At 39.8% G+C, this 127,636-nt stretch overlaps 1 protein-coding gene across 5 annotated transcripts; it reads left to right on the forward strand.

Moving 5' to 3' along the window:
* Window positions 1-695: 695 nt before the first annotated feature.
* daam2 (dishevelled associated activator of morphogenesis 2) lies at window positions 696-108,617 on the forward strand. Of its 5 annotated transcripts, none has more exons than XM_032546778.1 (26): window positions 696-872; window positions 40,409-40,697; window positions 51,699-51,788; window positions 62,614-62,688; window positions 68,904-68,998; window positions 81,549-81,882; window positions 83,173-83,283; window positions 83,565-83,668; window positions 83,755-83,821; window positions 83,910-84,027; window positions 84,137-84,275; window positions 86,869-86,927; window positions 87,015-87,199; window positions 87,838-88,143; window positions 88,778-88,885; window positions 90,224-90,253; window positions 92,228-92,334; window positions 93,680-93,764; window positions 94,412-94,518; window positions 94,921-95,009; window positions 97,131-97,299; window positions 100,440-100,547; window positions 100,667-100,727; window positions 100,964-101,095; window positions 104,472-104,642; window positions 104,725-108,617. In XM_032546778.1, exons 2-26 carry the CDS (start codon window positions 40,530-40,532, stop codon window positions 104,935-104,937), a joined length of 3,231 nt encoding a protein of 1,076 aa, XP_032402669.1. In that variant the 5' UTR covers window positions 696-872; window positions 40,409-40,529; the 3' UTR covers window positions 104,938-108,617. The 5 variants fall into 5 exon arrangements, with proteins under 5 accessions (XP_032402669.1, XP_032402670.1, XP_032402672.1 ...); XM_032546779.1 differs by lacking the exon at window positions 696-872 and adding an exon at window positions 26,205-26,452; XM_032546781.1 differs by lacking the exon at window positions 696-872 and having other exon boundaries at window positions 40,530-40,697; window positions 87,841-88,143; window positions 104,725-104,937.
* The last annotated feature ends 19,019 nt before the right edge of the window (window positions 108,618-127,636 follow it).

Genomic DNA, 127,636 nt, shown 5'->3' on the forward strand with positions numbered 1-127,636 from the left:
CCTGAAAATGGATTTAAAAGAAGACTGTGAGGGAGACTGCCTAACATATAGAGGCAATCTGCTCTGTAGCACAGCCCAGAACCACAAAAGACATGATCCGGCACCCACTGGTTAGTGAATCTTTCCAGTCACTGTTATCATCTGCTTTACAGTAAGGAAAGGGACATTAATATGTTAACCTCAAAATTAGTCAAACTCCAAGCAGATTAAGGTTTAAAGTAATCCTGTCATTTGTTTCTTTTGACTGAAAGTCATGCTAACCATTTGGAATGGCACAGCCATAGCCCTGACTTGAGTCTAGTACAACGAGTCTTTGTAGTGTGCAAAATATTAGGGTAATGGCAAGGAGCCCTGCCAGCCTCACAGATTTGGAGGTTGTCACCAAAGGCAAAATAGATAAGAGAAATTAAAAACAGAATTTCTCCCCCTCAAAATTGATTATCCCTTTACCTTGCAAATAATAAAATACAATAAATAAGGTCTATAATCTGTAATTTATCTCTCTGTTTGTTTTTGTTTTTTTTACGGGGGGGGGGGGGGGGGGGGGGGGGGGGGGGGGGGGGAGGTGTTGGAGGTTGGTTAAAGTTTAATTATATAAAAATGTCATGTGTGATTTTGGATTCTGACGTGTTGACAGCCATCCAGAGCGCGGCGGCTTTAAGGAGGGAGGCGTGGTGCTGCTGTTTTGACCGACTTGTCAGAGCCGTCTCTCCTCACTACACCCTCAGCTGAATGAACAGCCTCGTACACTCAACACGGGGAGATCTGGTCCTCGCTCCGAACCCACATCTTCTGCCCCTGTCTGCCCTCTGACAGCCTCCCAGGATTATTATTACCGAGCGGTGACAGTTTCCTCGCACAGAATCTGGAAGGTGAGTCCATGATCTCTCCGGGTATGGATGGTGAAGGCAGCGGCGTGCCGTGCTGGATCTACCCCGCAACTCGGATCGGCAGGGGCGGACTGACGCGCAGGCTGCAATCGGTTGGAAAATGTTTAGACTTTAGATTTTGGTGTGAAACTGTTGCGGTATTGCTCCTTTTGACAATTTTCCAGTTTTTAATTTGTAACATTGAAATGGGTCTCACAGGATAGGAAATGAATCTTTGCTTTGCAGCTGAGCGTGCCTGTTAAGGTTTAATACTGGATTTCAATCTTTGTGTAATGCGTTTTTGATATAATTTTAGAGACTGGTGATGAATAATTGTTACAATACACCCTATCCCATCAGTTATGAAAAAACCTTATAGGCCGCCATCATAGGCTTATTGGTTAATTTATAAGCACTTCTGCGCATGACAGTTTTATGTCCTCTTTATTTCCTCTCCCTACCTTTTTATATCAGCAACTGGTAAGCAGATATGACATAAAGACGGGCAGCAGTGTGCATTCACACGCATTTGACCTCGATTTTATCCCGGTGTCGTGCGTTCACTGGGCTAATCGGCCACATGTTAATTCTATTGGGTGTCCATAGAGGGCGCTGTGCCCCCTCAGCTGCTGTGTCATCCTCATTCTGCTTCAGTTAGACCCTCGTTTTAATACATGACGTGCAGTGATGGTTCAGATCTCTAAGACCATTTCAAATCAGTTAGAAGAGCTATCTCATTCTCCAATTACGTTAATTTTGCTGTCAATTGCTGGAAGTTCTCAAATTCCCAGCAATTGACTGAGAATGCTGTTTTTTGTTCATCTTTAAAACAGCACTTTACTTTAAAGGAAAGTTAATTAGAATGAATTAATTAAATACAATAATCCCTTTTGAAGGCATGTATTTAGATTCGTTTGCATGAGAATCTCAGAACTATACTAGATGTGACAAATCCTTCAAGCTTTGTGGTAAAGCAGCAGTTTGCCTCTCTCCTGAATCAAACTTGGCTGCAGGAGTTTTTCAGGTTCTGTTTCCCATCCAAACATTGTCACGTCAAAATATTTCTTTCTCTAACACAAACCAGGAGTATGTCTGTCTAAATATCCGAAATGAGGGAAAGGGTACCTATTAATCAAGGCAGATAGGTGCGTTGTGAAACTATTATTTAAATACAATAAAGGAGAGTTAAGCCAAACGGTTTGGGTCTTGAGGGCATCTTCCACTCTTATGTCCCATGCATCCCATGTGGGTTTATAGGATTGGGGAGTGCACTCAGAGCTGTTTAATCTGACTGAACATTTGGTAGTAATGCAGCGATGGGTCTTCTTGGCCGGTTGCTGAGGCTTTATAAGCATAGCAGCACCCTAAGCACAAAATGATCACCCACAAAGCTTTTATTGAGGAGTTATTGGCACATGCAACATTCTTCTTCAATGTATCGGGGCTGCAGTGCTTTGCAAAAGTTTACACTCACTTTTCCACATTTTTTCCACGTTGCAACCATGAACATGACCGTTTTTGACTTATGGAATAGACCAGCACAAAGGAATGTGTAATTATGAAGCGTAATGAAGAAAAAAAATTCATTGTTTTCCATAATCATCTCTGGAGAATCTGTAAACATCCATAGATCAAATGAGCACAATAATAATTAGTGACACAATTCACAGATACCACAATTTTTTTGTGGTTGAGTGACAAGACAAAAGGGGTTGTTTTAAAATAAAAGACCCAAGAAGTTTTGTTAATGCTTCCTACAAGCCAAAAATACTCTGGTCAGATAAAAAGAAAATAAAACCTTTGGGGGTCCAAAGATCTAAGGAAATTAATACTGTATATCACCATCTCCATGGGGACACACATGTCAGTGGAGATTATATTTTTCAACAGGGAAACTAATGAGAACTGCTAAGAGGATGAAGTTAAATGCAGAATAATACTGGAAGAAAATGTCTAGATGGTGCAAAAGAGTTGAAAGTGGGGTAGAGATTAAACCTTCTAGCAGGACAATAACACAACCCAAATTCTAGGCAATGGCTTAGTCAAAGTGTAGAAATAAATTTGGAGCTTAAAGCAAGACTTGTGTTTGTTTCAAATGCTGTCCATCCAACTTGTTGAGCTTGAGATGTTTTGCAAAGAAAAATGGGCAAATATGTCTGCTTCTAGAGGTGCAGAACTACAAAGTATTGACTCATGGCATGCATATTAAATTTTCATAAAAAATGCATTCAGCACTCCTTACCTTTCCATTATGCCATACTTTATGTTGGTTTATCACATATAGCCCCAATAAATACATATAATTTTGTATTTATTATACTTGAAATTATGAAAGCATATATTGATGTGAACACTTCGGGTGCTTTGGGAAAATCTGGTAAACTCTCAACTGAAAACAAAAGCACTTTTAAAAAGAGCATTATGGGTTTGAGGATTGGAATAGATTATGACATAGAAATGACATTTTTATCTTGCCGACCTCACACATAAGTGAGTGATTGCAGGATTTATCCATTCAACTGTGCTCGTTACTTTCTACAATTTTTGATCCACATTGCGCAGGCATCAACAGGCTGCTCACTTCAACCCCACCAGACTGTGTTAATGGCTATCGGTGATGGATGGATTTATTGAAAAGCCCTGCTCTTTAGCAGGCCGCCGCTGTCCGAGCAGAGCTGCAATCCACTGAGCTTTTGATACGCTTTAAGCTTTTCCACAGGTTCAGCTTCAAGTTAGATTTCACATGCAAAACAGAAATCTCTGTCTGATTGTTCCCAAGTCAGGCTGGGAAAGCTTGATCCTACAGAGTTTTTTTTTTTTTTTTTTAGGTCTAGTGTTTTGACTAAAGAGCAGAATCCTTTTTCAGCTACCTGTGTGTTGTCAGAGGACGGGGGCCGGGGGAAAGAAAATATGTCTGACATCCAAGAGTAACTGAGCCACTGGGCTGAGGTGTTCTGCTTTTGGCTGCAGCACTGCTGACTGAGCAGAGGGTAAAACACGTGCATGTGAGTGTGTTTCTGTGGCAGGAAGGATGAGTGGAAGCCTTGATCAGCACGGCGTGGCTGGGAACTGACACACAAGGGTTCTGATTCTTAAAGTCTAAACCACCATGCCATACAGAGGAGTGGGAAGACAGGACCACTGTTTCGTGGTATGTGGCTGAGGGGGAATTTCAGTCAGATCTTATAGTGCCTGGTGTTTTGATTGACAGGTTATCTTGACCTTTGAGTCTCCAAGGTGAAGGTCTTTTGTTGCGGATCTAAGACTGTTGAACTGGAACAGAGGTGTGCCATGCTGCTCAATTCGTATTTCTTTCTGTATTCTTGCAAGGCCTGCTTTCCTTATCAAAGCATATTTGCAGTTTAAAATACAATTTTAATCAATTTCATAAGGTGCACTACAAATTTAGATGTGTGACTGTCACCCATATAACTTAAAACTGCACCTAATGTAAAGCCTGAAATAATGACAAACTTTGACAAATGCATTTGCCCATTAAAAGAAGGGATCAAACGTTTGATTAGAGGCAAAGGAGTCACTTTTAAGCATTGTTAATGAGGGAGAACATTGTTGATGCAAAATAAGCTACTGTAAGCTACTGCTGTTTGACTGAATCATTTTCAGGTTACCTACTGATTCTATGACTAAAGTGAACATATTCTTGTTTGGACTCAATGTAGCATTGTCACGTTTGTAGCAAGCACCATAACATCTCCACTGAGTGACCACAATGTGGCTTTGAGCCAATCTCTGCTTCTCTTCGTGTGGCGGCACACCAGTCCACTGTATCTCTGCAGAGTTTCTGGCTCAGCCCAAAAGGACGTCTGGGAGTAATTAGCCGTGTTGGTTTGAGGAAAAACCAGACAAAGTATTGTCCGCATCCCACCACCTTTCCTTGTGATTGTACTTTCATATGAAAAAAGGCATAGGATTTCCTTTTTAAAGAAGCTTTGTTGAAGAAAAGGCCAAATTTGGATTACTTACTCTGCCCAAAAGTTGGATGGTGAGGATAATTCACTGGTCAAAAATGAAACGATTGCATTTAAAAAAAAAATTTTATGATCATTTGAATGCAACATACACAAGCAGGATCAGGCTGAGACAATGATAAAAATATTTGTTATGGACGTGGTTACCAAATAAAAAACGCATTCAGTGAAGTGTCTAAAAATCAAGTCAGGGAAAGCCCAGTGATATGTCGACCTGTAGTTGTTACAGAGAAATCAACTTAAATTTTCGAGCACAAATTTCTGATCTCTATCTCTGTCTTTCAGTCAATTACATTATGAGATGATGTGCTTGCTAAATTAAGAGCATCAATAAGATTTCATCAATGCTTAAGTGTTTTTTGTTTGAATTAGGCTGCCTTTTGACGGTAAAACCGTAAACCTGAATTCTGAAAGGAGAAACAAATATTTTTAAGTTGACTGTCAAACTTCTCCAGATGTTTAATTTTAATATATAAGCACCTGGTTTCTCTCGGTGGACTGAAATTTCAGGATAATTCAGTGTATAATGGGACAATCAGCAGTGTGATCTGGTCCATTTCGTCCATACAGTAGTTGGGGCTGCTCTCTGCTGTACAGAACCTCCAATTGAACACAACAGGAATGCTCCTGGTGTGCCAGAGATCCTTGGCGTCAGATCAACCTAAAGTTTACTCAAGTGTGAAGCGCTGTGATATAATCTTAATGCACATCTACCAGAGTCTCTCATCCTTTCTGTTCGTTAGATCCAAAATTGGTGTCGGGGCCCTTACTTTGCGTCATGAAGCACTGAGTGGGGGGTCTTGTGATGATTTGCAGATACTTTAGTGGAGTCAAAGATTGCTATTACTTATATCACAATTATTTACAAACGTGTTTATGGAATTAGAATGATGCCAGTCAAAAATCTGTTTGTGGCTAGAACTAATTAAAAACAAGAGGCATGTGCAACTTTCTGAATCATTAGAAACACTGTGTGTACTGCAAAATGACCAGGAAAGTTTATATAACTTATTGTTGCAAAATACAAGGGGTTTAATGCTTACATCTTTAAACAAACATCTGAAGCATAATTTGGCAGGAAATAAGTCCCATTGTACTCATGTTTACACAGAACAAGCTTTCCAGAAAAATCTCAGGTGTTTTACTGATAACATACAAAACCAGATCAGTGATGAATTCACCGCTTTGCAAACAGGAAACTGACAGAAAGGCATGAAAGAGCTCAGAGTGACTATTTACAAATTGTCCTCTCATTCAGTTGAGCTCATTTTCACAATGACAACTAGCTGATGCACTCAGTGGCAACATTAGTGAATCTAAGAGTCAAGTCAGTATTACTCTTATTGAAATTTGGTCTCTAATCAGGCAGATGTTCTTGCAAGGTTTTCAAGTGAACTTGATCATTGCTTCTCCAAGTTATTTGAAGGTCTCCTTTGGCTCACTAATCTTTTATCTACAGTACAGACCAAAAGTTTGGACACAACTGTGTGTCCAAACTTTTGGTCTGTACTCGATACAGACCAAACGTTTGGACACACTTTCTCATTGAATTCAATGAGAAGGTGTGTCCAAACTTTTGGTCTGTACTGTATGTTTAATGCATACATTGCACAATGCATAAGCTGTTATGGTCTGGTACAAACAAAGAGTGTTGGATTCACTCCTCCCATTCCGCTAGGGGGCTCTGTAGTTGTTTTGCATTGGTTGTGGAGGGGAGGTGAAACAAGAGAAGAATCTTACGGCAGGCCAGTAATACGCCGAGACTGCCGTTAGCTGAAGCCAACAAGCTGAAGCTACAATAAAATCATATTCTACTGGCGTTCATGAGTGTTGCCCAACGTGGTGAGTTATTAATGCTGTAAGCTGTGGGGAGATTATTTTTTGTTATCTGTTCTAAGCGTGAGCTTGCTGAATTTGCTAGAGCTAATTAGCCCGATGCTAGCTGTGTTTGCTGCACTGATAGTTGAATTCCGATGTTTATTATATGACAAAGTGTTCTAAGAATAAACTGCCTTATAACTGGTTAGTCAAGCCTAGCTAATAAATCTATGTTTAAGTTTGTGTTGATTGAATTCTGCAATACTAAGTATTGATGTTTTGTTTTTTCTTACTTTATTTACAGTTTAACCGGACGGCACGTCCGTGTAAAAGCACTCGGCAATAAAATTAACAACAGCAACAACAACAACGACTATCTTATGTTCTTTGTAACAAAGAGTGAAGAAGCAGACATGTTTCTTAAGGAAAGAGGAAAGACTTTACAGAACGGAGGAACGGAGAGATTCTTGATCTCAACTCTAAACCACTTCAAATAAGTCTTGGTTCTTTGAAGAGCTCTGAAACTTGAGACAACACAACAACTGTTAAAGTTACAATGTTATCATTTGAATTCAGCTGTATTGAGATATGTCACTTGGCTCAAGTTGTTATTCCTTCTATATGACGCTTTGACTTTGTCTCGAGGGATACTGCAGAAACAGTGCAAGACATATTTTGCTACTCCCTTGCTTCTTTATTTAATTGATTTCATCTGATTTTATTTTTCCACAAACCCAGAAGCTCCAGATTTAAACATGAGAAGTAGCACAATACTGCTGCTGTTAATTAAAAGCTTTCCCCTGAAATATGAAAGAAACGCCCCAAATCCTGATCAGTGCAGAGGTTGTGGGGCTTTTCTGAGCTACTGTGGTGTTTTTGCAAACAGTAGTTTGCTTCCTTGACTACTTGATTAAATGTGCATGTTTCCACTGCTGCTATAAATGCCTCACATATAAATTGAAGGTATTTTGAGGCTTGGGTTGGCTTCACTGTTCTTTTCTAATCCCACTGTAAAACTGCATGATTAGTTTGTGAATCGCAGCAGAGTCCAGGGAGCAGATGGGCACGTAAGATTGCCTCTGACAATTATTTCGCCATGAATGGGAGCCATTTAGCTCACGGGTAATAGAGGTTGAGAATGTACTAATATTTCTTTCCTCTGTGACAGCCATCTCCCCCTCTTTGGTCAGTCGTCTTTACCCTCCGTCCCTCTTCTCCCATCAAACATCAATGCGCTGGTTGTTTCAGTCTCCAAGTAGTCACAGGTAATTGGCTCCCGTCAAAATAGGAAGCAGGAAGGCGGGTAGAGACTTGGGCATCCAAACACCATGTTTCTGCCCCGCGACTGGCGTTACCCTGAGCTACCGAGAAAGGGTTTTGTCAGTGGAGGGAAGTGGAAGGGGAGTCCACCCGAGCACGTGCTACGTCATCGAACACAAAGCAGCTCTTTCACTTGGGATCTGGAGCACATATGGGATCATTTATAAAACCTGCAATGTGTCAACCTAGTCCTTATTCTCCTGGCTGCAGGTTTCCACTCACCTTTACATCTCAAATTTACTTTGCTTCTAAATTTACAGTGGAAGGTGATGGCTGGATGTGCTGCACAACTGCTTCTCCTGATACTGATGCAAGCCTATTTTAAATCCTTTTCGATGTATTTCTCGCTGGAATGATTTTCTTTTATTTTTGAAGTCACTGTTTCTCTTTAAGATATTCCCATAAAAGTTGAATTTATTTGAGGTGCCGTTTTCCTGTTGAATAAAAAAATCAATTCATAAATGAAAAAATGAAATGTAACCATGTCGATCCGCTGCTCCAATAGTAACACCATGCCAAAGTGACATCATGTGCAGTGACTGGCCTCTAAACTGCACAGCTGGGTGCAGATAACGGAGCAGCATGGATGTTTATTTTCCACCCCCCCCCCTCCTTTGCATTCCAGCTTCTTATTTATAATGGCCATGATCTCCGGCACTGGGGGCTACTTCTATAAAAGGAAGTTTGAAAACTTTTGCAGACCTTCTTGAAAAAGAAGGCTTTCTTGCTGCATTTTCATGAAGATGTAATCTTTAGATTTCAAATTAGAAGTCATTTTTCCATCAGTTGCTGAAGAAAACAAAGCTTTTTAGGTTTGCTCAAATGTCTTGAAAAAGCCTCAGTAAACTCAACTGTCTACCAATTTATTTACCGTTTTACTTAAGCCATTACATGTCAGTTTATTTTTCTAAACTGAGAGAGAAATTATGGCAATAAATATAGAGGTGTGTACTCAAATCTTAGCTATAATTCAGTTTATATGCTATGTTCTGAAAACTTTAATCTACTTTTGTCTGATGAAATATAATAGTAGTACTCCTGCTCAAACATAAATAACTCTATTAACTCCTGCTTTTAGATATTGGTAATGTGACTCCAATAACTGTATTTTCCTACTGTAAAACATGATTAGAAAACAGACAACGGCTTTAAATCATTGGCTGCCCAATGGTGCATGAATTGTCAAACTTGCAGGGAAAAGCTGATGTCTAGTCACTATAAAATGACTAAAATGGTATATAGTTGAGAAGGGGTGAAATGACCAGCTCTTCTTGGGATAAATACCTTGTGTACCTTTGATCAAATTGTCACCTTTCTTATCATGTCTGCTCTTAAAACCCAATAAGAGTTAATTACACTAAGCTCTGGAAAATGAACCTTTGAATATGTTGTCCTCAAACCAATGCCAGAGCGTATCTGATTGTTTCTTTCACCCACCTTCTCCTGAGGGGAAGCCTTGGCCTTGTGTTTTTTTTTTTTCTTGTTGATTCTTGGGATCGCGTCCTCCCTCAATTAGCACTAAAGCTTCTATGTTAATGGTCCAGATGTCCTCTGTGGCCTGACACCTTATTTAATTTGCAACAGATGAGTTAAACATATTACCTTAATGAGGTCGTTTACCAGTGAACTGTGCGGATTTGGCTAAATTACCTATTGGAGGCCCACACAACCCTCTGGCCTCTGAAGCTTAAGGTGACTTGAAGGTTAAATAAGTTGGGAAGAATGTTGAGTTCGTGTTTGGATTACTAAGCATCCTTTTAGTAAATGCTTAAATAGTTTTATAGTCATGCATTCTTTCAGACATGTTCTTCCAAGTCTTCACTTCTAACCTCTCTCCCTCCATCTCCTGTTTCTTTTTTGCTGCTCTGTGCAGCTCTGTTTTTGTTTGATTGTGGGAAAATGTCTCCACTGTCCGTGAGAGTCCACCGCTCTCTGGACCGGCTTTTCCCTTGGGTGTCCTCCGTACTCTGATACGCTGGGCCCCACCACTGCTGGGCTCTGGGGCCCTTGTTGTCTCAGCAACCACTTGTGGTAAGAAGCAGAATTCATTTGCCGTCTCCTTTAGGCTCTCTCAAACAGCATTTGTAAGGTATTTGTTTGACCTGAACCCTCATTTTTATTGTCAGGCTCGACAGCACAATTTTTCTTTTCAGGTTCCAGTAGGGAGGCTTTAGGGCTTTCAGCATAGTCATAAGGAAGACTGGCATAAAGTACTCCTTACCAATAAATCACTTTAGATGCTGGAACGAGATTAAGTCGACTCTTGATGGGTCACAGATTTGAGAAGGGCCCAAGCTGTTGAAGGTTTACTTTGGCCGTGTATGCAGAGTGCCGATCTTGTTATTGACCTTGATGTGTGAAGTTTTTATCGTACGACAAGCAGTTTTGTTAATCAGACCTGCCATTTGACTCTTGCCATCATTAGGATGCCTTTTAAAGCTTTTCCGCTTTTAGTTTTAAATTGTCTGTATTGTGTTGCTTTTAACAAATTTGTATTTGAATGTTTATACTGCCTTTCATTTTAAGATCTTTGTGGGACTCCCCTGAAATAGAGGCTATGTTGCAACAGCTCAACAGTCAAGAAGTACAATGAGTATCTCTTTTTCTTCTTTTTCTTGCTTCCTTCTTCACATCCCTTTTCTCCTTCCTTTCTTGAATCCTTGCATGCTTCCCTTTTCTCTTACCTTTCCTTCATTCTTGTGTCCTTGCTTTCTTCCTCACTTTTTTTTACCTTGTGAAAATATTTCCATTTTTTCCTTCCTCTTTTTGTTTCATCCATGTTTCTGTATATTCCTTTTTTTTCTTGTGCCCTTTCATCTTTCCTACGTCGTCTAGCTTTTCATGGATGAAAGCTTAAGGTATACCAAAGACTAGTCTTCAGTTCTTGAAATGATAATGTTTTATAATATTTTTGTGTTTATATTTTAAAATGGGTGAGGATGACAAAGAGTGCTTGAAATAAGTGTTTGGAAAAGTTGGACATTTTTCACGAAGAATGGACAGAACCACAAGAATGTGACTTTACTTTAAAAATCCCATTTATCTGTAAATATCATCAAGAATTGGCCAGTTCTCCAAATAGCATAGCCGTCCTTCTCAATCTTCAATTCAATTTGAGTAATTCACTTTACTGGCATGGCTAATGTGTTTTACTGAAGTTATCTAATGCAGGAGCACCTCAATTTAACAAGATTTAGGATGCAGATGGATCCCATTCACTTACTGTATTTTCACTAATCCATCATAATATTCTTATCCGGATTCCATCTTCAGGGGCTGGAAACTCAAACAAACATAAACGAAAAGACTGGAAGAACGAGCACACTGTATTGGACCGGGATCACTCCAGAGATCTCACATTGATTCAAAACCAAACTCCTAAGGAGTAAAACATTTTAAAAGATAAACACCATCATAACTCTTCCACAGAGTTTTAGATGACTAAATTTGGCTTCTACATTCTTCCCATGCATTTCTTTTTAATCGTGTAATAACTTTGTGTTATACTTCAAAGCTTCTTAAGTAGAATAGAAAGCATTGATGGGCATTTTTACTGTGGGCTTCAGGCTTCTCGCAGACCCTAATGCATCTTCTGAGCTCACTGCCATTGCTTTCAGTCTGAGCATTGAGATGGATTTAGCAGTTAAAGATCCTGGAACGGTGTTGTAATCTTTTTCTTCTTCTGTTTTTTTGCTGTGGTGTAACTAAAAAAAAAAGCAATCCGAACAGTGGACCTGAGCCATGTCCTTCATGCCAGAAACTTCTTTATTCAGAATGACAAACTGCTCGGTTGGCACGATTACAACATTCAGGAGAGAAATGAATATGGTTCTGTCTCTAGAGAGACTTCCTGAGAAAGGGGGTCTTCTGCTTTCGTCCCTCGGGAGAGCAGATTGATCTCCAGCAGGCCTAAATGGACTGTTGAAAGGCGAGGTGTTTATTTGTGCCGTTTTTATAAACGGCACCACTTCTCCAGATCTAACTTCATTGGCGTGTTCTCCATCATCTGGAAACACTAACAGGCTGTCTTATTTCCCTTCGCTTCAGTAATTCTGACATTCACCTGCAACTTTGACCTCATTTGTCCCTCTCTACGTGCACTTTGGTGTTTCCTGAGACTCTGTGTGACATAAATAATCAATGTTGATAAAAAACACAGGTGCTCATGTTGGTTCTGGTTCCAATTTCAAAATTCATGTTCACCCCCCACCACCACCTTCCATCAGCCTCCTGCTCTTCCTCCCTTGCACTGGTCAGCAAGTTCTCTGGGCAGAGGGATGTTTTTCTTCTACGTCTCCTTGTATAAACTATCAGCCATCAGCGTTAAGGAAATCCTTCTGTAAACAGATGACAGGAGACTGTTGGACAAACTCAAATGACCTGATCATGTCCAAGTAACTGTGGAGATGAGGATATTTTTAGATTCCAGTTTCTTTATCCATGTCCCTGTGTCCCTCATTGATGGTTGTACAAATGAAACATTCTTATTTTTATAACTCTAACTTTCACAGTTTTTTTTTTTTGTTTTTTTTTTTTACTCATGTCCATTTCTGATGTTTGACCATAGACAGTTTTGGCATTTTGCACTGAGAAATTAGAGAGCTGACTCAGCTCCTGAGAGATACATCATCCTTCACTTGTTTACCTGCTGTATGCAAGGATGTTCATAAATGGTTCACCTCTTTGTTGGTATTTCTATGAAATTCTAGTCAATAAAAAGTAGAAGAAAATAGTGTCTTAGGTGTGGATGTATGCTTTGTTTTCACCAGTCAGAAATAGGCTACTCAACAAACAAAATGAACAGGATCTGTTTAGAAAATGTGTTGAAAATGCTGTGAAATTCCTCAAAAATGTTTTTGAAGGAGCTTCAGAGAGCAGACAGTTATTCACAATTGTAAAAGGTCTTGTTTTTAGTATTAAGTATTAAAAATAAAAAATTGGCAGTCAGACAGATTGCTGTCTGTGCACACTTGGGTGGGGAATGGTTGAATCTGGGAGTGATGGTGAGATGAGCAGTAAACCTCCTGTGTGTGTGCCAAACCAGCAGACATGCATTAAATGCACTGTTCTGGATTAGCAGTGCAGGAGGTTGATATATTTTTCTACATTTAATAGCTCTTTTTTTTTTCAGTGTCCAGGCCGGTGTGCTCCTTCAGGCAGTGATCCATTGTTTAAAAACCATTTGATGTCCACACTCCCTCAATCATCTCAGTTTTCATCCCACTAACGTCCCATTGTCCAGAAGTCAGAGATATTTCAGACCAAACGATATTGTGGTCATCGGAGGGGCAAATAGGGGTGACAGAAGGTCAGGGTAGTGATGCCGCCTGGCTTTCCTCAACGTCATCCGCTGGGATTTATGGTGGCAGTGGGGGTGGATTAAAGGTATTAGGCAGACAAACTAGACCCTAGGTTCAGACACTGTGCAAATACTGCTGCATCCATCCACTAACATGTCTACTCCTGCCCACTCAGTGCCTTTCCACCTCCTCTATTATGCTGACAAGCAGAATCCTTAGAATAGGCAGTTAAATAGCAGACCAACCGAGGATGGAGATCAGCTGCCACATAAAAATAACATAAATTCTTATTTATTATTATTATTATTGTTATTATTATTTATTAAGGGAAATGCAGTCAGAATTTCAATAATAAAATTGCAGTTTTATTTTGGTAAATTCAGCATGCAGATCCAGAAGTTTAGGCAATACATATTTTGATGGCAACCTTGTTTTTTCAGAAGGACTGTTCCGTGTTTAAAACCTTTTACCCGGTTCCTTTCTGTCTGTCCTTTCCTTGCATCATTACAACTCCCTTGCACAGCTCCAATTCGCTGCCAGGTTGTCATGGCGACCGGCCGCGGTACATAAACCGTCCGAGGTCTGGCGAACCCAGTGCAGGAAGTTTTGTGCATTCCTTATCTCTCACTCGCCGCAAGGAACACATCAGCAAACTGAAGCCTCGTTTAATTTTGCTTTGATTTTACCCTTTTCTTTTTTTTTTTTTTTTTTTTCCAACAAGGCTGAGAAATGAAATCTTTGAGGTCTGAGCCACTCATACTGATTTTATAAGTGTTTGGGAAAGGATGAAAGAGGCTTGTGGAGACAGAGTTGAAATAAGAGGTGGTTATGTTGTTGAAATGTTGGAAATTTTCAACAATCCATCATATTTTGTGTCTACTTAATTCAGACATTCACATATGAAAATGAAAAACACATTCTTACCATCCTGGCTTTACTTTTGTTAGATTTCGTCCAAGATCTGTTGAAAGTGGAGATGTAGCTCCCGATTTGTGTTCTGCGTGATTTTATCTTTGATGAAGAATGAAGGGAGGAAAAAAAAACTGCTTACAAGCCAGTAATGTGCAGTTTCCGGTTTACTAAGATTTTATTTCTTCTTTATTCCCATAACGAGAACACGTATGCAGAGATGAGCACAGCATTTCAAATCATTTCCAAATGAAACATGGTGACAGGTGAGGAGCACTAGCATCCTCCCGCCCCCGTTGCTCCACCATCCAAATGTCAGAAATCGATGCTGGTGCTTTTTGAAAAGGCTGCTTTGAAATGTGTCAGAAGGTCACTGAGGTCTTATATTACATCCTCCAAAGCATTCCGGAGGGGAATTGTATGCGCCACAGTTACTTTGTGTTCCTAATAGTTCCCCTTCCCACTACAATCCTGCTGCTGTGGGAGGAAAAGAGAAAAGTCAGACTCATTGTTCTGGGAAGGAAACCAAGATGCAGAGAGAGGAAGAGCAGTGGGGGGGAAAAATTGCTGACCCACATTTCTGTTTCAGTTTCTACCGGGACACAGCTTTAGGACCTGGCCATTTAGCTTAAACGGCATGTAATCGGGACAATGTGTGTTGACAGGTCTCTGCCAGAGGAGACGTGATTAACTCAGATTTGGAGTACGAGGCCAAGGTTTTTGAGCAGGTTGTCATTCTGATGAAGTTTTTAAAAAAAAGACAGCTGCTCATATTGTTAGAAACATTCTTGGCTTGTAACCTGTTCTTGTCCAGACACTGGACATGAAAACATTTTTACGTCTATACTCTTTGTGTGACTGAGTAAAACCTTTTGCTGGATCTTGAGATTGTACTACAATTTCACTGTTTTATCTAATAACATGAAAGAAAGACAAGGAATCATTGATGTCATTCCTACAAAAGAAATGGAATTCTGTTTAAAGAATTAGTCTGGAAAGTTTTACCACACAACTCTCTTCTGCCCTTTACATTTTGCATGAATAGGGTCACATTTTAAAGGTGTGAAAACCAACAAAAAAATACAAGGCAAGGCCGTTTTCGCAAGATGTTGCCAAAATTTTCAATTTCTCACATACTTAAAAATATTTTTGAGATAAAAATGCGTGCACTGGTTATGCCTGTCAATATAACAAATTTTGCTTATTGCAATAAACGATAAAATTGTTTGAAGACCTTTTTACACTGATTTAAAGGAGATGACGTAATAATGCATGCGATTTCCTGCCAAAGATAGATACACTTTATTTTCAAAAGAACACTTAACACTGGAACTGATTAACAAAATTAACAAAACAACCAAAAACAAAAATAAAATGGATTCTCAGTCTCCATTAACAAAAAATTTACTTGAATTAAAAACTAAACAACATAAAGCCAAAGTGGAAATAAATACTGCATTCAACCAAAAGAGTGCAGATTCTGAAGTTTGTATACTATATTGCCCTTCATTAGATTTAAACAGAGAAGATGGGCACATCCGACTGCCTGATGCAATAGTTCACACTACACGATTTTTTGCCCCGATTTTCCCCTTATGACAATCTTAGAACGATGCCCGTTCTATGTGTGTGGTGTGTTATGGTAGATCGTCGTTGCCGCTCCGATCCAAATCAGGGTTTTCCCCGGCTGGGAGCTTAACGCAGCCTGTTGAATGTGACAGGTAGCCAATCAGAAAGCACGGACTCGTGCTTTCTGAGGTGAAATTACGGAGGGGAATCCCAAACAGCTGACACGGCCAACCCTAAGTCCAGCGGACATTGGAGATGATATGTGAAAACAACATTAATGTTTTTTTCAACATTTCGTGCAAAGAATATGGAAATGACAAGGGGAGGAGTTGGAGCGAAATTGCAGTTGATAAACTCCATAACCTTTCAGCTGTTCTTCGTTAACATGACAAAAATGGGTTATAATGATTTTCATTCAGTCAGGACTTGCTTACATTAGCCACATGCATTGCAGGTAGATTGTAGTAAAGCACTGATTAATGCCTGGCTTAAAAATGTGTTAACTGGACTTGTAGCCATTATTTGGTGCCCATTGTTGGACACCACAAGGCACGATTGAACCTGATCCTATACAGAGGATTTCTGTCGGCTAATGTGTGGTCTCTCAAGTTTTGAAAATGGGCCGACAATCGACTGACAACTCTTAAGATCGTGTCGTGTGCGCTAGGCTTTACACAAAGGAAATGAGGAAGGGAGGGTCAGTGGAGAGCACTGGAGTTGAGCCTTTTTTCATTCAGTGTCATCAACAGAAAGAGAAAAAGGCCGGAAGAAACGATAAAGCCGATAATTAAAATGAGGTCGATAGTTTTAATTTATCGTGCGATTAATTGATTTATTGTTTATTGTGACAGGCCTAGCACTGGTCAGAGCTCTCTTTTTTTTCCTCTCTTCTTTTAACTAAACCTCTTGTCATTGTGCTCTTGCTGTGCTGACAATCTGTTGTATTTCAAATTATTGAAGGTCTGCATATTTTTACACTGCATCGCTGTCTGAGTTTAATCTTCATGTTTTGCAGTATTCAGTGTGGATATGAGATCTGTTTCTGCAGCCCGTCTGTGGAAAATCCTGATTTGTGGATGTGTTTGTTATGCCACAGTGGTTTCATTTGAACTCCACCAGCCATCACCCTTGTGATGGAGAGTCTTGTTTGCTAGCTTGATTTCACAAGTGTTGTGGGTGTTTGGGTGTTTTTTGTTCTTTCTTATATATACATTTTTAGCAACGGAAAATGAACAAACAACTTTGTATGGGCATGTCAGTGTGTGTCATTAAGAAAGCAGATGGATTTCCAAGCCACGTGCCACTGGTTTCCAGTCTAAGGAGCCCACTTGGAGCTCAGCTGGCTTTAATCAACGCAATCGTTTACCACTCGCGTGGGTGAGTGGTGCTTGATGAATCCCTAAGCGACACCTCCCCTTCCACCTCTGCTCTCTAGCAACACTCCACACAGCATGGAGTGATACTGAATATATTTATATTGTCTCTCTTAAGCACACAACAGTGAGAAGACTGAATGTGTGCTCCCACACTTCCATCTGTTTATTTAGTCATTCTAGTTCACATAAACATGCATACCTATAGGATTACTGTGATTCCTATGTTTATTTTGTAGCTTTTTAAGAGTTATGTCCTAATTGCTGTTTATAACCAAAGAAAATTAGAGCATAATTTTATTTAAGGGTGAAAGTAAATGTGAGGTTCTCAGGTGCTGGTTATGTTACTTTCTTGGAACATTTTGTACATTTGTATTTTGGGTTGTTTCCTACCAAAAATGTCAGGTCCAAAAGGAGCCACTAACCACCAGGCTTTTCATATTCCAATGTTTATTTGGTACTTGCTTTGGCAACCAATGATTTCAAGAAATTTTCAACAATCCACTAATAGTCTGCTAGCAGTTGTGGTTATGCGAGGCCTATGGTTGATTTGTACTTGCAGGAGGCTGCTCAAAGTTATTTTAGTGTGATCAGGGGCCATATCCTGTCATATTTTATTAAAGTCAACTGGACAAAATGAGACTTTGAGCTAGGAAATATTAAATTTAAAAACTGTGTAAAGCCACAATATGCTTGGAGGAGCTGTGATCCACAGTGTAGGTGGAAGAATCTCATGACAAGACAACTAGTCGTGCACTCGCAACTCTGATCTCTATGGTAGAATGGCAAAAAGGCAGCAATGTTAAAACAAAGCCAGTAGCCAGACAACCCATGTAGGGGATACTTCAAACACCTCGGAGAAGAATTGGTCTGATCTATTAAGATCAATATCTATTTTTTTCAGCTGCATAGAAAATGCTGGTGAAGATTCTTTCATCGACAGGGACAGAAAACGGGTCAAATTTCATGGGTAGATGGATGGAACTAGAAGACTTTATTGCAAAAGGTTACAGTCTAGATTCCAACATGATTATAACCCATATTGTTAGCAACTTGGCTCACAGTTGGCAACAAAATATTAGACTCCACAGACAAAGCTTAACTTGCACAAATTTATTGTCAAAAAACTGTCCATTGGGAAAAGAAAAGGTGATTATGTCAATAATAGAAAAACATTCTGTCTGACTTGCTGATAAGATTGAATGACACAGAAATACAAAAAGAGGTGTAACTAGAAACATTACCCATTTGGAAAGCCAGCCTCCCAGAGAGAGAGAAAAAGATGAGAGAGTCCTAAAGCACTGTATGGAAGCTACCTTTATATCCGCCAAACCCACCTCTCAGGTGCAACTGCACCTAAAATGAGTTAACCCAATCACCACATTATAGTGATGAACAAATATGCCAAACCTAAGGCCATCAAGCCATCACAATACAAATACACTCAATTAAGAATCTGAGGAAAACTTGGAAATTGGTGTTTTCCATCCAGTCAGACTCAGATTTGGCTATTTTACGAAGAAGGATGGGGCAGTATTCCAGTACCTAGATGTGCTATACTGTTAGAAACATTCCCTAAAAGACTTTAAGAGAATGTTGGTTCTAGACAGCATTGACAGATTTTAATTGGTTAAATATTTTGTAAACCATGTATAACTTTTATGTTACGATTGCAGGCAGATTTATTTTGCTGTTTTGTGAGAAATTGCAATAAAAAAACTTCAAAGATTGTGATTCTATTCTCACAAAATTATAATGTTCAGGGGGTATGAAAATGCTTACAAAGCACTGTAGCTTGGGCCAATCATAGGGTCAGGGTACGACTTAGCAAATAAAAAAAACTGACTACAAGCCATGTTTTGTACCACAAACCTCTATTTATGAATTTGTTTATAGATTCATCATCCATTTCTTGACTACATCTTCATTGCATGAATATTTGTTGTAGATCAACAACATTAACTCTGAAATCTCTCTAAATGCTGCAGCTCTGCAGCCCAGTAGCAATTTTAAAGGCTGAGAAAACTTGTAGTGTTGATATCCCGTGACACATATGGAAAAGAATGGAGTCACTAATTAAGATTGCGGCTCTTATCAGTTCAAGTTGGGTGTAATCAACACTCATTCCGTCTGTGTACATACAGGTCTGATAGCTTCCTGCAGGCAGGGCTGACTTTGCTTATCAGCTTAAGGCACTGGAGTAGTTCTGACCTAGTCCTGAAACTTAAGCATCTCGCAAACCTCTTTGTCTCTATATGTAACCACTGGAGGATGTGTTGACTCAGCAGAAAACAGCTTGATACATACATATATACATAATAAGCTGGTAGATGATGTTCAGGGAGCCCCTCAGCTAAATTTAGCATTTGATGTCTGACCTTTCCCTTTGTTTATGAGGCAGCTTTGCAGATGAACTCACAGTTTTTGAGTGATGTTGTCAAGACAAAGGTCAGCTGAAATGTGGTAACATGTGCTTGTCAACAGTTAAAATCCATTTTATTTATGAGTATGTAGCTCATTTTGCAAAACAAAATTACTGGTGCTTGAGGATGCAGACAATGGGAATTCCTTAATCAGTTCTTAAATTTGCTCTTTGTGCCCTTCTCAGATTACATATTATCATGCTTTTCTTTACACCCAGAAGTAATAACTACAGAATCATGGTTGGAATGAGCAGTAGATCAGAACAGACTGTTCCAACCAAGTGCAGAGATAAACAGGAAGTGTTTGTTATTCTTCTGACATCCCAAGAGAGCTCAAAAGATTCACTCCAAGCAAAGTGCAACACCCATCTATCATTCCTAGCAACACACAAAAAGACACATAAAAGAAGTGCACAATAGAAAAATAAGTTAACTTTATGCTTATTTTCATCACAAGTTTCCATGGGTTGATAGGACCTATTGGTTATTCAGAACAAGAATGTCATTTTTGAAAAGCATGCTTTGTTTCTGCAAATGTTTGTCCTAGCTATTAATCTTAGTTAAGTAGTCAGTGTTATATATAGTGCAATTAAACTTTAGAACAAGTAACTTAAAATTAAGACTACTAATGTCAATTTTGCACACATATCTACTGAACAAAATCCAGAAATATTATTACAGGGTACTAAGATTCTCTAAATGTTCTTGCACGGTTTAATTCAATACGGAAAGGAAGCTTAAAGTTGTTTTGACTCTGAAATGCAAAAAGTACCATTACATCATGGTAAAAACTGCAGATGTTAGAAATTTGAAGTGTTCATGTTATTGTGATCTTTGCATGCCAGCCTCTGTTACTTTAGTACATGCTTATGTGTTCACTGATCCAGATAAAAGTTCCCTGTATTGGTCTGAAAACTTTTCTTTTGGTGACAACTGTCAAATTCTCTTTTTCAGAATGCCTTTTTGAGATTAGTAATACATTCTCAGATTTTTGATTTGTGTTGTGTGCTTCGTCTTACTCTTCTTCTTTAAATCAACAATTATAATGCTGCTGTTGGAATCTAAAGAAAATTGAGCTTGGTTGTTTGGTCCACCACTGAAGTTGCTGGCCTTTTCAGAGTTTCATTCCAATAACTAGAGCACAGGCATCAGGGAAAAAGGGTGGAAAGGCCATGAATCCAGACCCACCTGTTCGTAGGGCATGACTCCTCGTTTTATTGAGATTCTGTGACAGTCTTGACCCAGAGTGTTGGTCTCACACAGAGTCGTGGGCAGATATTTTATCTCCAGTGTTGAAAACAGATCTAAACATTTTTGTCACCCTTCCCAGACATTCTTCACCACACATAAACCTGTGATGATGCCTTGATTTATGAAACTTTGGATTGGTTCTAAGAACAGAAATTATTATTGCACTTGAAAGGTAGATTTAAACTTTGGGTTCAGACTGGTGACGGGATATGGACTGTCATATAAGTAAATGTTAGAAATTACAGTGTCAGTTGCACAGCTGAAATTGTTTCCCTAATATATGGAAGATCCCATGCTGCCAAATTAAAAATGACTTTTTTAAAAATGAAAGCATCTGGAAAAAGAGCAAAGTCTTCAGTTTTTTTTCTACATTACTATACTGTCAGTCACTGTTCTTCTCTTCATAGTGAACACACCTGGGTTATAGTGGCCAAAGGGGAGCTATGAAATAAGAGTCGTTGTATGGGAGTTATGGTTTTCATGTGGACCCTTTGTACCTAACAACTCATATTTCGAACTCCTAAAGGTGTTGCCTATTATGAAGAAACTGTATCCACTTTTGAAGGTTCCATTCTATATTTAAAGTTCACTATTACATGTGAAAACTCCAACAGATGGCTTCCAAGTCTGAATATTAACATTGTTATACTTTTAATGTGCATTGCTTAACAGCTTGATTGTTTTATATCTCAAAACCCTCTTACAGTTCCTATCTCATTAAGACTTCTGTCTTAAAATGTTCTGACTCATCAGCTGTTTAATTCATTTGGCTACAAAAAATGAAAATAAAAAGTCTGTTAACAGTGTTCCATATGCAACCTGGGTAGGTCTGGATATGTATGGAGTCACTAGATATTTTCCAAGACTGCACAAGCGGTGCGAAAATAAAATGGAGTTTGGAATATTTTCTATCCATCCATCTCACAAAAGCTTGAACGTGCTGCAGACCACGCTAGTATTATTGGATTTTAACTGCGTTTACATTTTTCACAACCAATACTTTGCCTTAAAATATATAGTGAACATTTTTGTGTTGCAAACATGCCTGAAACGTCCAGTTTTGGTTTTTGCTGCAGCACCAGTGAGTTTTGCTTGCTTATTCCTTGGCAAAAGCACACAACGGTAATTTAAAAAAAAAAAATTAAAAAGGGCATCTGAATGCTTAGTCTACCAACAAAGCATTGGTATTTTTCAGCTGCTGTGCTCTTTGTGTGAGAGCAATTACCCTTCACGGTTGCTTAAAAACGGATCTATCACACTGGAAAGGGGAAAACCAGAAATCTGAATACAGCCTTTTTATTATCACTGCTAAACTGAATGAAATCATTGCACGGTCAATCAAAGACTAATACTGATGCCCTTGATGCCCAGCGATCAAAGTATTACATCATCGGTTAACATGATGAGGCCATCATGAATCAGTCAGCGGAAAGCTGAACAATTATCCAAACATAACAGCATTTAGCTGGCACATATCCACACAGACACAAGACGTACTGTGGGAGCTGGCGGTTGGATGACCTTTAACCTGACTCAGTCTGCCTCCTCGACAAAGGAACCCTTCAGATGCCCATTACTTTTAGAAAAAAAAGAAAATGCGTTTATGATGAGTAATCTTGGGCTTGAAGTTAGATATAGGTTTCCTTGTTTTTACAATTCTATATAGAACATTAAGAGAGACTGAAGACAAAAGTAGAAAATAAGAGTAAGTGCCTGCGGAGTATGAAGAGTCACCATAAGGATACGGTCATTACATTTGGATTTATTGTTTGCTGTCTTGCTATGATTACTTTATAAAGATGGATGAAATAGAGCTCCCAGCAATTGTGATTTATAGCTAGCATACAATTAGACCATGTACACAGGATGTGCCCTCACATTTACACTGTCAAGAGTTCAGCCTTTGTGACAGCAGCGGTACTTTTCTCGGTGGCAATTTATCTCTGCGCGGGCGTGAAAGGGTTGATTGTGTTCAAAATGCTGCCGTGAGGAATTCCTGGCTTAAACAAAACAAACTTAAATAAGAGCTGTCTGGCCCAGAAGAACCCTAAATAATACTGTAAGGAATGGCATGTTGTGAAACATGACTGCATGCCATGTTAGCTCTAAGAGAGGCTGGGTTGGAGGAGAATTTGAAGCTTTTCTTCAATGAGTAGCTTGAAAGAAATGCCAACGTCTCTGGAACTTAACGGCTGTTTCTTTGCAGACTATGCAGACTATCAAGTTTGATCACTCTAATGCAGATGATTGAGTCGCTTAAAGTAATAGGCCATGCCAGTCTTTACCAGCAAACCTGTTTTTGAATCGGTCATGACTGTCATATTTTTGAATGAAGTCATATTCTGTTTTCTCCACTTGACTACAAGTGACAATATATATGATCGCTGAGTAGGAAAATTAAACCCAAGCATGTCCTCAAAAAAATAATAGAGCAGATGGTCTTATAATGTAGTGGGATGGGGGTATGATACTTATCTCAAGCATGTGAAACTGGCTCCATTTGCCTCAATTACCAGGTTTTGATGGATGATACAGGAGTAGTCCAAGTGCACTTAGCCAGACTGGAGCTGGAGCTTAGCCTATTCCTTGGGGGGCTTCCTAGGAGTATCCTTCGGAGGTTTGGGAATAGTGAGGTAACCCTGGAGAGAAAGTGGAAGTGATGCTGCTGTGAAAGAGAGAGGGAAATGACAGGAGCGGAAGTGGACGTCTTGGAGATAAGCCTGCTTCTCCTTGCTGGGTTAATGGATACATCCCAAGGGCTTGCTTAGGAATGGACTCAGATTTTACTGCTTGTGACTTGGTGTCATCTATCTTGTGTCCCCTGAGAAAAAAAAAGAATAATAGCATTATAATCACCTATTTTTTCTCCATATTCCCTTTGCTTATAAATGTCTCCTCTTTGTTTGTGACAATACATCTTTGTGTCAAACAGAACTGATATTTGTTGTTATTTTAGCGATAGATTCTGTTACACAGCATCTTTCAAGCAATATATTTGCAGTGTTGTTTTTGAAAAGCCAAAGTAATCAATAGAGATCCACTGATAAATTGACTGGTGACTAGAGCTGGAGTTTTTATGCGCTCAATTATTGGTTGCCAAATGGGCAAATATTGATTGGTTGTGGTTAGCTGAAAACTAAAAATTGCATGCTTTATTTATTTATTTTCAATCAACAAATGGATCATACCTACTTGCTAACATACCACTCTTCTGTACGGACGTTGTTGCAAAGCACTGAATGTGATAAATGCTTTTTTTTCAGTACCGCTGTGGTGTTTCAAATGAAGCCAGAAAAGGTAGAAAGACAGAAAGAAGATTCTAGAAAGAAAACTGCCTTTTTGCAAACTGGTACTTTTAGATTAGCAGAGAATTAAGCAAACAAAAACGAGATGAAAGCATAACTGTAAATAATTACCTTTTATAAGTATTCAGTTCTATGTCATGCCACATGTTGGGGTAGCTTACGATGCATTTTCTTCATAAAATATGATATGTAATCTGAAAAGAAAAGCTATACATAGAGATTAAAGCATAATATCTGACTCTAATCACATTTGAGTATTTAATCTAATTGTATTTCGCTTAAGCCTATTAGTAAAATGTTTATTAATCACTGAAGGGATAGGGCAGTGTAAAAAGCAGGTGGTTCTTTTTTTTCTGAAGTTCAGCTTACAAATATTTTCTCATTTGTAACCTGAAAGGAAATGTACATCCTCAATAAATTATTCTCTTTTTTGCATCAGAAAAGATAACCCGAGGAAAATGAATACAAAACTGTTTTCAAGTGACGATTTTATTTACTATGGAAATGATACTATCCAAACCAACTTGGCCCTATGTGAAAAGTAATTGGCCCATAAACCTAATAACTGGTTGTGTCATACTTGGCAGCAATAGCTGCCATTTAGCATTTGAAATAACTGGTAATCAGCCTTGTACTCACTGTGGAGGTATTTTTGTAGCATTAGTTCAGCTCCATTTGAAGTTGTTTTTTTTTAACATAACCAGGCTGTTTGAGGTCATGCCACAGCATCTGAATTCAATTTATGTGCAGACTTTGACTAGACCATTTCAAGTTCTTATATTTTAGCCACTAAGATGTGATTTGGATCATTGCCTTATTGCAAAGACCTAGTGCCCTTGTGCTTAATATCACAAAACAAATGGTATGCACTGTACAATTTCTTACAGGATTTTCTGGCAAAGAGCAGAATTCATTGTTCCACCAATTCTGACAAGTCATCCAATATCCAGATTATCACACTGGATATTGCACATTATAGAACATTGTTTGACTTTAGAGATGACATTCTTTTTATTTTGGAACTTTAAACCAGATGTAACGAATGTGCACCTTCCAAAATGTCTCCCTTTACTCTCCATAGTAGACATGATATTTAACTGTACTTTTCTTACTCGAGGAAATCATCACTTGTATTTACTGATGTTATATCTGATTTTGACATTTCTTTGATGACCTGAAACATTTGTCCAAAAACATAAATAAATAAATAAATAAAAGCATGTAAGAGAATAAATGCTTCTTCTTGGCATGGTTCTCAGATTTTATATTTAGTTCAAAAAGTTCATAATGCTTTGTTTTCGAGTCCTGTTTACATGGTCTTTTAAAGCTGGATGGCTCTAGGTTTTTCGGGGGCAATGAGCAGAATGCTGTCAGTCCTAACTAGTGCAGTTGGGAATTTTTGGTGTTGATCTTTGCTCCCACTAACCTCTCACTTTTATCCTGGCTTGACCTCTTCTTCTCAGACGTGTCTATGACATGACCCTCCCCCCTGCAATTCCATGCATAACATTAGACTGAGTTAATGCTTTGAACTTGACAAAGCCAGCAGAATTTTTTTTTTATTATTATCATTATCTAGCATGCCATCTCACCGTCTTGCCTTCTCAATGAACACTGATTGGATCTCAGGAAAATTTGTTTCCTGGTTGCGTCACAGCTGTTATTTCTAATTAAAAATGCCATGTTGATATGTTTTGTGCTGTTGCGCTAACAACAAGATTCCAACAACAGGAAGGTGGCTTTCCTTTGGGCAACTCTTGTGGTATGTCTTGGTCTTGCCTTTTTGTTCCCTCAGAGAAAGAATGTTTCGGGTGGAGTTGCGATTGCATGCATTGTGGGAAATGCAAGCCACGGAGGGTCATTTCCTCTCATCTTACCTTCTCCCCTGGCCGCACATCTATACTGTACTTCCATGCATGTATTGCCACAGAAAATCTATCACCTTGGTACTGAAATCCACATGGATGCTGTCATATGCTAGGGCTGGAATCCAGAAAGGGAGGGCAGGAGGGATGAGCAATCAAAAGAGGGAGAGGGTGGGGGAGAGTTGGAGAGGACAGTGTCAACAGCTTCGCTTTGCTTTGAGCTCAGTCAGCTGAAATCCACAGCTCGACTCAGAAGCTCGGAACGCAAGTGAATGAAACACAAGAACTCCTTTAATACAAAGTCCAGACATGGAATCTGAAAGAAATTATCTGAATCCAGAAGATGCAGGAGTGCTTTGAATCTGGTTTGTAAACTCACTTTGCGGAGTGGTTCTCTTTCTTGAGTCGTAGTAAAGGGAAGAAAAGAAAAGTCATCCCTTAGTGCACCTTCTGCGAACTGAGTAAGTAGGACTTATTTGATTTTGATGCCTATAACTTTTCCTGGCCGTAGAGGAAAGCTTTGTTCTCTCTTGCATACAAGATGTTTAATGCGGTTCGTTCGTGCATTTTGTCCTTTTGCTCAGTCCCACCAGGGAAAACCGAACTGCTGCTGACTATAAAATAAACAGTTAGATGGTCTGCAGAACTGTAGCAGCAGGGCAACAAAGGGCTTCTGTTCCTCCATGATAAACGTTCTACGTTTTACGTTGTTGTAACTTGTGGGCACGCTTTAGGTCAAAAACAACAATGAAGGCATGGATGTGAAGTGTGTGTGGTTTTAATGTTTGAGCTCTTTATTCAGCAGTGTTGACAGCACTTCCTGTCGGACCCCCAAATCTACTGGTGCAGACTGGTGATGCACTGGGGTTTATTTTTAGAAATACTTCCTAGAAGTTTTGCTCCAGGGAAAGTAATTTTCTCTGAATTTTGCAAATGTTCAGGAATCTGCTTGTTTTTTTCTTTCAATGTTAATCTTGTAAGGAGTTGAAACAGATTGATGCTGAAATTGTTTTTTTGCATTCAAAAGATCTGCGAATTGTTCAGCATGTCAAAAACCAATAGAGAATGAGATGTGTCGTGTGATGGGGAAGGCCTATTTCAGGCATCCATCTGTATCTCATTGCACATCAATCACATGGTCAAAGCCTTTGGTGCTGGTTGTCAGCTCAGCATTCAGCCTGGCAGTCAGACATTCCATATATCCTGAAAGGACTGAACATATTTGCATCATAGTCTGTACAAGGCATAGGTCAGTATGGGATTTACACACTATACATTGAAACCTTTTCATAGATAGAACACTTCTATCTTTTGGTGTCTACACAAAGACCTAAAACAAAAAAATTAAAACAGAAGACACAAGTATTCCAACTGGTTCAAGATATTGTATTGGTTAACATTGTTATGTTCATCTGATCCATAGATTTGAGCAAAACGTACACAAAATTGAGTTAAGGTTTAAGTAAATGTTCTGTTTTCCCCCTTTTTTATAGCGTAACATAAGTTATGAGCTGATATAAGTTGGATATTTATGTGCAGTCAATTCAACCCTGTAATTTATTTTTCATCTGCCCACATTGGCAAAATTTGGTTGGCGCTATGGCGCAAAACCCGTGATCATCATTCATCAGCTTCTGATGAAACTCTCCGGCGTCGGCTTGATCTTCCCAATGTGTGATTAAAGATGCCAGTTAATGTACTCCAATTGACATGACAACATGGTGCTCCTGATTTACATTCACCTTAAATCAATGATCTCATTGTCCAGTCCCCTGGGGGAATTGTCCTGCATCTTGTGCATGTACATGCCTGCTTCAAATAGTTGGGTTCTTAGCAAGATGCTGTCGCACTGAAGAAGAAATTAAACAGTTTTAACTTAGGTCCGTTGAACCAGGGTTACATTTAAAGAGTGCATGATACCAGAGGTGGAGTTTGAGACCCCACACCAAGTGCTAATTAGAACACTGAAAGAACCCTGCACCAGTGTTTTCGGGTATGTTTGCAATAAACCACATTAAGGGTTTATCTCCCTCTACATTCACTTTGACAATGTTAAAAGATTCAGCTGGAAGTTTTGCTTAGATATCATAAAAACCAGTGCCGTCGCTGCACCGTCAGCACTCATTGGGATATTTCATAATTTATCAAGTACTTCTGATCTGTCGGGATTAGAGTGAACAAATGGCAACCTCCTACAACCAACTGGCAACTCGATGATGTAGACGACAGGTTGATGTTTGTTAAAACTGCTTTAATCTGATCTAAAGGATCATTTTTATGTTGTGTTTGCAGCAAAGCAGTTAGAATGAATGACCAGGAATAGTCTGTGACTTCTTAAAAACGGTAGCATGTATCTTTCCCTCTCTAGAAGGTCATCCACTTCAATGCAAAAGACACTATTGTATTTGTGCCAGTGACACACTTTCTGCAGCTTGTGATGTGTAAGCATATCTCCTCCCTACAGTGCCTCAATTCAGCACAGCATTACTGGAGGCTATTTAGGAAAAAGCATGTTCTGCTCACTTCAGGGATAAGTCCCTTTTTGCCTGGCTATATGTATCCCAGAGGAGCATTCCAGACATTAACCAGAGGCCTTCAGTCCTCAATGCTGCAGCTGTTGACCTTTTACCCAGGGAATATTGGTTGCTATTCGGACCGTGGTGCAAAGAATTCAAAGTCAAACAATGGCAAGGTAGTGAATCCACAGGAAACTGCTGTGAGAACACAGGAAAAAGCATGTGCAAATATGTACATATTTTTATTTTGTAGTTCAAAAGTATTTTTTCATAAGTTAGAAGCATCTATGTAATTTGAATGAGTTTTTATCAAAATGAAAGGACCCTCGGGTGTTAGAAGGACATGGAGTCTCTGGGAAGTTCGGCATCCTTTCTCTCCTGAGAGTCATGGTAACCAGCTCCGAAGCTGTATTCCTGCCAGGTTTTTCCCCCACAAATAATAACATATCTTTAGTTGGGCCTCGTGACTGTGGCGCGTTCCTCCAAGATGAAATAAGATGGCAATTTAACACGGCAGGATTGTGCTTTGGGGTTTGAGGGATACGGATGCCAAGTATTGGATTTCATTCCGAGCCCTGTTAATATGTGGGAATGTTGGGGAGCCTTTGGAATGTGGTGTGGTCCACTTTCCTCTCAGTCCCAATATTAATAGCAAGTGCTCCAGTCCGTTTGATGGGCAGAGATCCATCCGATGCCCTGTGGAGAACTGGGTCAGCAGTGTTCAATCTTCACCCAGGACCAAGTTTAACATTGTTGTTGCTAGAGTCACATTCTGTATTTGGATGACATAATCCTTCTTTTGTAGGTCACGTTTAAGAAGCAGCAGCTAGTAAAGGTCTTTAAAGATGTTTCTTAAGGAAAAGCAAAAACTACCTTTTCAGAAAACCACTACCAATTTCCTTGCTTGACTTTGCTTCCTTTAAAGATCTTGTGTCTCGCCTGGTTCTTGGCTTGAATCAAGGCACCCAGTATATTTACAATATTCGCCTGAGTGTGGCAGGGCAGCTGTTGTTTCAAACTTCAAGATTTTGTTTTGGTTAAAGCATCAAAATCAGCAGAAGCACTGTATCAACTTCCCTGGTTGCTGTTTCATGTGGTCTATTCCAATAATGAATGTTCCCTCCAGCAGGAAATGACTTTTTTTTTTTTTGATGAATCAAACTAAATGAAATAGCTTTTAATGACACCCCTGGAGGATTGAAGAAAATGTGCTCCACTCTTTTTCCAGAGGTTTTAGTTGAAGCATTTCCGTTTAATGGGTGAGCTGGATTACCGTGCCTCTCAGTCTTGTGTTTTTGGTGATGTTGCAGCCAATAAGACCTCTGAGGATACTCAAGTGACAGTTGTAGAAGACTTTGTAATGTAGAAGACTGTGTACTAAGAACACAGTACATAATTTTAAAATACATCCATGTAGAATTTTGGGTCATCTTCATTTGCATGTTGTTAGATTGATGAAGAAAAAATGTTCATGTAATAATTTGGTGACAACAATGTTCAGACATATTTAATTTGATTTTGGAATACATTTATATTATCTTGCTGTGTATCTTGCACTGTAAGAACTTTGTAAGATGTTACATTTGGATAACCATCGATGCATATGGTAGTGTCATCTGTCTGCAGCTTTCAGCAACTAAACATAAGGCTGTGTGAGATTTCCCCAGTAATGTTGCTTTTATTCATAACAGAAAAGTTATTCAGTTATTCCCCTGCTGATAAAATTGTGTGATATACTGCCTTTATCATATAGTTCTATACATTTACTTAAACAAAAATGAAACACACCCATTATTAGTTTTCAAGTTCTTAAAATAAATATATTTTGTTCTTCCACTTTTTATAGAGTTACTCAAAAATAACAAGCTGTTTATGTAATCCAGTTATGTGCTTGGATTGCACTGGTGATATGTTGCCCATTGATTTAAAATGGTACTTTTAATATGTCTCACTGCCCAAAAATATTTCCAAACAGCTGAATGTATTTTAGTTGTAAGTGAGTGAAAAGTGCTGTAGCCTTCTTTTAGAAAGCTGATGGCACAGTTCAGCAACAAGTGGGGGGAAGCAGTGTTTTGCTCTACTCAAAGCTACATACAGGTAAAGAAAACTTAAGTCACTCTCTCTTTTTCTGAATCCCATTCCTTTTCTATTTACCTAAAACTTGTATCGGTAGGATCCGATCTGTGGTACAGTTAGTATCGGTATCGAAACCAGATTTTGTTGTTGTAAAGGAGTGCAGTAATATGGCTGTAGTTTGGAGCTGCTTTTAAAATTCTAAATAGGAATGGCTTTTTTGTAATGTCTGCAGTTGCACTTTTACTTTTCGGCAGTATCAGAGATTTATTTAATCCAGCTGACTCTACAAGACATTTATTGTGAAGGTTGCATACTTGTTGAGATTCATCCAGCTCACATAAAGACTCTATTGAAGCAACACACTGGAACTGGATCTTTTTCCTTCCTGGATTTCTTTCTGGGGTGCCGTGGACTACCACAACATTAATTGTAACATCTTTGATTACATAGTTTACAGTTTTAAATTTTGCACTACAGAAATGAAAGAGTTACCACATTATCTGTCTGGATTCTCCACATTTGTGAGATTCTTCCTTTGCGCTCTTTAAATGAGAATTGTACAAATGTCTGACAATTCTCATATGAAATGACCCTTTCATTGGCTGTTTGTTAATAGAACAAAATGAATCAAAAATCTAGTAAAACTACATTTGCCTTCGAACAATTATGGAAATGATTAGGTTATGCTAACAATTGAAGCTATTAAAATAATTATAATGTCACATTGTTCTCCAGCTATTGTTTAGCCTTGGTAGACGACTCGGTAGATGAAGAAAGGCTGGAGCATGTGAAACTTTGTCCCTCAGGGTCATGTTGTTTCAGAAGGAGCATTCCACCAGGAGATTTCCTGATGCATGTTTTGCCTCCGACCCAGACAGCCTTGCCCCTGACTACGCACTGGTGGCACCGTCTAAAGGTGTCTTTCTCAGTTCAAAAGTTGAACAGATTCTCAGCTTTCTTTGCCTTGCAAAATTCTTTGACTGACTGAAGTTCAGAAAAGAAATTGTAGAATGAAAATGCAAGCACTGAATGAAACAATGTTTTCAGGCATAATTAAAGAGGAGAGTGAAAAGAATAGAAGGGTCTGATCTTTTTCTAATTCTTGGAAGATGCATAGGCATAAGAGCAGAGAGCATACCCATCAACTACCTCCAAAATCCTTGGAAAGCACCTGTGTGTTAGACTAAATATGCTGTCAGGCTGTTTCTTAGTTTACCATTTATGCTGGTGTATAGAAAGCATGGATCACGTGGCTCTAAACCAGAGGAAAAGAAGGTTATGTGGAATATTAAGTCTAATCACGTTTTTTGTCCATGCATGCGCTATGGATGTGGTCTTCTAAATAATACATATGTACTGAGATAAAGGGTGTGGGATAAACATAGTTCTTTTGTGAAAGATGGGGTGTGCAACTTTTGATATCAATTCATTACTTTTTTAATAGTTAAGAATAAACTGGGCACCTAAGACTAAAATATCAATACTCCTGACAAGTCCAAGATCAGGTTTGCTGAATTAATCAAAAGTTCTGTTTTGCATTCATTTTAAAGCATCTAGCATGCTGAGGGGAGTGAATTCTTCTCAATGCAGACAGCATAGTTCAGTGCGACATATGATGTCATTAGTGGGTCACTACAGTGATATTTAATTTGCAGTGGCTTTGATTTTGCTCTGACAGCCTTTTCTTATCTATCATTTTCAAATGTGTAATAAATCATGTGAGACCATTTTTATACAGTATTTGGTTTGGAAAGCAGAATTTCAGTAGTGTAATGCTGGTATACCCATGTTTGCTTTGTAGGAAGCAGAAATTTAATTAAAAACTTCTGTTGGTTTGTCTGCCAAAGGGATCTAGACTATGGTATCAGAATGCGTGCTTTCAAAGTGAGCACAGGAATGCAGCGCTTGCAAATGCATCGTGAAATAATGGCTCTTCTTCCACTGCTGTCAGCTTGAGTCATTCGTAGTAGAGCTGAAGCTCATTGCTAACTACTGAGACTCTTCACTAGAAGCAGTGGTTGAAATCATTTAGATTTAGTGCTGCTTGTCTCTCGTGCATGTATATGGTTAAATTGTTCAGACTGTCAGTGTATCTTGTCATTAGTAATGCCAGTTGCTTCAGATCAATCACATGTTGTTGTTTCTCTCGATTAATCTGCCCACCCAAGCTGCTGAAGTAATTGAGGAAGTTACACATGAACTAGATAACTTTAGTTTTTTTTTGTGAGATAGAACAGACAGCATATTTGTATGTTTGCATATGTGCAACTGTGTTGTGGTGGAGTGATGGAGCGCTTACACATATGTTGCTCTAATGTAACTGATTAATGCTGGGCTATAAACGGCTAAGATGTATGTTGTGTGCATGAACTACACAATTCAGAAGTTGGCCTGTGGGTGGGCCACAGATTTGATGGGTTCCATGAGGGATTGTGCTTTCAGTGTACAAGTTGATTTGTCTTGCAGCGTTTCTTTTTCCTGGGGGTAATTGAGTGATTGTTCCATCATTCTTTGAACAGACAGACAGTCGGACGGAGAGCAGGAGGGCTTTTTTGGAGGGGGCAAGTCTGGGGCAGCAACAGTCAGAAAGTGCCATGGCTCCACTGAGCTCAAAGGCACGACTGAATAGCTGCTTTATGTTCAATTAATGAGTGACTAGTTCACTTTCATGTCAAAGGACACATGCAGCTTTCACACAGCAGTGTCACATTATGATAACACAAAGATACTTTCTAACCTCTGCTTATCCCTTTGAACCTTTTTGTATTTTGTTATGATACCACCACAAACTTTTATGTGAAGAAGTAGTGTCTTCAGTATATTTGAAGTGGATGAAATTAAATTAATTACCGTAAGCTTATAAGAAAGTGACATGAACAGTACAGGCTGTTGGGTCTGTATTCCACTAATTTTGCCTGTATGGAAAATGACAAGAACGCAGTTGTTGAAAGAACGCCTGCTTAGATAAAGCATATCCTTGTGTTATATTGCCCAGTTAAAGACCAGACCTAATTTCAACTGACATTAAAGGTCAGTTTTCATCTATTTTTTCTCCCATGTATTGTTCAAATCTAAGGTCTCTCTTTACTCTAGGTGACTTAGACTTGAATTCAAGTTTAATAGTCAGGTTTCACTTTTGATTTTTATCTCTTCAAATTTTTCCATCAAACGTAATCCACTTTCCTACAGTTAAACTTTCCTGTTCTAGCACTCCCATTTAATTTATAAAGAAAATGGATAAAACTGCCATGTTATCATATATTTGAATATAATAAAATCTCTATCCCCATGTTGCTAGATAACACATAAAATCTGTTAATCTGCTTTACATTTTGAATGTTTGTGCCAGCGTGGCCTTCTCCCCCATCCCTGGTATCAACTGCTTACATAAACCAGACTGCTCCTCCTCCTCTTCCTCCTTTCATGGCCTAGCACCATGCAGGAATGATTCTCATTTGTGGAACCAAACCCAGAAACAATTGTGTGCAAAAAAAAAAGAAAAAAAAGTGTGAACTGCAACCTCAACTGTGATCTTTTATTCAGTGACCCTTAAAAATGCAGTCATTCAGTCTTGTTGTTTTTGATATTTTTCTGTTTCCAGTTTTATTGTTGCTGCTTGTTCTTCCTCCCATTCTTTCTACTTTCCTCCGACTTAGAATATTGTCGGAAAACCTCTTAGACTCCATGGCTATTGGTTTAAGATTGTTTCAGGAAGAGTGTGGACATATAAGAATGAAAGTTTTAAGGTATCGGTCATTTAACAAATTATTCTAACTGAATTATGTGCTTTCTTTTATGAAATCCAAATGTATGCGCAAACTGTTGCTTGCTTTGAGCTAAATTTTTTAGATAGCTTGAAAAGGTGGCTTGGTTTTGGTCTTTTTTTTTTCTCCTGCAAACATTGTACATGTGTTTGTGTAAGATGGCAATGAGAGAATTAAAATTGGCACAAATGCTTTTCGAACACGTCTTTTTCTATACAATGAACGTTGAAGCAGCAGCTGCAGCCCATTCTTTGCTGCACCTTCCTCCTTCTCTTCCACTGACCTACTTCCCGACGGCTGGTAGGAGAAGATGAAGTAGAGGTCCAAATACAAAGTGGCAGCAGCATCTCCCATTACGACCATCATTTGCGTCTGTCTTCTTGCTTAGCTGTTCCTCAAACCCTCTTGAATTAAAACAGGTGCAACAATACTGGCTTTGCTTCAGGGCTTTTCATACTTCTTTACTAAAACATCTAAAGTGTGTATATGCATATATCTGGGTTCTAAGTTGACATGCTTTTCTTAAGATGTTTTGATACAGTATACTGTGTTTGCATTGTGCTTGCCAACACTATATGTAGAATTGATTTTTACGTAAAAAATTGCATGGAGATAAAAATTCTCCCACTTGACTGGGGTGTTCTCATCAGTGTGTGTTTTTGTGTAAAGTCAATTAAAAAATAAATTAAATCTCAGACAGGTACTGAAGGGAAATACGAAAAACAAATGTGTGTCAAATTAAAATTAATATTTAATCAATGCAAAACCTAGCTGAAAGTTGGTGTAGTTAAAGTTAGGAAAGTTTTCCTCTTTGCTGTGCAAGGCTTTGTTACAGCTGTTTAGGTGGAAGATTGTATATGTATAAATGTCGTACAAATTATTGCAGATGTAAAACTAAACATACTTGGAGTTTTTGATATGATTTTAGGAATTGGTTAAAGGTTTATGGAAAACTCAAACAAGAGTATGGAATCCAGTATGAGCCAATATATTGTAGTGTCAAACCTTAAATTGTTTAAGTAGTGGAAGTTAATGAAGACAGTGGAACAACTAAAATCAGGTGATGTCTGAATCGGATCACTTTGTGAAAACACTTGGTTGTGTGATTTATTTAACATTTGGCTTTGTCTGTACCTTATAAAAACCTCAAATTGATGGACTTGGTGTCCTTAAAAGCAAAAGTGCACAATTTATTTTTTTCCTTTTTAGAGTGGATATATTAAATGTATGAAAGTAAGCAAACTATGCCCATAAATAGGACATATCAGCATATCAGTCCCACAAAATAACAGTAAGTGTGTTTGTATAAAACCACTTCCAGAATAAAACACAGTAGCCCATAGCTGAGGATTCAGTAACAGACAGGAAACAGAAGGAGGAGGATTAAAGATGGAGTAAGTGGATGGTAAGCAGTGGCAAGGAAAAATGACAGATGTTGCCATCAGCGGGAGGGTTGTTGCAGGGAACTGTCACTCTGATTTAGCCTAAAACAGAGAAATAATGGAAGAAGACAGAGAGGGGGGAAATTAAAAACCCAGAGATGGTCAGATGGCAGTGGACACGGTCAATCTGGAGTGACATTGCATGTAGATGAAGGTTACATAAACAGCCGGTTCTTAAATTTCTAACTGTATATAATTCTGACTCTATATAATGTATGCTATGTGTGTTTGGAGTCCCTGGCCTGCTTCCTCTGAGCTGGAATCAGGCCAATTGAACTGGTGCTGAGTGAGGACTGCCTGCACGTGGATTCTGGTGGGAGAGAGAAGATAAAAACAGACACTAAGAGACATAGAACAGGAGGGTTAGGCTGTGTGTTATGCTGAAGGGATTTTAATAATCTCCACTGACTGTTTACAGTAGCAAAACATTGTTTGCTACGGTGGCCGACAGGTGCAAATGCGCAGCAAAAGAGAAACATGCAAACAAAAAAAAAACACGCGCACAAATTAAATGCGGCAAGCAAAAAGAGAGACGCAAACACCCCCGAATGAAATGCAGCAAACAAAAAGAGAGACGCAAACACCCCCGAATGAAATGCAGCAAACAAAAAGAGAGACGCAAACACCCCCGAATGAAATGCAGCAAACAAAAAGAGAGACGCAAACACCCCCGAATGAAATGCAGCAAACAAAAAGAGAGACGCAAACACCCCCGAATGAAATGCAGCAAACAAAAAGAGAGACGCAAACACCCCCGAATGAAATGCAGCAAACAAAAAGAGAGACGCAAACACCCCCGAATGAAATGCAGCAAACAAAAAGTGTTGAAAACGGAAGTGCTCCAGACCACTAGGGGGAGTCAAAGAAAATAGTATTCATTTCTATGGGACCAGATGCAAGATTCAGAGAAAGAAATTTGAAAGAAAGTAAAGGTATCTCTCTGAATCTTGCATCTGGAAAGTGTGATTATTGTGAGAAGTCTGAAACAATAGAGCATGTTATTTTAGAGTGTTGTAAGTATGAAGAAGAGAGAAGATGCATGCTGAGAGAGTGTGTAGGTATTAAAGAAAGGTTTAATTTAATAGAATTTTTGAGGAGAGATTTCGGGAGTAGACATATTCAAATAATTATTCGGTATCTTAAAAAAACAAAGCTATTTCATAGGATATGAGTAGAGCAAGTTGGGTGTGAGTGTGTAAAGAATATCAAAGAGGGGTATATAAAGCTATAAGCAAGTTGGATAATATAAGCAGGTGTGTATGTGTGGGGGTATGTTTAATCAGGAGTTAATGGAGGGAAAAGGTAGAAAGTGAAAGTTTATAGACCATCTCGAACCACACTCCATACTGGTAAGTGGCGGTAATGCTACTGTAAGTTTGTTGCCAACCGCCAATAAATACCAAGAAGAAGAAGAAGAAGAAGAAGAATCTTGCATCTGGTCCCATAGAAATGAATACTATTTTCTTTGACTCCCCCTAGTGGTCTGGAGCACTTCCGTTTTCAACACTTTTTGTTTGCTGCATTTCATTCGGGGGTGTTTGCGTCTCTCTTTTTGCTTGCCGCATTTAATTTGTGCGCGTGTTTTTTTTTTTTGTTTGCATGTTTCTCTTTTGCTGCGCATTTGCACCTGTCGGCCACCGTAGTTTGCCACTATAAAAACATATTTCTCTTAAGTCAAAGTTATCAAACCAACAGTTATTTTATTTTACCACAATGTGTATCTCTGTAGATATTATGTAATGCATAATTCAGCTTCTATTCCTGTTGGGGGTTGAAGTAGGTATACACCTTGCCTTTCTGAGATCATTTTAGTTAATTAACATAATTAACTAATTAGTTGTTAGGTTACTTGCATTATGAGCTTTTATTTTCAGATTTTTTTCATTTGTCATGTTTTAGCAACTATTGCTTCAGGAGCAGTGAAGGTATCATAGTTAAGACCTTGCACAACAGATAAACAGGGCTTTTTCATTGAAGTAGTTGCTATGCTGGTTTATAGATTGCAGGATTTCAAAGAGCAACTCCACTGTCTTAAATCAACAGCTACCTTTGAAATCTCAGGTGCTTGTGAAAACTGGCAATAGGCTGCAAGGTTAAATTTACCACATATTCAACTGCGTTAATATATTGGAGAAGAAATTGTAAAAAAAAAAAAAGACAAAAAAAGCATCCAGAAAACAGCCTTGATATTTTGAGATGTCAGAATTAAATGATTAATTTAAATAAACCTCCACCGTGTGGAGCTGCACAATATATGAAATCACAATCAGCATCATGAGATTGTTGTTTGCAATCATGGAAATGAAAAGGACTGCTCTGAAGGAATATTTGGTTGGCTGCTACTGTAGATATAAAGTGACATCCAGTCAAACTTCTCATGCCAAATATAATTTTTCCAGCTGGAGGGAATCTCACTGGCCTTGATGCCCACACAATATTAACTTTAATGAGCCACATGCTAATGCTCACAGGGAGAGGTGGGGGCATTGTGATGATGGAAAAGAGGAGGGTATAGTGAGGCTGTTATGGATTACTATGGATTCACACCGCAAATGGAAATAAAAAAAAAAAAAACACTTTGAAGAACAGGAATAAAAACATTGACAATGGTGAAACATAAAAATTCATTAAAATGCTACTAAATAAAAATAATGCAAGTTAATTATTTACATTGATATTGAACATTATAAACAATAATTGTAAGCATAATAATGAAAATGTAAAATATTTAAACCCCGTTTTACATTTGGCTGTTCTGCTTTAAAAATCTATTTAGGAGTGATGTGGTTCTTATTTTGATGCTTTTGTACTGCTTCCCAAACTGCATTCATTTTTTCTAATTAAATAAGTTACATGTTTCTTTTGGTGCTGTTTAGGAAAATTGTAAAACAAAAAAAATATGCAGAGACTGGAGTCTCTGATGATTAAAAGGTGTAAAAGGTTCTTAAAAGGTTTGCTCAGTTAGCTGAAGTGCTTTAAAGTTCAAAAGCACGACACAAAATCTCAAAATACATATGGCTTGTGGTGTAAAGGTAAGACTGGCATCACATTCACAGAAGCTATTGGTCCTAAACATAGCAGTCCACGCTTTGATTCCTGACTTTGGGAATTTGTTGCACATCTTCCACACTTTTCACTCTAACAATTTCAATAACAAAAGATGTTATTTTCTAAACTATCATCTGATTTTTTTATGTTTTTGCTTTCATAATTTGTCAAAATATGATATATGTTATTCAGAATTGTATGTATTTTATGTGTAATTTTCAAGAATTAAAACTAGTCACTTTCATGAACTAAAGAATAAAGTTGCCATGGTTGCTTCCATGTTTTCTATAGACTATATGTTATTATAAGTGAATTAAACATTTTATTTATGGCAGAAGCATTTTTACTGTCAGCTTGGTCTTTGAGTGGGTTTATAACAATGATAAGCATGTCACAGAAAAGGCAACAAGATGAAAGCTGAATGTGGGTTCACAGCTCCAGATTGGAGATTGAAAGAGTTGGTCAAAACAAGCAGCAGTAAAAAGGCAAAATGGAAATGTGGTGGGGTTTCATCTCCCTTTTTCTCTTTCTTCGCATGTTCCTGTTGAGGGCCTAGAACGTTCATAAAGAATTTACCATGCTGCTAATTTTAGACAGCTCAGTAAATAGCTCTACACTGAACAAGAGATGGTGGAGATTCATGCTCAGTCAGGATACAGTATATTGGGCTAGCTTTTTGTGGATACTGAAGTTATAAAATTTGACTGCCTCATTAAATATGAGTTTTAGGATGTACTTAGTTCCTCTAAGGTTATGTAAAAATATTAAGAGAGAGTGCATAACATTTATAGACATTTTTCATTTTAAATGTGGCGCAAGCTTTGAAATTCCATTAACATTCTGTTGCTTCGAAATTGATTTCTCGGTCAAGTACTTGTACTGGATTTGCACGCTTGAGGTATTTGCATAACATAAGTGTGGTCTATTCATTCACAAATGTGGTAAACCGAAGCATAAAGAAGAGCTGAGGAAACTCCTCAGCTGAGACTGGTTGCAACATTTTTGCTTTTCTATACTGAAAAGACGAGAATTTATTAAGCAGGAACCACCAATGCTCTTTTCAAAGCACCGTGCCACATTTTTGCTCATGCAGTAGAGTCGTGCATATGCTGCAGATCCAACATTGTACCTCTTAAAGAAGAGATTTCTTTGCTGTGGTAAAGTTGCAACCACTGACAAAGTGATGCTGTTGTGCCGATTCCTGCATTTCAAAGTGCCTTTTTTGGTTAGCCAGCAACAAAATCCCCACCCTGGCTTGTAAAAGCCATTCTTGCTTGGATTTTTCCCTTGACGCAGTTTCTGCAGGTGGCTTAGTGATGTTTGTTTGGATGTGGTGTAGGTTGCTCGTGTGTTTTTCCAAACAATACCAGGCTGCTGGAAATGGGGATCACCTCTCAGTCTCTGAAATACAAAAAAAATAAATAAATAAAGATTCCCCAGAGAAAAAACACAGACCAACCACCTTAAATCTTCATTAACCAAGAATGTGTTCAGTAAATACAGATGACATTGGCCATCTGGGAATGTCAGTATCTCTAATCCTCTCCGTTTTTCTCTTCGTTCTTTTCCAGATCATGCCCCCCAGATAGCAGTCTCGTCATCCTTTCCACTCCCCCCTCCCTTGTCCCTTGGCCCCGTCCTTTACCTTCCTGGTTCAGCACCACCACTGCCAGTTTCACCACCATAGCCAGTATGCCTCCCAGGAAGAGGACACGGGCGGGCTTGGGCTTCCTGTGCTGCTTTGGAAGCAGCGAGCCACTGGAGATCAACCTTAAGGACACCGTGCCGCTGCAGCTGCTGGAGTTCAGCTCCCCCATGCCACCTGCAGAGGAGCTGCATGCACGCTTTTCTGAACTGGTGGTGAGTAAAAATGAAAACATTTGTCTCTGATGAAAAAGAGCTTTTATGTTTGGCACCAAACATATTTTACTTTAATTTACACTAATTCTTTTTGCACAGCTCATGTACAGATTTATACAAAATTCTGCTCCTTTAAGATAGCCGACAGCTTTTAGTTTGGATTTTTTTCTGAACTAATTTTATTAGGTTGAATGTTCATTTGCATGACATCAAAATCTCTACTCATAACAGCAACTAAATATACATTCATTGCACACAGAACTTTGTGGTTTAAGTGTTCATTTGTGTTAAATTGAAGGATTATGAAATCCCAAATATATATACATATCCCAAATATATACGTATAATGTATGTATATATTATATGTGGACTGTTATTGAACAACAGTCCACTAGTTTTTCACCTTAGCCCAGATAAAATTATTTTAATGGAGTCTCTGGTTAAGGAGATGATTAATGCAAGGACTGTGAAAATTGGAGTCCATATCCTGGATAGATCTTTGTGTGGTGGCTCTTGGAGGTCAGACTTTTAATCTGAAGTTTGTTTTTATCCTGCTAAAACAAAGGTTAAATAAAGAAATAAGTTAAGTTAAGGAGTTAATACGGTTGCGTGTGCAACTTTTTTCTTCCCCTAACTTTCCATTAATATACCTAAATATAGTTCTATGATGAACAGCCACCTTCCTTAGCTTTAATCTTTTCTTAAGGTCTACGTTGACAGTAACGTTTTGCTGGGCAACTGTTAAGTCTGTAGCTTTACCCATAATTTTGATGTTCATAATATTGAAATTGCATAACTGTTGCATACTACAGCACACTTGTAGCGGTCGTGTGTAATCTTTCAGCATTCAGACAACTCTATCATAATTAACAGAAATAAACACCCGGAATACATAACTGTGTGTAATGACTTCATGTCATTATGAATTTAACGTTTTGAATTGAATCATCAAAACAAATTAACCTGCGTAGAAGAATAATGTGCGACATGCCTTTCACTAAAAGCAGAATTTCTTACTGTTTTCCTTCTTGGCTTGCAGCCCGATAGTTTGCGTGTTGCTCATTATCCTGAACAAATAGGATTAGAGGCAAGAATTAAAATGCTTGGGTCTTGCGGAAGTTTTCTTGATGGTTGGCTGAGGCCATGCCCCAACCCCCATCCTCAAACTGATACGAACACAGTGCACATCTCGTGCACAGATCACACTTACTGGCAGAAGCTTAGCGTTTGTACCAGTGCCAGATGGGGATCGTTGTGCCGACATGTGCCCAGGCAGTGGAGAGAGATCAGGGCACAGCTGTCAGAATGGAGAGCTCTGAAGTGAGTTTCAGCTGTCATGCAAGAACAGGGCTGTGTTGTGTTTGTCCGTTTGCTCACTTCCTGTCTCATGGTCTCTGTCAGTCTTGTCTGATTTCATCGTAGCACTCTCCTTGCTTCCCTTTGGCCTCGGATTTCCTGGTTTATACTATCCCTCCCAACATTATGTCTAATGGTGTGCCTGCAGGGCAGCCTACGGCATGTCTAACTTCTCAGAGAAAACTAAAAGTCTGTCTGCAGGATGTGTTCCTTCACTGTTGATTTAAATTCAGGAAATATTGAAAAAAGTAGATTTCTTTTTAGCTAACTGACAAGACAGACAACAGGTTTGCATTGTAGGCCTTTATATGTTGTAGAACATATAAACTATTAAACAACAGTGTCTGAAGATATTTATTGTCAAGATTGAAAAAGATGTAGTAAGGAGGTTGCAACAGTTATACCATCATTTGCCTCAGTGGATTTTTTTTTCTTTTACATAAAGTGGAATACCGTCTGGCCTTGCTGAATATGTAAAACAACAGTTTGCGAGTTCACATGTGTGATACAAGTCAAGGCTTTGCAGAGATATTTTTGCGTCAATTCTGCTTTGACTGTAATAAAAAAATATAATAAAACAATCAGAAACTGTTTTGAGTTTTTCCTGCCTGCTCATCATATGGGAGCATTTAGCCAAATCACAGGAGCAATCCTCGTGGTTAAGAGGACTGAACGACCCGTGGCTTCTTCTGGGGTAAAATTAAGATGAAAGCAAGACAGATGCCTAAGTGAGGCGGAAGAAAGCCAAAATTATTTGCCACCAATTTATAAAACTCCTGAATTTTTCTTTCCTAACCAAGAAAAACGAGAAGGTTTTGAAACATTGAAAACATCTGCTTTTTTGGAGAAAAAAAAAAGAAACGGCTTTCCATACTTGTAGGTTACGATCCTCTCTTGCTATAAAGTTTGAAAAGATAAAAGGAATTTCCGGTAGGTCGATCGCCCAGTGCCTGTCAACTTAATTCATGTCTTCTTTTTCCATGACCTCTGCATGAACATATTTTATGAAACCAAGGGCACCCGGCTTCTCGATGTCTGTTTCACCGATGAGGCAGCAGACAACATGACACAGTTTTGACAAGTCATCCAAACACTGGTTTAACCAGACCTCTTAGAGACAGCTATCCTGGGTTCTCTGTTTGTAACTTAAGCAGAGAGCGGATGTTGGGAAGAGAAGGGCAGGAAGGACAGAGAAATAATACATAACATAGTGAGTTTCTATGGAAACGGGAGATGGGGATTATTATTTTGAAAGTCTTTCCTGACTAGGGGAACAAGACTCTGTGGACTTTTTGAAATGGGATTGACAGATCTGGGCCAAGTGAAAAAAGTAAACCACCTACATGTCTCATATGCATAATGGGGTCTCTTTATACTGTGTCCGAAGGTGACACGCTGCACAGTCAGCAACCACTTTATTTGTGGAGTGGGGACAGGGAGGGGGAGGGGTTTATAAAATAAAATTTAAATCTGTAACTTTTTATGCCTTTTTTGTTTATTCTCAAACCAAAAGTAAATTCCTTTTACTTATTGGGGAATAGAAACCATGTTTAACTGCATAACGTTCGCCACATTTACATTATTCTGTCCAATATATAGTCCAGTCAGTTTATTCGCCACAGGGGAATAAAGTCAAGCACCTTGGCATACATGCTGCCTCTGCAAGCATTTGCCCTGGAGTGGCTTGTTCTAAAAATTCAAGCCATAAAGCAAAATCCGTAAGGGCATGCATAAATGAGTTTTGTGTGGAGATCCACTAGGATGAGTTATAGGGGAGACTGATTCAGGTCACCTTGTAGCTGTTCTCACAAACTTGTGAACCGCCTTAGCAAGAGAGTTGAAGCTATTATAGCTCCAAAGAATTGCACCAGATTATTAAATTTAATTAATGTTCATCTGTGTAAAGGGTAGTGACTCAAAACCTTTGGTTTATGTGATGCCAGGAATTCCATCATATTGTCCAGTAGCATCTTTTTTTTTCTTTGATTGCTTTTTTTAAGTGAGGTTATCTACAGAGGAATGACTCAGAGTCCTAAGATCCTCACTGTCCTGCATAGATCTCAAACCATTGCTTTAAACAAACATGTCTCTTTTGCGTTTTGCAAAATGCACCTGTATGACCTGTGGGGCCGGCAGTGAGGCAAAATTGACATGACATATAGTCCTCGGCCTGTACATCAAGAAACTACTGTAACAAGAAAAGCATGTGTGGTTTCCATTCTTGGTTCTCTTGTGTAAACACTGAAGTGTGTTCTGTCAGATGCAGAGTTCAGCCTGGAGAAAGTGTTAATAATAAACCTGCCTCTGAGTTTGTCATAAACCCAAATAAAAGCCCAGTGCGAACCTGGAAACAATCGCTGCTGATCGTCACAGTGTAAGCATCACTTCAGTTAAACTATACATTTTGCATCTGGCAGCAGCTGCCTGTGTTGTCGGTCTGCTTTTTGGATCACAGCGCACTTTTAAGCCCCCCCCCCCCCCCAAGAACTTCTAGGCTTGCATGCATAGTTGCTATCTTGGCCATGTGTGAAGTCTGGCGCCACACCAAGAAACATCAACAGCTTTATTTTTGTTTGTCAGGACCATTCCCTCCTAATACCTTTTATCATCAAATGAGCGATTGCTCTCGTGGTTTCTTAATTTAAAGTGGGTTTGCCTGCATAGGTCCAGTCCTTTGGTTCATTTCTCATTGGTGGCAGCTGAGTAAACCAAAATGAACCTTTTGTTTCTACAAAGAGAAGCCAAGTGTGAGGTTGTTCAGGGACAACTACGCTGGCATTTACGCGCCGAAGCTGATAAAAATGAATGTTTACTGTGGGGAAAATTGGCATATGGGAGCAATCTGTTGAGTCGTTCATAAAGATGTAAAGGATGAATTTCCCATTTCTATCATTTTTTTATGGTATAATGCTCATATATTATGTCCAACATTTTTAAAATATAGGAAAGAACAAACATGCGTTCTGTCCACCTGCGATGATTTGTTGCGAAGATGTAGCGCACAGTGTATCTGCCAAATTGAATCAGCTCTACTAGGCCAACATCTGGATTGTACAATACTCACAGACACGAGATTAATGTTTGCTCTGCTTTGCTCTCTGCCCTCTTTTTCTCTCCGTCTGTTTTTGTCTTCCCTTTGCTCTCTGTCATAATTTAGGACAACTTTAATCCAACTGTTCTGTAGTGGTCCAGCTGTGGTCCAGATGCGTAATCATTTACTGTATCGTTGAGCAGTGACCTTCGGCAGTGTCCACTCTGTTTTCTCTCATAAGAAAAATGGAAAATGTATTCCTGACGGTAGTGATGGTAGAATTACCATTTCTGATCTAAAATGCCAGGAAACTGTTTGAAACGTTTTGAAACATAAATCTATTCCCAGTGTTCCATGCTGTGTGACTTTTGAGCCGGACACAAATCAAATCCGTTGCATAACGGCAGGGAATGGAAACGTTCTCCTCCCTCTGGGCAATGGGAGTGAGTTTCCTTCCCTGTACACACCCAGGGATGCACCCATCGTTCCTTTCCATTTCCCTCCCTTCCTTCTCTTGCGATTCTAATTTTTTAACGTTCTCTTCCTAAACTGCTGCAAAGCCAGCCCTCACTGTCCTGAGTCAGCCCCATCATGAATGTGGCCAAAGCTTGTTTAGAAGAGAGCTGTCTGCTAGAAGTTGCTACTGTCTGACTCATCGGAGCGGTTATGACTCATATAAATGCTTCAGAACAAAATGTGACTGAGCCTTTATTAACAGAGTCAAAAGACCAATGGTAGTATGGTGATTTTGATTTTCCCTATTCACTTGAAGTTAATCTTTGAGCTTTTTTGATTGTCATTGTGATCTTTTTTAAAAAAATAAATAAATAAAGGTGATGTTATACAAGGTCTAGTAAATGAAACATGTGAGCAAACTCACTATAGCTTGTTTGGGTCAATAATGACCGCTCCGACTTCCTGTAGTCTCCCTGGGGGTCTAATATGACTTCCTGCCTGCTTTCCCCTGCCTCACTCATGCAGGGTAACCTGTACAGCTCATGAGTCTGTTCTCCCAGCTTATGTTGCTAGACTTAACAAGAGGAAAAGACATTTGGGTCCACCCTGGAAATGCCACTTCACAGACATGAATGCATGAGAGAAGATGTCACATTTCCCATGTATGTGAAGCCACAAGTATTTCCAGTCCACAAAGACACTCCCACTGCAAAGCCTCACACCAACTCTCGCTCTGATTCTTCATTCCTCAGGATCTGTGTCAAGATATCAGCTTCCATCTTAAGCCTACATGCAACTTCCAATGTTTTACATGCAAACCTCTCTTTTATCAAATGTGTTCAAATTTTTAATCACCTTTCTGTCCTATCTAAGTGTGTTGTTGTATCCAAGTATGTTCTCCTGTGAATTCACTGTATAATTAAGATAGTTTGCGAATGTTTTTCCACTAACTATGACTTTTTACCTTATGGCTCACATCATTCTGCTTCTCTTCAAACAAAACCTTGCACCCCTAGCAACGACGTGTAAAAAACATGTTGAAATTCTTTATCAAATGTAGAAAATGCAACTTCTGTTTTAATGTGGAGAAGAAAATCCTCAAAAATTTAAGAGAGGGATTGTTGGATGATTTAATATGAGGTCATAGAGAGACAAGAGTCCCGGTCTTTTTTTATACTTTCTGTTCTTCAACTCACCCCACAGGTGTAATGTAGGATTTAGGTCTGCGGACTGAGATGGTGATTAAAAGAAGTGATGGATTTGGCCATATATTGTCTATTATTGTCTTACTGAAAGGCCCAATTATGACAGATTTCAATTTAATAATAAAATCTACCAGATTTTCAGTTAAAACTTCCTGGAGTTTTAATATAGACGTTTCTAACCATGGTTCTAAGGCCCCACCAGTCACTGGTTAAAGACCTTGTCTTTAACCAGTCTTCTTTTGGACAAGAACCATTCTTCAATCAATCAATCAATCAAATTTTATTTGTATAGCACATTTCAGCAGCTAGGCATTTCAAAGTGCTTTACATCATTACAAACAATCCTGTATTGATTCACTATAGGTCAATTTGAAATCTGGAACTCTTTGGTGTTTAAAGAGTGCAGCATCAGGGAGGATATGCTTATTTGGCTTCTCAAATCGGGATTAGCTTAGCTGCCGCATATAACATAGTGAAATGGTGACGGTGCTGACCTTATTCTATTTTTACATTCCAAAAGACAGATTTACCAACTCAAATGAATCTTTTCCATCACAAATCCTACAATTATTACAATAAGCAAGAACAGTATTGCTGGTTTTTCTCCTATTTTGGAGCAATGCTACAGCTTTCTTTTGCCTTTGTAAGTGTACCAAAGACTAAATTTGTCTAATGCTGTTTAGATTTTGAAACTTGCTGCATTGTAACTCTGTCATATATTTTTGAATTAAATTGGCTAAACTGAGAAGCCCACAAGCATTTAGAAGCAGGAAATTAAGTGACAGAAGAGATTTATCTACAGCGAACATGACGATCAGATCTCACTTTGATAACCTTTAAGAATAGAGTAACATTATTCAGCTGGCAGCTCTGCATGAAATATGAAAGGATTTGGAGGTATGTACTTTTCCCCTTCTCAAGCAGCAGGTGTAACAATATTAGCTTTGCTTTATGTGATTTCCCAAATGAAACGTTCTGGTGTAGGAAGGAGGCACATTGAGGGAGGTATTCTGCTACAAAGAGAAAAGTCTTGGGTTTTGTTTTGGAAGAGTGAAGGAATTACCTGTTTTCTGGGTGCTGCTAGGGTCATGAGGTGCTCCATGTGATGTAGATGTGATAGTGGAAACTGTTTGAAAGGTGGGAGGCAAGATGGAAGTGGAGGAAAACTGAGCAATGTTACATAACTGGAAAAAAATAAGTACTCCAGCTGCAATGACGAGAACATTATCTCCAAGTCCTCATCCATAACTTAATGTTTTCTTATTTTTCTGTTGTGAATGCTGACTTGGAATGTTTCAATCTAACAATAAGTAAATTACAAATTTTGTGTATCTCAATAGTGCCTTGCCTAATTCTTTTTTTCCCATTATCTTGCTGTCGTTGGTTTTTTTTTCTCTTGATACCTTCTACATACCTACTATGTAACTCTAAATTTCCTTGTCGTATGCAATTCGCCTAAAACATTTAATGCAGTACACCGCAAATTATTAATGGGGCAGATCTCAAAAGTATACTCACTCCTGGTAGAATGCAAGACAAATGCAATACTGATAAATCATTTCATCAATGAAATGAGACTTAATGAGACATTTATCCTGCCTGTTTCAGCTGAAAAATAAATAAATTTAGTGGAGGTAAGTAGTGGATTGCAGAAGCACACACTTAATATTATACTTATTTGAAGCTCTTTTTGCTTTAGTTTTACCATTCAGCCTTCTGGAGTTCCCACCTACTGTTAGTTATAGTGACGTTCACTTGTCCTACTTGGATTTTCCTTTGCACCAGAGGGCTCTTTTTGTACAATGGTATTTTTCAGGAAAAAGAGGCTTTCACAAATCATGGCATTACCAGAATAAAATTGAAGCTCGGTGTCTAGCCAGAGTTCTAAAATAAATGTTGTGGAAAAAATGAGGGCATTGCCTCATTTCCCTCTGTGAAGTACCTGGAGAGACTGTGGAAAAGTGATTCCCTAATAATCTTGACAGATTTGGAGAACTTCTGAGAAGTTAGGCCAAGTCGAGATGTGTTATTTGGATTAACTTCTGTCAAACAAGATTATTGCTAAAAATAAGTGTTTCAACAAAGTGATAGTTTAAGGGTGTTCTGTCTCATCCATTGTTGAAGTCAAATTGCACAGAAAAAAACACAACAGGTGGAAAAAGTTCAGAGTTTTATTGTGGCCAACATTTTTTACATTTCTCAAAATACATTTTATCTGGGAGTTAATATTTTCTATAGAAGTACATTGTTGAGTTGAAACATTAAAACAGACAGAAACTAAAGAAACTTGGATACTTTTTTCTCTTCAATGAATATGTTCACAAGAGTTAGAGCGTTGAAATGTAATTGACCTGGCCTACTGTTATTTGAAAAGCAGGCAATCACCAATTCATTTAAAACAGAAAAAAACATCCTTGAATGAAATTTGATGCTTTTTACCATCTAAAACTACATTAAAATTTAATTAAAATCAAATTTGGAGTGAAGTTTCTCTGTCTGAGCTTCTTTTTAAAGGAAAGATTTAAGCAGAAGCCTGTATTCATGGGGTATTAAAAGTATTCAAGAAAATTATAATTACATTTAAGCCAGTGAACATTTAAAATATAGGTAACATTTAATGAACAATAACAATGACAGATGTGTGACGGATTTGGAGAAGTGCAGCACTGTTGTTTTCTATATCTCAACAGCGTTTAATCTAAAAGTTTGGAAATTACTGTATATGCAGATGATCCCTTGTTTTAAATTCCATTGAAATTTTTCAGGTTCTCTGGGATGTTTTTGATGCAGAAGGTTGTAACGTTCTTGCTGTTTAAGTTCCTCAGTATTCATCTCTCACATTGGTCCCACCATGTAAAAACCTCAGAATGGAGAAGCCTTAGTAGTAGCAGGAAGGAGAACACAAGCTGCATAGGGATAAGATGCTGGCTTAACCACCATCTGGTCCACATCCAGGGGTCTCATTCTCACAGATTCTCACCGGCTCAAAGAATTTAGCTCTTCCAAAGAGCAGCAGATCTGACAGCGGGACTTTGACCCTGCGACCAGGCAACGGGCCAGAGAAGAGCTGAGTATGGGGAGAGAGGCCTGTGCTCACGAACGAAATCTGTTGACACTAAGGGACACTGAGACAGAGATTTAATATTCAGCTGCCACATAATGGCAAGTTTTACCCTTGATCTTACATTGTTTTAAACTTGGTGGGAGTCTCTGAAGTCCTGCTGTTAAAATGAAAAACAGTCTAAGATTCTACAGCTTCTTTGTGGTTTCTGTCTGTGTTATACCCCATTTTAAATTCACACCCCTCAGATATTTTCCCTCTCTACCAAAAGCCACAGCAATGCTTCTGCTGGTTATCCCATTGAAAGAAATGGGCCAGGGATGATGTCATTCTTCATAGTGTCAAATTCTTGGAATTTGGGCACCCTCAGCCTTCACTGCCAGCAGAGTTGTTGAAAACAAACTCTGGGTGGAATAAAGGGGGGCCCACCTCTGTCACCAGTGGCCATCTTCATCCTGGGCTTCCTTGGAGGCCCACTGCCCGTGCCTGACGTCATGGTAGCAAAACCATTATGAGGAGATTAGCTTGAGTTGAGCGCAAATCGTCATTGGCAGAGCTTTTTCTCTATTACTTTTTTCTTGTCCCATCAGTTTCCACATCCACAGGTTACTGTTCTTTAATACAACTCTCTGTTTGTCTGTTATTTGACTCCTCTCTTGTCTGATTTGTTCATCTTTGTTTTTTAAACTTTGTTTTTCCTCTCTGGCATGCAGGGACTCATTTCCAAGGTTCATATGCATTTCAAAAGGTGCAGGGGCTCCTTGTACCAACACGAAGAATTGAGACGAGCGGCAGCGTGAATTTTAAAACGCTCTTCTGTAGTGAGCGGAGCGTGTTCTCAGCCAGACCATTAAAGCTCACAGTGTAAACCAAATGGCTCCGGGTCACTTCACCCTTGCCAATTTCTGTCCCTGTTTCATATATATATACTGGCAATGCTAGGCTTCATTTTTTTCATGTCATGCCTGTAAACCTTACCATCTGAATTGATGCCCTTTTCTATTGTGTTATTTTTCAGTGTTGGTATGGAAATTATAGTTTCCTATTTTTAAATTAAATGAGTTTCAACTACATGTTTTGCATGATAACATTCTGCATCCTTTGGTTTGTTATAAATGGTTATTTGAGCTACTGTTGACTTTCCATCTTCTCAAACCAGTCTGCTCATTACACACTAACATTGACATGGCATTTCTGTCCACTCAAGTGCCAAGACACTGGATTTTATTGGGATTTTTCTCACCATTCTCTGTAAGATCAATAGATTGTGCATGTAAGAATCCCAGCATATCAACAATGCCATGGCATGTTCAAAGTTATTCACTTCCATTTGGGTCACTTTTAACTTTAGGAAGTTCTCTTCACCACATCTATATGCCTATTGGCTAATTGACAGTTAGCATTAACAAGCAACTGAACCTAATAAAATAGCTAGTGAGCCATTTGGGCCAATAGCCTCAGACATGCTCAATGAATGGATGGATCTATACAACTGACCTTGTGCTGGTAGCCAATTTTTACTGGTGCCATTTAAACGTTTTTACCTAAAAGTAGACTACGAGTACAGAACAGAAAATGACTTTATATTGCCAGCTGTAAAAACGGGTACAAAGCATTCTCCTGGCAGACACAAACAGATGCATTGTAATCCAAAGTGTCCAGGATTAGACCAAACCCCTTTTTATACCTAATAAAAAGTCAGGTATGGAACGATGAAAACTGTAAAAGTGAAAAAGTGCCAAAGCAGTAAAACGACTATAACCCAGAATTGACTAATCCATGTATACATTACAATGTGTCATTTTTCTGTGTCACAGCTTTCTCAATTATTGTTTTCTGCACATTTCTTTGTGCAAGCTGTTAGAGTTAAACTTTTTTCATTGTTTTTGCAGGATGAACTGGACTTGACTGACAAGAATAGAGAGGCCATGTTTGCACTGCCCGATGAGAAGAAATGGCAGATCTACTGCAGCAAGAAGAAGGTGAGTTAGCCTGAGATTTGTACTTTATCATACATCAACTCTGATCCTCTGGCTGGCCTTCTGTTGACTGGCTGCCTGAAGCCACAGTTTAGAACCAAACGTCAACCTTCAGTGAAGGGGGGGAAAAAAGCATCCCCTCACGGCCCACATTTCTGCTTCTAATTTCTTCTTTGACGTAAACATGTGCACGTATTGCAGTATTGTTATAGGGTGTGATTGTTTTTGAAAACTGCGGTGGGATTGTGGCAGGACTGAAAAGTCCATTTGTGCTGCAAGCTCTCCTCTCATTGTTGAGCAAGCATTTTACTGAAACTGCTAAAGAATTGTGATCATACCATCAGAACTGGAGAGTGTCTTCTTTCGCCCTCTCTTCAACCCTCCTTCTAGCAGGAAAACATCCTAATTGTCTTCGATCTGTTTTTCCACAAGACCTCTGGTCCAAGTTTGTGGTTGAACATCCAAAGCATTATGCTTGAAATATGATGACAATTCTTTATCAGCCTTCTCGCTCGTGAGTAAATGTCTATTGTGTCTTTCTGCTTATTTGCTGTTGGAAAGTTTCTACTTTCCAAGCCTTAGCTTGGATTGGTGGGATATGTTCTGACAACCTTTCGTAATAAGTAAACCAATACATTGTTTTTTTTGTTTTTTTCTTGCGTTGGCACACGTTTGTGAGCACCTGCATGTGTACTGACCTGGACTGAGTTTCACTATATTAACCAAAAGGGAGCAGAAAGGTTGTGGGATGTTTAGAGGGATGTCAAGGCGAAGATGGAAACTGGAAGGAGTATAAGCAGGAGAAATACACAAGAAAAATACAGTCTAACTTTTATTGCATTATGATAAGCTGCTGTGCCTTTGGATGCTCTGTGCTTCATCAAAGAGGATTGGATTCTTGGCCGAATTTGCAGTTGCAAACCCACAGTACAGTTCAATAAAACTTCTGTATCAGTTATTGAGTAACTCACTAAGGCAACCACAGACTTTTATGAGGACTGTCTGGGCTGTAGCACAAGGTAGTGGAAATAAAGTTTTGGCAGCAGCCTGGGCACTTTGGATCTGTGTGAGTCTAAGCCAGGTTCATAGCTAGGATATATTAGTTTGTCATTCCACCTCCATCTCTCCCAGTCAGAAATCATTTCCTCTGCAAAGTTTTGTGTCTAGGCCAGAAAACGAAGAGCTAAACCAGGGTAACAGTGAACAGCGGAAAGCCGGAGGAAAATCCAAACAAATCCCTCATTCATGGAGAGAGTCGTTGCACTGAAGAATGAGAGGGAGAGACACAAAACAAAAAAACTGGGTTCAATATCAGATAATAATCTGCTTTGTGTATGTTTGTGCAGCCAGGGTGAAATGAAAGTTGCCCTCACATGCACAGCCTCAGACAGGCATGAAAAATAAAAACGCACATACAAGAAAGGAAAATTAAGCGTTGCAGGTTATGCAGAAACAACCCATAAGGGCACCACACAGTAGAGCTTTATGTTTCACAGAGTGAACACATGACAGCAATTTGAATGGGGACCAACGTTTTCCTTGAACCGTCCTGCTAAAAATGAACACTGGTTGTCTTGTGTGCCTCAGTGAAGCGACGGCTCCAGTTGTTGTGGTTAAACTATTCTTTGAGGTAGGAACAAAGAAAATCTATCATTATCCCGCTGCCAAGCAAACTGCACAACACATTTACTGTAAAACTATTAACACATTTTAGTTTCCTTTCAGCATATTCTCGTGGACTCCACAAATAGGAATTTAATTTGCAATATCAAAATATTTATGTCTTAAGAAACCCTTGCCTTGCAAACCACATGCATTTTGATATGTGGAGCTTCAAAGATATTCCAACAGATCTCTTGACTAGAAATGTTTGTGCACTTGCTTATTGTGTTAGTTATCCACTTAGCCAGCGGCAATGCAGCAATGTTTTCTAAACTTCTGTTAATTCAAATCAAGCGTTTTAGTTTAACTTTAGTCCAAAATTAGAGTGAGGAATTAAAATAGATGACTGAAAGCTCAGAAGGAACAAGGTGACTTTGCTGTGCTTCATTCAGCCTTCCTGTCGTCTTGGGGGGGGGGGGGGGGGGGGGGGGGGTTTGTTTTTTTTGCTTTTTGGTTTTTTTACACTTTTCTGCAGCCTGAGTGAGCAATAGACATGTCTCAACACATTGTAAAACCTAGCTTCTTACACCTCTGTGCTTCCTGTAAATTTCATCCATTCTATTTATTCTGTATTAGCTATCTGTGAGTCATCTTTACTCAGTAAACAACTTTCACACTGTACAGTATATTGTTGTTGTGGGTGGCATTGAAACGGATCAAGCTGAAAATTGACTGATTCTCACCACCTGAAGATTTTTCAGTACGTTGCTAATTCTTCCTTTATCTCAAAAACCAGTCAGTTAGTTTGGCCAAGCTATTCAATGCTGATTTTATGAGCATATATCCATTCACGGGAAGTGTTTCTAAACCAGACTTCCTCCAGCATCTTGTGACAGGGAAGGTTTGTTTAGTTTGTTACATGGTTGCAAACAGCTAAACCATAAATTAGTTACGTAGTAATTCTAACTTGTGAACACAATCACACGAACCCAATTTTGGTCCATAAACCTTTTGAGTGAATGAGTCATTTGCTTTAGCGTTTAGAAAGCTTAATTGATCTAAATCAAGTTGCCGTATGGCTAAACCACTAAAAGTTTTTAGCAATTACAGCAATAGTGACAAATCGTGATCTGAATGAGACTGGAAAACTTCAAATATTAAATATAAACGTGTAAATAATGAAGATTTACAGTAAACAGCAGTATTAACCTTAGTTAGTTAACCATTTGTCTTGCCAAAGCCAATACACCATCTCATGTCTCTGCCACAGCCAGAGGGTTTGGCTGAAAATAATGGTTGCACACCTGTCTCATGTTAATACAGAAATGGCATCAGTTTAGCTTTTATATGAGAGTATCCCATTCATGCCTGTGAGGGTATGTACTTGTTTTTGCATGACTTGCATCAAGTCGCCTGCAGGTAGAGAACACGATGTAACATCTAATAGCTCCTTATAATTGTCCAGTGCTGGAAGCCAAGCAGGGTCTCCTGATTTTCATTAGTCGCGCTGCACTGACACACAAACACACACTTGTGTTTTCAGGCCACGATCACAGAGCGAGTCCCTGACCAAGCTACAACCCCAATTCTAAAACCTTAGGGGCTTTAGATTATTTAAAACCTTAAATAATCCAATGAAAATCAGCTCATAATATGAAGCTATTTTTTTTTGTATCTAAAAAATTACATTTTCTGTATGATGCCAGAAACATAGTATAAAATATTGCATAAGAGACAAATGTTTCCCAAAATTTAAAAACTAACTTTCTATTTGTAAAGATGTAATTAATTTCATTATCTGCTCTTCCAAATATTTTAAACCAAGCCCATGTAATGAGGCTATAAATGGTTTTAATCCTTTAATCAAAATGGTGCCATGATGACTGGCATGATATTGCTACAGGCAATTCCTGTACAATCTGATATTTAGTAGAAATAATTAGAAAGGGTCATCAGACACAGTCGACCACTTGCAGAGACAGTAACTTCATAGAGTTAGGTAGGTGGTGAGATGTGGGTTTGCTTGAAAAAAAAAGTCTCGTCATTCTACTGTCAGAAATGTGAAACATATGCATGTTGCATTGGACCAAGGTTGGAACTAGTGTTTATACTAGTGCACTTATACTGGTAAGGTTTAGGGTTGCTCAATATAGTCCACACCCTTGTAGAATGATCATGTTATTCACCAGATGCTAATGACACCCTTACATCTTGATATCTGAGTCTTTTCATCACACTGTGTCAAACTGCTTCCCCATTAATTTCCATCACACGGATTACAAATTTACTGCTCCATGGATAGGCTGAGTGACGAGTCTCATGCTGAGGTCTTTTCATCCACAATAAATCCATTTCCATCCATATGTATGTTGAATCATTCAGTCTGCTAGACCTGGCAGGCTTTGAAGTATAGCTTTATGGTCACTTCTAATCTAAGAGAATAAAATGGTTTCTGCACTGAATTGCTGCTTCTATCCAGACCAACAAGAGGCACTCTCACACCCAGTGTGTATTGGGTCATCACTTTCAAATCTAATGTCTAATTTGAACTCATATTTTTGTCATGCAGCACAAGCACATAATGTTTTTGGATAAATGCAATTGTAATACACTTGCAAACACAATATTTATTTTGTTTAAAGTGATTACTTTTTTTTTTTTTTTGCAAGTTATAGAGACAGATGTTCTAAAAAATGTTCTCAATTTCCTTTCAATTTCCTGTATATGGCCCTGAAGCATACCTCACTTTATCCCACATCTCAAATACCGATCAGGAATGGCATTACATAACACAATCTGACTGTTATTACAGCATGGACCGAAACTGGAAAATCACTGAAAATTGTTGCTGATAATGTCTAAATATTGAGCATGTGGACATTATCTTGTCACTCACTGTGATTCGTGGCAAAACAATCACAGTGAGTGATTGCAAAAAAATGTTAACCTTTTCTATCTGTAAAAACAAAAAGGAAAATAAAAAGTGTTAGACTTAACAAAATATTTAGAGATTCAATATCCTGTCCATTTCCCAGCTCTTAGGGTGAGTCCTCCAGGTTTTGGTGGACAAATAACACCTTGGAAAGTTGGTGGTCCTCGTCATTCCATATATGACAGGATCATATTGTGATTATGGTGACATTTTGTGCTAAGAATTTAGAAAAATATTTACCTTTCACTTTAATTAGGAATGGAAGGCATTTGGCTTTGTTTTGTAATCAATATGATGAGTTAATATTATATATAACTGAATATCATAGCAAAACTAAGTATAGTTTATTTTTTATATAAAGACAAGTAATAACTTATTTTATTAAAATGATTGCTGTCCTTTTCTTTCATTTTCCTTAAAAGTGTCTTTTGACTATAGAGATTCTTTTATGCTTCTTAGTCGGAGAATGACAGTACTAGTGAGCTATACTATTTATTTTACGATCAGTTCTTTTGTTCATCTCATCTTTTCTAATGTAGATTAAAAATACAGGGCATTGACATTTTTAACAGTTTCATATTATATAATCTGTCCTCAATGTAGACTTTAAGCTGTTTACTTTTCTATGTCCTGTGTTTAGATTAGACTTTAATATGAGTGCATGCAATATGAGGACTGCTTGGATTCAATATTTGGTAGAGTGTAATATGTACCTTCAAATCTGTATTCCCACTTATCTTTGGCCATTTGGCTCTCTGCTTGGCCTTGCCTCCCACACCAGATATTGATGTCAGTGACCAAGATGCTAATGCTCACAGAGAATGGTGGAGACATCATCATGATGATAAAGAAAGTAAAGAGTGAGGGAAATTATGTTTGACTGTTTTTGTTATTTCATTATTGAGCAGTAACATTGAAACTGTAGGTTTTTACTGATATCACACATCTTTAATTTGGGTCAAGACAACCACAGCACAAACTGTCATGAAGTGCGGGTGGTGTTGGTGGTGAGGCAGACGCAGCGGACCCAGGTATGATGAATATGGTGATTTTTTTAATGAAAATAACTAGTCCAAACAACGAACAGCAGGAACATGGACACACTGACGACGAATAAGCTAACATTGACGAGGACCCGACGAGGAACAAAGAACACAGGTGGAGTTAAATACATGGGAGGGTAATCACAGAGACGAGACACACCTGGGAACAATCAAGGGGAGGACAGGACAACGAAGAGACTTAAGGACACAGAAAACTCTAAATAAACACAGAAAATCACAGATCCTGACACAAACAACTTTGAATGCATGATGATTTGTCAAAAAGAAAATTAAAATCAGCTCAGATTTGTTTTGTTTCCTCCAGGAAAAATCTGACTGGTGCATCAAGTTTTTAATTAATGGAGATTTGCTTGGTGCATGTTGCTTCTTGCTTGTGTCTTATTATTATTAATATTAAGGAGCTCTATTGAGGGTTTTAGAGTTAGCTGCAGTCTTTAGTGTGCAGTGTTTGGACTACTCTGAGCCTTTAGATGGCATCATTGTCAGAAAAGGCTTTGCTTATTCTTAATAAAACAATATCCATTTGATTTCTTTCTTTGTTTTTCCTCTTTCATTCTGAAAGAGAACTTTAAGACTCTTCCTGAAGGACCCCACTTTACCTTTGAAATCCCCTCTGGGCCTCTCTGAGAACATTGGATCAGAATCTAAAGCAATCCATCCAATCCCATGGCAAAACCAGAGCACTCTTGGGACATGTTAGTGTGTCTCTCAGAGTTAATGTGGAGTTTCTGTTTCTTTATACAACTGAACGAACGATTGCGCGTGGTTGTCTTCCAAAGCTGGAAATCTTAACAGTTGTAAAGAAACATTTGTTTGAGTATGTGCTTCTTTAGAGGTGTCTGGGGCATTATATTATTTCTTTGTAATTTCCTCACTTGCTGGTCATCATCTAAAAGCGAGACTATTTCCTACAGTGAGGCAAACTGTAAAATCTTTCCACATTTCAAAGTACTTTTCGTTCAGTGCTACCAGCTGAGTAGTTGGAATTTCACCTCCTGTTGCTCCTGAAGTTGTGACTTGAAAGCTATATGTGCACCAGATTCTTCCAGGCTGTGAGCTCAATTATTTGTCAGCGAAACCTCTGAGGGGGTTCAGAATGTTTAAGACAGCTTGTTACATGACAGCGGGGAAGCTGGAGTATGTAATTTCATCTTTTCTTTCAACAGGTGCCTTTGCAAACACAATAGTCTGCCAAACAGACAAAGAAATATGCCTGGATGTTGGTGTTAGCCAGGTATTTGGGTCTTCGGGGGCGCAATATTTTCCTCACCAGATGGTTGTAATAAGTAAAACACCTTGCAGATATATATACTTGATATGCTGTTGGGGATTCCTGTCTTTCTTTGCTGTGTCGCACGCTGTAAATCACATTTAATGTCAGCCGACATAAGGAATGTGTGGTCATAGTGTGTAATTGTTGCAGCAGAGTGACGGGGTCGACCCTAAACTGCTGCAGCCTAACGCATGACCAAAAACACTTTCTGCTTGTGGAAGACCATCATCTGCACTTCACTTTTCAGCTTCAGCTGTTTCTGAAAGCAGCTGAAAGCAGGTTTTTACAGACACCGTCTGCCATTAAACCAGATGAAGCTTGCTCTGTTTTCAGTCACTTGGGATTAAGCTAGTTTTAGAATATTGAGAAAAACCTCTTTAAAAGTTAAAATTCAGAAGTTTTATGGATTGTAGTGCCTTCAATTAATTTGGAAAAAAACATTTTTGATAGCATAGAGGATGTTGCGGCTTCATGAGCTTCTTAGTAATTCATTAATTAATTTCTAACATTTGAATAAAATAGGAGCAAACTTATTTTAACATTTAGACCACTTTAAACAGTTCTTTCCCCCCATTGGTCCAGAACTTACACTCAGTATACACTCAAGCGAATTTTGCTGTAGATCTAACAACCGGACTAAGACCCACTTTTTCAGATGTGGGTCTGAAAAAGTGACCCACATCTTTTTCAGACCCCCAAAAAGTGGTATGATTCCACTTGTGGAAGTGGAATCATACCACTTCCACAAACTGTGGTATGATTAGCTTCCGATATGAAAGCAGACATACTACAGAAAATATATTTTGGATTTTACGAGCCATCATTGCTGGGTAAAAATGAGGCCTTCAGTCTTACTAAAGCTACTGCATGATACTGCATGATCTGGTTGAACTGAAGTCATACCTGATCATATACAGTTTTCTGCTTACTGTTGCCGGCATCCTGTGGCTCCCAGAGCATCTTGTCTCATTCATCTTGCAGCTCTCATTTTCTGAGGTCACTGCAAAATTAGAAATATTCCATTGTGAAACCAGTGTTTCATGAGCCGCTCTTGACATTCAAAATGTTATTTCTGTTGTAATAACAGCTTAACTGTGCACAACAGAAATTTAACTTATCTCAATCTTGAAGTTTGTTTTTTCCAGGTCTGTGCTCTGTTCCACTCCCATCATTTTTGTTGAATGGGAGCAATGATTGTTGCCACACCAAGCAAAAAAAAGTCTGCTTTTGGTCCGAACTAAACAAGCAGATCAGGACTTTTCTGGTGCTAATACACCTTAAAAAATTAAATAAAATAAAATAACGAAGACATCAAGAAGAAAATTTTGTCGAGCACAAGTTTGGTTCATCCAAATGTCATTTCCAGATGGCTGAATATTTCCATGTTCATCGTTTCAAACAGTCATACACAAGTATAAACTCTGTGGGGTAATAAGTTGAGTTCTGTGTCCAAGAGACACAAAAATATGTCACACAACAAAATACCTCATGAAGGTATTGATTTATGCTGGTAATAAAGTGTCATCCACACTGAAACAAGTCTTGTACAAACATGGGATAAAAGGCTGCAGAGTGAGGAAGAAGCCAATTCCCCAAAAGAAACAAAAAAAAGAAAAAGTTTGTTGTATAATGAGCACATTCATGCATCTACTCTTCTAAGGCTGAAGTTGGTGTGTTTCATTTGTTCCAAACACCATTCAGCTCTTATCACACAACTTTAATACCTGTCATCAACTGTTATTACTTTCCAGAGTGGTTTGATTGAGCCAGCAACACACAAGAACTGACTCTGCATCATTTCACCACCTAAATATTCCATTATAAGGACCTAAATTAAGGAAATGTGTCGACTGATATGACTAGGACCCTCTCAAGCAAACCTTGTTATCCTTTTTAATTTGTTTTGAAACGTGGTGACAATTATACTGTACATGTAGTTGCCAAAATAAATGTTTTTGGGTGGCTGTAATTTGGCCAAAGGGTCATGGAGGGGCAGTAGTTAGATTGTTAATCTAAGCATCAGAATCTGTCTGGCATCGTGTCCTCAGCGTGTCAGCATTGGGAAAGATGGCCCAGCTTTAAAAACACAGGCTTAGCCGCACAGTGAGTTTTATTGTTTTTGTTTCCTTTCAGCCCTTCAGGGTTGAACCAGCTTTCTGGCACCGAGTGCTGGACCTCAGAAACAATGGTCATTACAGGGACTGAAATGTACATTGACTAAACTTGTACAGAGTCCAGGAAAGCTGGAGCCTTTTTCCACAATCAGAGGATTTGCTGATTTTGTTGCTCATTATACGGCCGAACTTAAATCTCCCGTTTTAATGTAGACAATTAAAGGATGTTATGTCTGAGGGAAAATCAATTAAGTGGAATTTCATTTTGGACTTTGACCGACTTGATCAGCAGAAAGGCTAATTTGCTTTAACTGTGTGGTGCTACGTTGCAAATATCGAAGCAGCATGTCATTAATTTTGATTACAGAGTAAATGGATTCTTGCTACAGCATAAACATGCTTTCAGAGTAAATAAAATTGTTAAAGTAGAAATGATTAAATGGACAGCCCACCGATTAAACTTTTTCAAATTTTTACCCAGGTCTCCCTAGAAGGGTTACTGGTCTGTTTTTACTGAAAATATCAAGAGATGGCTGGAAGCTGAAACTTGGATAGTTTTGTGTGAAGGGAATATGAGCTTATCAAGTGGTCTGTAAAAGAGTATTAGCACTCAGTAAATGACAAAACAAGCTCGTTAGAAAGCTGGAATCAGTCACAGTTCTAGTTTTCTCTCTGCATCTAAAGAAAGCACAGATTTGTTTGCAAAGTCTCAATGTCCCTATTAGGAATATAATCTATGGTATTGAATGCTTTGTAAGAGTAATAATGCTGCTTGAATGTTTTTACATTTTGTCTCATAAAGTTCAAAGTATTTTACTTGGATTCAGTCATGTGAATAGTGTTCTTCATAGCTTTGCTTTATCCCTGCTCTTGTTCTGTCTTAATGCCCCTTTGTCCTCATGTGGCTTCTTGTTCTGTAATCTTCTCTAACAGTTTTCTGAGGTCTTTGCAAAACAGCAAAGGTGAACTCTGCTTAACTTATAAAGATATTTGGTGTCCTTGGATTTCATTCAGGAGTAGTAGATTAAAAGAGACTGAATGCATATGCAGGACACAATTGTTGTAAATGTATTATTTATAAAAAAGGACAATTTTATATTAACATTTAGCGCTATTTTCCTCTATCATATAAAAAAAGAAAAATGCTTTAAATATGGAAAAAAGAGGAACATTTCAAGTAGTAAAAATAATTACTTTTTCTTTAGCTTGAATTAATGTGACTATTTCCAGTTTTTGGAATAATATTTGTCCAACATTGCAGCTTTAAGGACAGGGTCAGATTTGACTGTGGAATATGGTCGTGATTGCTTTTAGCATCAAACATACCTAAGTTAGACAGAGCAAATTCATCACTAGATGAAAGAGCTATTGTTTAATTTCCATTAGGAAGCTCTTTGTATTTAGACAGAAAATCTTTTGTACAAATGATACAAAAGATAATCATTTGTATCAATAGCTTCTTTTCATTTATTGCTCAAGATTTCTTTAAATATAGCTTAAGAAAAGCAGCGCCACTTTAAAGAATAAAATTACCAACATCGACTAGCAAATACAAATGAAAATAAATTACTTTTCCTGTTATTCATTTTCATCTTTTTATAAACCTCTCTAATAGCTGTCAAGGCTCGTTACTTTAGTGTGTAAGACAAGCTGGCTTATGAGTTGATCCTTGAGCATACAAACAATGGCTTACTGTATGCATTGTACTGATTGTGATAGAAACTTCTGATTGTGATCTGTGCTGAGACAACAAATGTTTTAACATGATCAGTTTATTTTCCTGTTATTTCATCATGGCTGCACTGTAAAAAAAAAAAGCTTAATTCTGTTTCTTTGTGTTTAGGAGCAAGAAGACCCCAACAAGCTGGCTACCAGCTGGCCTGACTACTACATAGACCGCATCAACTCCATGGCCGCTGTAAGTTACACTTGTTTCTGTCCTTTTTGTTTCAGTTTTCTTTTTCCTATTTAAATTTGCACATACAATCCTGTTCAAAACAAAATAAATCTGCTTTCAAATGTTAGGTTTTGTGTATCAGAACATAACGAGTTGATCTCCTTGTAAAACAATGTAATTTGCAACAGGGACATTGAAAACCGTTTCTAGTCTTCACAGTTCCTGTTCAGTTTTTGCTCAAAAATTACATTCCACCCTTCTTCATCCCCCAACCAAGCTTCATCTCAGACTATAAAATTTATTGAATATTAAATAGCAAATATTGACACAATCATGTCAAGCACGGTGGTGAAGGTCTGATGACTGTAGGCCTATTTTGTTGTCATATGATATGGTCACCTTGAGGTTCCCAATTTAGTTAATCCTGAACTTCTTTGCAAAACTAACTATTCAGGAGTGAAATTTGAATAGCTGTGAGAGAACGGAATCAAGGGGTTGCAGTGGCCCAGTCAAAGTCCAGACCTCAACAAAGGTCTAAATGAGCTGAATAACCATTGGGAAGAAGTGGACCAAAAATGTTGCCACTATATATACTATTCTAGTATAGTATATTTTAGGGTGTACTTTCTTTATACCCTAACATTACATTCTTTTTAAAATACCTCACTTAATTTAAGCGCTCTCCTCTCAAGAGGTCACTGCTCTCTCAGCCATTCTTTCTCAGACATCTCTCAGGGTGAATTTTTTATCGTGTCCCTGCTGACCGCTGATTGCACTCACATGACCGCATTCCTTCTCTTTGACCCCCGCATTCACACACGCACGCACACCCCCACCCCCACGCACAACATGATGACAAACAGGCCATTTAGACACTCAGCAGTTCAGTAAGTGGGAATAACTGTCAGCGACCCAGAGTCAAGATGACAGTATATGCTGTTTTCCAGCCAGTGTAGCAACCAGTGAAAACAGCTTGACACCATAACAAACTTCTCTTCTGCAGCGAGTTCATTGTCATTTAACGTGTGGCTAGTTTGTGCTGTTGACCTCTCCCCCAGAGTCCTTATGTGGACGACATGTTGGCTCCAAAAATGTTTGGGTCATAAAACATGATATTTTAGGAAGCTGACATGTAAGCAGGAACTTTATAGATGAGCAATGTTGATTGCAATTTTTCCACATTCTACTAAACTTGAGATTTGTTTCTTTATTCTTGCGAGTCTTTCCAAGTTGTAGATCAGACGACTGTTTCAATATGATACATACAAATCAGTATGAACAATCAGACAAAACATAATGAAATAATGTTGATTGTCATAAAGTTCTGTTTGCATCCTTATATATTTCTTTTGTTTTTCTCACAATTATTTTAGGCCATCAAATGTTATTTTAGGTTAGACAAAAATAACCTGTGTAAATTTAAAAAAACTTTTTTTTCAAATGGTAATAGTTCGTTATGTAAATTGGTGAAAAAAAGCCAAACCAACCTGACCCTATGTGGAAAACAATTACCGTAGTCCCCCTTAATGAAATCAAGAATTAACTTTTAGAAAGTTTTCAATTTTACTTGCCACACCAAAGTTTGATTACAAATTCAGAAATCACTTAAATAGAGCCTGTCTGACAACATGAAGTAGGCTGAAAGTTCTCAAAAAGCAACATAAGAACTGTCTTTGACATCTGTCTGGGAGGGGTTACAAATCTATTTCTAGTACTCTGGGTTTCCATCTAATCACAGTAAGAGACATTATTCACAAATGAATAAAATACGAAACAGTGGGCAGCATAGACAGTGTTGCTTACCAACATCAGCTTGTGAATTGGTGAAATGACTGAATGAAGTATAAAGTGCTTCATTCATATTTGATAGAGTATAAATGAAGAAAGAATTTAAAAAAGAAGAAAGAAACCAGGTAAAATGAGCATAAGTGGAGAGTACCACAGTGGAAACCACTACTAACCAACACAAAGACCTTTCCCAGATTTCCCATAAAACATCTTAATGACTCCAAAACATTCTGTGGAGTGACAAAACACAATTGGAGCTCAAGCAGACTTGCCTCATGTAGGAGGACACTGATCTAAAGCAGACAGGCACATCCACCTCCGAATAGCTCTAAAAAGACCATTAGTATGTAAGCAGATTAATGTATACAACACTGTGCACAGGTCAAAAACCACAATGCAATATAAAAATGACTACATATACATTAAAACAAACAAAAACATCAAAACAAAGGGGGTAAAAGAAAAAATAAAACAGCAGTTAAAAAAATGAAGACAAATCATACAATCCCAAAAGTAGTTAAAAGTCATCCTGAATAAATGGGTCTTCAGCTGCTTCTAAGAAAAGCTCAAATTATCATCAGATTATTATAGTCTGACATTAAAATGTATGTGATCAGAAACATGAAATGGTGAAACAAAAGCAAAAACACACATCTGTAAGTGGACAGTTGCTTTTTTGGGCAATGCATTTTTCTCATGCTAACAAGCAGCAACAGCTTATGTGTTGTTTTGAGTTTTGAGAGCATTTAAGATATTCTCCCTTCACATGCAAAACGAGATTTTATATTTCCACTACTTGTCTCAAAATCTGGGTGAACAGTTTTTACTGTCGGGTTCAGGCAGCACCCAGCCTTTCACAAACAGCATCACACTGTAAGCTGAGCTCAAAGAAAACTCTGATTTGTAAGCTGCCAACAGCTGAAAAATCCACCAGCACTGCAGCAGCACCTTCTGTGCTATTAGGTGTCAGACACACTGTCATCAAACTCCCTGTCAGCGATGTTTCAGCCTTTCCTTTTTTAGTACATTTGCTACAAAAAAATTTGTGCAAATCATTCGTGCAAAGCCTGCTTCAATATACATGGAACTCTTTAAGCCAATATATCCACTTTCTGCTACTTGTTTGTCTCTAATTGTTATAGTGATGCAAACTCCTAAATTGACTCTAGATTTTCCTCCATAAAAATATGGAGAGAAAACAATCAACAAAACCTCTGCTGACTTGACTCTCGAATCGATTTAAATCAATCTTCAGTGACCTCACTTAAAGACAGTCAAAGTACAATCCGTGCCATAAAATGGTCAATGGATCCTGGACGAGGTCCCGGTTATTGTAACGCCCCACGGGCTTGGTCGTAACAGTGTCAATTTAAGTAATTACTCTAATATCAGGGGGAGGATTTAGACATTGGAAACAACCAGTTATAAAATTCTCAGACATAAATTAGCTTGTATTAGGGAGATTCCAATTCAATGATTCTATTCAGGTATTTTTAAAATTGGACAAACACTTTTTTGTTCAACTCCCTCCTTTTGGCTCCAATATTCATCTTTCCATTTTCCAAACAGTTTTTTATCCTTATTTGCAACCCTCCTTGTTCTCGACACCGGAGCTCCTGAGTGCATCCACACTGCAGATCCATGACTTCATGTCTTGGCAAGTAATTGAGCTCACCGGGGACAGACCTTCTACAGTAGCTGAGTTATTGGATGATCTCACTTTGGCTCTGTTGGCCTGAGAGACTACCTCATGACCTACATCTTGACATTCATTCATAAACTCACATCAGAGCTCAAAGGTTGTTTGCTGGCCATAGCAAACATCCTATGTGCTTGCTGTCCTGACGTTGCTAACCTGATGATGGCATAAGCTTTTCCCAAAGAGGAAAAAAAAGATTCAAAACTTCTAACCTGGGATTAGGCAAGTCATTCAGCCATGACATGGCAGCAACTTAATAAACTCAAACCCAAATGTGTAGTTCTGACTCTGGGAATGTAGAATAGTCTTGAACCATAAGACGTGATTAGAAGGGTGAAACAACAAAATCTTGTACAAGTCGAGTGACTTGTAAACTAACAAAAGTATTTTAAATGTATTCAACTGGTGACTATAGTGACATCTACTGGCACAATTTATGATTTGCAAACACCTGAATTCCCTAAATCTATGACGGGATTATGATTACTCTGGAAAAACTTATTTTAATGGCTGTTGTGTGATTTCTATACCAGCAGATTACTTTAAATATGAAGTGATCATTAAAACCAAATATATGAATTCTGAAATCAAACTATCACTCTCAAATCTTAATATAGTGTGAAATCTTTTAGGTTTTTATGATAACGTTGCATAATTCTCAACATTCTCAAACAACAAATCAACAACATAAAGTAAAAAAAGATGTTGGAGCTAAATTTTTTTTTTTTTTTAGCACCTGAGAAATAATTTTTACTTTGTCTATTGTTTCATTTTTATTTAAACACATTAATGTCCTCTTTTTTTCCCTCTTAGTATTAAAACCATATTTTTAATTGGCATGCCAGCGACCCACCTGGTTTACATTAGTCTTTAGAGCAGCAGCACCAATCCGGCTGGTAACAATGCACTGATGATCAGCTTTAAGGCAATGTTCTGGCTCTGGGCTGCATTTCCTATAATGAAAACTCAGGAAAATACCATCTGCTGGTTTACCAACAGGCTGTAATGGTATCCTTGTGTGGATGTTGGCCACAGGTATGAATGAGCTTACAAATAACAGATGTAAGGAAGAAGTTGTTGGCTAGACTCTGACATGGAGAGCTGGCTAAGAGAACTGCCTCTTCAGGGTTTCTGGACTGTCTGCAGTTGAGACTAAGTCAACTTGATAAATGTTTTGACTGTAACATTTTTCGATTAAGCACGAACTCTGCTGTACAAAGTTGCCGAGCAGTCAAACTTACAATTAAGTTTGACTGCTTAATTAGGCTTAATAAATAAAGGCTTAATAAAACTAAGTCTTTATTAAGCCTTAGTTGACTATAAGAGTTACATGCTGTAGGATTTGCAAAGCCAACTTCAACTTAGATACCTTGTTGAAGGACCAGAAAAGAAGACATCTTTTCAGAGTTGGGAGATCTGAGTCAAGTGCTGAAATAAACTCAGGTTGACCACTTTGGCAGTGAGCAGCCATGGAAAACGCCTGGAGAGGCTAAACAGAAGCCGTGAGTAATGGGAGCATGGCTGCTCTTTGATGTTACTGACGAAACCTTTTAAGTGATGCAGAGATGCATTAACACTAACACTGGTTTGAGTGTTTTTTATTATTTGCCCAGTTTGCCGTAAGTTTGATTAGAGCCAGTTGTCCGCATAACTTCTGTTGACATGGTGTTTGGTTTCTCTTGAAAGAAAAGTCACTGAAAGAAGGGAACATACAACGTTTTTTAAGTGATTGTGGGTGACAAGATATTAACTTGATACTGTTTCTTATGACGCAAGTCTAAGTTGTTGTTATGGGCTATGGATATGAAGGTGAAACATGACAAACTGTATCAGTGTACAAGATTTTAAAGTAAAAGGAAAAAAGTAAAAAGATTTTATAGGTTTCTCTTTATGTAGTAAAACTACATAAAGAGCAATAAAGACTGCTCATCAATCTGGCTGACAACACTCTGTTACAAAAGCATAAAAGAGTGTTGTCTGTTACGCTCTCTGTGGTAGGGTTCTGGACACAATGGAAAGTGTGGCAAATAAGATATGAATCATTTAAAAGCACTGTGAGGATGTTGCAGTTGGCAAACCATTAGATGCTACAGTGGTAATGTTAGCATTTACTTTGTAGCTTCATAACTAAAAGTATACTTGATTTTCTCTGGACTGCTTTTGATCATCTCTGGTTCAAAGTCTTTGTTACTTGGACTGATCAAATCTGAACTTGACACCTCAACACTCAACAGGAATTCTTTGAAACAGCTTGTGATTTATGAAATCTCCAGGACCTGGTCACATTTTTGCAAAACAGGTTTTTCTTTCTGTGTTTCCACCTCCCATCCAGATGTAATTTTGGTGGGAAAAAAACCTACCAATTTGAAAAAAGTGTTTCGAAATTTGAGAGTTTTTAAATTATTTTTTTAACTCTCCCTTTGGTGTTTATCTGGAAACGATCAAAAGGATGCAATAACAGAAAAACCTCTAAGATATGAGGATCTCTGACTAAGCCAAAAATAATTCTGGGCTAAATTATTGTCAAAGATTTTAAGAAATGTCCTTCTGGTCAGTAGGAATTAATGCATAATCAATGTAAAACGTCCCATTTTGGCACCATTTGGTATCCAAAATAGACAGGTATGAGATGACAACAACTACAAAATGAATAAAATGATAAAAGGATGAACAGAGATATTACCAGCAATTTTGTACTGTATCCACAATTTAGATCCACAATGATCTGAATTCCTTGTTATATTTGCAGATGCAGACATTGTTTGCCTTTGATGAGGAAGAAATGGAAATGCGGAACAAGGTGGTGGAAGATCTGAAGACAGCACTCCGAACCCAGCCAATGAGGTATGTCCATCATGTGGTGTTTTCCTGGGCTGCAGAGGGTCCAGAGCTCTGCAATGCATGGCTCTCAGTCAAGTCACGCATTCCTGCCATTTGACTTGTTGAGGTAATATTCCACAAACTAATTACGACTAATAATGTAACATACTACTGGAAAGATTTGCTTTACAATAATAGTGCCTCTTGTCATTTGGAATTATCCCACTTAATTACTTCCAACTGAAATGCAACCAATTAGAGGTATTTTTAGCACCGCAGTTTAACTTTTTTCTTCCCCGACATGGTCATCGGCAGCTCTTAGGCCCCACACATCAACACAAAGAGCCATTTGAGGACATCAGGCGTCCTCAAAGAGGAGGGCAAACTGCTCTCCTCTTGCAGTCTGCGACACCCTTACATCCGTACATCAGCCATTCGTAAGATGTGGCTTACTTTTGGTTCAGACTTTGGTCTGAACCAAAGTGGGCCTGTTGATTTGATTTTATTTTTATGCCATGGGGATATATAAAGTCACAGTCTACATCTACAGAGTGACAAAAACTCAGGGCAGCTTTGAAGTCTGGGTCACGTCTGGGTTTTGTGTTTATAGGCCAAGTGAACATAAACGTTGTTGGGTGTGTGTTCCAAATGCACATGGGCCCATTTGCTTTTTTTGTTTCAGGCCTTGAGATAAATTTTGATCTAAAATGGCACCTTGTATATCAGTGGCGACAAACTCCAGCCCTCCAAGGCCAGAGTTCTCAGCTCTTGAATGGATACCTTGTCTACACCTGACTCAGATGCGAAAAATGACCTAAGTACAGAAACAAGTTCTACAGAATCTTGTTTATTTGATAAATCTATGCTGAGACAGAGATAAATGTAAAAGTTGAAGGACACTGGCCCTGCTGGTCATTCCCTACATTTGGTTGCTATTTTCACATCACTTCTCAATCATTTTTGTCATTCTTTGTCTCATCTTCTTGGACCTCCTTTCTTCTTTTCTGTCATCTTTGCAGTTATTTCCACTTCTCTCAGCTATGTGCAGGTAATGGAAAGCAGCCATGCTGATGAGGCTGTCTGCTCTGCACATGTGTCCGCATGCGTTGTTTGTTTACCAGCCTAATGAAATAACCGGCGACAGATGCTGGGAAATCATCAGCCGTCTTTTATCTCAAAATGCCATTAAGTCGGCTTGTTTGTGATCTAAGCAGTCAGTCTGTCTTTGACCATTTTGTGTTTCGCTCTGTTGATGAAGCTTAAAGATGGACCGATTGAGGTTTGGAAGTCAGAATGGTCCATTTTGTTTTAAGGCTATACATTCATGCTCATTTGTGCAAATTGCACTTATTTGAACAATTAAGCTTAACATTGTGGTAAAAGTAAAATCGTTTGCAAGTTCTTTATTGGAGATAGTAGTTTGGAATCCAACAGAAAATAAGAAAACTAGATTATCTAAACTTTTCCTTTACTACACTCTCCACAACGTACTGTTTGGAGATGCTACGTAGCGAAAATAGTGGTAGACTTCCATTTTGATTAAAATAATGAGCAAGAAAATTTACATTTTAATTTATTTGTTCAGAGCTAACAAAGAGGAAATTTGCCAGTTGACAAATTACAAATGAACATACATGTTTTCTGTTAGTACTCCATGCTCATTCACCTTTGAAATCAAATACATCAAGGCAAAATATTATGTAGCAAAGCTATTCAAACCTAAATTCAGTTGGAATTTTGTAACTGGAAATCCTTAGTTTCCATTTTATCCCTTCATCTCCACATACAATTTCAGCCAAATGTAATGTACTATGTCTGTCCAACTGGAAAGATCACATTAAGACATGTCATCTTCTTTTGCAAGAATGTCGTAGTCCCTTTGACATGGATGCCTCCAAAACCAGATTTATGCAAATATGTTTTTAAAAGTAAGTAAACTATTCAGTTGTGGCCAGAATTTTTGCGACTAGCAAAACTTAAATTTTTAACACAAATAAGTTTGTTTATCCTCAGGTTTCTTCTAGAGTACTGAAGACAGTCTTGCTTGCTGGATGATGGTTTGTTCATAAGCTGTTATCTATATTAGTTTTAGGCAAAATAGTGACTGGGACCCACATCTCCCAGAGTGCGCCCCTGCAGGCAAACCATGGGGTAGTCGACACATTTGCTTCTCCAGGTACCCCTTTTGTATCAAATAGTCTTAAGGGACACCTCAGTGGGGAAAATACCCCTACCACAGCCAATCTCACGGTATATCAGTCTATCTTTGATGGTTTTCTAGGAGAGGAGTGATTTATTTGCTGTTCTCTAATTTTAATAGTAGACCAGCATTGAGAGGCCTGAGCCTCAATGTGTGAGCAGAAACACTCACACCTCCCAGCTGTCATTGCTGAGCAGAATTGTCCTAATGGCAGCTCAGTCCATTAGTTGAAAGGAAATTGCCCTACCACTTCTTAGACTTTCAAATGTCCCCTGAAGCTTTCTTCACAGAAATTTAAAATCTCCTGCAGTTTTATTTATTTATTTATTTATTTATTTATTTATTTATTTATTTATTTATTTATTTATTTTATAATAAGGTGATTTGACCTCAATCTTGCTAGCGACAATAGTCTGTGAATTGTTTTTCATTCATAGCATTGATGGCAGCTTGTCCTTTGAGTTTATAATTTCTTATCACTTATTAGCACAAATATTTTAAACTCCCACTCTCACTGTTTGCAACCTCTCTGTTGTTTCAATTGATTCCAAATTGATCAGCTACCCTGTCCTTGCTTACTCTGACCCCTGATCTAACAATAAAGTCATTGAGATGCAGATCACTCTGCAGCTGGACTAAAACAGTTGTGGGTTTTGTGATGACAGTAATTTTATTAACTTTACAGTTTTTTGGACAAGAAATGTATTTTTAAGACTACATTACAAGCAGAGCAGAGCATTGGCTGATATTGGATAATCTCCATGTGACGCTAATCCATTTTTCGTTTTGTTTTCCCAACATCTTTTCTCTTGTTCCTACTTCTCCTTCAAATGTTTGTTTGTGTTTAATTCAGACAATTTACTTCATCAAACTGTAACGGCTCAATGAGCACTCTTTAGTGATGCACCTGCACCAGTGCTGTTCTTCTCAGGATGAGTTATGGCCCATTAACCCGCACATGTTTCTCACTACTGTAAACCTGATGTGGGTTCCAGGTGCCTCCCACAGAATATGAATGCCTGGGGAATTTGTGGGCAATGAGTTAATATCCAGCCTTGGTCAAATTTGAGACACATGAACATCTAAGGGGGAAAAAAATGGTTCAGAGCTTAAAGGTCAGCGAGAAATCTGAGCTAGTCGCCAACTTTATGGATCGTTTCTCTGTGCCCTCGGTGAGTCGTCATGCTGTTTTTATGGCCAGCTTTTGTGGGACACGGTTGTTTCTGTCCGTATTCGGCCTTGATTCATGCCTGCCTGAAGTGGCCTCCCTCTCTTTTTCTCCTGGCGTCTTCCCAGAGGCAGCTGGGCCTGGCTGTGAAGAGGGCGTCTTGTTGTCCTCAGCTTGTTTTGCAGGGCTACAGCAGATAAACACATGCTGGGTATGCAATGTGCCAGGCAGAGGGCAGAACAAGAGCACATTGTCAATGATCCATCCGTTGCTGTCACACTCTCACGCAGGATGATAATTTGTATAGCAAAGTGACTTGTATCTCAAAATGTTTTTGCATTATGTGTATTTGTTTCATTGTCCCAGCTTTAATTTGTAGCTCCTTAATGTACAAATGCCTCCTATTTTTCTTTTATTTGCAGAGCCTAAAATTAAAACAGGTTATCTGAAACGTGAACTTTGAGAAGACACTTTAAGATTGTCTAATATGCACCTTTAACTTAGATATAAGTAAAAGGTGCATATTATTCATAAATAATTTTATCTTTCCACAGGCCAACGGGCAAATGGATTTGGCCTGTGAATGATTATGGTCAGATTTTCAGCTTGGCTTCAATGAAATATTGGGAAAGAAAATCACCTCATCAGTGCTTTTTGTTCGGTTTGACTGCCTGCCAGGTATGCACCAATCAATCATTCACTGGTCTAAGTGAGCCAGTTTTCACTTGATTAGCTCTGATGAGTGATCAATAGGTCAAATGAAAAGTAATCAGATGTTAATTATATTTTTACTCCATTAAATGCATCAGTGTCGAAAACCCCCACTATTTTTGGTTTATCAGCATATCAATAAGTGATTTTTACTTTTTTTGTCGACGTCTTGAGTTCAGCAATATCGGTTGATGAACATGTGGATTTGCTTGTTTTGACATTCTCAAGAACAAATTCAGAATCAGCACGTCAAGCGAAAACTGGAAATCAGTTAAAGCCTGCTCACGCTTTGCTCTAACATTTCTTTATCTCAACATATCAACCCCAAGAAAAGTTGTTTACAGGTGGGGATTTTGAAATTCCTCACAAACTCTTTGGGAAAAAGAACTTACGTGCTGCTTTGACTCTTGCTTGAACGAAAGGCAAATGGATTTGGCCTTGAAATACCTTCTATACAGCTGAATGTCAGATAATACTTAAAAAATATCTTCTTCTTCTTGGGAAAAACAGTGTCTTCATTCAGAGGCTTCTTCCATTTCACTGTAGTATGGACCGCTACAGGAAATCTTTCCTGCCAACAGCCACCCCCAGCTACAATAACTCTTTGAAGAATTTGAATTAATATGAGTTATAAAAACATTTAATTTTCCTTTGGGATCAATAAAGTATTTTTGACCTGAATTTGACTTAAATGAGTGACAAATCCTCTGTTTTCAAAAGAACGTTTTTTGTACTTTACTGGATATTTTGTGTTTTAGCCAATGTAGTTTAAGGTTAAATTATGACCCTTCATACATTGCTCTCAGGATTCATTCTCAGATGTTTCTCCTTTTTTAGATAAAATTACCTCATTACTTTTGTTTATGTTTGCTGTACTTTATGAGACAACTTGATTCTCATAAAACTTGTGAGCTTTCAGCCTCTTTATTTGACTCCGCTGGTGACCCTTTCTGGCAGGTCGCAGGGACATTTAATAACAATCCTAAATAAGGATAGAAGAAGCCACATTTTGCTCCCTCATTAGACTGTAACTCAGATTTTTCTTTTTAGTCGACATTAAGAAAATTGGATCTCAACAAATAAAACATAAAGATGCCACTTTGCAGAAATACAAGTGGACCTTGACAAGCCAAAGTAAAGAAAAGACACGGGGAGGGTTTATTCTGATGCTGCAGTTAATACTTCAAGTAATTCATCAAATGTTTTACCCTTTCTGAACAGACAAATATAGGCACACTGAAAATGTTCTCCTTCTGTAAGATCTGTATTGTTTATCATCCATCAAATGGAGCTAGGCCTGTGTATTTACCCACAAAAAGCTCAATCTAAACTCAAACAGGCATGTCAGGGCTGATGGACATATACAAACCATGTAGCCGTGTAGTAGATGCAGTCTGTGTTCCACTTTAATTTATCTTCTAAATATTTCAATATTTGTTGCACATAATTGTGTCAGCACTGTTGCATAACTGTTAGCCTCTTGAGTTAAATCCACATCTGTGCTGATATTTGTGGTTCTACTCAGAGTATCTGTGTGGGCATTCTTGCATCTTAGACACGAAACCCCACAACTGCTGCCATTTAGTTCAAACATTATTGCAGGAGGATAGAAAAGCAAAGTTTTTTTTTTCTTTCAGGTCAGTGAGGCCGTTGTAACCCATAATGCGCTCCAATCCAAGCAGAGCATCTTAGTGCTTCCCATGACAGCTGTCTGGACATTGCTTTTGCAAATCTCTTCCAGCAGGAATATTGACTTGAGACCTAGTGCAGTCTCTTCTCCTGCTCCTGAGTCAATAACCCTTTGGAAGGTCTGCTACCAACACAAGCAGAAATTATTATTCAGAACAGTCAGATCTCTTAACTGGGAGGAAAACCTCTGTTTTCATATACGTATTACGCAATATGTATCAGTGGGAGAGCAAAGCATTACATCTTTAAAGAGTGTTCGGGACACAGATATGTTTGCTTCTTTCCGACACTTCTTTTCACTTCTACTGAAAAGAAGTGTTTACTTCTTTTCAGTATTCCCTGCTAATACCAAGTAGTGAAAAGGGAGTTTAAGCAAAAAGCCGAGTGAAGTTGCTACAGTCAAATGTTTTAGGTAGATAAGCTTGAGCTGCTACTAAATATGTACAGATTAGACAATAAACAAACAGCTTGTACTAGGATCTATTACTGACGTTTGATGTGTTATGTAATCACACAAATCACTAACTTTTAAACTTCCTGTGTGACCTTTAGCTTGGTATATTAACAAATATGCAGTGGAGTTTGTTTCAATGTTTTTTTTGGGGGGGAGGGGGGAGGGGGGGGGTTGTGAAAGGCCAAAAGTTGCACATAATTCTGAAGTGAAAGAAAAATGATGCAGGATTTCACACATTTCAGGTTTTTATTTGCAAAGAGAGTATAAAACTACATCTCCTTTCTTTTCACATTATGCATTGCTTTGTGTAGGTCTGTCTCATTAATCCTCCATTGAAGTGAAAATGCCAACTAAAGAAAAGGTGGTTCACGCCCCTCTCCCCTCAGCTGCCAGATTTGGGGAAAAAAATAAGAGTTGCTGTCAGTCTGCAGAGTAACCGCTAGATATCACTAATTGTCACACTTTGTTTCTCAAAAACAGAGTCAAAATAAGGTAAAAATTTGAATGTTTGATAGTTGTCTTAATGTTGAATCTTAACTGGTCAGATATGGCAATATGCCCTCTGCTACTAGAGTACTGGTTTCCAAAAATGGCTTCTTTGCACTCAGTGGGTCTGTGTGAAGTGTACAAAAGTGGTGTGCATGTAGAGTTCTGTATTAGGTAGAAAGTGATCTACACTCTTCGTATCTGAAGAATCACAGAGTATTTATTATGTGTTAAAGAATGTGTGTGTGTGTGGGGGTGTGTGGGTGCGGGTGTGTGTGTGTGTTGTCCGTCTACAACAGTTCAAACCTCAACTATTTCATAGCGGTTCCAGCAGACTCTCTGTTGAAGCTTTTTGCACCTCATCACCTCAGCACCAGATGGCTATTTACACCACAAAACATTTTTATTGTAACAGAGCTGACAAGGAGAACAAAAACTGTTTTGCTGAAATAGACCGTTTCATCAAACACCACTCTCCATAATTGCAAATGTGTAAAAATACCCAATATGATCTTTGTTTATACCTCTAGTAAATTTATGTTTCAGTTGTTAGGGAAAGATAAAGTGTTTTTCTCGTAAACTCCCTGGTCTGACTTGTGAAATACAATGACTTCTTTAAAGTTTTTAATGTGAAAAAGTAGTAAGCATCTTGAGTTATGCATTTAAATTTTGTACTCGCTGAACTCATTTTTTTTTTGTTTTTTTTTTGTCTATTTAGCCAAAAGTTGAAACATCAGGAAAGAAGAAACAGGTTTTGTGGATTATTATCCAACTAACATACCTCATTAGATACTGAGACTATCAATTTTCTTCCTCACGGTTTTCATTTGAGTTAATGGCTGCAAGGAAAATTGTGTGACTTACAACGAAGATCTGTTTTGAACCTTCTAACAAACTTATGAACTAAGAAATGGATGATATACACTTTTGATTTTTGTCACTTTTTTGGTGCATTTATTGAGATAACAGAGTAAGTAAAAATAAAATGTGACTGGCCCTGATTGGTGATTTTGTCAGAAACTACAAATTAGCTCTTTTTGCATTAAATTAATTAATCTCTAACCGCTCGTGGCCATAATAACTCTGCAGAAAAGAAGCTCTTTCTGAGTGAAGCACATTTAGTTATTAGTATCAGTAAGTTGTGTAAAGTGAAGGACAGAAGATGCAAAAATAAAACTTTTAAAAGTTGAACAATTTCTTTATAGAAACTAGACATTCAGGCTGATACGTCAGCATTAAAGGAGAAATCAAGCAGATAGAAAAGGGAGGCTTTGCTTTCAGAAGGCTGAATTTGTTGCAGAACATTTTCGGTTTTATCTTTCAGAGCTTTCAGCCTCTCTGTCATAGAAGATGTTGATTTAGCCGATGTTGAGCGTTATTTGGAAATCTCCCAGTAATGGTAATGGTCAACTTTCTTTATCCATAAACATTGTTCTTAACAGTTTTTAATAAAACAATATTGTGAGGACAGTCTAAAATATCACCTCGGTTATCATGTTTCATTTGTTTTAAAACAGTGGTAAAATTTTTAAGTGCAAAGCTGTTTAATAGACACATACATCTTCTATTGTTTATTATTATTTTTGGACAATTAAAAGTCATCAGAAGAACTGTATGACAAATATATCTCCACTCCTCATCATGCAATGTAATTTATTTTTGTTCTCACTCAGCACATTTTTTACATGATGTTGCTGACATTTGTGGGAAATTTGTCATTGATTGGACGGAAATAAATTATATGACGGAAAACCAGTGAATCAGGGCAAATGCAGGAGACTGAGGGTTTGCTCTTTTTAACAGACATGAGGGAGTGATTCCTGTGGTCGGAGTGCACAGAGTGTCTAATTTTTACTTAATTTATAGCCTCAGAAAACAATTTCCTAATCTCTTTAAGGTAGCTTCAAGTCCTTTCTAATACCATGGGAGAATTGTGTTTTTAAAATATAATCTCATCTTAAAATAAAATATCTTTTTTTTTTTTACTTGAGTCCTATGGAAGTGCACTGCTGTTTGTCTTGTTGACTTTATTGACCACTGACGGGAGACATTATGATCCCCTGGCCCACCTGAGATTGGTTGACCCCACGTATAAACTGCTCCCTGTTGATATCCCTATAAACTTAGTCCAGAATAACTCATCTGTCCATGGCTTGATATATTTTGCATACATTTGCTACAGATGTGCCCTTTGGCTGAGCCTTTAATCGTATTCTCTTTATGTCAGTTTTATGTGCATTGTCCTTTGTTCAGCCTTCATGTTACCTCAGTTAAACACCAGGCCTCACAAGAGAAAAGTATTTAAATGAGAGCTATGCTGATATTACGCGATATACAAAAACCTCCAGTCCGGGTGCTGTAATTGGCACCTCTGACAGCCTTTCTTGGCCTCTTATTCACATTCTTCCTTTCTAGTCAAATCAGTCCTGTGTGTGACTGAGTGTCCCTGGATGGAAGCGCGTGGGTGTTTGAGAGAGACTTTTAGGTGTGTGTGAATATGGTGGGAATACGAAGGGCAGCAGAATGGCTCCGGGGAGCACATGATCACTTGAGTTTGTGCATTTGGGAGGGCTGGACTTGGATAAGTGTGTGTGGCTGTGCTTCGAGGCAGACTGTCTGCCACTCTGGGGTCATTCTTGGTTCAAACAGGAAAACAGTTTTGGTACCGAAGCTGAAACCTCAAACAGTACTTTTAGCTGGACTCGAGTTCTGAATTTAAATTTGTGCTTCTGGATTACTTTCCACTTCATTCTGTTTATTAAGTGTATGAGATTTCAAGATAAGGTTAAAAGTCTGGAAGATCACTGATGAGCAAATCATTTTTATTAATTTTGCTAACAAATTAAAGAATAAAAAAGAATTTTATGCCTGGAAATGTTTGTTTGTGACACTAAGTTGCTAAGTTGTCAATAAATTGTTACAAGTAATATAATTTTTTAAGTACATTTAACCAAAACTTGATTCACTTAATTATTTTTCATGCCTTGTCAACTATACCTTTCTTTATCATGTTGTAACATCCAAATGACAAAAAAAAATCAAATAAGAGTAGGAATATATAGCAACTTTGTGTTAAAGACAGCACTCTCTTCCTTCACTTGCTGCCCAAACCAAGGGCACTATGGAATTTTTGTTCAGTTTTTCCTGTCCAAAACGGCCAGAAATGTTCTGTTGTTTTGTTGTTCTTTAATTTGAAACATTGATGTGAACACAACACTCGCACCTAGCTTGTTGAAAAACCCCTGGCCATTGAGTTCAAATCAAAAATGACCAAATTGTACTACATATATATCCCTAATTCCAATATTTAATCCATGTTTTCCATAGAGATGAAATCATTAAAATTAAGATGTTGGATAATTTTCAGATTGTCATTCAGTTTGGATAGAAGTCCAGAATTTACAACAATGGCAATCATTTCATTACACAATAAAACACACTATTTTCTATTTTATATATTTTGAAAGCCATTGTTTTACTTGAGTAAGCTGAGCCTAGATTTAACTAATGCTTGTTTTTAATTTTTTTCTGAAAAATGTGTGCGGTTGAATTACTTTAAGTGCCATTCAGCAGTCCAAGTCAGCTCATATGCAGCATTAGCTGATCCCAGGTGAGGCTTAAAGTATGCAGCACTTGTTCCAATTGAAAAGAAATGCAATAAGACCTTTATGCCAATCAGCTGAGTGTGAATGTCAGTTATAGGACGCAGGAGGAGATTCATTTATTTAAGAGCTCACTGGAGTAAAATGAGACGGCAGAAGATTAGACACAAATGAACCTCCCGTTGAAATCCTGCATGCACATTTATGCTAATTTCTTGCATGCATAGATCACACACATATGGTTCATAGTTTGGGTTTTGTGTGTATTTTCTGGCAAATGGTCGACAATTCGGCAGAGCGATTTGAAGCAGCCAGCATGCAGAGCCTTGAATCTCATCCATGCTTTTGATTTGAGACTCCAAGAACAACAGCTCTCACCCTCCGCTTTCCATACATTAATCACAGGGATGTTCAGCCTAATTTCTCCTCAACTATGAAAGCTCTTCCAGAGAGAGCCCTTGGTTCATGAGCAGGCGAAGGACTATTCCAGCATGCTATCCAAACACTCCTCACAGATATCAAATGTGCAACTCTCATAGTTGGACCAGTTGTGTCTTGATCTAGCTCCCAGTGCCTGCTTTGAATTTAAATCAGGTCATATTTAATGCATGGGATTTATCTGTCGCCACCTTGGTGCAGGACAAGGGCTGCTGCTCTTGTGCTCAGACAAAAAGTGCACTGTATGCCGGGTGTTTCTGTGGGAACTTCAAGACTTCAGTGCATTAAGAGTGGCTGATTGCATGTATACATATAAGTGTTCTCAATCAGGAGGAAATCACAAATATTGTGATTTGTGATCAGTGTGTTTTGCTGCTATCTAGACATCTGCTTGAGATCTCTTATTCATCTGTGGTGAGCAAAGGAGGAGCCCTTGCCTCAAATTAAATGCTATAAACTGTGTTCTTTTTTTTCTTTTTTTTTTTACATGTTTCTGCCAAAACAGCAGGAGGTGAGGAATTGGCGTTGAGCACGTAATTATAAACAATGTCTAAGAAGTTGCAATAAATCATAACTTTCAGTGTCGCTTTCACTCTCCCCCTCCATGTCACGTCTGTCCTCTGTGTCTCCCTCTCACAAACCCTCATTTGTCTGAAATAATTTATGAGGTCTATCAGGAATCTTACTGAGTGGGATGCTCATTTACAAAGCAGCCCACATTGTGCTCACTGGACGTGACATCGCTCAGTGTTTACATCTCCTGCTAGTCACTTCACTCCTGTAGAGGTCATTAACTCACTGATTTCTAATTAGTTTAGCAAACAGCAGCTTTGAAGCGGAGATGTGGCTAATCTTGAGGTTGTAAAGTTTTAGGAAGACTTTGGTTTTTGCTTTGGCGGTCTTTTTGGTGTGGGTCCCGGGTGCAGAGAAATGTGTTCAAGTAGAATGAATGAAAGATGTGGGTGTGTTCGGATGCAATGGAGAAGATTCCTCAACTTTACTGAAGCAAAATGAATTCTGTCACACTGAAGGAATAAACCAAGACATTGTAAGCAGTGACAGTTCTTGCTTGAAGCAAGCTTTTCAAATGAGTGGAATAGAAGAGAATGATCCTTAGAATGACTGAAATGTCTCAGAAGGAGAGAAAAGCAAATGAATAATCTGACTGTCATGGGAAGTCCAGACTCTACAGATCAGAAAATGTATTTCCAATCGTTCATTATCTATTCTTGGTGAGTCTGAGCTAATCTTTCCTTAGTTGAAGAAGTTGGTACCTTTCTATCGTCTCCAACCAACATGTTTTTCTCCTCTTACATCTGACATCAACACAGCAATTCTGTCCACACAACTTCTGCTCACATTTAAAGACAATTAAATCAAAAATTATAGATTTTTTTTTAAAGTGAAATAGGCTTTTAATTTAATGCTGAACAGGAACATGTGAGTCAGGTGTTTTTAGCCAGCTGCAGTGAATAGCCATATATTCTGGGTTTTTTTAAGTAAAAAAAAATACAGTCATATTGTCTTACAGTGCTTAAACTGTATGTAACATTGTTATCCCTTCTTTATTGGTTTGACATGACCATAGAGAAAAGGTCACACATGATATTTTTGAGTTGTTGAACAATCCCTGATAGACTAGCATTCTAGGTAAAGAGCCATATCAAATAGAAATTATTACCTATTATTAAAAAAATATATCTTTGATCTAAATTTGAGTCATAAGTACTGGACAGAGGACCTCAGAGACCAACATCTACTAATAAAGAGCAATTTACATGGTCCATAACTTAATTTTCTCCATCTTTATTCCTCTGCTTCTTTAGGTTCGTCACACGATTCATCGAACTCGACGGACTCACCTGCCTGCTCAATTTCCTGCGCAGCATGGACTACGAGACGTCAGAGAGCCGCATCCACACTTCAGTCATCGGCTGCATCAAGGCCCTGATGAACAACTCGCAGGGACGCGCGCATGTCTTGGCCCATCCGCAAAGTATCAACACCATCTCTCAGAGCCTGCGAACAGAGAACATTAAAACTAAAGTGGCGGTTCTGGAGATTCTCGGAGCCGTTTGCTTGGTGCCCGATGGACACAAGAAGGTGCTGCAGGCCATGGCGCATTACCAAAAATACGCTGCAGAGAGGACCCGATTCCAGGTGAGTAAAACTGAGCTGAAATAATATTGCTCTTATTGTGGATAATGTTCAGTAGGATTTAAATATTCCTAATTTCTTTAGATTTTACTTTCCTTCAGCCAGAATTTTTCTGGAATCTTTTAAAGTTGATATGGTTATTAAGTCTTTGTTTTTTTCTTAAGAGAAAATCTATGGGTTTTTTTTTAACACGTTGACCTTCTCATTTCTATTGTTGATTTTCTTTACGGACCATAGCATATGACAGAAGAACAGTATTTAAAATACTTCTGGCTTCCAATTGTGAGCAGTTTTTATATTTTTTTATTTGGAGCAAACAGTACTTCATTTAACCTTTCTGTTATCTGGTAAAAGTTTTGCTCTCTCTCACTCTGTCAGTCTATAGCAATTAGTAAAGTCTTCATGCTTTCACAGTAAATACTTTTTTTCTCTTTACAGTTGATAATGACATCAGTTTGAGTCTTACATATTTCTGCTAAGCTTGCTAAGTTTGAGTCTTTTTATTCTTTTGAAACAACTTAGCTATGCCAACATTTAATATCTGTCTAGATATTAATTCTGGACACCAGTTAGTTCCTAACACTCTAGCTTGGTGGTTTCGCAAAACATTGACTTCTGCAATTTTTCTGAATAGTCACATTTTCAGCAACCAAAGGTCAGTTTCTTTTGTGTATTTTAGTCTAGTCTTTGCAACTCACAAAAACTTTTGAAAAACCAAAACAAAATTTGCTTCAGACAAATTAAAACCAAGTCTTCCACCTTGGAATTAAAATAGAAAGAAATAAGTGATGGCTCAAACCTCTAGCATATGACTGTGGTACAAGCAAATTTCTCAAGATGCCTGCCTACATCACTGTGGTCACTTTAAATTTAGCTACTTGTGTAACTCAACTGGTAGGTCTTGGGTTAGGCACACAAGCCATTGGATTTAAAACTTGTCAAGGTCTCAGGGTGTTGAGTTCTTTAGTAAGTGGTAGGACTGAGTCAACAACCACATCTTACACGTCCCCCGCGGGGGTCTGCAATAAATTGTACCACGACAGACTAAACTAACACCCTGGGATCAGAATCATTGCGAGCATTGGAGGCCTTTAAATGTCAGTTTGAGCTGTGATTAAACTTCTCAAGTATGTTGGGGTAAGTTAAAGAACTGAGAGCAGTGACCCTGTGTCACCTTCTTTTCTTTGATATTGTCAGCATAATATGGGTTCCTTAGCATGCCTTCATTACCACTTATCACAGTTTCAATCTGACTCTTTGAGCTCTGAACTGCATTTATGCATTTATATACAGACACTCCTCAATGAGCTGGACAGAAGCACTGGCCGCTACAGGGACGAAGTCAACTTGAAGACAGCAATCATGTCCTTCATCAACGCAGTGCTCAATGCTGGAGCTGGAGAGGTCTGCATGTGTTAACCAATGTTTTTGTGTTTTATTTAAGTAGTTTCTTTCAAAAGATAAGATAAGCTTGAATCTGCTGTTAGACACTCTTTCTACATTCACTAGTAATAAGCTTCTTACCAATCAGTAAATTCACACATGGTTCTCTGGAACATTTTACAATTCCTGACATCCTGTTTATTAAATCGTTTTAACATTTTTTACATTAAATATTGCCAGATAATTTCCAACTATGCAGTTGCAGGTATTTTGAATATTGTTGTACTGCTTGTTGCTTTCAGGACAACCTTGAGTTTCGTCTCCACTTGAGGTACGAGTTCCTGATGTTGGGCATTCAGCCGGTTATTGATAAACTCCGAGAGCACGATAACGCCACTCTGGACAGGTGAGTGATCATCTGCTGTTGTGCTGTTAGTGCTGCTTGCGTTTCTAAAATGTGTACATGTCACAATGTTTTGCCTCTTTTCCCAGACATTTGGACTTCTTTGAGATGGTGAGAAATGAGGATGACTCTGAGCTAGCCAAAAGATTTGATATAGTGGGTTTCTCTTTTTTTACATTAAAACATTTTATTCTAAAGTTAGGTCTGCGTTAGAAATAAAACATCTTCTTTTTTTCTTTGTTAGTCCCATGTGGACACAAAGAGCGCTGGTGCCATGTTTGAGCTGATCAAGAAAAAACTGAGCCACACAGATTCCTACCCACATCTTCTCTCGATCCTTCAGCACTGCCTGCAGATGCCGTGTGAGTCAAAGAGAAACGGGCCAAAATATCTTCAGTACAGATTAACAAGTTCACTCTGGGTTCCTTTGGACTCACAAATGTACAAACAAGAGTTTTTATTTGTATTCAGATAAACGTGGAGGTTGCAGCTTGCAGCACTGGCAGCTTTTAGACAGGATCCTGCAGCAGATTGTCCTACAGGATGAAAAGGGAGAGGACCCAGATGTCTCCCCACTCGACAACTTTAGTGTTAAGAACATTATTCGCATGTAAGTGAAGCCATTCCTTATACTACTGTTCATTGGAACGTTACATTACTGCTCAACAATAAACTGTTAGCAAGAGTATTCCACTTTGACACCAACTTAACGTTTGCAGTTGTTTTTGATCCATCAACTTCAAATAAGGTCAATAGACTAAACTTGATCAAGTCCTATAGCAAAATTATATCTTTATCATGAAAAATGTTATCAGATTGTTTTCTGCTCTTACTTGCACATGTATCTTATTAAACTACAATAATAATAATAAGAAAAAAAACTATTTCAAGTCAACTGTTTTCCTATTTTTAAGTAGGCAACAGCATAACATTTCTGTACCAATGGTGATTAAATAATGGTTTTGTCACACCATTTTCAAAGCTTTAGTTCAGTCTGAACCTGCTCCTATTCCTGATTAAATCATCAGCACTAAGATCAAAACCTGATAAAAACACCATAACGTAACAAAAAGAAACTCTCGAATAAAATCAACTTTAATAAGAATACTCCAGCCCTTCCAGGGTTGACTAAATCTGGCTCTCTGTTGTGGTGCTTGTGTTGGGAGCTTTGGTCTTCTCAGAGAAGATGAGGCAATTTGAAGGCAGCAGCAGGGGGCCGGTGGCCGACTCTGAGGACGGTTGACTCAGAGTGCGAGTTGGGCATGAAAGCAAAAGCCGTAGATCAAAGGAAACATGCTCTAATCGCATTAATAGTCTGTCTAAGTCAGTCATGTTGAGATGCAGTGAAACAAGCACTCTTCAGTAGTCAGGGAAGCAACAAGGAGGCGGCATTATTTTATTCAGGAGAAGCAAGAATTATAAATTGGTGGTTTGGATGTGTCGTTGTGGCTGTTGCTCAACAAGAATGCTTTCCAAAAGATCGTTAACATTTCCTGATGTCTGCGGTGGAGGTTTAATTGATTTCAGAGACTGACCTGATGTTGTTTTCAGCTGATTTCATACATTTTGTTGGCAGTGTTAGATGATGATTTTTAGGCCCTTGTTCTATACACCACAACACCTCAGTTTCTTCTTCTGACAGGCTTCCATTCCTGTTTTCACCATCTGTCTTCTCCTTACTTTTGTTATGTTTAAACTGAGCTCCTGATCGGTGATTAATGTGTTTAGTCTCTGTGGTGAAAGCACCATAAAGCATGTAGCGTGGTTCACTTTTGGCCCCTGACAGCTCCTGCTTTGTTCACTAATTCAACCACCATTGTTTTTGCAATCACTTGAGTGCAATCCTTTCCAGGAGCGCACAGAAACCTTCATTCCTGCCCATCACTGATCCACCACATTGGTCAAACTCTACCCACTCACTTTACGCCTCGGCCAAAGTCTTATTGTGTGTTTCCATAAACTCTTGGAGAGTAATTTGCGCCTGGAAAAAAGGGAACGTAAACGATTCGTTCCACATTGCGTCGACTTGACAGTGAATGGGTGAAAATGTAAGGCTCGTGCCGTGAAAACTCGGAGGGATAAGGGAGGCTTGTTGGAGCAACTGTTAAAACAACTGTCAGGAGAAGTCATTCATCATCTGCGGTCAGTGTGATGACGGAGAAGGACACGCGTGCAGGGCATAAAATTAAAGCATTGTAGAAATCAGAGTTTTCCACAGCAATGTAAAGGTCTGCAGGTTTGACCTGCTGATGAAGAAGAGAAGATTTGTTTTATTCATTCCTGGTGTAATTAGAGAAGAAATTATTTCGCGATCAAGCTAAGAAAGACCATAATTTTATTAATGAACATTTTGTTTCTAAATTTCTTAGTAAAAGCAGTTAAGTGTGAATCGATTTCCTAAAGTAATTACAGTGAATTACAGTGAAATATCCCCCTAACTTTTTCCTGTTTTCTCATAACCTCAAATTTCATGTTTTGATAGCGTTAAACATGATAAAAAAACAACAGAAACTAGTCCATTGTGTGTTGGTCAATGGCATAAAATACCAATCAATTACACTGAGTTATGTAGTTGTTATGGGAGAATAAATGAAAAAGGTTAAGGGTCATTGAGGTATATGTAGGGCACTGTTAACCTGTTTCAATATCAATCTCAGTGGTTATTTCTCTTGTTATTTTGAAGTATAATTTGCAATGACTGATTATTGCTGCTGAAACATGTTTATTCTCTCATCTCTAGCCAAGGCTACCACCACTCCTCAAGGTTTCACTTTCCAATCTTTCATCATCCTTAATAACTTCTTAAAATGTCCTGTTGCTAATCTTTAAGTTTATGTGTCTCATATCATTATCGCCACTTTCAACTCTGATATCTTACATAATATGACCTATTGCCAAGCGCAGCCAAGTCCCAGAGATAATCCCTGAAAAAAAAAAAAACATAACCACTTTTAGCCCTGAAGGATTTATCCCAGCACTAATGTTTTCCTTGCAAGCTTCAAACTGCTTCAACTCAGTCAATGCTGGTCAAATGCCGTCATTAATAGGGAAGTCAAGGATTAGTGTCACTGATCAATAGGTTTTAAATCCAAGGATTAAATTCCCTTGGACCGTCCCGGCTTGACTCAGTTGAAATGCAGTTGACCCCATGTGTGAGCACTCTTCTGCAAGCCTGTGCTTATTTGTGTCTGTCTGCTTCACAGGCTGGTCAATGAAAATGAGGTAAAATTGTGGCGAGAACAGGCCGAGAAGTTCAGGAAAGGTGAGGAGCTTGCTACCAGCCTGCATGGATTTTCTGAACAAAATCTGCAACAAGTGAACACCTTTATCCCTTCTTGTTAAACTCCAGACCATGCAGAGCTAATGGCTAAGCTGGAGAGGAAAGAGAGGGAGTGTGAGACAAAGACCCAGGAGAAGGAGGAGATGATGAAGACTCTGAACAAGATGAAGGACAAGCTGCAACGTGAGGGCGTGGAACTGCGTTCGGCCAGAGAGCAAGTGCTTGACTTGTCGTCGCGCATCAGTGACTTTGCAGTAAGAACTTGTGTTTTATTGGTTCTTGACAGCTGCACTGATCAGGCTTTTCCTGAATGTCTCGGCAAAGGAATTGTGATGTTGTCTCTATGTTTGCCATGCATGTACTGTATGTTTGATTTTCACTTAAAATGTCTCAAAGTAAATGGTTCTACTACTTTTATAGGCTGAAAATGGTAAGACAATGTTATTACAATCATTTCACTGAATATAAAAATATACAAATGTAATTTGTTTTAGTTTATGCCTTGCCAACCAACAATTACAGTAAATAAATAAAAAAACTGCTCATACCAGTCTCTGGACTACGAATCGATTCCCTTCTAATCTTGAAATTGGATATAAGTTTAGAAACATTACAGAAATACTCCCCTTAAAAATGGTAAATAAACCGTTATTTGCTCTGTAAGCACTTAATATACAGTTATGCTTTGACTATTCATGAAGCATTACAGAACTGGCTTGTTAACTATTTTATAAGTCCTTCATAACTGTAATATTACTGTAAGTTAAGATTTAACTTTTGTGTTTGATAATTAGAATATTTTTACTTTAAATAAAAGTTTTAATTCCATTTCCGCCTGGAAGAAATAATAGTTTTATTCAAAATATTTAACTTCTGTCCATTTATCTTTCAGCAGGGCAGCAGTGTTTCCATGCTGCCTCCCCCTCCGCCTCCTGGTGCACCAGTGCCTCCACCTCCTCTACCTATGTCAGGCAGCTTTCCTCCACCACCACCTCCACTGCCGTTCAGCTGCCCGCCGCCACCCCCACCACCTCCTCCGCCAGGGGCACCTCCTCCTCCACCTGGAGCTCCTCCTCTTTTTGGAGCACCGCCGCCTCCCATCCCCTCTTCATTCAACTCCATGAACATGATGCGGTCAAAGTCCATTCCTCAGCCTTCTCATCCACTAAAGTCCTTCAACTGGAGCAAATTAGGAGAGGTGAGACGAGACTTACACGTTCTGTAGTAATGTGCAAACACTGACATGTATGATTTAAAAAGGCTATCACCACTGATAAAGACATCTCAAATTTTCAAATTTGCTCATTTCGCAACCAACTTTTAAGTTGTGAATTTGTGCTTTCTACTGTTGGAGGTGTGGTGGTGCCCAATGCATCAGTTGGACAATTTATACCTACCTTGATCACTGAAAATTTTACATTTTGTTCTGTTCATGGTTTACAGTAAGTAAATGATATTGTATGCCTGATTCTGGCTAGAGGAATTTTGGTTCATCAGGGGTCTTTCATATTTCATAAGATTTAAGAGGCCTAAACTTGGATCAGAAACAAAATAAACAGAAAGGAGCGTAATGCAAAGTCGTCCTATAATAATGTATATTTGTGTTCATGAATTGATTAGATATATACATTATTACACATGCTTATCTCCATAATTTATGAAAATACTTAACTGCAATGATAAATAGACTGATGTGCTGCTTTTACAAATTGTGGGGTTTGCACACAAAATTACAAAGATCTGGTGCGTTCATCTACTCCGTCCTTGAAATAAAGTAGTGGTTTGTTTTGTAATTGGAGTGAAAGCAATAACCCCCTCCTGTGTTTTTCCAGAATATGATCAACGGCACCATCTGGAATGAAATTGATGACCTGAGGGCGTTCAAGATTCTGGACCTGAAGGACATAGAGAAGATGTTCTCAGCGTATCAGAGACAGCAGGTTTGAATTTGTTTGTGGGTAATAAATACCTGATTACACTTATGCTTGTGAGTGTGTTGAATGCTGAGTATGTGTTGGCAGGGGTGAGCATGTGGATGTTTCAGAGTGACTCTTTTATAGTGTAAACGGTCCAGCTTCAGGCGTACAGGAGCAGCTGTTAGCTGCTGAATGGCTCATTGTAGCTTCTGCTGGTGCCTACAAAACTTTGGTGTGAGAACCAACGGCAGGTCTTGAATCAAGGTCAATACTGAACCCACAAGGAGTCACAATACAAGAAAACACAAAACTTTTTTCTGAGATGTAGTGAAAATAAACAAATTTATCTACACGAATCATCCTCAAACAGACGAACTGAAAGCATAATTGGTATATCTCTTGGGCATACGTTAAATCATGCATAGCAATCATTCTCCTCTCTGCTGGGATTTAATTGTACTCTTTTCATTCCATAATATAATGCACAGTTGCACAAACTGCACCTTATATCACAGATATATTCTCCACTTAAATGGGTTTAAGTGGAGGATTAATTTGCTCTAATTGGTTTCTAGTAATCACAGTTTAAAGTGAGGTCTTTAAGATTCCATTAAGGAGCACTAAATCATCTCCACTGAGGCATCACCATTGTTGAGTTAATGTATTTTACAGCAGTCGGACAGTTACAATCACAGTGTCTCCTCGCAAGCTTTTATTAAAGAGGAATGGGTCATTTGGGGTTGTTGCTGACAGTGATATACTGCAGGTATTTATTTGTGCAGAGCAGGTTTTTATTGGCACTGGCCGTTGCCTAAATGCTGATCCCAGTGGATGCAGTCGCATAAAAACCCAACATCTTCCTGTCTTTGACAGCCTAGTTCCCGTTTGGAAAGGCCCAAATTTAATTTAAATTTCACTGCGCAGTAATGCTGTGTTTATACATGACATACTTTTGTTTTAGAGCTTTTCATTGCTCTTTCTGTCAAAATGGTATTTTATTTACACTTGCACTCTGTAGAATTGTCTGCCACAGTCGTATTTCATCGTCCTGTTTTTCCATGTCAGACTGATGTAGATGCAGTCAAAATTAAAACCACTAAGGTATCCATGGCCAGTTTAAGAAGACAAAATCCAAACTAGAAAACTATTTGTGTTAATCTTTCAGCCTTTTATGTAGATCTTTTGAATCCTGGACAACTTGAAGTACTTAGCATTGTTACGCTCACAAAAGCTTTCCAGCTTCAGCTTGTAGTTTGCATATAGTATTAGTAGTTCCTTGCTTTTGCCTTTCCGGCCTTCAGTGCTAATCTTTGCATGTGTTCTCAATTTTTTTGTCCCTGCTCTCTCCGGCTGCCTGGGCAGGACCTGCTAACTAACCAATCCTTCAAACAGGTGAGTCAAACATCTTTGAGCTTCTTGGCCACAATGGTTATCCACTTTTACTGCTTTCATCACCTTGCCTTCTGCCTCGCAGCGCCAAGGCAAACAGCAATCAGCTTTGCATATTGAATTAGTTATTTTCTGTGATGTTATTTTTTTTTCTCTCAGAGTCTCCACTTTAATTTAAAACCAAGTGTCTTACTGAAGTTGCTAATCATCTTTTGCTAATAAAATCTACACGAATTATTGATCATCATTATCAGTCACCTCTAAAAGTCAAAGTTTTGGTAGTTTGCAAACTACCAAAATTGTGGTCCCAAACATAGCTGTTTGGGACCACAATGTCGAAGTGGAAATACTCTAGCAACAATCCGAGACAAAATATTCTTGGAACCCTTTAATTCGGGAAAGTTCACAAGGCCATTTTTAAACAATTTGAAATCTGTAATTGAGCAGAGAAAATATTCATAAGTGAAAATATTTAAAGCATCTCCCAAACTCCCAGAAGTAGAAAACCCCAGCAAATTCAGTTTAAGCAATAAAGTCTGACTTCGTAGAGTCAGGTTTCTGAAATCAGAGTCTCTTTGGACTGATCCTTAGGACCAAACTGGAAAATGTTGGCCATAATGCAAAATACCGTTTGGAGAAAATCAAATGTAGCTAATCAGCACAAACACTTCAGCCCAACTGTAAAGCACGTTGTTGGAGGGGTTATAATTTTGACTTCCTTTGCAGCAACAGGGCCTGGGCATATTTCATTCGTGAACTTGACCACAAACACCAAAATAATCTAGAATCAGATGTGAAGTCATATGTCTGGAATGCAAACTGGATGATGTAATCAGTGAAGGAATGGTGTAGAAAGGAAACAGGTCCAAGTTCTTCTACAAAAATGTGAAAATCTGCGAAATTCATGCAGAAGAATGGCAAAAAGCTACTAACGGTGGTTTTATAAACTACACTTTAACCTGGAGTAGCCTAGCTACTTTTGTGGCCTTTGTGGTTAGATCCAATAAATATAGAATCTGGTGAAGACTAGATCTGTTTCCTGATGGGTAATAACTTTGCTGTTATGTAGGGTGCAATTTATTCACATATTTTTTAATTAGCAACCTTGTGATTCGCAGTTTACCACTAAAAGCAAAACTACATTCAGACAAGTACACTATTAAGGGTTCTGCTCGAAAGTTCAAAGCACAATACCTCGTATTTCAGCTGATGTCACTTTGTGACCAATTGAAAAGTTCAACATTTTAGTCAGTCGTTTCAGCGCCGATGAGGCGAACAGTCTGGCAGAGTTGGCACTCGTCTGTGAGCCACGAGAGAGACCTTTGAATGGTTTCAGTGGATGGGAGTTGTCCCCCTAACCTGTTGCCAACCCTGTTCAGCTGCCAAACACCCCAGGTCAGCATGGACGCAGAAAAACGACACTTTCTTCAAAATCCACATCTGTTTTAAATATGTCATGCCCAGCAACCTCAAAAACAGAGATTTTTCTGGCGAGCAGGAAACCAGCCTGGACCATAAATAGAATGTGTTTAACATGCAGGCCCCAAACAGCTCTCTCAGAATTTATTCTTTGCTTCAGGGATTTTTATACTACATTTATGTGAGGTTAACCAACATATCTAACAGGCTTTGTTTGGATCAACATTTCTGCTCTTCCTCTGAGAAGTTTCTGATAAAGTGTTGTATTGTGAAGACCTGCTTCTGTTTCTTGTTCACTGTGTAAGCTCTCTCTGTATCTAAAGGTAACTTGATCTGAAGCAAGTGCAATCCTTTTAGTTTCCCTCTGCTGTTTCGAGTCATGTCTCTTCATTAACACCTTGTTAAATCCCAGAAAAGCTTTCCTTGGTCAGTTAAAGATATCGCAAAGAAGTGAGGAGGAGATGCTAACGTGTATGCTTTGGATTTTATGTGAATGCTCATTAATCTGAGCTACAAATTAAATCCCTTTTATCTTTTTTTATTTTTATTTTTTTACAGAAAGAGACTGGCTCTATGGATGACATCTACGTCAGCACACGGAAGGTCAAAGAGTTGTCGGTCATCGATGGCAGACGTGCTCAGAACTGTGTCATCTTGCTTTCAAAGTAAGCGATCCAAATTGAAGAGCTGCTCTTACACTTCTAAAATTATGACCATGTTAAAGTGACTTAATGTTTTGTTTTCTTGACCTAATTGATCTTTTTTTTAATCAACTCCCACATTTTCAAACCCTAACTATATTGCTGAAAACATTTTATTAGTCAGAGTATTAAATCCAGTTTATTGTTGAGCTGAATGTTAGAAGATCAGAGATAAACAATGGGTCTTTAGTATCACTACACATTTGTGATGAGCAAAATCTACTAAAAAAATTGTATTTAAAAAGGAATGAAAAGAGATGTACAGAATCCTTCATTAAATGGTTCAAGGAATCTCCAGTAATGTCAATGCATCAGGACAAAAAAAAAACCGTGCTGCAACACAAACTGCTACAGGAAATCATCTATAATCACTCCTGGAAGAAACTTGGATAATAAACGTTACGAGTTCTAATTCTTCTTTATATGAGTCATATATTGAACTAAAGTCTACTAAATTGAAATGTTTTTTCCAGCACTTTTTTTGGAGTGTGTTGCAGCTTTAAATGCAGTTGTCCACCTATAAAAACAAATAGGTTTGGTTTGTGTTGCTTCCAGTAATTAAAAGCCAAAATAATCCTTACTTGACATAATCTGAGCCTGAGTTTTTTGACCCACATTAAGGAAGACCCTGCAGCCTTCTGTAGGCTTTCTGTTGTGCTTATTCATAATAGGCTATTCATATAAGCAGCTGTTTAAGCCACAAAATGTGTTGGCTGCTTTAGCCAAGAGAGACTTTATCCGGAAGCAGTGCATGATATGAAATTCAGTCTATAATTAAACGTTCAAGTGCTATCAGTGTCGACGTTAACGCGCATCAAAGATGCATTAATTGACCCTTCTCCCAAAGGGGTCACACTACATCTGAAGCTGAATCCATTGCTGTCTTTCAAGATCCACTTGACAATATGTTCCCCATTTAAATCTCCAAACAGCAGTGGTCCTGGGTCCCCTTGGAGGGTTTAAATGCTGACCCCACTCTACAGATCAATAAACGGGCTTCCTGAGTCCTTTGTGCATCTGACAAAACAGCGGCACGCTCCCTGCACTCTCTTTCGTGTCAATAACAAATGACCCCAAAGCTGCAGACTGACCCAGATGGGGTTAGCAGATGGTCAATACAGCTTTGATACGCGTACTGACAATGCTGTTATTGATCGAAGCTCAGCACATGTACGTCTGAAAACAGCTGGCAGTGCTCTCAGGGGATGAGAGGGAGTTGACCAGACTGGTGCTCAGATCGTCAGTATCTAGACGCTTGTGTTTGTATTTAGTATTTGATGTCATTAAAGTGTGTTTTGCTTCCCTGCAGGTTGAAAATGACAAATGAAGAAATCAAAAGGGCGATATTAGAGATGGATGAGAGAGAGGAGCTAGCCAAAGACATGTTGGAGCAGGTATGAATCCCTTCATAATGATCTGCATCTTTACAAGGTTAGATTTTATAGGTTATTCAGAAATTAGTAGGAAAATGGTTTGTAGATGTTCAAAATTAACAGAAAGCTTTCAGGGACCTGAATTCTCCCCAATTCTATTTTTAATTTAATTAAATTTTGATCATTTAAAGATTCCCCAGTGCTTTTATATGTGAGTCTTATAAAGTATTTATGCATGTACACACTCAAATTGATATGCAAATATTAAGTATTGTTTGATTAGATGATGGAAACCTGGCTCTGATATTGTCAATTTTAAAACACAAACAGATTTATCAGCAAAATAAATGCAAACAAAGCACTTATTAGATATAATGCAATTAATTAAGTATTAATTAATGGTATTTATATTAATTACCATTAATTAAATGGCAGTAAAGTACAATTTATTTACCATTTAATTAAAAAAACATGTAATGGGTCATAGACACAATTTGAAACCTACTGGGGGAAAAAGGAAATACTGAAACTGATTGTGGTTTTAGAGTCTCACATGCATATGTTTACTATTTCTTTAAGGAAAATTACTGTTGATAAACTTTAACTGGTCGCAGCTCAAACTACAGCTGTTGCGGTTCTAATAAACATTGCTTCTGCATCTTTTCCAGCTGCTTAAATTTGTCCCTGAGAAAAGTGACATAGATCTTTTAGAAGAACATAAACATGAGTTGGAGAGGATGGCCCGAGCTGACCGCTTCCTCTTTGAGATGAGCAGGTAAATGTGATGCTCTTTGTGTGAGAGGGTGGTTTTGATTTCTGTTTTAAGCCAGCTTCATCAAGAAAATGTATCAAGCTTTAGCTTGATTCATTATGTAGCAGAAGTCCTAAATGCTTTCTCCTTGACTTCATCTCCTGTCGGGCATTTAATATGTCTTGTCTCTCTTTGAAATGCTCCCTCCTTGCTTTGGTGAACCTTTAGTCGAGTTTTACATCCCCATTTGTCATCTCGTCCTTTGACAAGAGCCCTCTGGATGCTTTAGAAAAGAGTGTAAAGTGAGAAAGGGGATTTTGCACAATTCACTGACTTCTGACTTTTGAAGTTTCACTCCCCCTAAAGACAAATGTAACTGACCCCTACTAATCTCTCCTCCTCTCGTTTCTTTGTTCCTCTCGTCAGAATTGACCACTACCAGCAGAGACTACAGGCTCTGTTCTTTAAGAAGAAGTTTGCAGAGCGTTTAGCTGAAACCAAGCCTAAGGTTGAAGGTAAGGACAAACACGATAGTTCAGTGGTTTGTGAATTAATGCCTCTGCGGTCACCTTATAAAAGGGATCATATTCAGGTTTTATAGTTTTATCATTTAAACAAGGAATCAATCATTATTGCACAAAGAAGTTTTATAAACTCATAACCATAAACACTGCAGTTCATCTTGACTCATTTTGCGGCTCAACAATGTCTTTGTTTGAAAAACATTTTTAAATATTCAGAACAGATGAGCCGTTAGCAGTTCTCAAGGCAGAAGGTGCAAAGTATTTCTCTTTGGATATGTTGAGAAAATTTGATCTAATCAAATTAAGATTCTATTAAATATACAGCTGCTGAGTCGACATTTTCACCAGTGGGTTCAGATTGAAGCCAGATCTTTCCCATCGTTTCTCAAGGCTGTGCAGTTATTTTAGAACTCCTGCAGCATCTGGACCTGCAAACTACAGCTGCCTAAAAACTGCTTGAGGTTATTCTTTGTCGATGTGCAAGTCGGAGGATCAACTTGGATACAAATCTAACCAGCAAGGCGATTATCAGTGATTTATGTTTGCAGATTTAGTTCATCTCAAGCCTTTGCAGGAAAGGGGATGAAGAACATAGTGGAAAGATGTTAAAATAGCCGAAGTCTGGTACCATTTAACAAGTCATTTGATCCAAATACAGTTGGAGAACTGTGTCATCTGTGTACTACTCTACTTCTTGAATTTTGCTGAAATTTTTGCAGACTTGATAACCTGTTAATAACCATATTATCAGTATTTGTTAAGCACTATATATAAAATAAATTATTTGTTTTATTCAGGTCATAGACCATTCCAAGGCATTAATTTCCTAATCAAATGTGATTTCAGACAGGCTGTATAAATGAAATCAAATGATGCAGCTTTGATTTTATTTATGACGCAGCTGTCCAACAGCAACTTGTGAACAGACGAATGTGAATATGTAAAAAATATATTTTGAAGCTGGACATAAATTATTAAGGAACATGCTTTTAAATGAGATTGCATGGTTATATGCATGTGTGTGCGCATGCTGGTCAGCTATGTTTTGGTTTTATGCAGTTTTTCCCCTCTTCCACACAGCATCCGTGTTACCATGGAAGCTGTTTTGGAAAGCTGGCTCACGTTGAGAGAGGACAGCATCTGCTGTGAACCTGAATCTCACTTCAAAGATGTCAGGGAAAAGCTTTCCAGTTTGTGTGCATGCACGAATATCCATGACCGAGTTGTCGCTGTAGCTTTTAGAGCCAGGGTTGCTTTGGTGAGAAACATCACACTGTTATTGTCGGCGTTTTTATTTGCACTGACAGTTCGATTCTGTTTGTGCTGCATAATTTCTTCTGAGAAACTCAATTCCTTCTGGTCTGAGGTCAGGGTAATATATTCTGACACACATTTCACTTTCAGCTGGCCCGGGAAGAGAAGAGAAACCTTCACAATTGCTGTTGTTGGATCCAAAAGTCCCCTGACCACACTGTTCATCGATGTTCACAGTAAAAAAAAAATTTAAAAAAAAATCTCATTTTGTTTTATTATTCATGTAATTTTGTCACATACTGCAGATTAGACTGTAAGTCTGCAGACCACCCAGCCTGTTCAATGGGAGCCTTTTTTAGAAGACTGCTCCATCAGCCAGAGCCAGGAGAACAGTTCCCATGCTTCATCACAACACAAAGAAGTGTAACAATAACAATATGATGTTTGTTAATGATCTTCACAGTTACACTGATGGTTTCCTTTGTGGAGACGGGGAACCACCTGTACTTTGCCAGACGGTATTTCTCAGGAGAAATGAAACAGACAGAGTTGGCTCATTTTCAGTGTATTCCTTTCCCCTCTTGCTGTTTTACTGATGGAAGGACAGGATACTTTTCCCACCAAGCTGCCCAGTTGTTATGGAGAATGCAGATCACTCATTGTGAATGCTGTTAAAAATGAAGGAAATTCTGGGGGAACACGGAGTCAAATTTGGAGCTCCTGCACCTCTGTGGTGTTTGAGTGGAGTAACAGAGTGGAAGGAATAATTTAAGCCCAGTTTGTTATGCAATATACAAAGTTGAACAAGTTTAACTCATGATCTCAGCAGCTGTTTTTCCTCTCTCCGTTTTTCTGCAGCCATCCTGAACGCCTCCGTGGAGGTGGTCCGGAGCAAGCGTCTGACTCAGGTCCTGGAGGTGGTGCTGGCCTTTGGAAACTTCATGAACAAGGGCCAGCGGGGGAACGCCTTTGGATTCAAGGTTTCCAGCCTGAACAAGATCGTCGACACCAAGTCGAGCATAGACAGGTGGGCAACAGAGGGGGACTTGAGCCTTGTTGCAGCAGTCATGACTGGAGTCTAAGACTTTGTTTTGCAAAACAAAATATTCTAAGGCTTGACTGGGATTCAAACACTTAAAACTTCTGACATAGGTCTCATGAACTAAAGCAGTGAAAAACTGCAGCAGACCACAGCTGTGGTCTTTAAACAATGGTTTCAGGTACAAAATAAATGTAACTGTCCTACATCTCAACTGCTGATAATCTAGAATCATCGCAATCAGATATTTCTGGCTTTTCAGAATATTGAAATTCTTATTCAAATCATTCAAACATCAGGTAATCTTTTTCACCAGAAGATTAGGTACGCCTAGCTCCTTATTCTGTAATTTTGTAACATATATTGGAAGGTTTATATGTAAAGACTTTATTGCATCTGACTTCTATTTCCTGTTTCATTCATTTGAAAATTTGACATAAGCTGGTGTTCCACCATTTCGACTATTTTCTTTGAATATATATGGCATTTGTACTTCAAATTAGGTAAATAATTTAATGAATTTGCTTTTTTTTGCACTACTTGTACACACATTAATTTAAAGTGCTTCATAGGAAAACAAAGGAAAAGAGATGAAACCAATTGAAACACATCAAAACATCACACATAAAAAACATGATATAGATTAATATGTATATCATGTATATGTATATAATATGAGTATGAAATCTAAACTGCAAATTTAAACAAACAAAAAAAACTAAGATTTGATGGAATTGAACTTGTAAAGTAATATTTAACTTAATAATATTTAAGCTGCAATAAACTGTAATATTTTAAGTCCTGATTTAAAGGAACCAATAGTATCTCAGGTTTTCAGGAAGTTTGCGTCAGAACTAATTAGTGTAGAGATGACGTTGTACCTCATCTTTCTTATTCTGGTCCTGGGGAAACAGAGTGAAGACGTCTCTGACGACCTGAGAGGTCTGTATGGTTTGAGCAGCAACTCTGGAATTCATCTAGGTCCAAGACCATTGAGTGTCTTATAAATATCTTAAGTTTCTTTTTACAAACAAGTAGTCAGAGCAGTGATTTAAGGACTGGTGTTTGGCAGAACCGTGTCTTTTGGATCACATGCAGCTGCCTGATTGAGCTTTTTTCTTTTATTATTTTAACAGAAACCGCTACAGACACCATTAAGATATTCTAACCAAGTGAAAATAAAACTTGTTTTGATTAGAAACCCTTTATTCTGGCAATTCTTTAAGGTAGCAGTAAGCTGATACAGCAATATAACCAATAATCTACCACAATTCAATGTTATGGGGAGAGTAGATGGCCAGAATCCAACATGAAAATGTCACTTTCAGTCATTAGAGACTTAAAATTGGAAAACAATGAAATCTCGAGCCTGTCATAAAAGCAAATCTCATCTCATTAGCATTTAAATATTAAGCCAATTATGAGAAAATAAAAGAATGATCAGAGGAGGCCCTGCGGTAAAACTCGCCACCCATGTATGGAGGACATGAACCAGCCGCGTTTTGGGTTTGAGTCCCGGCCCGTTGGCATTTGCTGGATGTCTTCCCCCTCTCTCACAACCCACTTTCCTGTCATTTTGCTAGCAAATAAAGGCAACTAGAGCTGGAAAACTTCTTAAAAGAATGAACAAAGAGTCCCTCTGCTCAGTGTTTCTTCACCATCCGCTGGTTTCTACAAAAGTTAACTCAAGAGTTTTGAAAGAAATTGACAGAAAAATATGAAACTACTTCAGCGTGCTGCAGAGAAGATAGACTCGCTCGAACAAACAGCATGTGGGAGCTCTTTTCTCTTTACAATAATGAAATGTTGTCCGAGCCGTCGGTGTTGCCACGGAAACAGGCACTACTGGCATAATTTCCAGCGACTCAGATGCATCTTAATATAAACAGAGAGATGAATTGAAGCACAGCACTCTTACTCCACTGGCTCCATGACCTAATTTTCTTCTGTGCACTCTGGTGTTTGGATCCAGCACATGAAACTTTATACTATCCAACTCTCTCCGAACACAGTACATTTGAGGGAATAAGTGGAAGCATTGATATTTTCAGAAGAATGTCATATTTGTAATTATCGCATCGCTTCCTCAGGGCCTTGCTGCTATTTAGAGGTGTGTTACCACGGTAACTAATCAACAATCTCTACACAGACAAATGTGCCAAGAAACAAGTACTCTTCAAAAATTTACAGCAAATGTTGAATCTTATTGAAGAGATTTTTAGAATGTGGGTCACAACTGTGTTGCATTTTTTAAAATATTGAAACATACCAATGCTTGTTGTTCAGATTAACTCTAAAACGTCATTTAAGATGGACCTCATGCTTGTTATTGTGCAGGATATATTTAAAGCAGAAACATTAGTTATTATTGCCAAGAAAAAAGATTTATAAAAGCATAATCTTGTTCATTGGACATGACTATTGGATTGAGCAGCGTGTTAGCATGTCAACAGTTCAGCTGGACTCAGAAAAATAAAAGTCGTAAAAATCCACAATAACATGAGCTTATGTTGTGGTACAATTGTTTTAAAATAAAGTGATAATGTTTGTGAGACCAAAAGTGGAGATTTCTGGATAGTTTACTCCACACCATTAAATTAAATAACAACCAGTAGTTTTCCAATAAAAACTAAATTCTATTTAGAGGATTTCCTAAGTCTGAAAGCCAATCTAGATCCGGACCAAATGCTAAGTTAATCCGTACCCAGTCCTCAGGCGGTTTTACACTTTTCACATTCAGCTGCTGCTCAACTTTTTTATAACAAAATTACTTGAAATGAACTGAAATTAATTACTTGAAGCTTTCTGAATTAGCTAATTTGGAAAGCCCCGAAATCTCCAGAATTGTTGCTGATTAGGTACTTTTTTTGTCATATAATAAATACAGAATATGGGAAGAATAAAATGAAATTTTGCAGGGGAAAAAACTATTAGGGTCAAAGTTTAGACAGCTTACTAAAGGCAGACAGTGTTATTGTTCACACCTGGTTGTTCTGTTTCCAGTCTGTGAATCTTTGATAACTGGGATTTTTACTGACATTCAGAGGAAAACTTTTCTTTTTTTTTTCTTTCTATGTGGAGCAGACGTTTATTTTTAATCAAATTAAACATTGCTTTTAATTTAACAGGAACATCACCATGTTGCACTACTTGATCATGATCTTTGAGAAGAACTACCCAGACGCGTTGTACATCCAGGAAGACCTCAGGAGTGTGCCTGAAGCCGCCAAAGTCAAGTAAGAATATTTCTACCCCCAAGCTTCAGCATCAACTTCATGTAGTTTATAATATTAGGTGCAATCTATTAAAGTATGATTGATAACTGCAAACTTTTGTTGATCTTCTTTCTCCTCAGTTTGTCAGAGTTGGAAAAAGAAGTGCACAACATCAAAAGTGGGCTGAAGGCTCTCGAGGCGGTGAGTTGGGCTGAATTAGTTTCCTTCTCCCTCCCGCTGGTTCTTCTGCTGCCTGTAATTATGCTTTTGAGCAGAAACAGTGATGTACGGCATGCTGAGGTGTTTAAACGCTTTTAACGGTCGGCGCTCTGCAGCACGGCCGTGCCACACACAAAAGACAGAAGCAATTATAATTCATTTAGGCGTTTGGTAAACTCTCAGTGACCAGCTTTTGTGTCCCTGTCGCTTCTCACCAGGAGCTGCACTACCAGCAGAGCAGGATGAGGGAACGTGGGGATAAGTTTGTGGCTGTGATCGGTGACTTCATCACTGTGGCCGGGTTTAGCTTCTCTGAACTGGAGGACCAGCTGAGTGAAGCCAAGGAAAAGGTAACTCGATAACTTTCTGGAGCAAACTGAGGTCATCAGTTTTCCAATCTGTTCTTATTGTTTTATACCTTAGCTTCAGAATTACAACGTTATGTCGACATGAAAGACTGGGTGAATTTAAGAGACCATCAGAGCGAAAGCTCATATGTCCACGTGGGTGGCTGTAGTGGATCCGAAGCCAGTCATCCTCGCTGACAAGCCTGTATGTCAAGAGGACTGAGGAATAAAGTAGAAAAGGCGGAATCCGAGAAGCGTGAAGCCTGTGGACATCCCTCTGAGTCCTGCGGGGCGATTTCAGCTGGGCTGAGAAACCCAGAATTGAAAGATTACTCGGGAATGCCCCCTCCCACGTCTTCTCTTTGTCTCTTGAAGTTAGTGTTTTAAATCCCCTCTCTTTCCATTTACAAGTGGAACAACTGGCCTTTTGAACTCTGCTGGCTCAAGTACTGATGTATGGTAGGAAGTGTGTCAGCTGAAGACGTCAGTGGGATGGAGAGAATGTTGGAGTAAGTCGGTGTTGAAAAGATTTATGGGAATATGTTTAATTTGCTGGCTGTCGGTGCTCCAGTTCGCATTTAGCTCTCTGAATGCTTCTAAATCTCAGAGTGGTACTTCAGCACAGATTTTACATTGTACTGCACAATCTATCCTCTCTAATTAACGACAGTGTTGAAGTGCTGAACAGCTGTATTTCTCAGAAGAATCAATGGGTTTCAAGACAGACGGAAGAAAAAGACATGAAACCAGGTTCATGAGTTTCATGCAGAGCCTCCCTTTTGGTTAATTATTTGCTCAAGGAGGGGTGAATATTGGAGGGAACATAGTTTGGACGTCATGGGAGACAAACTTGGAAGAATAGGGCACAGAACAGGTAACAGACTGCACTGACTGCACTACAGTCAGTGCAGTAAAACAAAAGAACCTGTGTTCTCCGGCCCAGACTCCAGCACACAGCTGTGTATGTCTGTGTGGTTGGTAAGTGGGTGTTTGTCAAGGTCCTCTGATGGCCTGGTGGGCTTTCAGTGTAATACAAATATGGAAGTCGGGATGTGTGTTTCTTCTTTAAGAAGGTGAAGGATGACCAAACAGGTCAGCCCACAAAGACTAATAACACTCCATGGCTACAGATGTGTGTGGCTGCTACAGAAACAGGGCATTGCTATGCACAGTACAAAGGGTTACTGTTGCAAAGGTCATGGAATCACTTAGAGGTTTAAAAAAAAAAAAAAAGCAAAGTATTTCATTAAACTATAAAACCTTCTATGTCTCTATTTCTGACCAAGAAGGATACTCAAAATTAGATTAAAAACAAAAATTATGAGCTCTAGTGGGCTGTAAATATCCATGTTTTGGCACCAATGCAAGTTTAATCCAGTATTTTGTACTGCAAGGTCTGAACTTTTAAAACTGGCACTTCTAGATCTTTGGTAAGCTTTAAGTAATCTCGTAAGAACATGCTAACAATAATTTCTTCAAATAATTTATAGATCTGTGAGCAATCATCAAAGCATATCCTCCGTCTGCTTATCCAGGTTCGTTTTATTTACTAAAAAAGGTGAATTTAGGCAAAACATGAATCATGCTCATATTTCAATGAATACCAGCTAAAATGAGTGTGATGCCATTTGGTTAAAAAAAAAAAACTACAACAAAAATTATTTTCACAAAGTTCTTTTTTGAAAATTACATTCAAACACAATATTAATTAAAATATATGCAGGTTGAAGACAAATTTGACTTATTGCGTTTCCTACAATGTTCATCCCATGCACCTTAAACTTCAAAAGTTCAGAATATTTAATTCTGAACTTTCACCAGAATTAAATACTTCTTGAAAGTTCGGGTGAAATTTTATAAGTTCGTACAGTTCAAGCATTTTTCATGTTACATTTAACATTGCCTGGAATTTTTATGCGCTTTTGTTATTTATTATACCAAGTGTATTTGTATTTTCAAGCTTAAATTTTCTCAAATGTTTAGTGAGCACATTAGCTAGTCACTAAACTAGCTAAACTAGTGACTAGTCACTAAACTAGCTAAACTAAGTGGAGAAATGCTAAGTGCTTTCAGAGGAGGACACTCCTTTGCTTTGCTTTGTTTTGCCTGACACAATGAAAATCATATTCCTTCGTTCATTGAGTGTTTTTGTTTACCCATTTAGCTCAGATCCCGAGGGAGACCAGAGGAAACACTTCTGACCAGATACATAATTACAAGCAGAGGGGAGGGATGGTGGTGGGGTTGTTGTCATGGACACTGGGCCCATAATGACAGGATGGTTTTGCTTCCTCAGAAAAGAGCAACTGTGTTTTTCATCACAGCGCTGAGACCACATACAGAAAACTAGACGGTTATAAACAAGAGGGATTTTAAGATGTTCTGTCACTCGACACCCACGTAGAAGTGGAAAAGGCATGCTGCATTTCTTTGCTTTCTACTTGATTGTTTTACTGCTTAGCTGTAGTCACTCAATTTCCTCTAACATTTTGGATGAAGGACGCCTTTCTTCTGATTAGTATAGATTTATATTTAACATCTGTATTTCTTTCATTTGTTAATACCTTTTGAAAAAGTCCCAAGTTGTAAAATGAGCGAGTGGCAATGAAAATGATCTAAGTCTCACCACAGAGTAGGTGAAGACTCATACATGGCAATTAAATTAAATTAACCAATACTTACCAGTGCTTAGCTATTAAGCTCATTACTGGGGCCATTGTCCGCTGTGGGATCCACTCCTGTTCTGTTACCTTTAAAAGCTAATCACACACACAACTCTCCACCAACTGGTAAAACTGTTGGTATTCACATACTTTCAATTGTAAGATGGGGGAAAATAAAACAAAGGAAAGAAGTAAAAGTAATTTTAAAACATAAAAAAAAACTTTATGAAATTATAGTTGCACTCATCTTTATTTCAGAGGTAAAATAGTCTGCATGGACACTCACTAGCTTCTGTATTAGCCAACAAACTAGTAACTGATGAAAAAATATATTATTTTTCATTCTTGTTAACATATTAAGACATAAAAACTCGACTGAAGAAAAGTGGACCGAAGTTATTTCTATTTGAAGATGTATCTGTACTGCAGAACAGAGCCGACTGTGTCGGAACGTTTGGCTCCAGGCAGCGTTCTGGCGCCAAGCACTGAACAGCTTGAACAGGACTGTGTGGACATACGGTGGTCAAATCAAGCAGCCTTGCTACGATGTGTGTGTTCCTGCAGCATTTAAGAAAATGAATTTCACATACCAGAGTTTATTTTGTAGGGCATACATATGTATGACTATTTGGTTTATTCTGGAAAATCTGGATAATTTCGCAAGATTCAGTTTGTGCATTCATTTTTATCTTAAAATCTAACATCTCTCTTTGTAGTTTGCCAAATCTCTGAAGCACTTTGGAGAAGAAGAAGGGAGGATGCAGCCTGACGACTTCTTCGGCATCTTCGACACCTTCTTGCAGTCGTTCAGCGAAGCTCGGCAGGACCTGGAAAACATGCAGCGGCGCAAGGAGGAGGAAGAGCGGAGGGCACGGATGGAGGCCATGGTGAGACACTCCTGAGAGGCTACGTCTGACTAAATGTACTCTCATCTTCTTCATAATAACAGTTTCTTTAATCCTTATTCAGCTGAAGGAGCAGAGGGAGCGTGAGCGGCGGGCTAAGAAGGGCGGGGCCACGGAGGAGGTCGGCGGGGAGTTTGACGACCTCGTCTCTGCGCTACGCTCTGGGGAGGTCTTCGACAAGGACCTTAACAAATTCAAGCGAAACCGGAAGCGCTCCGTCAACCAGCTAGTGGAAGGTGGCAGCCGAGAGAGAGCTGTCACCAAGGTGAACTACTAAAGTTGGAAAGAGGAAGTAGGAAAGCAAAACTTTAGAGATCTAAAATTTGCCGTGGCGTAGATCAACTGTATCCCAGAGCTTTTGAACAGTCACGACTTCCTTTGGAGCAGATGTTAGCAACAGCTGGACTGGACTTGTAGAGATATCCATGGACAGCTACGCTGCCTCAAAAGATGCAACACTCCCCTTGGATTGGTCTTCTAAAGCTGTTTCCGACCTGTTTATCTCCATAGTTGGGATGGAAGGATGGAGAGACCACTGTGACACATTGTCCCACGTCATCTGACTGTATCTATTGAACACTGTTCTGCAGGTTCTCCTTGTCGATCACTCCTGCTCTTCCTCAGAAATCTTCTCTGTTCTTCTGAGAGCTCTTTGGTGCTGAAGTTTGGTTATCGGGATCAGAACTCTGGGATTAGTCAGTCACGTTGTACATAGACACCAAATGGAAAGTATGGAATCTTGTGAAGCTTGGCAGGTTAAATATAAACACAAAAGATAGATGAGGGGGTATCTAAGCCATTACGTCCACAGTTATGGTGCTTTTTCCCTGAGAAAAAGAAGATTTTGCAGGTTAATGGATCTACGATCGCAAACCTCTGACACTAAAACAACGGGTATAGAGTCCAGAAATCTCCTGTTGCTTCACAATAGTGAATCCTTACCAGTGGCTTCTGATGGCACACTGCATCCCCAAGAAGATACCAACCACAAATTTTCTAGGGAGAAAAAACAACAACAACAAAACAACTCCTCACATACAAAACTAAAACAATGATTGTGCCACAAGAATTAAGCCTCAACATGTGTAAATGGTTTGAAAGTCTTTCTGGCATCAAGTAGTGCCAAAGCAGATAAGAAAAACCAATGTAAATGTATTTACACTAAATATTCTGCAATTAGGCGTTGATATATATTTATATTTAGATGCAGACAAGCTAATTGCAAAAGATGTAGAAGTTTGGGGTTTTTTTATGTTTCAGCATTTTGGGATTTTGTACACAATGCATTCTTTTATGGTGTTGCAGGTTCACATTGCTGTTGAAGTTCACTTACTAAATATTTTGTGCTTGACAAATGAGAGGTAACTGCTCATCCTTTTTCACTCCTTCATGTCTTGTTTGCACTGTAGTTTTTTTTTTTTTGTTTGTTTTGTTTTGTTTTTTTGACAAGCATTCAAATTTAAACTCTAGCCAACAAAAAACGGATGAAGGAATGCCATAAACAAAATTAATGGAGAATTCCTCTTTAATCAGTTTACAATATTGTTGCTATTTGTAGCTACTTATTCTCAGATCTGCCTGTAGTATACTTCATCAGTTTCATTTTTGAATCCCCATTTGTCTCAGACCTCACCTTGTAAGGAGGCTGTTTTTTTTTTTTTTCTTGTAACGCTGGGGTATAACAAGGCACTTAAAATTAGACTAAACTGACTGGATACCAACCGGACACAAAGCTTCCATGCTTACTTATTTTGGGCTACTGGTTGCCAAAAAAAACATAGAAGCCAGTTTTATTCGTTTTCATAAGATTTTCCAGTTTTAGTTGGGAGGTGGAGGTGGTTATTATTATTTGCACATGCTTTTCCAAAACTTCAGCAGCAGGAATGATGCAAGTTGCAACAATGGTTTGAATTGTTTGCAATATGTAGATCCATTTCTAAAGGCTAGAGTAACCAGATCCAAGTCATCAGATCTAAACCAGTTCCAAAAACCATAACATTTCCTAGTTTCATTCATTCTAGGTTTGAATAACTAGCAAGGACCAGTTTGTGAGGCGTCCAAGACTGCAATCAGTCTGTGGGAATAAGATGTTTGAACTCCTTGACTTTGTTCAGACAGGCTAAAGACGTTGCAAAAGAGACGCTTATTCAGTTTGCTGGAAAACAGAAGCAGTTGTTTCCATAGCAACAGTTAAAATAAACCAAACCCACTTGTTTACAATGTTATTTATATTAGGTAAGAAATATCCCGACTTTATATATAAGGAAAACCGTATACATCCATGTGCTCAACTACAAAAAGGACTAAACAAAGGCCTCTCCATTTGACCCATATTTTTACATCTTATCTGCTAAATGTTTGTAAATGTTCACCGTTAAGTGCCTCAGATCCTGTTTTTTTTTTCACACAAATCATTCCTTTGTTTTAGTGCTTGTGGCTTTGCAGAAATCTGTTTTATATGGTCATTAAATTATAGTTGGTTTGCAGTAACTGGCGCCATCTTGTGGTCAAAGATGGTATAATTGATTTTCAAGTCAATCTAAGCTCCAGGTACTACAGAAATCGCCTCAAAACAACTTCTTTTTTGGGGGGGCTGTGATTGATTGTGTAGTGTGCAGATAATCCCCCGTAGCTTTAATTTATCCTTCTTTTTTTTTCACTGTGACGCCTCATATTTAATAGATTTACGTTTTCATCAGACTAAAAAGACCCAGATGTGAAGTTGAGATGGCGCAGAGAGCTGCAGTCTCTAGAGATTAGCCCTTACACCAAATTATTTAGACACTTTAAATTAAAAAGAGGAATCATCTCTTCTTAAACCAGCATTTTAATCTATTATTGAGCTCTTCTTTTTAACCTCTGCTCTCCTTCCTCTTGCAGCTAATCAGTCACTATACCAGACTTCAGCAGACCATTTTTAAATTCCTCATTTAGAGCTTTAACCCATTTAGTGCAGAGTATTCACTGGGGGATATTTGAAAAGTTGTCAGTATTAATACATGTTTGTGTTGTTACATGTTTGGATGCTTATTTGGCCATTGACTGGCTGTTTTGAAGTGTAAAGATGGAAATCAGAGGAAAGAAATTAGTAGCTTGTTCAATGCACTTTTTATAATGATGATGGGACATTTCCATTTGCAGCACCAGTTTCAGGGACTTGGCTCCTTCTGAAGACGATAGTTGTGCAGCAAATTAGTGTTGCTAAAAGTAAGGCGCGTAGGGAGAAGAATGGAAAGTGAGGACAAGGATGCTGGCTGGACCGCCGTCAAACAAGTTGACAGTCAGTGTGAGTGACAGGGATGGGATGTGGAAAATCATTTAAAAAAAAAAGAGAAAACTTCTTAGGGGTTTTGGGTGGCTTCTGTCTCCACCGTATTTGTTGTTACATGCACATGACGTTGATCTGCATGCCTACAGAAGGTTGCACAAAGTATGATTTATTGATCATTTAAAAGAACATTGCTTGTAGAATGCAACCCACCTGTTACACCACAGTTTGTACTGCCTGAGAAAAGTCGCACCCATTCTTTGAGTTTGTATAATTGTGAGAAGTCAGTATTTTTTACAGTTGGAAATTAAAAAAAAAACATGCTCCACTGAATGATGTACAGCTGGAAAACAGAAAAGCATTTTGTACACCTTTGTTGATGTTTGAGGTAAGATAAAAAAAAAAAAAAAGATGAAATCATTGAGGAATGTTCCATTGTTCCTGTACATTGTACCTCTATTTATTTGCCTTATTTAGTTTGGTATATTTTGTATGTACACACAGCATTACAGCAAAATGTTATATTAAAAATATGAATCATTGAACTGTGGTCCATGTTTGGATAATTCTGAGACTTGTACAAGAATGAACCCATTTTGTTTTGGTTTCTATAACTTCATTTTTGTATTTTATTTTCTCACCCCATGTCTTTTGTAGGGTTAAAATAAACTGATGTCCCTAAAAACTGATTGTCTCTGCAACTGCCTTTGGTCTTGAAACAAATTTTGAGGTAATGTGGTGAGCAAAGTTTGAAACGCATTTAATGGGAATCGTTTTGGTGCCGAGTTATTCAAAAACCATACTGTTCCCAGTTATGATTCCACTGGATTGTCAAAAGCCGTTTCCTGTGTCATTTAGTATGTTGTGATGATTCACAAATTTTCAGAACTATTTTGCTGCACTTGTGTGGACTTATTAGCTAATCTTTCACAATAACAAACTCTTTAATCTTCAAATAGGTCTCCAGATGTGTTTGGATGAGTTGTCCTTTTGCAAATGAGACAGTGGAACACATCTCATTTGTGATGTTCTACTTATCACAATCTTTGATAAGTGGAGCACAATGGATGGACAATTAATCACACACAGTAAAGCATATTCTTTACTAAAATGCAATGACATCAAATAATTTAATCTGTGATATAATTCTTCATAAATGCCACAAGAGGGCAATATGCACACATTTTCATAGGTCAACAAGCTGTAATCATTGATTTTTTTAATTTATTTTTTTTTCATAAAAGAAACCTTTCTAGATTTCTAAAACTTTACGCACGTTGACCTAGAGTTGCCTCACTCTTAAGCTGCTTCTCTTCCATCTCTGTTGTTTGTGGAGTGATGGTATGCAAAGCCATTTACATAGATAAACAAATAACATAAATAGAGAACGAATTCTTGAACATTTATGGTTTAATTGAAATGTATATGAAAGAAAAAAACATCAAACATTTCTACATTTAAACAAAATCTTATTTTGCTGAAGACAGTAACCAGATCTCGATTATCCAGTTTTTTATTTATTTTTATTTTTTTACATAGAGAGATGACAAAAAAACCACTTCCATCTCAATTAATTAGATCATTTCAAATGTGTCTATTGAATTTATATAAAAAGAAAAAGACCTTTTCACAATAAAAAAAAAAAATCATTTGATTTAGCAGTTTTGCTATTATATTAAACATCATGTTTAACATGTTTCAGAATTTTCTTTAACATAGAAAGTCCTCCAGGATCAGTACTTCTGTGATTTTCCAATTTCTTCAAAACCTTCATTTTACCTTAAGCAAGGTAATCAGATACACTCAGAGCGACAAAGGTGGTTGTAAAAGAAAAGAAGACTTCTGCAGGGATTTTTACTATTTCAAGTATTGGAATAAAATTAAACACAACTTCTGCAGCCAATAATGCAAACATTACTGCAAGTTGGCCCGCCACCCTAAGGATGAGTGCTCCAAACAGTGGACTGAAGACCAAACTTGCGCTGCTGGAAGATGTTGTATTGAGGAGAACACTAACTAAAGATATCAAAACTAGATCAACCAGAAAAGAAATCCATGAACCTAGTATGAGAGTTAGCGTTGAAGGTTATCCTGCAATAGTCAGCCCCGCCCACTCCTCACTACTCCCCAGGGCTGCCTACTGACCAGTTCTCCGTCTAACAGGTCCGGAAAATCTCTGAGACCTGGGTATTACCCTAAAAGTACTCTATAAGAGATAATCTATTTAAACTGGTGGCGAAAGTGATTCGTCTAGCTCTAACTACCTCCAATCCAGAAGTTATGACCCTTTACAGTTAAGAAACAATCAGCTGAGTAGCCCTCGCAGCTGCATAATTCCAATAACCACTTCTGTTAACGGTAGCCCACTTTCTAAATCATAACTTGCACTTGGAACCGGCTAGATTATGTTTAGTGACTTAGAGGTAAGTCCCAGGGTCATTATTTACTCTCACCAAAGGAAATTATGAAGCCTCCTATTCACTGGAATCATGTACATTAGTTTTACCTCAATTAAAAGAACTGGACAAAGATTAAATGACTCTATTAATTCCAATGTCCACCAACCTCATTAGAATTTTATAGTATAAATTTATTAAGCAAGCTTAAGCAGGGATATGCGACATACAAATCAATAATCAATCGTATGTGATTCAAAAACAGTGTAATAAAATTTACATGTACAATCCTACTACCCTGTCTTCTTTCCCTAAGAGATAAGTCGCACATTCTGAAATGGAATTTCAAGGAGCAGATTCAACTCATACCCAGACGATGGTGGATCTTTTGGCAACAGGAATTTCTAGCATCCTTGGTTGAGGTCTTTGTCTCGTGTGGAAAAATCCTCCTTAGAAAGGTAACAAAGCAGAACGGGTCTGAATCCTTTTGCAAAACCCAGTTCCTCATCCCTGAGGGACCTTTGTCCTTCCTCCAAGTCTTGTTGCAGAGTTTGAAATTGTTGCTGGGTTGAGACGAGACCAACGGTCGAATAAAGAACCAGAGATGGGGCGATGGGACCCAGTCCTTTCTTAGCGGTGTGAAGTCCGAGCTTCCCCGTGGTTCTGAAGTGCGGTCCGTAGCTCAATCTGCTTCTGCAAGTTGTCTCTCCTTCTGCGCCGCCGGACTGAGAACAACTGGTTCCTCTTTTCAGCCCCTTTTTAAGCATCTCTCCACCATGTGTGTGTATGGGGAGGTTGGGTCTACGTGACTTGCTTCACATCTGCTGTCTCTCATGAAAAAGCCCCCACATTTCTCAACCTGTTTTTGCTGACCATAGTGGAAAGTCCCGTGCTTCTCCTTTCTCCGTTGCTTCAGCCAAACTCAACACACCAACCATCCTGTGCGCCCTGGCCATCTGTTCAGAACTGCTTGCGACATTTCCTGTTTCAGGACTGTGCTGTATTCCTCTCTTTTTCTAACTCACTTTTCCATTTTTTACAATCATTAAACACATTTAACCTGTATTAAACCCATTTGAACTATTACAAGTTTGATCCTCAGTTAATAATTAATCACATCTCTCACTTATTATAATTCATCAACCATAATCGTTTCATAGTTAAATCATTACAGAAATCAAGTTAAATCATTACAGAAAAAGTACATTTCAGAAGGTTATTATGTGATTATTGGTAGTCAGTTTACTAATTATATTCATTCATATTCAACTTAATTAACTTTTAATCAAACTACAAGATTACTTATTTTCTCTCAGGCCTCTATGCACCTTTTCTGCATGCACCCGGAAGGATCTCACACCCTATGCCAGTTTTCTTGACACCCCCTCCTTGAGATCGGACGGTGCTTCGCAGAAACCACAAAGTCCAAAGTCAAAAGAGATCAAGTCCATCACCACAATCGGTAGTGAGGATGTCCCGCTCATAGCAGGTAACTGGAGACGATGAAGGTGTCCAGGAATCCACAACCTCATACTCCGACAGATTGGATGGCGGAGAAAGCCAGTGTTCTGCGCCTAAGTCGTTGTCAAGTGTAGATTCACCTGAGACGGGAAGGGTGGAACGTTCCAGTGGAAGCTGCAGATGCGAAGGCAAGTCCATGCCGAAGTCTGGCAGCGTTGATGGATTGTTGCAGTAGCCGTCCAACTCTGCCAGCAGCTCCTGGAAATCCATATCACTTGGTGATGGAGATGAAGGGGAAAGGATGTCCTCAGGCTGGCATGCTTGGGGAGATGAACTGAGGTTCTCAGTTTGGGTACCTCTCTCGTTAGTCGCACTGCTGGCTTGGCATCCGACGTCGATAAACAAATCCGGAGACGCGGGACGTGTAGGCGGAAGGTAGTCGCCCACCGCCACAATTCGGCCATCCAACAGGTGTAGAGTTGGGAGGCATTGCCGAGTAAGTTGGTGTTCCCATAACTTATGAATCACGGGCAGCCGTAGTCCCGTATACAACGGAGATGCTGTGAAGTCGTCGTCGTCTAGGCCAAACGCAGAGGTCCACACGATTTTGTGCACCCGTTCCAGGGATCTAGATGTGTAATCCGCTATGTAGGGCAAATCCTCCAGCCCTGTGGCGCAGAGGATTGCCGTTACATTGCTAAAATTGCTGCTCACGCATTTGTGACACCAGCGGAGGGAAGACGATGCAACCCAAATGAATCCATAAGATTCTGCAGTGATTCCACACCCCACACAGCAGGTTGATGCCTGAGGAGAAACAGTAACCCAGGTAACTTCATGATCAGTGGTTATTGATTAACTACATTTACTTACAACGACGAAAATGCAAAAGCGAAAGCTGAGAGAGTAGGCTGGTTTAAGCCCGTGTGCCGGCTTGTTTTGCGAGCCAAGGTGAATTAATCACAGGAGCCGGAATATCATGATCTGGAGCTGGTTCACCTCGATCATAGACATGTGCTGAATCATGGAATATTGCCGCGTAGGTCATCAGCCATACAACAATGGCTAGGTCCGAGGTCTCACGGAGCCAGTAGAGGACCACCAGGATCCCCCAAACCGTTGCCCAAAGAGCCAGAATTATCCACTTTTGCATCCAAATTCGCCGTCCCCGACCCTTGATAGACAAGGCCTGGCGCGCTAAGTAGACGAGGATGGATACTGCGAAAAGCCCCTCTAGAACAGCTGTGAGGATCTTAAATGGGGCGGTTCGTGTGGCTTGTATGCCCCCAAGGACCAATTCCAATATCAGGGCTGTGGTATCGGTGATAAGCCATAGGCAGACCACAACACCCCTGCGCCAATTAATGCGAGTACGGCCCATCAAGTAACAAGCGAAAAGGGATGAAGCCAACCCCCATTTGTGGAGAACGATGGGACGGAGGATCAGCTTGGCATATCCTTGGAGCGCGACGAAGATCCTCATAGGATGTCCCTTAGGCCAAGGACCGGTGTGGCAGAAGACTACCCAGGCCAGGGTAATCCCTAAATGCTCAAGGGTACTCACTTGAATTGGTGCAAAAAGTGAGTTAGGATTCGACGAGTTGGTTGAAGAGTTAGTCGAAGAGTTGGTTTCCATGATGTCCGATGATGGTTGCTCTGGATCAGGTCTTCTCGGCAGCTGCGGTGAAGGTTGAATGGCTCGCAGGCACACGACAGCTCTCTCTTATGCAGAAGTAGGCTCCTCCTTCGGGGGGAGGGGCCGGTAGTTCCTCTTTTTACAACGACACAGTGCTTTTAGCCACGCCTCCAGGACGATTTTACCGATGATCAACGCCACAGCGACGCCCAGGAGGCCCAAGAGGTATGGCCACAACAAACTCAAAGCACTCATCAGCCATTGCTCGACAATGTTGAGGCCTTCTTCCACCACATGAGCAACTTCTTCCACAACCTCGGAGGCCACGGCCACCAAAGTTGCTCCCAAAGTCTCGTACCAGTAACAGTCATGTTGAGCAGAGCCTTCTCCACATTGCTGCCAATTCTCCGTAGTGGTGGAGCAGGTGAGATTGGAATACAACAGGTTAGGTCCTACCCAGTCAAACCCTGAGTCTATGTTGCCATCACACAAACTCTTACGGAAAGCATGTCCTTCGGCGATGGCTATAAGGGAATTGGGAATGAACGGAACGGGAAGGCCAAGGATGTTCTTGCGCTTTTGGAGATGATATCCTAGGATCGCATCGGTGCACGTCCCTCCGCTCACTATTGCCCTTCGCCATGTTCCATTGAACTTTCGCCAAGTAACCTCAGAAGAGTGAGTGTCATACTCGTCTGCATAATGGTCTGTGCAGTAACTTTCCCAACCTCGGAGTTCTCCGCAGGGTCGTCTGGCTAAACCTATTACACATTCAAGGACCTGTCTTGTGTTGTTTTTACAAGTCATGCGCCAGGGTCTCGGGCTGACGTAACTGTCAGGTCTCCAAAAAATCCCAGGCCAAATCATGCGTTCCTTAGAGTAGACTGTAGCAATGTACTGGTACTTGACCCAATAGTTTGTTGATTCTGTAAGGCATGGTGTTACCCAGGCTTCAAACTCATGTTGTTGGAGTCCCCACCACTCGTAGTCCCATTTTCGATAGTAATCCTCGTACCAGGCTCGTAGGGCCCATTTAGCCGTAGGAGCTTTGTCAGGATCAGGGCAGTTATACCTCCAGGTAGAGTGCAAAGCGTTGCCAACCTGCCAGAGGTCGCACCGTGGCGATGAGAGGGTTTTCTTCCAACAGGTGTCATTTAGGCTCTCAAAAATTCTTTTTGCGACACACTTGTCTATGTTTGCAAAGTCCGTTTTAGGAGCGCTCAGAAGGTCATCAGGAGTTGGAAGGAGTTGTGTACGCAAATTGGCAATGTGTAGCTCATCTAACCCAGTAAGAGAGCGCACTGTCCCCTCTGGGAAATCTCCCATAAAGAACGTTTGGTCGTTGGCTATGTATGTCCATGGGAATGTGTTGTTCAGCCAGGTTTCAATTTCTGTACGGAGCGGGCGTGTAGAGTGCCACAAATCAGCCCAGTATTCTTCTATGGCTGAAACCATATAGTTCTGTCCCGCACATTTCACAAACTTGTTCCAGAGGCAAGGATTTAACCAACTAAAGTGGTGTTTATAACAATGCTGTTGGTCGGCTTGATATATAAACCGTCTAGGTCCTTGTCTGATCAGGAAAGCCGTCATGTTAGTCAAATTGGCTGGTGTAGGTGAAATCGTTGCATTGACTGGAAGATTACCTCGGGAGGCATTTCGGAAGGTCCAGTTCCCTGTTGGTGCTGTTGGGATGATGTCATCCACCCTGCAATTCAGGTGAAAATCTCCCCAAAACTCCTCTCGGGGAAGCCAGGCTCGACAGCCTGAGGACCTGTGTGGGGCTGGGTATACTACTTCTGTATCCCAGTACCCTTGATTGGGCAACAGCAGCAGCGACCTACAGGCCATGTTGCAATGCCATTCTGGCATACCTCGATCTGGGTGAATCCAGTTGCATCTGACGGTCCGTCGTTCTTTGTGTTGCAGAACCCGTATCCAGCAGAGCACTCCGGTGTCGAGGAAGTCATAGTTGTAGATCTCCCAGGTTCGATTCTGAAGGTCGTCCAGGGTGGAGTCGTTCAATCCGAAAGCTCGGCGTTCCACGTACTTTTTCCCGTTGTCCTTGCTGAATAGGTTGGTTCGATTCTGGACAGAAGTCTCGTTGTCCCATGGAACAAAAATAGCCGTGGTGCTTGTATTCCAACAATTGAAGTTAGCGTACTTGGAATGTCCATAGGTGACTCTTGTATGCGTAAGATACCATGGTCCAACTCCGATGAAGTAGAAGATAGTAGCAAGAACAGCAGCAGCAAACAGCAGGGCAAGAAGCGTTAGCAGCCCTTTCAGGCATAGGGATTTTCCGGTTATCGTAGTCGTTTTCCGTAGCAAAGGTTCGTTAGAGGTTTCCGAGTCGTCGTCAGTGTCAGTAGAGCTGTCTGATTCCGATGTAACATCCAGCAACTCCGGGTCTGTAGGCCGGCGCTTCATGCCGATAGCATCCATCCTGGCCAGATTAGTGCTTCTCTGGGGTCTGATGTATCAGGCTTTGCACAGATTTTCCTCAAAGCCTTGAGGTGGCCCTGGTTGGCAGGGTTCTTTCCAACCCGTCTGGTGGCCCTTCTCTGCTGCAGGGCTGTAAATATGGGAGAGGGGTAGGGTAAGTCAGGCTCCAACCCCCTCCACACCCACTTCCAGTGGAACACCCTCCAGTAGTCCGGCCGAGGAAACGGGCCTTGGGCGGTGCCAGTTTTCAGCGCCTGGTCATACCAGGATTCGTGTTTGTACCCTATTGGGGCAGGCACTGAGATGTAGGTGTACAATGATTGTCCATGCAGAGTTAGTCTAGTGCGGTACCCCCAGGATGACGGAGTATAAGTCCTCTGGTGTGGTGGATTGGGGTAGACCCTGTCTATTTCCAATTTCAATGGAAGCTTGGTGTTATTAAATATATAACATTCTGGATTCATTTCCCTCTTTATTATGGTTTTCGCCATGCTTGGTGAAGTGGTCCAAATGACCATGTTGTTAAGTGTGATTTCACAATACAGTCCTTGCAGTGGTTCAAGATAATGGGGACCCCACCTAATCCGTAGCTCGATCCCCCGTACCCTGAAATACACTGTATTAAAAGTCCATGGTAAAGATCTTGGACACATAGGTGAGATTGATGCAAAATTAACCGTGTTTTCGGATCCTCTTCCTTGCCAAGCAGGCGGTGCGGTAGGGATGAATAAATGTGGCTTCGTGGAAGGGGGCGTCGTGTATTCTTCACTTTCCCCCACCTGTTTTACGTTTTGGAAATTGGTGGGTCGGAGATATATGAGATACTTGAGAAAATAGGCTTCGGTGAGCGGATTGGAAACAGTGAAATCTTCTCTTGGCATATCAAGTAAAATGGAGGTGGTAGGGAGTCTTAAAAACGGGCCTCTGTTTGATAGTCCCGATGAGACTCCAACCCCCACTTTGAACAATTTAGTCACAAAGCACTCTCTCCCCTTTCGCTTTTTGGTTTTTTGCTGACCTGCAGACTTGACGACTCGTTTTCCTCCGTCCGGTTTGTCCGTTAGTCTTGGTTTGTCTTCCTCCATGGAAATGCTGAGGCGAGCTTCTGCCAGGCATGAGTTTTGGATTTCTTCTTGGGAGGCTCCGGCTCCGTACTGGACACGGTGGCGTAGGGCTGCTCGTCTGGTACCACTTTGATGGCTGCTCCGACTGAGTAGATTCCTTTATAGGGGACGGTGATCATGCGTACTGACAGCTGGACGTGACAGGAGGTGCTAGGATCAGAGGGCGTACCCGCCCTGTGAGCCACGCCTCCCGGGTGTTGCAAAACTCCATCCCTAAACTGGGATTCCGCTGTCACCCAGTACAGGCAAGACTTCTCTTTTGGTCTCATCGCGTTGCTGCCCCACCCGTCCACTTCAGTGGTGTAGTAATACATTTCTGAGCTGCGCACCCCATCTTCCCGTGGTGCATCCGGCAGATCTACTATAGGTATTGTGCAGTCATTGATGACCTCCAAAATCAGATGTGCCCAAGTAGTCAGTTCCCAGGGGCCTGTCCACCCACCGTTAATGGCTTGCTCTCGGGCGTCATCTGGGAGGGCACTTAGCTCCTCGGCTGATGGTTGGTATGCATGAGGCCGATGTACCCGGAAGACCACAGGAGAGTGGTTGGCATTCAATGGTGGAAATGACAGGGAAGCTCTAGCAGCGTCATACGGCCAGGCGGCTTGAACAGAATCCCACAGGACATCATGGGGCCCTTCTTCCCTATTCCACACCCATGGGTCCAGTTCTTCTGGAGTGTTCGGAGGGGCGGAAGGTCCTGGTAATATTATCGGTATGGGGCTCCCATAGTTCGACTGCACTTGCCCATAGGTTCTGTAATATCGCAGCGAGCTGTAAAACCTTGTCACTTGCCACCCTTCAGCTTCGCCTGTCAGTGTTACCTCTCCGCTCCTCAGCTGTTCCTTGCACACAGGACAGTGGTGTAGCTCATCTCCGTCCCACGTGCAATAACAAGTTCTTGGTTTTTCCTTGAGCCACCCCCATTGGGTTTCCAACTTAAGCCGGGGCAGGTAACCCACTCGGCAGTTCCCACAGATTGTATTGTTCAATACCGTGACCGGGGAGACACGAAGGTGTTGCAGCATCTCTGCGGTAGCCCCCTGGTGCCTTGGCTTCTCACGGCCCGGTCCTTCCCAGATAATGGGGAGATGGTGGTCTGTTAAACAAACCGGACAGCCACTTTTAGCTTTCTTCCATTCCAGCAGTTCTCTCTCCTCTGACAGGACTCCATTTTTAGCCCAATCCAATTTCTTCAGGGCTCGTCCTGCCCAGATCCCTGAAGTTGTTCTCCTAATTACAACCACCCCTTTCACGGTGGCCAGTCCGAGATAGGGTGGAATGGTACATGATTCACTGGCCATCTCACCGGCTTCTGTTTCGCTTTAGTCAGGAACCGGCTTGAGCTGCTCAACTCCTTGGATCCCTTTCCTTTTCAGCAATACTGTGTTCCTATCCAGTACTTGCTTGACGATGTCAGTTGTGTCAAACTTGGGTTTTACTGCTGCATGTACAGGTTGCTCTCTTGCTTTGACCCACACGCGCTGTCCCTCTCGGAATGGCACTCTGGGCGTCAGCTTCTCCTTTTTGTCGCTGGAGCCCCGCCCCACTTCCCTCGTGGTGAACGGCCGTTGGTTGAGTTCCATCGCAGGGGCGGGTCTTTCGGCTCTGCTTCTGTCGTTCAGGGCCTGCCCTATTTCCACCGCTTGGGTGCTCCAACTGTTGGTGTTAGCATTTTTAGCTATCCAGCTCTTTACTAACCCAATGGCTCGTTCCACCACTCCGTTGGCTTGTGGGGTGTAGGGTGGCGAGTAAACTCGCATCACTCCATACTTCTGACACCACTGGTCAACCTGTGAATTACGGAAATGAGTCCCATTATCCGTGCGCAGCTCTTTCGGGATTCCCAGGGCACTGCATACTTGTTCCAGCATGCCGACAACGCTATTGCCGTTTGCTTTCCTGGCTGCTTTTGTAGTTACAAACCCCGACATAGAATCCACCAGCACTAAGAGGTACTTCTCACCTCTCCTTCCTGTTATCCCCATGGGACCTGCAACATCCATGCAGACTGAGCCCCAGGGGACCGTGCTTTTGATGGACAACCCATCCATCCGCTGCCCTCGGCGACCTGCGTTGTATTGACCACACACTTCACAGTCCCTTAGCACGCGTTGGACTTGTTTCACTGGGATCCAAAGATCTTGCTCCTCCAGCTCCTTACGGGTAGGTCGTACGCCTGCATGTCCAAGGGCCTCATGCACGCTCCGCACGACCTCGACCACGTATTCTTCTGGGACCTCCCGTCCTCTGGGAGTACTGTCCCACTTCTCGGTACCGACAAAGACGATCTTTCTTTGTTGGACATAACAGTCCACTTCATCATTCCCACGCCAATGAGCTCCCTCATGCGTGTGTGCTCTTTGATGCTCAACATCTATTTCCAACTGTAGTTTTAGCTCAGCAATCTTTTTCCACAAGTCTTTATGTGCCACTGGCTTGCCCTTTGCTGTCTCGAAACCATTTTCTTCCCAAATGGCCAAGTCTTCTCTAAGGGCCTGAGCACAGTAGTAACTATCGGTTACTAACCTGGCACTTTTGATTTTCCTTTTCACCAGCTCCAGCAATCCTTCCAGTACTGCCGTTACTTCTCCGGCTTGAGCACTACCGGGAGCCTTTCCTTTCTGACGGCATCTCTCTTTGCCGTCTTGCTTCAAAATAAATCCCCAGTAAGCCGACTGGTCGGACCCCTTTCTGGATCCATCGGTGTAGATTGTCCATTCCGGTTGTCCTGGCTTCTCAGGTGTTTCTTGTGGTTTTTTCTTACTGGTGGGTTGTGCTGGCCCAATTTCAAGCTCCGGGTCCAGCAAGATGTCCTCCCATCTTCCCCACCGAGTATTGGTTGCTTTAGTACTTTCCACAGTCCCTTTTCTTAGGTACTTGTGAACTTGGCTTTGTGTGATGACTTTAACTGGTTGTCCTTGTGCTAAATCTTTCAGCACACCCCAATAGCGGGCTAACACCGCTAGCTCTTTCTCTTCCTGCGGGTATTTCTTCTCAACAGAAGTTAGGGTGTAACTCCACAGGGTAACCAAGCCTCCATTTTCGTTACTCACTTTGATCATGGCATCGTCATTTTCGCAGCTGATTTCTGCCACCAGTCTTTCTGACAAACTCCTTGGCTCCAATCTCACAGCTGCTTGAATGGCTCTTCTCAATTCTTCTAGGTTCTGTTGATTGGCTGCTGTCCAAACCCAGGGTCTTTTTCCATCTTTCTCATCGTCCTCACTTTTCCTCAGGCAGTGGTACAAGGGTTTAGCATATTTCTGATAGTTGGGCACATGGTCTCTGACATAGTTACACAATCCCAATATTTTCTGTAAGTCATTTTCTGACTGTGGTGGTTGAATGTTCGTCAGCTTTTCTCTGTACCCATCCGAGAGTCCCAAGTCCGACGTGACTTGGAACCCCAGATAGTTCACCTGGAACTGTCCAAATTGACATTTCTTGAGGTTTAGTTTTAGACCTGCCTTTGTGAGGTTTTCGACCACTTTTTGTAGTCTTTCTAGGTGCTCTTCTTCTGTGTCATCAGCAATAAAGACATCATCAATGTACACAGTAGCACCTACGTCTCCCAGTACTTCCATCACTGCTGACTGGAACACATTTGGGGAGTTCTTGTAGCCCTGGGGTAACCTTTGCCACACATAGCTTTTGCCTTTGTGAGTGAATGCAGTTTTACCTTGCGATTGTCTGGCGAGGCGTAGGGAGAAAAATCCATTAGCTAGGTCGATGCAAGACTTGAACTTCTTGACTCGAAGAGTTTTCAGCGCTCCTTGTGGATTGATCAGACTGGCTCGGTTTGCTATTGTTCTCCGATTCAGGGCCTTGAAGTTGATAACTGGCCTCCAACCCCCTCCAGCCGATTCAGGTTTCTTCACCGCCTGGATGGGGCTGTTGGTGATCGGGTTGAGTTCCTCTCTGATGATCTCTAGGGCCCCCAGTTCCTTCACGATCTTGTCCATCTCCTCGACTGCTCCTGGGTTCAACGGGTACTGCCGAACAGGTGGATGAACCCCACCTTCGATGTGATGAACAAACTTTGGGCCCAAATCTCCACAATCGTTCTTGAACCGTGCCACCTGCGCCGTAACGATGATCTCACGCAACTTCTCTTTTCCAGCCGGGGAGAAGTCACTCTCTTCAAGTTTCTGTTCTGTCACCGTTGGTATGTCGACCGGTTTGTACCAGTCTTGCTTCTCTGATCCTGTTTGGGTCGGGCCGACTTTCACCAATCTTGCTTTCAAGCTTGTCAGCCTTCGCTCCAGTCGGCGATGTGTGCCTTTCTTTTTACTGAGTTCGTCTAAGTCTTTAACTGTGAGGAGATTGTAGGGACCTTTCACCCACACTACTCCTTTCCAGGTCCCATATGGCATTTCTTCTATTTTTCCATTAGCAAACTGAACCTTTAGGTGCCCTGCTGTTTTTAGGTCTTTGCGGGTCATAGACACCTCCGCTCCTGTGTCCACCAGGTAGGGTACTCCCTCCACTTTAGCGTAGATTTCGTCCCCCTCCCAGTAGGCATTTTCTAGAATGACCCGCGACCTGGACGCCATTACTTTGGTGACCCTCCGGCCCCGGCTTTACGGGACTCACGGAGGGCCGTCCTCTCTTCTGGGCTCAATTTCCTATACTCCTCATCTGTCAGGAACTGACCTTTTCCTGGCTGGTTTGATGAAACCGGAGGGTTGGTCGGTTTCCCTTGTGGTCCTGGTGGTTTCTGCTGGAACGGCCGGTTTCGGAAGTTGGATGGCGGTGCTCCTTGCTGGAACGGTCTGCTCTGGAAGTTGGATGGCGGTGCTCCTTGCTGGAACGGTCTACCCTGGAAGTTAGATGGTTGTCTGATGTTAACCCTTCCAGGTGGCTTTGCCGGTTGGCTAGCCTCCTTCTTCCTTTTGTCTTCGTAGTACTGCTGTTCCAGGTCGAATCCTTGCACTGCTACATCCATCTGAGCGACCGTCGTGCTTCTCACTGGCAACTTCACGAACACGATCTCTCCTCTGCGTCCTTTTGTCACCTCACGCAGTACTTTCACATATCTCGCAGGGGAAACGGTCTGCTTAAGTGTGTGCCAAAGCGGTTCCAACCGGCTTCCTCTGTCCAGCCGTCCTCTGGCCCTCTTCACCTGGGACTCTTCATCATCCATGTCCTCCAATACCAGCCTTTCGTAGTTGCTCTGTGCTGAATCCGTCCCAACCATCGGGTCCGTGGTCACGCTGGTCAGCCACAACTTTTTGGCTCCTTCATGGTTGGTGGTAGACAGCACGGTTGGCCAAACATCTTTCAAGTATTCTTCATTGTTTTCATCTGCGTTTTTACTCCTAATCACCAGCCTTAGATTCTTCAGCTCGGCGTAAGCGTCCTGTCCTGTATTAGTGGCAGGTAGCTGAGCTGACACCTCTGGTTGTCTCGCCGGGATCTGCGGTCCTGGCTCCAAAGACGTCGCCTGAGGTTCCTCTTCATCAGCCGACACTTCGTCCAGCTGCTGTTGAGTTTCCCTGGAGTACTTGTAAGCGGCTTTCTTCAGTCGTCGCAGCATCACATCATACATAATTCCAATGTATGCGTTCCTGAAGTTGGTAGTCAGGGAATAGTGTGCCGTCAGAGTGGAGCAGGATGGTGTCATCAGGATGTTAGCCCATTCTCCGATTGTCGCTTCCACCTCGAGCTGCACCCGGTCTCCCAATCTGCTGGCCCATCCTGCCGGGATCTGGTACTCGGTTTGGCCGACCTCGGGTATATACGTACGCCGTCCGTCCTTAGCCTGCACTGGACCCCAGGTCACATCTCTTGCCAGTCTTTCAGAGGATTTCTCGATGTCAAAGGTTTCCATTTCTTTCTTCTTACCCCGGTGCTGTCCTGTTCGGAGTATCTTGTGCTCTGTCGGTGGTTGCTTCGGGTCGGAGAGGACGCTGCCGTGATCACTTTCTTCTTCTTCTCTAGGATGTTCGATCTCCGGTTGCTCCTCTTCGTCCTCCGAGTCGCTGATGTCCTCATACTGCTGTTGTCGAAGAGGTTCTCTCCTGGGGGAGTTCAGCGGTCGAATCTTAGCTGGTTTCATCGGTCCTTCTTCTTTCGGGACCGTCGGCTGCTCATTCTTGACTCTTCCCGCATTGGGTTTTCTCAGTTCACTGCGGCTCTCTTCGAATGAGAACTCCTTAACGTACTTTGCTGCGGAGAACCCTGGTTCAACAGGTGCCTCCTTTATCTTTATCCTGGGTGGCTGCACGGCCTTGGCTTTACCTATCTGGGTGGTGTTTGAAACCTCACTCTGGGGAACTTTTAAGGGATATTTCTTGACTTCTTGTGACGGATGGCTAATGCGGCATTGCTCCTCCATCTCAGCTGCCAATTGCACCCCTTGCTCAGTGCGGAGTCGATGCAGACGGGGGTCAACCACCACCACCACTTCCTTGCACACAAAGAAATGACTGTTGGTCCTGGTTATATTTACCACTCCGTTCTCTGCGATCGACCTGGCGGTGTCCCTTGGCAGGTCCGTCGATCTCAGTCCCTGTACGCTCACCATTACTCTTCTCATGCCTTCGTTGCTGGCCATCACTAGGCCCCGCTCGAGTCCGTGCCACATCTTCTTCCGATATTCCTCCAGACTCTCTCCTTTTTGGTAACCGTCTATCGGGACCAAGATTACAGCACCATAAGGGAGACCATAGCCTTTCATTATTATTACGTCTCCTCGAGTTGCTGCACTACAGGATGTTTCCAGCAATTTTAACTCTGTTTTGTAACATTTTCCTGCCTGGTTCTTTAGATTGCGTCGGAAGTTTTTGTTGTGGATCTTGTATCTATCGTTGGTGAACACAATTAGTCCATCTCCCTCAAGATCCCATATTCCTCCAATAAACTGATAAATCATGTGCCCGGATTGCAGCCTTATGCTGATTGTTCCCGGTGGTATTTCGGCTAACTCTCGGGCCATCCTCCAGGCATCCGATTTCTGAGTCTTCTTCTTGGGGCGGCCGGGGCCCCACTGCTCCTTGTCCGATTCCTCCTCGTCCTCGTCGGAACTGCTGGCCGCTGGGGTCCTTGTAGGTGGCAGTGGCTGCCTCCTCTCCGTGCTGTGGACTCGGGGATGAAACCCGGGCTCCAGACCTTGTCGAGGGGACCAGTCCTTGGCCGCCTCTTCCATCGCTGCCCACTGCTCCTTAGTGAGACTGTCGACGAGCTGTCCTTCGGGGTTTTCCTCATCGGCTGGTGCAGGTGGGATGTCCTCGTTCCGCGATGGACCCGGTGGAGCTGAGGGACCTCCGTCGTTGTCGTCGCCGCTGTCGTCGCTGCTGTCACCGCCGTCGTTGTCGTCGCTGCCGCCCGTCAGGTCTATCAGAGCCCTTGAAGGTTGCTCCTGCTGGCGAGTCGGTGTCGCGGCTCTGCTGGGCAGTCGGGACGGAGCTTCAGCCACCTCCGACTCCGCCCGATCGGGGACCTGCTCTCTTTCTTTGTCCCTTTTGTAGGAAAAAAGTCTCTGTAGGGCCTCAGAGCACTCCTTGTAATGGCGCACTCCCTTGACCTGAGGGTTTACCAGGATCCCGTCGATACCTGCTGCCATTGTAGCGGTCTTTACCACACGGTCATACTTCTCGGAGGGGCTGTAGACAGTCCGCAGCTGACCGTCCGTCCATCCTTCAAGAAGCTCAGCGAACCATTCCAGCCATTCTGCAGCCTCCGTCTTCTTGGTGACCTTCACTGGGCATCTGACGACTCCCAGGCGGTGACCATACTTAAGCTGGGTGCAGTAGTATACGTGATTCCGCACTAGGATCTCCAGTAAGTCCCGAGCCCTGTCTTTACTGGTGGTGTAGTGAGAGTCAAAGAACATTCTTTTATTTATCTCAGTCCAGGATTCCAATCCATCGCCGAGTAGTATCAGCTGTACAGGAATTCGTGTTAGAATAGATTGGGAAAGACGGGATTGATGATTTTCCCCGTCTTGGCTGATGTGGCTTGCCCCTTGTCCCATTGCTGGCTTTTGCAGGGGATTCAGTTCCCCTCCTTCTTCGTCTTCACTCATACTTGTCTTTGTCTTCGAGTTGCCTATCCCCCAAAGCCTCTCTTTGCGCTTTCGAGTAGGGATGGGTCCAGGCTGTGTTGGCTACTGGCTTCACTGTCTGGATCTGGTCATTCTATCCTCAGTAGAAGCTTTCCCTCACCTGTATGCTATACAGTTACTGCGAGGGTTGTGACTGATGGCCTTATCAGTCACCACTAACTCTCTTCCCTATGAGTTAGTAACCCAAGTGAGCTATTCAGAGTCTCACATCTGTTTTTACCGACTTGGTTTCTTTGGGGCCCGCCTACTCAGTTGTGCGCCGCCCCACGTTGGGCGCCATGAAGGTTATCCTGCAATAGTCAGCCCCGCCCACTCCTCACTACTCCCCAGGGCTGCCTACTGACCAGTTCTCCGTCTAACAGGTCCGGAAAATCTCTGAGACCTGGGTATTACCCTAAAAGTACTCTATAAGAGATAATCTATTTAAACTGGTGGCGAAAGTGATTCGTCTAGCTCTAACTACCTCCAATCCAGAAGTTATGACCCTTTACAGTTAAGAAACAATCAGCTGAGTAGCCCTCGCAGCTGCATAATTCCAATAACCACTTCTGTTAACGGTAGCCCACTTTCTAAATCATAACTTGCACTTGGAACCGGCTAGATTATGTTTAGTGACTTAGAGGTAAGTCCCAGGGTCATTATTTACTCTCACCAAAGGAAATTATGAAGCCTCCTATTCACTGGAATCATGTACATTAGTTTTACCTCAATTAAAAGAACTGGACAAAGATTAAATGACTCTATTAATTCCAATGTCCACCAACCTCATTAGAATTTTATAGTATAAATTTATTAAGCAAGCTTAAGCAGGGATATGCGACATACAAATCAATAATCAATCGTATGTGATTCAAAAACAGTGTAATAAAATTTACATGTACAATCCTACTACCCTGTCTTCTTTCCCTAAGAGATAAGTCGCACATTCTGAAATGGAATTTCAAGGAGCAGATTCAACTCATACCCAGACGATGGTGGATCTTTTGGCAACAGGAATTTCTAGCATCCTTGGTTGAGGTCTTTGTCTCGTGTGGAAAAATCCTCCTTAGAAAGGTAACAAAGCAGAACGGGTCTGAATCCTTTTGCAAAACCCAGTTCCTCATCCCTGAGGGACCTTTGTCCTTCCTCCAAGTCTTGTTGCAGAGTTTGAAATTGTTGCTGGGTTGAGACGAGACCAACGGTCGAATAAAGAACCAGAGATGGGGCGATGGGACCCAGTCCTTTCTTAGCGGTGTGAAGTCCGAGCTTCCCCGTGGTTCTGAAGTGCGGTCCGTAGCTCAATCTGCTTCTGCAAGTTGTCTCTCCTTCTGCGCCGCCGGACTGAGAACAACTGGTTCCTCTTTTCAGCCCCTTTTTAAGCATCTCTCCACCATGTGTGTGTATGGGGAGGTTGGGTCTACGTGACTTGCTTCACATCTGCTGTCTCTCATGAAAAAGCCCCCACATTTCTCAACCTGTTTTTGCTGACCATAGTGGAAAGTCCCGTGCTTCTCCTTTCTCCGTTGCTTCAGCCAAACTCAACACACCAACCATCCTGTGCGCCCTGGCCATCTGTTCAGAACTGCTTGCGACATTTCCTGTTTCAGGACTGTGCTGTATTCCTCTCTTTTTCTAACTCACTTTTCCATTTTTTACAATCATTAAACACATTTAACCTGTATTAAACCCATTTGAACTATTACAAGTTTGATCCTCAGTTAATAATTAATCACATCTCTCACTTATTATAATTCATCAACCATAATCGTTTCATAGTTAAATCATTACAGAAATCAAGTTAAATCATTACAGAAAAAGTACATTTCAGAAGGTTATTATGTGATTATTGGTAGTCAGTTTACTAATTATATTCATTCATATTCAACTTAATTAACTTTTAATCAAACTACAAGATTACTTATTTTCTCTCAGGCCTCTATGCACCTTTTCTGCATGCACCCGGAAGGATCTCACACCCTATGCCAGTTTTCTTGACAGCGTTGAAGATAAAACTGCACAAGTAATGTAGACCTCAAATGGCATTTTTGTGTTTCAGATGTAAGGTTTTCTGTTTGTGTCCTGCAGAATTTTCCTCTGGAATCTGGAGCAAGGTAAACAAATCACGCAGGAGGTGGCTGAAGGTGGACAACAAGAAAGCTTTTGGAGAGTTTCTAAGACCTGCTGTTGAGAGACAAAACATAGTAATTGCTAGACTTTATCTATGAGAATGTTTAATATGGAGAAAATTATTTATTTTTCACTAAATCAATTTTTTTTCCAGACTAAGATAATATATAACCCAAATATATATGTTGGATGACTAAGCAATTGATGTTTAGTCATCAATTGTTCTATTGATGACAATCAATAGAACAATGACCTGCAACAGAATGGCTGATATAAATAATTGTGGTTACCCAAGTACAGATGTGCATAAATATCTAAACATCTCATTGAAGTGAATAAATGCAGTTATATGAGAGACATTAAAAAATTTACAAATTTAAGTTATTGCTTCTAAAATGGGTACTTCAATGTATTGAAATATGGCATTGACTACATTTTTCCCTTCACTGTATATTTTTATGCCGTAGGTGGC

Source organism: Xiphophorus hellerii, chromosome 19 (assembly GCF_003331165.1).
Source record: "Xiphophorus hellerii strain 12219 chromosome 19, Xiphophorus_hellerii-4.1, whole genome shotgun sequence".
NCBI classification, from domain to species: Eukaryota; Metazoa; Chordata; class Actinopteri; order Cyprinodontiformes; family Poeciliidae; genus Xiphophorus; species Xiphophorus hellerii.

Bases quoted from the DNA above. Each gene is read 5' to 3' on its own strand.
- daam2 (XM_032546778.1), top strand. From the start codon at position 40,530: ATGCCTCCCAGGAAGAGGACACGGGCGGGCTTGGGCTTCCTGTGCTGC. The intron at 83,284-83,564 runs GTCTGCATGTGT...TGTTGCTTTCAG, and splicing joins TCAATGCTGGAGCTGGAGAG to GACAACCTTGAGTTTCGTCT. The intron at 95,010-97,130 runs GTAAGGACAAAC...GTTTTTCTGCAG, and splicing joins AACCAAGCCTAAGGTTGAAG to CCATCCTGAACGCCTCCGTG.